Source organism: Sus scrofa, chromosome 9 (assembly GCF_000003025.6).
Source record: "Sus scrofa isolate TJ Tabasco breed Duroc chromosome 9, Sscrofa11.1, whole genome shotgun sequence".
Lineage (NCBI taxonomy): Eukaryota > Metazoa > Chordata > Mammalia > Artiodactyla > Suidae > Sus > Sus scrofa.
Window position 1 is genome coordinate 63803678 of NC_010451.4, and position 144179 is coordinate 63947856.

The 144179-nt window shown below is 38.8% G+C and overlaps 3 protein-coding genes and 1 pseudogene across 11 annotated transcripts; all 4 read left to right on the forward strand.

The window, feature by feature from the left end:
• Positions 8339-53931, forward strand: FMO2 (flavin containing monooxygenase 2). 5 transcript variants are annotated; one of them, XM_021063190.1, is made up of 10 exons: positions 8339-8481; positions 8815-8985; positions 28218-28406; positions 29762-29924; positions 32062-32204; positions 36626-36825; positions 38034-38389; positions 40513-40585; positions 51973-52053; positions 53834-53931. In XM_021063190.1, exons 2-10 carry the CDS (start codon positions 8854-8856, stop codon positions 53853-53855), a joined length of 1359 nt encoding a protein of 452 aa, XP_020918849.1. In that variant the 5' UTR covers positions 8339-8481; positions 8815-8853; the 3' UTR covers positions 53856-53931. The 5 variants fall into 5 exon arrangements, with proteins under 5 accessions (XP_020918849.1, XP_020918850.1, XP_003130152.1 ...); XM_021063191.1 differs by lacking the exon at positions 40513-40585; XM_003130104.4 differs by lacking the exons at positions 51973-52053; positions 53834-53931 and adding an exon at positions 44732-48916.
• Positions 54109-57102, forward strand: LOC106507839 (annotated as a pseudogene).
• On the forward strand, positions 57280-91409 carry FMO1 (flavin containing monooxygenase 1). 3 transcript variants are annotated; one of them, XM_005656645.3, is made up of 9 exons: positions 57280-57546; positions 64387-64524; positions 75787-75975; positions 78914-79076; positions 82126-82268; positions 84937-85136; positions 87285-87640; positions 88182-88254; positions 90635-91409. In XM_005656645.3, exons 2-9 carry the CDS (start codon positions 64393-64395, stop codon positions 90975-90977), a joined length of 1599 nt encoding a protein of 532 aa, XP_005656702.1. In that variant the 5' UTR covers positions 57280-57546; positions 64387-64392; the 3' UTR covers positions 90978-91409. The 3 variants fall into 3 exon arrangements, 2 of the variants coding, with proteins under 2 accessions (XP_005656702.1, NP_999229.1); NM_214064.1 differs by lacking the exon at positions 57280-57546 and adding an exon at positions 57563-57612 and having other exon boundaries at positions 90635-91402; XR_002346938.1 differs by lacking the exon at positions 87285-87640 and having other exon boundaries at positions 57306-57612.
• Positions 105169-131308, forward strand: FMO4 (flavin containing monooxygenase 4). 3 transcript variants are annotated; one of them, XR_002335778.1, is made up of 10 exons: positions 105169-105309; positions 105418-105517; positions 109566-109705; positions 111733-111921; positions 112581-112743; positions 118045-118187; positions 118903-119857; positions 120448-120800; positions 123562-123631; positions 129224-131308. XR_002335778.1 is itself a non-coding variant. In XM_005656647.3 (10 exons), the coding sequence occupies exons 3-10, from the start codon at positions 109574-109576 to the stop codon at positions 129606-129608; spliced, it is 1635 nt and encodes a 544-aa protein (XP_005656704.2). In that variant the 5' UTR covers positions 105169-105309; positions 105418-105517; positions 109566-109573; the 3' UTR covers positions 129609-131308. The 3 variants fall into 3 exon arrangements, 2 of the variants coding, with proteins under 2 accessions (XP_005656704.2, XP_020918851.1); XM_005656647.3 differs by having other exon boundaries at positions 118903-119102; XM_021063192.1 differs by having other exon boundaries at positions 109566-109673; positions 118903-119102.

Here is a 144179-nt window from a genome sequence, read left to right on the forward strand (position 1 = left end):
TTCTAAGTGCTGGGGAAAATACACCACCAATCTAGGATTCTGTACCTTTTCAAAATATTTTTCAAAAAAGAAAATAACAGGAGTTCCTGTGTGGCTCGGTGGTTAACGAATCTGACTAGGAAGCATGAGGTTGCAGGTTCGATCCCTGGCCTTGCTCAATGGGTTAAGGATCTGGTGTTGCCACGAGCTGTGGTGTAGGTCACAGAAGTGGCTGGGGTCCCACGTTGCTGTGGCTCTGGTGTAGGCCAGCAGCTGTAGCTCCAATTGGACCCCTAGCCTGGGAATCTTCATATGCCAGGGTGCAGCCATAGAAAAGACAAAAAAAAAAAAAAAAAAAAAAAAGAAGAAGAAGAAGATAACATAATTCATACTCAAAAGAATTTTTAAAAAAAGACTGCGATAGCAACAAACCCACACTGAAGGAAAAATATAGAGTATTTTGGGCAAATGAAAATGATTCTAGGTGGAAGCATGGAAATACTAAGGAATGAAAATGTAAATGTGTGCAAATTTTTGATTGTATGAAGTTTTTGATTGTATGAAGCAACAACCAAAACATCTTGTGAGGTGTTAAACATGTGAAGAATTAAATATGCATGACAATAGTATTACAAAAAGTGTGAGGATAACAAATGAATTTAGAGTGATGTGTAGACCTTTTACGTCTTGGAAATGGTAAAAATATAAATAAATTTAAGAAGCTAAGAATGCATATTGTAATCCCTAGGGAAACTCCTAAAAGAAGAGTAAAATATAACTTAACAAACAAGCTAATTGTGGGGGAAGTATAAACATATTTTATTAATCAAAAATAAGCACACATTCTGTTGTACAGCAGAAATTATTATAACCCTGTAAATTAACTATACCTCAATTTAAAAAAGAAAAACAGGAGTTCCCGTTGTGGCACAGTGGTTAACGAATTCGACTAGGAACCATGAGGTTGCGGGTTCGGTCCCTGCCCTTGCTCAGTGGGTTAACGATCCGGCTTGGCCGTGAGCTGTGGTGTAGGTTGCAGACGCGGCTCGGATCCCGCGTTGCTGTGGCTCTGGCGTAGGCCGGTGGCTACAGCTCCGATTCAACCCCTAGCCTGGGAATCTCCACATGCCGCGGGAGCGGCCCAAGAAATAGCAACAACAACAACAACAACAACAACAACAACAACAAAAAAGACAAAAAAAAAAAAAAAAGAAAAACAGAAGCACAAAAGGAGACAAATTAAAACAGGTGGGACAAAATAGAATATAAATAAGAGAATAAATGTAAATAGATCAAATACTCCAATTAAAGATACAAATTGTCAGACTATATTTTTCAAAAGGAATAGCTATATTTTTCAAAAAAAATAACACTTTTTTTGCAAAAAGGCTAAGCTTGGGGAATGGAAAAAAAGTAATGTGGGAAGTAAGATTAAAAAGAATACTGGGATATGCATAAACTATGAGAATGAACATACCATTCTATAGACTTATGAATTTTATTCTGTTAATTATAATTCATTCTAGAGGAAAATGCTGCTGCTCCCAGTCTCTATGCTGCAAGGTGATGAGCAGAAAATGAGGTAGAATAAGCCCGGCTGTTACCTAGATCTCATTTAATTACCTTGATTAATGTCCCACAACATACTCCTCTCCCTACACCTGCCTCATCTAAGCTTAGGGCATAGAGGTAATTTGATGTAGTGATTAAGATGTAATTTAATGTAATTTAGGTATAATTTGATGTAGTGCCCTGTGGAGTTAGATGGCCCAGGGATTCAAAGCTCTCCTTGAGTGATTCTCAGCATTTTACTTAATTTTTTGGTGTATCAGCTTTCTCATAAAAATGCAGCTAACAAAAAAAGTGTGGTTAAAATTTATTCTCTCATAGGATTGTTGGGACAATCAATCAAGTTAATCTCTGTAAAACTTAGACAATGCTTGGTAAATAAGCAGCACTATATAAATGACAGGTATAATAGAGCCTCTCAAGCCTCCCCTAGTAAGGATATTTCCCATATCTGCTCCAGCCTTTTCCCATGTGTTCTGGGCTATGGATTCTTGTTTGTCAACATAATCTCATCAAAATTACATTTTCCAGAAATGTCATCAAAATCTGGTCCACAAATAGGAAAAGCCTTCTTAGTTACAGCATCAAAAGTACAAGCAAGAAAAGAAAAAGAAAAATAGATAAATTGTACTTCATCAAAATTAAAATGTATGTACTTCAAAGGTAAACATTAATAAAGTTAAAAGACAACCCATAGAATGGGAGAAAATATTTGCAAACCATGTATGTGATAAGGGATTTATATCTAAAATACGTAAAAAATTCTCACAACTGAAAAATAAAAAGATGAAAGGGGATAAAGAATCTGAATTGATACTTCTCAAAGAAGATATACAAATGGCAAAGTACATTAAGACAATTGATATCATTAGGAAAGCACAAATCAAAACCACAATGAGATACCACTTCACATCTACTACGATAGTTAAAACCAAAAAAACAGGTAATAATGGCACTGGAGAGGATATGGAGAAATTGGAATCTTCATAAATTGCTGGTAGAAATGTAAAATATTATGGCTCCTTTGGAAACAGTTTAGCAATTCTTCAAAATTCTAGATAAAGGAGTTCCCATTGTGGCTTAGTAGGTTAAGAACCCAACATAGTGTCTGTGAGGATGCAAGTTCAATCCCTGGTCTCGCTCAGTGTGTTAAGGATCCAGCATTGCTGCAGCATAGTTCACAGATATGGCTCAGATCTGGTGTTGCTGTGACTGTGGTGTGAGCCTGCAGCTACAGCTCTAATTTGACCCCTAGACTGGGAATTTCCATATGCCACAGATACGGCCATTAAAAAAAAAAAAAGCTAAAGTATCACATGCCCCAGCAATCCTACTCCTAGATATATATCTAAGAGAAAAGAAAATATATGTCCACACAAAAATTTACACATTAATCCAAGTAGTAGCATTATCCATAATATCCAAAAAGTGGAAACAACCCATACATCTATCAGTGGATGAATGGATAAAAAATTAAGTGTGGTATCCATACAGTGGAATATTATTCAGCAATAAAAATGAATGAGGAGTTCCTGTTGTGGCTCAGAGGAAATGAATCTGACTGGTATCCATGAGGACACAGGTTCAATCCCTGGGCTCAATCAGTGGGTTAAGGATCTGGCATTGTCATGAGCTGTGGTGTAGGTCACAGACCCAGCTCGGATCTGGCATTGCTGTGGCTGTGGCGCAGGCCGGCAGCTACAGCTCCAATTCTACCCCTAGCCTGGGAACCTCTATATCCCATGGGTGCAGCCCTAAAAAGACAAAAGACAAAAAAAAAAATTAATGAAATACTGATGCATGCTACAACACAGTGAACCTTAAAACATTATGCTAAGTGAAAGAAGCCATTCACACCAAAGAAATACAGATTGTATGATTCCATTTTTACTAAATGTTCAGAATCAGCAAATTTATAGCAACAAAAAGCAAATTAGTGGTTGCCTAGAACCTGGGGATGGGAGCCATGTGGAGGGATATTGGGGAGTGATTGCTATTGGGTACAGGAGATCTTTAGGGGGTGATGAAAATGTTCTAAAACTGATTGTGGTAATGGTTGCACAACTCTGTGAATATACTAAAAAAAACCCAAAACACTGAATTAAGAGGTTGAGTGGTTAAACCATGTGGTTGCTAAGGGGGAGGAAGAGGGAGGGGATGGATTGGGAGCTTGGGGTCAATGGGGATGTAGACTATTGCCTTTGGAATGTTTTAGCAATGAGATCCTGCTATGTAGCACAGGGAACTATGTCTAGTCACTTATGATGGAACATGATAATGTGAGAAAAAAGAATCTATACATGTATGTGTAACTGGGTCACCATGCTGTACAGCAGGAAATTGACAGATCGCTGTAAGCCAGCTATAATGGGAAAAATAAAAAACATTATATTAAAAAGCAAAAAATTAATTAATTAACTAAATTCAATAAATTAATTACATAGCATAAGAATTATATTCTAATAAAACTTCCAAAATCTGGTTCAAAGAGCATTTCCTTTCCTCAAACCTGTCATGTATTTATTCCTTTGTATAATTTTCCTACCACTTTAATTAGATTTTGGGAAGGGTAGTAAATATGCTTACTCAATTCACTTGCTTGATCCAGAAGCTCCAGGAGGATTATTTTAAAAGAAAATTGCCACAGAAAATGTAGAGCACATAGCAATTATGTGACTGTATGCAACACACAGGAGATACAGAGGAGTTCATCCAAACAATAAATCTGCATCACAGTCAAGGGCTAATAAGACTAGCTTATAGTCAAGGGATAATAAGACTAGTTTAGCTGGTTATTTATATAATGGTCTAAAGCAGCTTAATGAGAAAACTTGTCCTTCTGGCTCTGTGCTTCCTGTTCTCAGGGAGTGAGACATGGTTTTAGGAAGAATTTTTCTGTTGAACTATACAATGAAAAGTAAAATGTAAAGAGAAAGAAATACTGGGGCTGATATATACATTGTTCTCATGGAGTATTTGTACAGAGCTTAGTGCCTTCCAGAAGTGGCTCAGGGGTGACTCCAGCACCCCAGCCATAAGGATAGACACAAAATATCCACAGCTTTCCATTTTCCTACAGTAACCAGCACACTTTCAAATCCAGTCTAAAGTCTTCTCAGCAGCTTTGTTCCTACCATTGATAATGTGAATTACAACTGATAATGACAAAATCCAGGATCTCCAACCTAAAACCTTGCAATGAGGACAATTTACTTCACTCTCACATCCTACTTAGGTATTCTAGCCTCTGTTTGAATACTTACAGCGATAGGGAATTTATTACCTCATGAAACATCTCAGTTTGTATTCGTACAGCATTGTTGCCCAGAAACTTCTTCCTTACACTGAGGCAAACGGCTTTTCTGTAACATTCACAAGTTTGATCCTGAATAGATTTTTTGTGTCTACCCAAAATAGACTAAATCTTTTCATACAACAGCCTTTTTTGAGAGTAATTAACATATATACTTTTCAAAATATATCCTCTGGGCTAAACATCAAAATTTCTTCAGTGGCTCATTATATGACAAGGTTTTAAAAAGCTCATTAACAAAATATAGTTGATTTACAATGTATTAGTTTCTGGTATACAGCAAAGTGTTCTTTTCCATATTCTTTTCCACTATGGTTTATTAAAGATATTGAATATAGTTCCCTGTGCCATACAGTAGGATCTTGTTGTTTTATCAATTTTATAACATTGTAAATCAACTATACTTCAAATAAATAAATAGTAACCACAAAAAAGAAGCTCATTATTATCTGTTATTCTTTTTTTTTTTTTTTTTTTTGTCTTTTTGTCTTTTCTGGGGTCGCACCCACTGCATATGGAGTTTCCTAGGCCAGAGGTCCAATCAGATCTGTAGTTGCGGCCTATGCCACAGCCACAGCAATGCCAGATCCAAGTCTATGACCTACACCACAGCTTACTGCAACGCCAGATCCTTAACCCACTGAGCAAGGCCAAGGATCGAACCCCAAACCTCATTGTTTGTAGTCGGTTTTGTTAACCACTGACCCATTACAGGAACTCCTATCCAGTTATTCTTACATTTCCTAGGTTTTTTTTTTTTAAAAAAAAAAAAAAGAGTTCCTGTCGTGGCTCAGCAGAAATGAATCTGACTAGTAACCATAAGGACGCAGGTTCAGTCCCTAGCCTTCCTCAGTGAGTTAAGGATCTGGCATTGCCGTGAGCTGTGGTGTAGGTCGCAGACGAGGCTCGGATCTGGTATTGCTGTGGCTGTGGCATAGGCCGGCAACTACAGCTTCAACTCAGCCCCTAACCTGGGAACCTCCACATGCCATAGGTGTGGCCATAAAAAAATAAAACAAACAAACAAAAAAACTTCCTAGTAGCCAAGGCAACCTCGTTTCCAAATCCAAAAAATAAGGATGGATAATAATGTTATAATCCTGAACTAGTGATTCACCAAGTGAATGTAAAAGTATTTTTACACTAAAACGCTTTGTAAAAATAAAATACTATTAGAAAATATCTTTTTCCTAGAAGGCAACTTGCCAAAACATAGTAGAAACTTATAATTCAAACATGATCTAAGGAACAGCAGCTCTGGAATCATCTGTAATCGTGTTAGAAATGAAGACTCTCAGATCCATCCCATATCTATTAAATCCACATCTGTATTCTAATAAAATCTCCAAGTGTTTCATGCATTAAAGTTTGAGGAGCACTGTAGATTTTCAAATGTGCCTAGACTTTCCTTCAGCAATTCCCCTTTCATGTTTTTATCCTGAGAATATGATGTGGTTAAGCATGGAAGAGATGTGCATAAATAGTGTTCATTATAACATTTTCATAATAGCAAAAACTTTGAAGTAATCTAAAGGTTCACTAATAGAAAATTGGCCGGGTGCTTTATGGCTGATTTGTGGATATACCCATTCTCCTCAGGAGGCTTATTGGTCTTTGGCAGACCTAAGTTATCATTTGCCAATCAGGGATGTCTGTGGAGCAAGCTTCTCAGCTAATGATGCCAAAAAAAAAAAAAAAAAAAAAAAAGGCCTGCTCCTAAGTCATCTGCTAGGAGAGAAACAGACCACCTGCCCAAGAGGTCAGTCATTACCCAAGGGTTCAATTGGTTTAAAGAATGCTAGCATATCTTGAGTGTTTTGTTTGTAAATAATACAATTAATTTTGTTTGTAATAATGTAATTATTACATGCAGGATTTTTACTGAGATCATAATTAACTCAAAAAGGGATAGTGAAGATATAACTGGAGAAATGTTTACAGATTAGTTACAAAATGTGTGACCCATATATAAATGATGTAGCTTATCTTTTTTTTTCCTTAATTAAGAAATGTTTCCAGCTTTTTTGTTCCTTAGTCATTGACCATTGCCAGTGAAGTAATTTTACTCTTGTTATGAAGTTGCTGTATTTATAGGACAGAGAAAAACCTATCATGACCAAATTCAATTTGGGAAATTTCAGGAAAATGATGTTTCCTAAATACCTTATTTTAGGATATCAAACTACACTTCATGTCTCCATTCCAGAGCTTACTTCTCTGCTTTATTTTTCTCCACAGCACCTGCCACCATCTACTCTACTTGTTTATTTTGTTTTATTGATTGATTCTCTGACTCCCTCCACTAGAAAGCAAGCTCCGTAAAGGAAAGGAGTTATTGTCTCTTTTGTTCATTGCTGTGTCTACACAGCATTTAGAAAGTGTCTGGCACCTAGGAGGTGTTCAACAATGTTTGTTGAATGGTTTGTATTAAAAAAATTTTTTTCAATGTCCTTAGATCCATTTGTCTTTCTGATTGGAGGACAAAATCCTTTACCTGCATCATTTAGACTATACAGATTACACAAAGACTTTATAGCCTCTTGATTTAGTCTTCCTCATTAATGGCAGTGCTAGTAACTCAGATTGTAAGCCAAGGTTAAGTTATTCAGTTCTATATCAAAGCAAAAAGAGGGCAATGGACAGGAAGATATTAGAAGTTCCACTAGATTCATCCTAGCCAGCATGTATGCAAGCAGAAAAATCAGATGATGTATGGGTCTGGATAGGGTAAGGAATATAGGAATAGATAAACACAGTAAGCTAAGGTCTAGAGGTCATCAAGTCTAAGAAAGCCAGGCCAGAACAGGCATGTAAATTCTATGAGATCATTCATCCAGTCATGGTGATACGCCAGAAATAGTTCCCAAGAATTAGAAATTAGTGTTTGTTAGATGAAAAGTTAATCCATCAACAAATGGAATTCATGCAGCCACTTAAAAAAAAAAAAAGAAAGAAAGAAAAAGAAAAAATTCTATGGGAGTTCCCTGGTAACTCAATGAATTAAGGATCCCACATTGTCACCACCACTGTGGCTAGGGTCACTGCTGTGGCAAGGGTTTGATCCCTGGCCTGAGAACTTCTCCATGCTGCAGGTGCAGGAAAAAAAAAAAAAAAACTGCTATAGACATAAAGCTATTGCAGAAATTGTAAAGTGAAAAATCAAGTTGGAAATTATACTTTCTAGTTTTGTTTGTATGTCTGTATACACATATAAAGAAGGATATACAAAAATGTCATCCGTAGTTATAGTGATGTCTGTATGGTGGGATAAAGGATAATTTTAATTTCTTTTTATCTGTCCATAGTTGCTAACTTGTTAATGAACATTGGTTACATCCATTATAGAAAGGACGTATGATATATGTGTATGTGTACAATATTTTTAACTGTAAAGACATTCTATGATTACCCTGGACCTCAGAACACAAGGCCCTTAATTAATTTCAGGACTCTTAACAAAGACCTTGGAATTTCAGCTGACAGAATGCCAGAGGAAGAATGAGAGCTCCTCCCATTTCTCACAGCCTCCTCCAAGTATTAAACTGCTTCCAACTGCCTCCCAGCACACAACCAACACACGAAACTACTGTCAGAGAAGGCACTAAAGGGCAAAAACTGAGGTAAGGATGCTAGGTGGGGAAAGCAGGTGAAAAGAAAAAGCTCAGCACTCTGAAGAATGTAACTGAAGATTTGGCTCAAATCCCTACTACTATGTTATTGAATGTGTTGGCTTTGTTAAATGGTTGCTTTTAAATGTTAAGTCAAGGCATAGTAAACAAGGTTTGCAGCAAGGTTCATGACACAACTTAGCTTCTTTCAAGGGAAAGAGGAAACTGGGATTTGACTGGTAAGGCATTTTATTCAATCAGTGCTGCTTATTAAATTACTACTGCTACCACATTTAAAGCCAATTTCTGTCCACACTTTAAGGATTCTCTTACCTTTTGCCTCAGTGAAGCAGCATTAATTGATCAACTCCTTGACAAGATACCATGGCAAAGAAGGTGGCAGTGATTGGAGCTGGAGTCAGTGGCCTGATCTCTCTGAAGTGCTGCGTGGATGAGGGACTTGAACCCACCTGCTTTGAGCAGACTGAAGATATTGGAGGGCTGTGGCGCTTCAAAGTGAGTGAGAACTTCTTGTTTCTTTAGCAGGTTGTGCTGCTCTTGTAGGGCGAATCATACTACTGGTGTGCCTTATCGAGGGATTTCCAAAGCAGCTTTGATAAGATTTATCTCACACTGCTATAAAGAAATGCAGAAACAGGCTAGTGTTCCCAGATCATTACCATCCTCACCCAGGTGGCCAACTCAGGCTGTAAAGAACATTTTCTTATAGATCCAGCAATTGCCTTGCAGCCCAAACTTTTTTGTTATTCTCAAAGCAAAACACTGATATTAGAGAGCATTTTACAAAAATAGAAGTGATAGGCATTCTATTTAGGACACCACTTCTAACCACTGAAAACTTGTTTTTTTAGAGAGTGAGCTCTTATTGTTGTTGACTTTTTTTTCTGACAAACCATGTTTGTTTGCTTGGCTTTCTGATGACCTTCAAGTGTAACTCTAGGAACTTTTTAAGTATATTATTAAATATATTTTATTCATCAAATTTATTCTATGGGCCAAATCCAAATATTGATAATGCTAGCCCCTTTGGAATTTGTATAAAAATTAAAAATATAAAAAGATAGACAGCTGTAAAGATTTATAATAATTTCATCCCATAATCCTTTAAGTAAGTAACTAGCTTGCCACCTCCTAGCTTAGAGTAGTGGACAAGTTATTTACATTCCTGTGCCTTAGCATTCTCAGCTGTATAATGAGAATAATTATAGAAAAGAATGATTATCTCATAGTTCTATTTTGAAGGTGAGGGGAAAGAATTCATGTAAAGAACTGAGAGTACAATGAATATTAGCTACAATAACTCTATCTATATTTTATAGAAAATGAAACGGAAACTGAGGGAGGTTAAGAGACTTGGTCATGGTGATACAGGAATTGACTTTTAAACCTGGGTCTCTATGACTCCCAAGCAGCCCAGCCCCTACTTATAACCCTAACTTTCATTCTTGCTCAAAAAGATTAAAACAAAATTTCATCTAAGAACTCTATGATTATGTATCAGGCATATCCAAGTGAGAAGTTAAAACAGGTGGGAACACTCCAGACAGATGTGAAAGATGTGAGTGCATAAAAGCAGACTTTCATATCAGCAGGAACCAACCAAATGGCTCTCCCTACAAGCTGACCATTCGGGAGGTGGCAAGAACATCTAGTATATGTGCTTTCCTAGCACAAACAGAATCTCATGCCAAAAGAAATTTTCTAACTTTAGGTTTCCTAAATGTATATAATTATAAGACACACTTAGAGGGTTTCTTAAAGATACAGATTCTTGAACATCAGCCCAGACTTCCTGAATCAAAATCTTCTGAGAAACAGAAATCTGTTTTTAACAAGAGTCCCATGTGAATTCTATGATGAGATGAGTTTGACAAACATTGCTCAAATTCCAAAAAAAAAAAAAAAAATCTGTTTATTCAACCATTTAAGCACACTCCTAGCTAATGATGGAGAAGTTGATCCTTATATGAACAAACAACTTTGCCAAGAGGAAATTGGTAAAACAGCTTTAATCACATTCATTCCTTACAAAGAACTGATCATTAGAATCATAATAGCTTTACCTAAGAAGGCAATGTGACTAAATGGTCATTCCTGTCTTAAACAAAGATGTGTTATTTTGTTCACTCTGGATTCACATAGAGATTTCATTTGGGATCTTCCCCCACCCCCTCACCAGGTAGATTTTTTTCACCTAAGGAAGAAACATGAAATTTCAACTAATTCTGTTTAATGATAAATTTGTCATTACTTTGTTTTATTACCTGATTTTGGATTTAATATTGAAGAGCTAAATGACCCTTATTTTAATTATCATTAACCTGGAAGCAGAAGAGTAAGAATTATTTTGGGATGATCTGTCAAAAGTATGGCTTGGTGGGTTGAAGGGTACAAGATGGCAGTGTAGGAAGATTCTGAACTCACAACAAATCCATAGCTACATATGGATTTCCCTCTGTGAAGTATCTGAAAATAAGCTGAATAGCTCCTCCTCAACAAAATTTAAGGGGGCCACATTTAGATGGGTAGGAGAGATAGAGATGCGATCTTGCCACAAACTCTACCCTTGGCAATGCAATCCACAAGTGGGAGGGGTCTCATGAATAGAGAGATTCTCTCTGAAGAGCAAGGGGTTTATGCCTTGTATCAGGCTCCCCAGCCCTTGAGACCTGCACTGGAGAGATGAGCCTCCAAAATGTCTGGCTTTGAAAACTAAAAGGGTTTGCATCCAAAGGAACTTTAGACCTATAAGGAAAAGAGATTCTGCTCTTAAAGGACTCGCACATAGACTCACTCATCCTAGGACCCCACACAAAAACAGCAGTTTGGGAAGTGCCTAGAATATTTGTGAAAAAGATTAAATTACTGGTCTTGGAGAACTTTTTTGGACTATCAATGGAGATGGAGGCACTGGTGAGCACCATCTTTATATTCTCCCTACCTTGCTAGCACCAGCACTAGCAGGCACTATTTTTGCACTCTTCCTCTTACTGCTAGCACTGGTTGATGTGCCCTGCCCCTGCACTGCTTTCTTGGTCCTACCAAAGATAGCCAAGCAAGTACCCTGTCCCCAAGCCACTCCCAGCGCCCCACCAAAACTGGTAGGCATGTACAAACAACACAGTGGCTGCCACTAGAGTGCCTGGCTCTGGAGGCCAGTACAGGGATTGTGTTCTGCAATACCCACCCCCACCCCAGTCTAAAAAAAGAAAATCAGAGAGAGAGAGAGTTCTTGGCACCTCAACAACTGGAACCTATTTTTTTTAAATCAGACTACAATCAGGAAGGCTTGAGAGACAACCAAGAGTTGAATGATAAATGGCAAAGTTAAATGATAAGTTTCATCTTTTACACAAGGCCACTGCTTCGATACTAGGAGAGATAGCTGTTTCACCTAATACATAGATACAAACACAGAGAGCCTAGCAAAATGAGGAGATAGAGGAATATGCTCCATATGAAAGAACAATAAAAACCTCAGAAAAAATCTTCATGAAACAGAGATAAATAATTTATATAAAAAGAATTAAAGGTAAAGGTCATAAAGATGCCAACTGAAATCAGGAAAAGAATGAACACAGAAAGAACTTCAGCAAAGGGATAGAAGATGTACAAAATTGCAAAAGAGAAGTCACAGAATTGAAGAATACAATAACTAAACTAAAAAATACACTAGAGAGTTCAGCAGCAGACTAGATGAAGTAAACAAAAAATTAATGATCTGGGGGACAGGGCTGTGGAACTCACCAAAACAGATCAGCAAAAAGAAAAAGAATTTAAAGAGTGAAGATGGCTTAAGGGACCTATGGGACAATATCAAATGGAGTAACATTTGCATTATAGAGGTCCCAGGAGAAGAGAGAGAGAAAGGCACAGAATACTTACTTGAAGAAATAATGGCTGAAAATATCCCTAACCTGAAGAAGGAAACAGTCATCTATCAGAATGGCTATCATCAAAAACAAAAACAAAAAACAAGCCAAAAAAACCCCACAAATAATAAATGTTGGTTGTTTGTGGAGGATGTGGAGAAAACACTTGTATACTTAGAATGAAAATTGATATAGCCACTGTGGAAAACAGTATAGAAGTTTCACAAAAAAACTAGAAATAGAATTACCATATGACCCAGCAATTCCATTCCTGGGTATTTATCTGAAAAACAAAGCAAAAATAAAAACACTAATTCAAAAAGACACATGCACCCCAATGTTCATAGCAGTGCTATTTACAATTGCGAAGATATGGAAGCAATCTAAGTATCCACCAACAGATGAATGGATAAATAATATGTGTGTGTGTGTGTGTGTGTGTGAGAGAGAGAGAGAGAGAGAGAGGAAGAGGCACAACAGAATATTATTCAGCCATAAAAAGAATAAAATCTTGTCATTTGCAGAGATATGGATGGACTCAGAAGGTATTAGGCTAAGAGAAATGTCAGACAGAGAAAAACACTGCATGCCATCACTTACATGCAGAAACTAAAAAATAAAACAAAATAGTGAATATAACAAACAAATAAGTTTACAGATATAGAGAACTAGTAGTTACCACTGGGGTGGCATAAGGGGAAGAAAGGGTAGGGATTGAGGCGTTCCCATCAAGGCTCAGTGGTTAACAAACCCAACTAGCATCCATGAGGACATAGGTTCAATCCCTGGCCTTGCTCAGTGCAACACTTGATCCAGTGTTGCCATGAGCTGTGGTGTAGTTTGCAGACACAACTCAGATCCCACATTGCTGTGGCTCTGGCATAGGCCAGTGGCTACAGCTCCAATTGGACCCCTAACAACTCCAAGTGGACCCATAGCTTGGGAACATCCACATGCCATGGGTGTGGCCCTAAAAAGACAAAATAAATAAATAAATAGGGTAGGGAATTAAGAGGTACAAATTATTAACTGCAAGCTTACATTGTACAATATAAGGAATGTAGCAAATATAATTATAATGGAGTATAATCTTTAAAAATTGTGGGAATCGCTATGGTATACACCTGAAACTTACATAATATTATATATCAAATGTCTCAATTTCAGAAAAAAATTTTAAAGAAAAGTGGTAAAACTCTCTGCAATAATTAGTTAAAGGATACACAAAATAAAAATATATAAAATGTGACATTGAAACATAAAATGTGGAGGAAGGGGTAAGATGTAGAATTTTAGAATGTGTTCAAATTTAACTTGCTGTCAACTTACAACAGATCATTATATATGCAGGCTGTTATATGTGAACCTCACAATAACCATTATGCAAATCCTATAGTAGATACAGAAAAGATCATGAGAAAGGAACCTGAGCATAACATTATAGAAAGTCATCAAACAAAGGGAAAAAGAGAAGAAGAAAGGAACAGAGATGAACTAAAACATCCAGAAAACAATTTTAAAATGGCAATAAATATATTCCTATCAGTAATTACTGTAACTATAAATAAATTGGCCAATTTAGAGACATGAAGTAACTGAATGGATAAAACAGTAAGACCCATCTATATGCTGCCTACAAGAGAATCACTTTAAATGCAAGAATGCACACAGACTAAAAGTAAAACGATGGAAAAATAAATTTCATGCAAATGGAAACTAAAAATCTGGGGTACCTATACCTATATCAGAAAAAATAAAATTTAAAACAAAGACTATAATAAAAGACAAAGAAGGGCATTACATAATGATAAAGAGTCAATCCAGCAAAAACAAACAAAAAAAACAATTATATAACATTCGTAAATATCTATGCACCCAACATAGGGGCACCTAAATATATAAAGCAAATATTAACAGATCTAAGGAAAAAAATTTACAACAGCACAGTAATACTAGGGAGTTTAATACCCCACTTATATAAATAGATAGATCATCCAGACAGAAAAAGCAGTAAGAAAATATTGGCCTTAAATAATACATTAAATCAGAGACTTAAAAGATATATATGAAACATTCCATCCAAAAGCAGCAGAATACCCATTTTTCTCAAGATCATATGGGATATTTTCCAAGATAGATCATATGTCAGGCCACAAAACAATTTTCAATAAATTTAAGATGACTGAAATTATAGCAAACATCTTTTCTGATCATAATGACATAAAACTAGAAATCAACTATAAGAAGAAAATGAAAAATCATGAATATGTGGAAATCAAACATGCTACTGATAATCAGTGGGTCAATGAAGAAATTAAAGGAGAAATCAGAAAATACCTTGAGGAAAATGAAAACAAAAATATAACATACCAAAACCGATGGGATGCAGCAAAAGCAGTACTAAGATGGAAATACAGACCTACCTCAAGAAACAAGAAAAACCTCAAATAAACAATCTAGCTTTACACCAAAAGGAACAACAACAAAAAAAAGAGCAAATGAAACCCAAAGTTAGTAGAAAAAAAAGAAATAATAAAGATCAGAGTGGAAATAAATGAGAGACTGAAAAGACAATAGGAAAAATAAACAAAAGAGCTGATTCTTTGAAAAATAAAATTGACAAACATTTAGCTAAAATTCACTAAGAAAAAAAAAGAGGGCTCAAATGTGTAAAGTTAAAAATAAAGAGACGTTACAACTGATATCAAAGAAGTATAAAGGATTATTAAAAACTGCTGTGAATAAATTATATGCCAACAAATTGGACAAACTAGTAAATATGAATAAATTCCTAGAAACATATTCTTCCAAGAGTGAATCATAAAGAAACAAAAAATCTGAACAGACTGGTTAGTAGTAAGGAAATTGAATCAGTATTTAAAAAGAAAAACTGTGAACAAAACAAAAGTTCAGGACCAAATGGCTTCACAGGTAAACTCTATAAAGCATTCCAAAAATATTTAATACCTATTCTTTTCAAATTCTACCAAAGAAAAATGTAAGAGAAGGGAATACCTCCAAACTCATTTTGGTATCAGGGTAGTGCTGACCTCAGCCAAAACCAGATACCAAAACCAGACAAGAACTCCACAAAAAAAAAAAAAAAAAAAAAAAAAAAAAAAAAAAAAAAAAAAAGAAAAGAAAAGAAAATTATGGACTTATATCCCAAATAAACATAGATGCAAAAATCCTCAAATAAATTATTAGCACAATGATTCAACAATATATTAAAAAGATCATAAACTATGGTTAAGTGGGATTTATCCTAGGAATCTAAAGATAGTTAAACATATGCAAATCAATCAGTTAACAAAATGAAGAATAAAAATGATATGATCATTTCAATAGATACAGAAAAAATTTGATCAAGATTCTATATCCATTTATCATAAAAACTCTCAACAAAGTGGGATTAGATGGAACATAATAAAGGCTGTATGACAAGCCCAGAGCTAATGTCATATTCAATGGCAAAAAGCTGAAATCTTTTCCTTTAAAATCAATACAAGGATGCCCACTATTGCCACTTTTATTCAACATTGTACCGTTCTAACTAGATCAATTAGTTAGGAAAAAGAAAAAAAAAAAAGGCATCCAAATTGGAAAAGAAGTAAAATTGTAACTATTTGTAGATTACAGGATTTTATATAGAATAGAGTATATATGTTTGTGTATGTATATATCACACCTAAAAGACTCCACCAAAAAAATGTTAGAACTAATAAACAAATTCAGTAAAGTTCTGAGTAATTATTATACAGAAATCTGTATGTTTTTATATGCAAAGAATGAATTATTAGAAAGAAATTAAGAAAAAATCCAATTTATAATAACATCGCCAAGAATAAAATACCTAAGATCACATTTAACCAAGAAATTGAAACACCTGTACATTAAAAACTGTAAGACACTCATGAAAAACATTGAAGATGACACAAATAAATGGAAAGATATCCCATGCTCACATATTGGAAAAATTAATATTAAAATGTTCATATTACTCAAAGCAATCTAAGGATTTTGTGCAATCCCTATCAAAATTCCAGTGGTATTTTTCAAAGAAAAAGAACAAACAATCCCAAAATTTGTTTAGAACCACAAAATATTCCAAATAGCCAAAGCAATTTTGAGAAAGAAAAGCAAAACTAGAGGCATCATACTCCCTGGTTTCAAACTACTACAGGATAGCATGGCATTGGCATAAACACAGGCACATAAATTAACTGAACAGAACAAAGAGCTCAGAAATAAACCCACACACAAATGGTCAATTTATGATGAAGGAGTCAAGAATATGCAATGAGAAAAGAATAGTTTCTTCAATAAGTGGTGTTGGAAAACTGGATATCCACTGCAAAAGACTGAAATTGGATCACTATCTTACACCATACACAAAAATTAACTCAGAATGGATCAAAGACTTGAACATAACACCAGAAACTATAAAACTCCTAAAAGAAAACAGAGGCAGTAAGCTCCTTTACATCAGTCTTGATGATTTTTTTGGTTCTGATTCAAAAACAATTTTAACAAAAAATTGCATCAAAATAAAAAGCTTCTGCACAGTGAAGGAAACCATCAACAAAATAAAAAGGCAACCCACTGAATGGGAGAAGATATTTGAAAATCATATATCTGGTAAGGGTTTAATATCCAAAATATATAAACACTCATACAACTCAATAAAAAAAATAGACAAAAAAATCAAAATTTTTTAAATGGGCAGAGAATCTGAATAGATACTTTTGCAAAGAAAACATCCACATGACCAACAGGCACATAAAAATATGTTCAATGTGACTAATCATTAGGGAAATGCAAATCAAAAACACAATGAAATTTCACCTCCCATGGTTCAGAATGGCTCTTATCAAAAGGACAAGAAATAACGAGGGTTGGCAAGAACGTGAAGGAAAGGAAATTCTTGTGCACTGCTGGTGGATTGTAAAATGGCACAGTCACTATGGAAAACAGTATGGAGGTTCCCCAAAATATTAAAATAAAACATCTAAATGATCCAAGAATTCCACTTCTGGGTATTTATCTGAAGAAAACAAAAGTACTAGCTGGAAAAGATATATGCACCCTATCTTCATTGCAGCATTATTTACAATGGCCAAGATAGGGAAACAATGTATGTTTCCATCAAGGGATGAATGGATAAAGAAGATGTGGTATATGTTGGAATACTGAGTTTTATTTTAAAAAGAATGAAATCTTGCCATTTGCAGTAATGTGGATGGACCTAGCGGGTATTGCGCTAAGTAAAAATAAGTCAGAGAAAGACAAATACCACAATCATTTCACTTACATGTGGAATCTAAAAAGGCAAACAATGAAAGATAATATAAAAAAGGAAATACGTATGTCTGTATAACTGGGTCACTTTGCTGTACATCAGAAATCAACAGAATATTGTAAATCAACCAAAATAAAAATTTTTGAAAAAATAAAAATGAAGAAAAACTAAAAAAAGAGGCAAAAATTTCCAGTTATAAATGTCATAAGGATATAACAAAGAGCATAATAACTATAAACAATAATATTGTATTGCAAATTTAAAAGTTACTAAGAAAGTAAATCTTAAAAGTTCTTATCTCAAGGAAAAACTTTATAACTTTGTGTTGTGACAGATGGGACATAGACACTGGTGATCATTTCACAATGCATACAAATGATAACAAATGTTAAATATTATATTATATATCTGAAACTAATATAATGTTTTATGTCAATTATACTTCAAATTTTACATGAATTTGATGAATTCCAAGAAGATTGTTTTGGCCCCCAAATATTTCTCCTGCTATTATATTCCTAGTGTCTAAAATTTCATATGAGATACATCCTATGGGCTAGAAAAGTTAGATTAAAACTTGAATTAAGGCTTATGTAGATATAAATGGTTTAAGTATACAACTCCCTAGAACTTGTAAAAATATCACATTGCAAACCTCTCCTAAAACTATATCCAATAGAGAAATGTAAGCAGTTTCTCTACCTAAAGATGACAAAGAAGTCCTCACTGCAAAATTTCACAGGCTGCCAATAGGATCATGCAAAGGTCTTGATTTGCAGGTGATTGTATTGCCAAAGGGAGGAAGTGCTAAAAAAGACACTGAGAGCCTCCATACCCACTTTGAGGGAAACTTCACCTCTTCAGAACTCTAATCTAGAATCAATTTGAAAATAGGTTATTCTTTAATTTCTACATTTACACACAATTTTTAAAGATTATTTAACACAGTTAGTGATGGCACAATAAAGCAGAATTTAAGAATTCTGTCCCATGCCCATCTCAGATGGTGCTGAATTCTTCCCAAAGGTTCTCTAGCACCTCCTAGTGGCAGCTTTGGAACATGGTGAGGGTAGGTAATTAACATTTTTTGTATTTTGTGGCAATGGGAAGTACTTGCCACACATCATCTCATTTTTCTTCACGTACTCCTAGGAAGTAGGTGTTATGATCATCCCCACTTACACATGAAGAGGAAACTAAGACTTGGGATAAAGAGCTTGCCCAGGGGAACATATGTAGTGGAAAAAGAACAAAAATTAAGGTCTGTTAAGATGCCTGAGACCTCACACTTAATAGCTTTACTGAGGTATTGAGAGAGGAGAGCATGATCTTCCTTCAGCCACTAACTTGCTCTGCCTCCTTTGTTGTTTCTAATACATGTGCTCATGTGGAAGTTACCAATATACGTTGTTGTTTTTTTTCTTTCTTTCACATTTGGACATAAATGTCTTTTCCCAGCTCCATATTCTCAATTATTTTAATTAATCTTCATGTAATAGTTCCTAAACATCTCTTCACCTTTGTTTCCTTCCTCTAGACTCAACCTTAAATATCACTTTCTCTCGTAAAATGTGACTCCCCCAAGACTCAATATTTCAAACCATCTTCATAACATATATATTTTTCAGAACCAAAGAGGTGCTTGGCACTGCTTTAGATAATGAAGAAGTAATTATCTTCATAATCACTGCCCTCAAAAAATTTATACTCAATGGGTCTGGCAATTGCCTACTACAGCTTATGGTTCACTTGATTTGGACACCTCTGTTAAAACAGTTTAATGCTGCACTAGCTTTTTCAGTATTTGAAAAAAAAATCTATTAGGTAATTATCTTCATATGAATTCTCATTTTGTATTCACAATACTCCCTAACTTAGTTATTATTAATTCCAACTAAGATGAGAACACCAAAGATAAATGGCTTACCCATAGTGACCCATGGTAGATGATAGGTTTAGAGCCAGCCACAATATTGCGATTAGAGCCAGCCACAATATTGAGATTAAACTTACATAGGTTCACTGTCATATTTCAAATCACATAACTCTAATCATTTATACAGAACTTGGGATCAATTAAAACCCCTGTACATTTTTCATTTGAACAAATTATGATTCAGTTCCTAATTATAGGAACTCACATTTGTGCATATTAAACACTATTTAGTTGATTTTATCCTTAGCCATGTTTATTTGAAGTTTCAATCCTCTGTCAAATTTGCTATGTGAGACAATGAAATTAGAACTTCTCCTCATAGCCTATATAAAAGTAAAATCAAAATGGATTAGAGACCTAACTGTAAAACCTAAAACCATAAAACTCTTAGAACATAAGCAGAATACTTTTTGACATAAATCATAGCAATATTTTTTCAATCTGTTTCCTAAAGCAAAAGAAATAAAAGCAAAAATAAACAAATAGGATCTAATTGAATTTAAAGGCTTTAGCACAGAAAAGGAAAATTCTTGACAAAACAAAAAGACAACCTAGGAGTTCCCGTGGCTTAGTAGAAACGAACCTGATTAGTAACCCTGAGGACACAGGTTCGAACCCTGGCCTTGCTCAATGGGCTAAGGATCTGGCGTTGTCATGAGCTATGGTGTAGGTTGCAGACATGGCTTAGATCTGGCATTGCTGTGGCTGTGGTGTAGGCCAGCAGCTATAACTCCGATTCAGCCCCTAGCCTGGGAACCTCCATATGCCTTGGGTGCAGCCCTAAAAAGACAAAAGACAAAAAAAAAAAAAAAAGTAATATAGTGCAGTCACAATGGAAACAGTATGGAGGTCCTTCAAAAAACTAAAAATAGAACTACCATATGAATCAGCAATTCCACTCCTAGGTATATATCCAACATAGCAAAAACAATGATTAGAAAAGATATATACACTCACATGTTCATAACAGCATTATTTACAATAACCAAATGTGGAAGCAACCTAAGTGTCCATCAGCAGATTAATTCATAAAAAAGAGGTTGTTTATGTATACAATGGAATATTCAGCTATAAAAAAAAGAATGAAATTCTGCCATTTACAACACATGGACGGACTTGAAGGGTATTAGGCCAAGTGCAATAAGTCAGAGAGAGAAATACTATGTGATATCACTTATATGTGAAACCTAAAAAAAATAAACCAATGAACATAACAAAAGCAAAACAGACTCATAGATATAGAGAACAAATAGGCAGTTACTAGTGGGGAAAGCAGAGGGGGGAGGGGCAATATAGGGATAAAGGACTAAGATACAAACTGCTATGTATAAAATAAATAAGCCATAAGGATATATTGTACAACACAAGGGATTTAGCCAATATCTTAAAAGTGGAATATAACCTTTAAAAATTGAGAATCGGAGTTCCCGTCGTGGCGCAGTGGTTAACGAATCCGACTAGGAACCATGAGGTCGCGGGTTCGGTCCCTGCCCTTGCTCAGTGGGTTAAGGATCCGGCGTTGCCGTGAGCTGTGGTGTAGGTCACAGACGCGGCTCGGATCCCGCGTTGCTGTGGCTCTGGCGTAGGCCGGTGGCTACAACTCCGATTCAACCCCTAGCCTGGGAACCTCCATATGCCGCGGGAGCGGCCCAAGAAATAGCAACAACAGCAACAACAAAACAACAGACAAAAAGACAAAAAGACAAAAAAAAAAAAAAAAAAAAAATTGAGAATCACTCTGTTATACCTGAAAATTATATAATATTGTACATCAGCTATATCACAATAAAAATAACAAGTATATATTACACAACACAGGGATACATTGCTTTATTTTGTAATAACTATAAAGGAGTATAATCTATAAAAATATTGAATCATTATGTTCAATATTGATTCTAAACACTGAATCACTAAAACTAACATAATATTATAAATCAACTGTACTTCAATTTTTTAAGTGTTTATGTGAAGTTTTAATCTTCATTTAAGTTTTATATGTCTCCATGCTTTGGATATACACAAATTTTATCGTCTGTATTTGCCTCCATCAAAGTTATTGATTTAAATGTTGGTAATAGAAAGATTAAATTGTGAAGCAGGCAACTGGGATGTCACCAAATGGAACTTCTGATATGATGTCATCTCCACACTGACCTAAGCATGGACTTCATCTATTTTTTTCTATGCGTCACAGCCTCTCTTCTGTTTTAATTGTTATGTTCTTTTCCACAGCACATTCTGTTCAGTTTAACATTATACAGAACTAGCTAGAACAAACAGCTATTTCCTTCCCTAAGAAGATAACTGCCTTATCCTTACTATACTTTCAGTCAGAAGTTCCCTTAGATAGATTTAGCCAATGAATCTACCACAGCATAATTTAACTTGCTTTTGTACATTACTGCCCATTTAATAGAACCAAATTGATCATGTTAGATATTTGTAACCCCCCATAAAATACCATGGCCCTTAGGCCTCTTTACCAGCAGTTTAATATATATTTTGGTTAGTTTTCCATAATATTTTTAAAGAAGTAATGTTTGCATGTGAAGAACAGAGTAAAGTTTATAGCATACTCTCAGGAAAGTCGTTTATTTATTCCCATTACTCTACTAAATGCAGTGTAGGGCTTAGTACCATTAAGCCCTATTTACAATAGTAGAAAAATGCTTCCTGTTAATATTCTTTATTCACTCAACAAACATATTAACTAATTTCATACTATGCACCAGGCATATACTAGGTACTAAAAAGACACAAATGCAAGTCCCTGCAGTATAAGGGCTCACTGTTCAGGAGAAAATACTAAAGAAAATCCATTATCAGAGTGTAATTTTATAAGGCAGTGTATAACGCTTATACACTAATTATTATGGAAAGCACAAAATGTCAATCAACAGAGAAGAGGGCAGGCTTTCTAGAGGGTATGATGTTTTTATTTGTCTTGACAGTAAGCAGAGATCAGGAATGTGAATATGCCTCTAGACAAAGCAAACGGCCTGTGCAAATGTATTACAGCTTGTGAAATCTGACATACTTGGAGAATAGAAAGTCCTGTAATATGGCTGGAGAGAAGGATGCAGGCGGGTGATAGCTGACAAGGCTGGAGAGAATAACTGGATCTCATTATGAGGACAATGAGTGTACCCTTTACCTGAAGTCAGTGAAGAAAGTGAGCAATATCTGGGTCAGAGGGTTTCATGAGGGGGGTCTGTCAGTGACAAGGCAAGAAATCAGGGAAGTATCAGCCCTATGGAGAGATGGCAGGATGCAGTGACACTCTAATAAAGACGGTGTTTCCCCATGTTCACTGTGCATAAGAATCAGCTCGGGAGAAATTCTAAAATACAGGTGTCTGGGCCCAAACCAGATGTATTAGGATTTTATATTTTTAAAGCTCCCTTGAGTTCTTCTAATGCAACTAGTTCACAGACTGGCATTTGGGAACAACAACTTTGCCTGTTTAACTAGGACAAGGAAGTAAAAAGAGTTTCAATTATACTTCTTTCAAGTGATGGAGCAGATATAAAGTTCACCTGAAAGAGTGAAAAATATGGAATGATAGAGAAATGCTATTTTATTGTTTCCAACTGCTCAGAGTAACTAGCCATGAGAACAAACTAAGGTCAATATGATGATGTTTCATAATGAAAAAGAATATACATTTTTGTATTCACATTTCCAATAAGTGAATCCACTTTTGCCTCATAAGCTTCCTCCTTCTAGTAGATTAATATATTAGCCTTATAAACTTTCTTAAGATTGTTTTACAGCCCTTTGATTTTTAGAGTCAAAGATAAACTTCAGTCTAGCCAATAATCAAAAGATTGTAAATTCTAAATCAGTGCTATCTGAACTAACTTGATTTCGCTATAGTTTTCTGATATTCAGAAAAATTTATTTTAGGAAAATGCTTCTCTTAGAATCATTTTATCTTAAATAAATTGTAGCAAATTCTATTTGCTAGGAAATTCAGGCTATTTAATCTGTATTTGTGCTTCAATATCATCTTTAGACAGTGCTTGTATTTTAAGTAAATATGAGTTAAACCTAGCTGTTTTGAAAGCTGTCTCTTCAGGTTTTTTTTGTTGTTTTGTTTGTTTTTCATTTGTTTGTTTGTTTTTGCTTTTGAGGGCCTCACTAGCAACATATGGAGGTTACCAGGCTAGGGGTCTAATTGGAGCTACAGCTGCCGGCCTATGCCACAGCCACAGCAGCACCAGATCCAAGCTGTGTCTGTGACCTACACCACAGCTCACAGCAATGCCAGATCCTTAACCCACTGAGCAAGGCCAGGGATCAAACCTGCAACCTCATGATTCCTAGTCTGATTTGTTTCTGCTGAGCCATGACAGGAACTCCATCCTTATCTTATTTTGGAGCAAAGTCTCTCACCTTATTCTGCCTCCAATTTCCATCCCCAAATTCCAAATGGTTTTTTTTTGTTTTTGTTTTTGTTTTTTTTTTTTGTCTTTTGTCTTTTGTTGTTGTTGTTGTTGTTGTTATTGTTGCTATTTCTTGGGCCGCTCCCGCGGCATATGGAGGTTCCCAGGCTAGGGGTTGAATCGGAGCTGTAGCCACCAGCCTACGCCAGAGCCACAGCAATGCGGGATCCGAGCTGCGTCTGCAACCTACACCACAGCTCACGGCAACGCCGGATCGTTAACCCACTGAGCAAGGGCAGGGATCGAACCCCCAACCTCATGGTTCCTAGTCGGATTCATTAACCACTGCGCCACGACGGGAACTCCCCAAATGGTTTTTAATTCAATGTAACAATAAGCTCCATGAAGATAGAAACTGTGTGTCCTGGCTGCATCTTATCCCTAACCTCAGCATCTGGACCGGAGACATAGTTGATATACTTTTGTTTATTAATAAGAACATCTTCCCTTTATAACTTTGGCCAAACTAAATTTTACCCAGATTTGTCTAAACATATAGACATCTACTTCCGCCAACATAAGAAGTAGCACACATGGACACAAAGCTTCCTTTTGACAGGTGTATACAACTCAACCCAATGATAAAGATTATTACTTGAGCTCCAGGAAAAGAATCGTGATGTCATTATCAATTTTGCAAAATTATACAAGTTAAATCCCTAAAAGGAGTGCCTTGCCTTGGCTCTGAAATTACTCTAGGGGCTCAGACAACAGAACCAGTTCTCATCACTCAAAATCCTCTTAAAACTGAACTTACAGAGGAGCCAACTGCATTTTAAAGCACTTGAAAAACAAAAATGTTGACTCTGAGTGTAAAGTTGATCCTTGTTTAACTGTTTCAAAAGCAACCTAAATGTCTATTGACAGAGGCATGGATTAAAGAAGGTGTGGTACATATATACAATGGAATATTATTCAGCCATAGAAAGAATGAAATAATGCTGCTTTGAGCAACATGGATGGTCCTAGAAATTATCTTAATAACCTCACTTAGACAGTGAGAGACAATCATATGATATCACTTATATGTGGAATCTAAAAAAGAATATAAATGAACTTATTTGAAGAACAGAAACAGACTCACAGACTTTGAAAAACTTATGGTTATCAAAGGGGACAAGTTAGGGGGTGGGAGAGGTGGACTAGGGGTTTGGGATGGAAATGTTCTAAAATTAGGTTGTGATGATAGTTGTACAACTATAAATGTTATAAAATTCATTGAATTATTTTTAAAAAACTAAACCTCAGACTAAAAAAAAACTATGCCTGGTTCATCAAGGCTAATTCCAGTGGTCTGTAATGTTGTTGATACGGACAAACACAGTTGGAATGCTTATTTAGAGTCAGGCATTGTGCCAAGAACTTTGTCTAATCTCATCAAAACCTCATAACAATTGTTTAATGTTGGAACTATTAACGAGCCCCGTTTTACTGGAGAAAATAAGGATTCTAACTTATATAATTGCCCATGGTTATAAAGCCATTAAATGCAATAAGATTCAGATATCAACCCAATCTGACCCAAGAGCCCTTCTGTTTAACTCTACTGTGTACTACTTATAAAATTATCTGTTCCAATTTTTAGAACTTGGTTAGATAAGAAACTCAGACATTCAGTCTTGCCAAGGACATTGCGTTCAATCATACTGAAACACATGGAAGTAGTTTACACTTCAGTTTGACTCCAACATCACCAACCCTCTATATTACATCTGCAGATCCAAGCAAGTCAAAGGCAAGTTCCAATGATAAAAAATGGTAAAAACAACAAAAAAGTGCTTTTAAGTTTTCATTTGTTTACTGATATTTTAATGTGTAGATATAATGCACTGAGACCCTGAATTGCCAAACAAATACAAACGACTCATAGTGTCTTTAAAAAGAATTTTCTTGCTTTCATTTTGCATACTGCTGCCAGTATGGTTGAAAAAATTGGAAGGTGCATTCAGGAAAAAAAAGAAAGAAAATACTGTGGGAAAAATCCAGGAAAGTCCCAAAAAGCAAAACTTGAATTTTCCATGCTGGAAACTATTTACGTAGCATTTATATTGTATTAGTAATCTAGAGATAATTTAAAGAATACAGGAGGATATATGTAGGTTCTGTGCAAATACTACCCCATTTTTTACAATGGACTTGAGCATCTGTGGATGTGGGTATCCCCAAAGGATCCTGGAATCAGCCCCCACAAATATCAAGGAAGGACTGTATTATGCAATTTGAAGCTAGTGTTTGAAAATAAAAATACCTTGATTTCAGAGTTCAGATCATTGTATCCTTGTATATGAGACAGAAACCACTTCTTATTTACGTTCTAACATATACATACACTTAATAACAACACCACACCAAATTAATCACCTGAATGTTGTCATACACTCATCTCATTTTTTACCAAATCACTGAAAACTGTAGCAAAGTTATCATCTGAGCCTTGATTCTGGACTAGGAAAGTTAAACACCTTGCTCATAGAAAAAGGCAACTGATTCCTGACCTAGATATTAGTGAATAAATAGATGAATGAATAAGGAAGAAAGAGTATGAAATGTATGAGGATCTTCACAAACTTGGATTTTTTTAATTGCTCTTAAATGGTATGATCTGAGAGCAAACACCATTTTAGCTTTGGTAACTCATATTAGTACTGACTTTGAATGCAATGAAGCCCAATATATATAAAGAACTCTGCTGATAAAAGAGGCAAGATCCCATGGTCTCTCTTTTTTAACTCTTTGAAATGAAGTATAGCCTCTTGTAAAAGAAACAAACATCAGAAAACTAAGATGGGATAGTGAGTGCTTTTATCAGTTCCTTTGGTGTCAGAGCAGGTGCTTTGGTGCCTTTCTCCTACTGTGGTGAGCGGTGAGCTATAACTGACAGTTTTCCTAAGGCTTAATAGCTTCCTCAGTAACAATAGACAATACCAATACTATTGAGCACTTAATACATCCCTAGTTGACAAATAACAGGACTAAAGCTCAGGGGAACTAACTGGTCCAGACTCACACAGTCTGAAAGAGATTAATTCAAACTGTCTACCTCCAAAAACCAGGCTCCTTCTGCTAGTCCAGGCTGCCTCTTTCAGTGTTGCAAAAATCTAAGGAGATTTAATCTCAAGATTTGGCAGAAAAGTAATAATTTTCTGTGAATAATGATGAGAAAGCAATATACATAACTGATTCAGTGCAGTTGTAGGATTAGAGTTGAATATTTATTTACTGGTCTGTGGAAGAGACTGCAATGCCGCTTATGTAAGACTTGGTTATTTATTGTAATTAATTTATGAATTCCTACAACCTTTCCATTTCTTTACACTGCACCCTAGTGCTGAGTCATAACAGCAACTACTGTTTGCCTAGATAAAGCCTTACTCTCTGCATATGCAGAAGCATCTATTGAGGAGTTCCTGGATAGAGCTATTTAAATTTTCTTACAAAAGCCTCTTTGATAACATGCTGATTTCACAGACACTAAATCACCATACTTGGGTCTTAAACAATTTAATGCAAAGGACCTTATCATAATGCACAACATTTTTGTAGAGGAAATAATAAACCCAACCTTAGCATGTGCAGCCTCCTGATTTACTAAAGAATACTTGCCAACATTCAGAATCAAGTTTAAGATTTGATTGGCATTAATATTTCTTAACTTTATCACTTAAGGAAGGTTGATTTGCATAAGGCATAAAATAAAGGTGGAGACAGGAGGATACAAATTAAGATGTGAAAATTCTCAGCCCCCGAAAGTACTCATTTTAATTGAAATTCTTCTTTATTTTCTCTGATCAGTGTCCCAGGGTTGATTGGTACCTAGAGAGGTAGAAGATGGGTACAGCCTCCCCAGGGGGAGTTTTAGAAGGAGGCTGAAGGAGGCTGGTTGTCACAATGATGGACATTAAATAGGTAGAGACCCAGAATGCCAAATATTCTGCAAAGTGCCAGAAGAAGGAGCGTCCCCATTCTTGATCCCAATGAGCAGCACTGGAGGGCCTCACCTAGGCACTGCTGCACAAGGTGATGGAGCATATTTGTGTCACCTCATCAGCCAGACATTTCAGTCACACTACAGCAATGACAGAGGGTCACACAGAGGTTAGATTTGGAAGAACGGTAGGAAAGCAAGTGATTTTTTAAATATGTGATTATCACCCTTCTATTTGATTCTTTAGGAAAATGTTGAAGATGGCCGAGCAAGTATTTATCAATCTGTCATCACCAACACCAGCAAAGAAATGTCCTGTTTCAGTGACTTTCCAATGCCTGAAGATTTTCCAAACTTCCTGCACAATTCTAAGCTCCTGGAATACTTCAGGATTTTTGCCCAAAAGTTTGATCTTCTAAAATACATTCAGTTCCAGGTATTTTATTTTGGGGGGGGAACGGTTTTCTCTGCATTGGTTTAGCTCACATTTAAGTGGAGAACTTACTCTGATAATGAAAGAAATTGTAAACCAAAGTATTCTAATCCAATTCTTTTCTGAAAAATAACAGCATAATAGAAAACCCCCAAAGTAGTGTCGTTACCCCAGATATTATAGATTATATACATTAACAGAAGAATAATAGCAGTTAAAACTAATGGTTTGACTGATGATATTGATGGTGAAACTGCATTTAAACTAATATCTATAACCACTGGCGACTCCTAGCCTCATTTTCTTTGAAGGGACATATGACATCATCTTCCAATTGCCTGAGGAGACATAAACCAGCTCAGGTCAGTCGTATTTCTAATAACCTCCTAAGTAATACTGAAGGTGTTGGTCCTTGAACCACATTTTAAATAGCAAGACTCCACAGTACCTTAGCAAATAAACCACACTGAATTTCAAATCTGAAATCTTTACTCTCAGCCAAAAATACCCAGACATTTTACAGCCTTTTCAGAAGCTTCATACTGATATTCCACATACATTTTTCAATTGGAACAGCTTCAAAAATTGCCAACCCAGCATTCTGAAAAGTATCTAAAAATTTGAAAAGCATGTATAGGGAATCAAATATTTGCCAAGAGGAGAAAGAAGTACGCCATTCCTCTAAAGGTGACAAAAGCTTTGCTTTCTTTGACATTGCTTCTTAAATATAGCAGGCACACACAACCTTTATGTACACTTTTAAAAATGCACAAACCTCCAGACAGCAAACATTAAAAAAAATCAAACCGATAAATTATTTAATCCAAATGAGATCATAAAGTGAATTGCTAGCATGATGTACTCTGTTTTAAAAATAACAAATACAAACAACTTACCGTTGGTGGAGTGCCATCTCTGTGCCAGGCACTAGGTGAAGTGCTTCCCAGGTAACATTTTCTCTAATACAGAGTCCGCATAGAGGTGGGTGGTCTTGATAAAATGTTCTTGATAAACAGTGACTGTGTAACCACTTGAATGATGAACATGTCTTTCTTATCTTGCCCAGAGTTTTTTCTTGCTTTTCTGGGTCTCTCTAAAGTACTTATTCAGTCTTTGACACGCAGGTTCCCACTGCCAGTCAGACCTCGCACAAAGCATCACATCCTTGGTAGCACCTGCCAAAGAAGGAGCAGGGTACACTTAACAATCTTTGCCTTAAGTGGCCTGAAGTGGATTCAAATGGAACCTGAATGGAGTCAGAATTTACACTTTACCCATCCTTAATCCCAGGGCAGTGGACCGGGCCCCTGTTATGCCAGAGTCATTCTCAGTGATACCTTCTCTATGTTTGGTTCAAGACAACTGTCCTCAGCGTGAAAAAACGCCCAGATTTCTCATCCTCTGGCCAGTGGACAGTTGTTACTGAGAGCAATGGCAAGGAGCAAAGTGCTGTCTTTGATGCAGTCATGGTTTGCAGCGGCCATCACATCCTCCCTCACATCCCACTGGAGTCATTTCCAGGTGAGACCTGCGGGGAACCCCAGCATTGGGAAGTAGGTGTCCAGGTACTTTATTTTCGGGTTGGATTGATGGGCAGAATTAGCTAGGCATAATATTAAGATCAGCATACAGCAATAAAGATCAAAGATTCCAAACACCATCTTTGCTTCTTTCAACCTCTTATATCTTCATTCTCAGGGATTTTAGCCAACCTCTTCCAAAGTTACTAAATCTTATTCAGAATTTTGCAAATTCTCACCCAAATTAGTTCTCTGTTGGAGAGGCCCTTTCAGCCACGTGCTTACCTTGGCTTCACCTGTGACTTTGTTACATTTTTGCAGACTTTTTACAGCGCCATGCCCACAGCCAGAATTACAGAGGAAACTCCTAGAAATAAGTGCTCCTACAGGACAGTGATGGCTACAGGGAGCACAAGGGAAGATGGTACCTCCCAAGCCCTTCCCTCGAAGGAGAGCATACTTCCTTCCCAAGGCCTTCAGGAAAACATCTAATGCTGTGGTTCAGGCCAGCCCTCACATTATTCAAACCACCTGAGGAGCTTTTAAAGTTTTAAAGACCTTCAAATATTTGATTGCTCTAGGGTAGGCCTAGGTCAATTAAGGGTTGCTCAAGTGATTTAAATATGCAGCCAGTATTGAGGTTTACCGGTCAAAAGCAATGAAATTCAAACAGAATCACTTGAAACAGATTTAAGCCCACAATTTGCTAGGCTTTCACCCCTAGGTCTGGTGTGAGGTCTGGTGTGAGGTCTGGTGTGAGGCTAAGAATTTGCATTTCTGTCAAGTTCCCAGGTGATGTTATTAACACTGACCAAGGGACCACACTTTCAGACTAATGATCTCAAGACTCCTTCAAGCAACCCGCCATCAAAGACAAATACTTTAATAAAGTCATGTTTTTCTGAGATGATTTTCAAAAACACTTGTCCAGACATCCACTGGGATCCAGAGTTAGGAGTCGGGAGGGATTTGCATCAGGCCTGCTGGGGCCCAGGCTAATTAACGCCCCTTCATTCCCACCTACTGCCCCCCTGCATCAGAACTCCATTGGGCACAGCCTCCTACCTGGCCTTCCAGTCTCCATGTGCCCACCACAAGTGTTCACTTTGTGGTTAAAGTGACCTGTCTACTATGAACATCTTATCAGATCTTTTCCCAGCTGAAAACACTTCATGGGCTTCCTGCTGCCCCAAAGACAACCTGGTACCAAGACCTTCCAGGACATACCCTTTAAGACCCTCCAGTTCTTCTGTGCTTCCCCTGTGAGCCCCTTTTCTGCCCTGCTTGGGCCTCTGTGTCCAGCCCACCTGGTGGACTTCTGTGCCTCTGGGAGCCCCAACTCATAGGCCCCTTCATCCCTGCCTTCTCCCAGCATCTACTTACAGCTAGTGTTACCCTCAAGTAAGACCCTGAGTGGGGAGCCTGTCTGCCTCTGGGTGCGGGGCTGCAGTTTAATCGCACATACAGACTGGACTCTTAATCCAAGGACTGGGAATCCCTGGCTAGGAGTTGGGGAAAGTGGCTGTGAATGCATTTTGTAAACTGTAAGAGTGTCACAATATTAGGTATTGTCTCCATTGCTCAAAAAATAAAATCCAAAGGAAAGAAAAAAAGAGGCTTGTTCAGTAAGTTGCTGACTTATTGCAATGTGAAAACCAACTCTCACCTAATGTCCCTTGTTTTTAGTTTATTTTAGTTTTTGTTTGCTTTTGCAAAATAAGAATATTCTAATTATTACCCAAATACACTAACAGCACTTCATAATATGTTTAAGAAACATATAAAATAATATATGCTATGTGATGTTGAAGTATCATTATACAATCCAAAATAGGGTAATTGGTAGTTGGAAACCAGCACTTGACTTTGCTCTATTCATCAAAACCATTTATTTGTTCTCTAATAAATATATAAGCTACAGTCTCTGAAATCAACCACTTTGGCCCTGTACCATATGCTTAACCTAACATTTCTCATATGTTTTGTACTTTGAGTTTTCCAGTTGCCCCTGATATTATAACCCCCCTGAGAGGAAGAGACAAAACAAATGATTGGCCCCAGAAAGCAAAAATTGACATTGAGTATTACTGAAATTAATTTGACGTAGTCCATTGATTTTTCTCTTCTTCTCCCCGAAGGTATCCAGAAGTTCAAAGGCCAGTATTTCCATAGCCGCCAGTACAAACACCCAGAAGGATTTGAAAGGAAACGCATTTTGGTGATTGGAATAGGAAACTCAGCCTCAGATATTGCAGTTGAGTTGAGTAAGAAGGCTGCTCAGGTAAGATGCTCTCTGATTACCGCGGGTGGTGGAAAAGAGGAAAGGGGAGGGGCATATTGGAAAATCCCACTCATATAACCAAGGTTCTATTACTCATTCATGTTAATTGGACAGTTGGTTGATCAATTTCTCAGTGCAATATCAGAGAAAATCTGGAAATCAAGAAGCCAGAGTTTATCTCCCACCTCTGCCTCTAATCAACCAGGTAACCTAGCTGAGTCATTTTATTTCTCTGGGCTACTGTTCCCTTACTTAAGTTTGGACCAGATGACTTTCAGCACAAAAGGCCTTGTTTCTACCCAGGAGGCTTAGTGAATTGACCTGTTCATGCTTGGGGGCATGCCTTTTAGAAATTTAGTGCATATTTGAATTCTACTTAAAATGTAAACAATCCTTAGTTACCAAGGATCATGAAAAGAAAGATTAAATAGATAGTAAGACTCCCAATCAAGATCATAAATATTTAAGTGCTCCCTGAGGTCTTCCAACCACTGTTATCTTTGCACCTGCTTAGAAACATTACAAGATGTAGATAATGTTGGTAAAGATGGTTGGGAATGGCAGAAAATAAATCCCTTTTAGAAAGACAGATCTAAGTGAAGATTGGGAAATACCTAACATTCATTTCCCAAAGCATTTCTTCCTCTTAATGGGGCACAGACCAGAGGCCCTATCACTCTCATACTATCCTTCTCAGCCTGGCATCTTCTGTCCAGATGGCACTTATCGTGTCTATGTCAACAATCGGCAAAACTGTCCTGTCTTGAGGCTCACACTGTCAGCACTCAGGATGCCCAGAATCAAATATGATAAACACACGTTGCCTCCCTAGCAGGTTAATGAAGGGGTTCCACTGGGACCTGTCAGAGTTACCATCCTGGAGATAGAGGAGAGCACTAACACCAGAAAAAGATTCACTAGACTCAAGACCTCACCTTTTTTGTGGAAAGAAACCATTCTTCCCTTTTTAAAGCATTAAGACCTCTCTGTGAATAACAAGTGAGGAAGAAGTAACTGTAAAGAAAAGCCATCTCGGGTAGGAGAGCCACTAGCTCTAGGCTCCTTCTTGTTGGGAATAAATACCTGCCAAGATTGAGGAAGGGTGTGTGTGATAAAAGGAGCTGACTTAGTTGTCAACCAAGTAAAGCTCCATACTAGATCACTACATGTTGCAGGTTAGTGATTTGGACTTAGAACTGATGTTCTAGGAATTGCTCTCATGGCGCAGAGGAAACTATTCCAACTAGGAACCATGAGGTTGCAGGTTCGATCCCTGGCCTCCCATGGTGTGTTAAGGATCCAGTGTTGCCATGAGCCATGGTGTAGGTCACAGACACAGCTCAGATCCTGCATTGCTGTGGCTGTGGCATGAGTTGGCAGCTGGAGCTCCAACTGGACCCCTAGCCTGGGAACCTCCATATGCTGCAGGTGCAGGCTGAAAAAGCAAAAATAATAAAAAAATATATAAATTAAAAAAATTAAGAACAGATGTTCCAAAGATGTTAAATCTTAGATCACAAGAGTCTGTTTCCTATATGGGCCTTACTATGTGAAAAGCTTGTCTATCATGCTAGAGTCAATATTAAGAAACCACCTTGGCTGTATTTTTGTGCTTTCCATTAATCTTTAAATAGTGTCTCTTCAATATTTATTAGATTAATAACATAACTGATAATTATGATAAAATCTCTTACACAGAAAATGTACTCAACCCCTCTGTGAGAAGACTTACTAGAGACTTTATAACAGCTTTGTATGTAAGGGAAAGAACCAGGCGCATCTGCGAAGCTCAAAATCACAGCTTCAACTCACCATCTCCTGAGTGTGCCCTGCTTCTGGTAAAGGAGGTTCACATTCATAAGTGTACAGCATGCTCTACCACAATCCAAAAGCACCACTAGGGTGCTCTAGGGTGGTGCTGAGTCATTCACATACTTCCCCACCAAAAACCAGATCTCTGGCATTTGGCCTAAAGCATGCATCTCAGAGAAAGTAGCCTGATCCTACATCCTCAAGCGTATCACACTGCTGCAGCTAGTGGAGCTAGCCAGATTAGACTCCCCAGTGGTAGAGATGATGACAGCAGAAAGAGAGTGAACAAAATACACAGAGTTTCCAACATAAAACATGATCGATCCTAAGGAAAAATGGAAGACAATAGTAATGGAAAGAGACATCCATGGAAATATTTAAGTATAGTATCTAATACTTAATTAAAGTATTGCCAAGTCAACAAAAAGGCAACAGCAGGATAAAATCAGGACATAAATATATTACCACATAGTGACCAACACCATTTTATGTAGGTGCTACTCCATAAGCTAAGGACTTGAGGCCCTTCTCAGCAAAAGTTGTCCCTAAATTCTGACTCACTCCAGATTTATGGTACTACATGAAACTCCTCTCCTTCAGCCTCATTTACAAAATAATAATAATAGCTAGTAGCAATTATCACTTGCCAGGCAATATTTTCAGTATTTTACATATATCATTTCATTTAACATGTATAATAATTCTATGAAGCAGGTATTTTTATTACCCCCATTTTATGGAGAAAGAGAATGGAGGCACAGAGAGACTGAAATAACTCACCCAAGGCAACACAGCTTGTAAATGCGGAGGCTGCAATTCAAACCCAAGCAGTCTGGATTCAGAGTTTGGATCTAGAATCCATGATCTTAAACTCCTAAGCTGATCAGTTTCCTTGCAAGTGAATCTTGTCTGTTTATCAAAGTCAGCCTTATGCAACAGAATTCATAGAACAGCATGTAAAATTTTGAGAAGCAATTCAAATGTGCATTTGATCAGTGGGGGAGTAAACAAGGTAAAACATATATTTGAAAAGAGATTTAAAAGTACATCTTTATGAAGTTCCCACCATGGCTCAGTGTTAATGATACCAACTAGTATCCATGAGGACACGGGTTTGATCCCTGGCCTTGATCAGTAGGTTAAGGATCCAGCGTTGCCATAAGCTGTGGTGTAGGCCTCAGATGCAGCTTGGATCCTGCATTGCTATGGCTGTGGTGCAGGCCAGCGGCTGCAGCTCTGCTTAGACCCCCTAGCCTGGGAATTTCTATATGCCACATGTGTAGCCTTAAAAAAATAATAATAAAAAAACCAAAAAAAAATGTGCATCTTAAAAAAAAAAAGAAACATTAGTATACAAGGTAAAGAATTCATCTGAAAGGGGATTCAGATGTGCACTTTAAGAGAATGAAAATTACAGTATAAATTTGGAGTTTTTAACTTTTAAAATATGTGACGAGTTTCTTTTAATATGGGGGAAGCTGGAGTTCCCTCGTGGCACAGTAGGGTAAGGGTCCAGCCTTTTCTCTGCAGTAGCTTGTGTCACTGCTGTGGTGTGGGTTTTATTCCTGGACTAGGAACTTCCACATGTTGTAGACATGGCCAAAAAAAAAAAAAAAAAAAAAGTGTGAGAGGAAGATAATTTCCCTTGTTATCCTCCCTCTAGGCATATACAGATCCATATATTTGTGCTTATCTATACATTAGGCTGTAATCATAAGTATAGGATTATAACTTTATACCTTAGCTCTAAAAAAACCTGGGAGTGATGGAAAAGTGAGAGGAGGGAAGGAGCATTGAACCACATCTTCAAATATGGCAAAGATTTCTGGGGTTTATGGTGTTAGCCCAAAGATTTTCTTGTGTCTCCATGAAGTTCTCAAGGCTTTTGTAGTTTTCCTCTATTGGCGTAAATACCACTGTGTAACACCTTTATGATAAAGTTGACACAAAGCTGTGAAAACTAAGAGGTACTTCACTTTAAAGTCAATCATCTTAAAAAAAAAAAAAAAAAAAAAAAAAGAATTTCAGGAGTTCCCACTCTGGTGCAGTGGGTTAAGAATCCTTCTGCAGGAGTTCCCATTGTGGCTGAGTGGGTTAAGCACCTGACGTTGTCTCTGTGAGGATACGGGTTTCATCTCTGGCCTGGCTCAGTGGGTTAAGGATCCAGTGTTACTGCAAGATCACAGATGAAGCATGGATCTGGTGGTACCGTGGCTGCAGCATAGGCTGGGGGCTGCAGCTTAGGCTGGGGGCTGCAACTCTGATTGGATCCCTAGCACAGGAAATTCCATATGCCATGGATGCAAACATTCAAAAAAAAAAAAAAAGGACTCCAACTGCAGTGGCTCAGGTTGCTGCAGAGGCACAGGTTTGATTCCCTGGCCCAGGTAAGTGGCTTAAAGGATCCAGCATTGCCTCAGCTGTGTGTAGGTCACATCTGTGGCTCAGATTCAATCCCTGGCCTAGGAACTTCCATATGCTGTAGGTTTGGCCATAAAAAAAAGAATTTCACAAATTCTTTGGCCATATATGTGTTATATTATGTACACAATGGGTTCCTCCCAAAGGGATGACGCTCTAATTTAAACTGCACTCCTTTTGATCATCAGGTGTTTATCAGCACCAGACATGGCTCCTGGGTCATGGGCCGTATCTCTGAAGATGGCTACCCCTGGGACATGGTCTTTCACACCCGCTTTAGCTCCATGCTCCGAAATGTCCTGCCACGAACAGTTGTAAAATGGATGATGGGACAACAGATGAATCGGTGGTTCAACCATGAAAATTATGGCCTTATACCTCAAAACAAGTAGAGTTATTTTGCCTTTTTATGTCTTATTCATTGGTAATCAAGGTTAGCAGAGGGGCCTCTCTTTGCAGAACCAAATTGATAACATTGCAATTCAAACTGCAAGCTAACACTATCCTGGATTTTAAATTCCAAATTTGTTCTGTATGCTTTTAAAAAGTAAATATTTAAGAAGACAAAGTATAAGTATTATGAACTGCTCCAGAAAGAACTAAGACTAGCTCCCTAATACCCAGAGCTGTCCCATATTGGAAGAGCCTGCTTTAAGAGATTGTGACCTCCCTTTCTAAGGGTGGGATGGGAAAACTGGCCCAAATTCCACATCTGAATATTCATACTTTGCTAACTTTGTACACCATAGGGTTCTTCCCATGGGTAGTTTTGATAACAAACTTGATGCCTGTTAATCTCAAAGTTATACATCCCTGATCTTATAAACACAAGCAAACAATATGAATGTTTATTTTTCTTCAGTTATCAGGCTCCTTCCCTTAAAAAAAAAAAAACAAAGAGAAGAACTTTGCCATGTTTCAACAAATGCAATGTGATTGTTATATTCTAAGATCTGATACATGTGCCAGTATCCTTATTTAAAAAAAAAAAAAAAAGTGGTTCTCAAATTTGCAAAAAAGCAAATTCCAGGAATACAGCCAGGCTGTGTTCCATTATCCATGCTACCACATACAGAGACTCGGAGGATATTTGGGATCACGGAAGTATCCCCCAAAAAATTAATTTTCACACTAATCCCTTAACAAGTTTCTAAATGAATGGGAATTTTAACAAATTTTTCTTTCCTTACTTATGATCAAATAGAGGTTAAATGGAACAGCAAGATTATTAAAGCAGATAATATAAAACAATATTAGAAATGTCAATGGGATAATAACAGTGGAATGTTCAGAAATTAAACATACTGTTTGTCTAACATTTTGTCTAAGCCCTTAGGGATGGCTCCTATTTTGAAATGTCTTTTACCCAAATCATTTTCATGTTTTTCTTTATTCGTTGAGGGGAGAGATATGTAACATGATAACAAAGTTAGATAGTAAGGTTTGGGGTAGACCAACTAGTCAAGTTAGAAATTTCATGAATATTTAAGAAATATCTTTATTCTCAGAGCCAATCCCATAAAATATAAACTAACAAGAGAGTTTAAGACCCCTCTTTAATTATTCCTTCTGAATGCTTTCTTCTGTACGTTTCAGATACCTTATGAAAGAGCCTATACTAAATGATGATCTTCCTAGTCGCATACTCTATGGAGCCATCAAGGTGAAATCAAAAGTGAAAGAGATCACAGAAACTTCTGCCATCTTTGAGGATGGAACAGTGGAGGAGGGCATTGATGTCATTGTCTTTGCAACAGGCTATACTTTCTCTTTTCCCTTCCTTGAAGATCCACTTGTTAAAGTAGAGGATAATATGGTCTTGCTGTACAAGTACATGTTCCCTCCTCAGCTGGAGAAGTCAACCCTTGCATGCATTGGTCTCATCCAGCCCCTAGGTTCCATTTTCCCAACTGTTGAACTTCAAGCTCGTTGGGTAACAAGAGTTTTCAAAGGTAAGTGAATGAGCAAGTGAATGGCTGAGAGTTTCATACCTGGTAAATTTCACTCAATAGTGAGTTTAGAAAAGCAGGACACCAACAAAAAAATTGCCAACCTTAGCTGCTCCCACGAAAGTGACATTCTAAAAAGTTAGTAGAGAATTATCTAAATAACAAACACTGAAATACAATAATAATAAATATCTACAATCATTCCTTTAAAATGTTAGAAAATTGAGAGATTTTCTGTTGGCATAAATTAGGTACATATTTTTTTCTTGGATTAATAAGAGAACAGCTAAGGAAGAAGATATATATGACTCCTAGGTTTACCTATAAGATATTTATAAATTCCTCAGAATATGTGCAAATCAAGAGACCTAGAACCTACACCATACTTAACTCTACTCCAAATGAACTCTACATACCTAAGCAGCCAACCTCACAGATCCCTACAGAGCTATGACATTATTAAAATATTTCTGTATGAGCATCATATAGCACCTTGCACTCCTCAGAAAGCTGTTACCATCTCCCTGATCCCAGGGTTCAATTCAGCTCAACAAAAATTTATTGAATACCTAGCCCTGTGCTGAAACTTGGTGAGATAGAGAAAAACGTAAATCATTTCAACATAATAAGATAAGTTCTTTGTCAGAGGAATGCATGGAGTGTGTGAGAAGAAGAGAAAACGTGCTTAGCAACAGCAGAGTGGGATAAAGTGAAGGCACCTGGTCAAGGACAACTTCCTAGATAACTGGGTTTCCCAGGTGTAGAAAAGGGAATCACTTGAGTCAAAGCACAGAGGCATGATGCAGATGAAGAATTACAAGCTATCTGACAATGTAGGTCTCTTTCCAAACTTAGCTACACATAAGACATATTAAGGATCTTTAATGTAAAATGTAGGTCTCTTTCCAAACTTAGCTATGCATAAAAACTTAGAGATGCTGATTAAGTCTGGCCTGAGGACCTAGAATGTCCATTTAAAAAAGCTCTTCTGCCAAAGGACCCAATGACGGTGATACCTAAGCAAGGACAAGACACTATCAGAGTCATGTGTTTTGAGAGATTATTTCAGAATGAGTGTGAAAGAAAGATTTGAAAGGGGAACGTAATGGAGTCTCAGAGACCAGCAAGAAGGCTACTGCAATAGTCTATATACGAAAATATGATGCAACCTGAGCCAGACAAGGAGACAAAGTGGAGACATACTTAGTAATAAAATCAACAGGACATAATTCTTTACTCCATGTATAAGAATGGGAGGAAGTGGAGTTCCCTTTGTGGCTCAGAAGTTAACAAACCTAACTAGGATCCATGAGGATGTGGGTTCAATACCTGGCCTCGCCTAGTGGGTAAGGATCTGGTGAGAGGAAGAGAGCAGAATCAAAGATGACATGCAGAAACCGAATGGAGAGTAGAGCTGTGACCAGAGAAGGGGCATCTGGAAGAGGATGCAAGTCCGAGCAGGAGGACTTCAATGATGAGCTGAGTTTTGGACTTATTGAATCCGAGAGGTCTGATAGCTAGACCTATCCAGGGGAGCTGACCATTTTTCAACATGTCTGAAGTTCTGGGGACCCTTGTGACAGGAGATGGAATCATGAGCCCACAGTGATAACTCACATCAATTTAATTTCTCCATCTCCATCTGCCCTTCTTAATTTTCACTGCTCTCTCTCTCACCTGGTTTACTTCAACAGTCTCTTACCTGGTCTTGCTACCTTTAAACTCCCCTCCCTGAAGTCTAGATTCCAAAATTCAGTACCTAGGAAGATCTTTCCAAAAGGCAAATCTGCTCTTGTCACCTCCTGCAAAAACCCTCCCATGGCTTCCCACCACTTTCAGAACAGAGCTCAAGCCACCTGGCACAGATTCCAGACTTCTCAAGCTCACCTTCCCTCTCCAACTTCTTCTCTCAACCCCTCCACCTCAGAGTTCATGCTATAGCCTGGTGCTCCATGGGCAGCAACACCTAGAAATCAGTGTGAGTGGGATGCCCTGGAGTTCAACAAAACAGCAGCCCTGACTGGTATATTGTGGGTAAATGGCCAAAATTTAATTGTAGGAATCAACTACTAGAGAAAGCAATAATAATGAATCAAACCCACTACTCAAACTAACCTATTTTCTAGGCTTATGTACCTTGCCTTCGGAGAGAACTATGATGGCAGACATTATCAGCAGGAATAAAAGAAGAATTGACTTGTAAGAACTTTTAAAAATTCTTTACAGAGAGCAATGTTTCTCCAAGTATAGTGATTTAACCACCCACAAGAACCACCTAGCTGCTGCTTAAAAATGGAAATTCTTGGGAGATAACCCAGACCAACTGAATCAGAATCTCTGGATGAGACTGGGAATTTCAATTTTTATGTTCTTCCTAGGTGATTCTCATACTAGTTTAAGATACAGCAACTTTTTTTTATATTGTGTTTTTTTTTGAAATTTTATTTTTAATTTTTTACAGAATGAAATACATAAGTTTAAACACAATTACATTCATACAGATTATTATATCATGGGTCTTAAGAAACAGATTAAGTGACTCCCTCTGGAGAAGTGGAATGGAAAATATGCAGAGACAAATAGGAAATTTATTCTATACTTTATCCCATTTTGTATGGCATTCATCTTTACTATTTAGTATTATCTATTAAATTCAATTTTTCTTAAAAAAATTAGCATTATATCAAAATTGTGTATATTATGCAACTAAAATTTATAAAGAAGAAAATCTTATATACCATTAAATATTTTATATAGCATAATAAAAAGAATAACTAGTAAGAATAACAAAAATAATAAACCCTCTGAAAATAAGTAAAATATAAAATGCATAAATTGGTTAAAAAACAGTGTAACTATATACATATGTCCTCACAATTTGCTACATCTTATTGATTCTTCAATAAAGGCATTACACCATTCTAGGTGATGTGATAAGACATTATAGACCTTACATTGTACAATGGAGAGAAATGGTTATTAATAATACAATTGTAGACCTATATTATTTAATTGTATAGTTGTATTATTTAATTATAATTATCATAAATTCTTTGATGGAGAGGAAATCAGAATCAGATCTAAAAAGACTTCAGCATTCCAAGAATGATGTCAAATGACCCCCTTCATGGTGGATTATGCACTTATTTACTATGAGATATATTTCTTCTCCAGAGATTCCTTGTTTGTGTATCAATTGTAGATTTTTGGTTTGCAGTTAGTTCTGAAGTTTTGCTATAAGAGTCTATATGTATATGAGATTGTTTTAAGTTGTTGTTCTCTTAATTGCAAGTTTATCTCCAGGGTCCTGCATTTGTACCCACCTCTTCTCATGACTTCTGATTTTGGTGGTATAATTGTGCATGGATGATTTCATATCTTTACTGTATGTATGCGTTTACTATATATGGTGAGCCTTGTCATTTGTGGAATTTTTGTTTCCTGTTGTGTCTTTTCTTTTCTGCCTAGAGAAGTTCCTTTAGTATTTGTAGTAAGGCTGGTTTAGTGTTGCTGAATTCTCTCAACTTTTGCTTATCTGTGAAGGTTTTGATTTCTCCTTCAAATCTGAATGAGAGCCTTGCTGGGTAAAGTCATCTTGGTTGGAGGTTTTTTCCTTTCATCACGTTAAGTAGAACATGCCACTCCCTTCTGGCCTGCAGAGTTTCTGCTGAAAAATCTGCCAATCACCTTATTGGGGTTCCCTTGTATGTTACTTGTTTCTTTTCCCTAGCTGCTTTCAAGATTTTCTCTTTGTCTTTAATTTTGGTCAGTTTGATTAATATGTGTCTTGGTGTATTCCTCCTTGGGTTTATTTTATATGGTACTCATTGTGCTTCCTGGATTTGAGTGAGTGGTTCCTTTCCCATGTTAGGGAAGTTTTCGGCTATTATCTCTTGGAGTATTTTTTCCGTCCCCTTCTTTCTCTCTTCTTCTGGCACCCCTATAATACGGATGTTGCTGTGTTTAACATTGTCCCAGAGATCTCTGAGACTCTCTTCATTTGTTTTCAATATTTTTTCTCTTTTCTGTTCTGCATCTGTAATTTCCACTAATCTGTCCACCCCGCTTATTCATTCTTCTGCCTCCTGTATTCTGCTGTTAGCTGCCTCTAGTGAATTTTTTATTTCAGTTATTGTAGTTTGCATCTCTTCTTGTTTAAGTTTTATATCTTGTATCTCTTTGGTCAGTGCTTCCTGTAAGTTATCCATCTTTGCCTCCAGTTTATTTCCAATGTCTTGCATCATCTTCAGCATCAACAACCTAAAGTCTTTTTCCTGGAGGCTGAGAATCTCCTCCTCACTTAGCTGATTTTCTGGGGTTTTTCCTTTCTCCCTCATCTGAGTTATAGTTCTCTGTCTTTTCATTTTTATAGGTTTTTGATGTGGTGACCTTTTTACAGATAATAGGATTGTAGCCTCTCTTACTTCTGGTGTCTGCCCCCCTTGTGGCTGAAGTCGGTATGGGTGCTTGCTGTAGGCTTCCTGATGGGAGGGGCTGATGCCTGCCCACTAGTAGGTGGAGCTGATTCTAATCCCTCTGGCGGGTGGGGTTTTGTCTCTGGGTGGGATTAAAGGCATCTGTGTGCCTGAGGGGTCTTTAGGCAGCCTGTTTACTGAGGGGTGGGGCTGTGATCCCACCTGGATTGGTGTTTGCCCTGGGGCTTCTCAGTACTGACTGATGGGTGTAGCCAGATTTTCCCAAAATGGCCACCTCCAGAGAAAAGTAGCTGCTGAATATTCCCGAGAGTTTTGCCTTCAATGTCCGTCCCTCATAACAAGCCACATTCACCCCTGTTTTCCCAGGATGTCCTCGAAGAACTGCAGTTAGGTTTGACCCAGATTCCTATGGACCCAGTGCACGTGAAAGTCTGTGTGTGCCTTTTAAGAATGGGGTCTCCGGAGTTCCCGTCATGGCGCAGTGGTTAACGAATCTGACTAGGAACCATGAGGTTGCGGGTTCGGTCCCTGCCCTTGCTCAGTGGGTTAATGATCCGGCGTTGCCGTGAGCTGTGGTGTAGGTTGCAGACGCGGCTCGGATCCCGCGTTGCTGTGGCTCTGGCATAGGCCAATGGCTACAGCTCCGATTGGACCCCTAGCCTGGGAACCTCCATATGCCGCGGGAGCAGCCCAAAGAAATAGCAAAAAGACAAAAAAAAAAAAAAATAAGAAGAATGGGGTCTCCGTTTCCCCCAGTCCTGTGGAGCTCCTGGACACAAGCCCCACTGGTCTTCAATGCCAGATGCTCCAGGGGCTCCTTCTCCCAGTGCCAGATCCCCACATGTGAGGGTTTGATGTGGAGCTCAGAACTCTCACTCCTGTAGGTGAGTCTCCCTCTGTGAACCAGTTAGTTTTCAGTCTGTGGAGCTTCCCACCCAGGAGGTATGGGGTTGCTTATATCGCCTAATCGCCCTTCCTACCTCTTGATGGCCTCCTCTTTTTCTTGTGGAGCAGGATATCTTTTTAAGGTTTCCAGTCCATTTGGGGGGAGATTGCTCAGTCTTTAGTTGTGAGTTTTGTTGTTTTTAGGAGAGAAGTTGAGTTCCAGTCCTTCTATTCTGCCATCTTAATCCTCTCTTGATCCAGCTACTTAAAAATTGTAGTTTCACTACACAAGAACTTTTTCCCTTGACCTAATTTCATTTGTTTTGTGTGATGCTGATGTTAGATTCTGACTCCTCTCATACTACGTGGTAAAGAAAGGATGGGATGGGACAATGGTGGTAATAGTAGCCTGACTATCTCTGGAAAGTTAGCTGGTGGAACTCCTATCAAAGTAAATTAGAAAGGAGTTGGTGTGAAATGAAGGTTCAAGGATTTATACTTTGTAATAAAGTGTAATGGAGTTCAGTAATGACAAAGTACATTGGAAAGTTGACTTGGGGGCCTTACATCCCATGGAGCAGTTATCTCACATTTAAATTCTAATTCATCTGTTACATGGCAGCCAGAGTGCCAGTACTTTAATAATTTAACAAGCAGATGTTAAGCATCTCTTCTGTACAAGACACTGAGCTATAATTTAATCCATGTTAACTTGTGAATCTTTGCAGCAATCCTGACTCACTTTACTTACCAGGAGACTTGAAGCTCCTTCTAAATACCAAATAATAATCATGGTTACAAACCTTGCCACATTCCTAGAACTTCCATGAATTCATGGTCATTTATCTTCAGGCTCACTCTCAATCTGAGATATGGGCCTTCTAAATAATAAACTAACATTAGCTACCAGAGAGTCATTCAAAATATTTATCCATTCATTCATTCCTTTATTCTTTCAACAGCTAGTGAATACCTAAACATTCTTACATAACTTAGAATATTTTGTGAATCTGTCTTCATTAAGGTTTGGAGAGAGCAATAGCCAGATACTACAGACCAATTACATCGACTACTTGGACGAGCTTGCCTTGGAGATAGGTGTAAAGCCAGACCTCGTCTCCCTGTTGCTAAAGGATCTTAAACTGGCTGTGAAACTCTGCTTTGGGCCCTGCAACTCCTATCAATATCGCCTGGTTGGACCTGGGCAATGGAAAGGAGCCAGGAATGCCATCTTCACCCAAAAACAAAGGATACTGAAGCCTTTAAAGACACGAGCTCTAAAAACTTCATCTAATCTCCCAGCTTTCTTTCTGTTGAAAATCCTGGGGCTTCTTGCTGTTGTGGTGGCCTTTTTTTTCCAACTTCAGTGGTTCTAATCTGTCCACACAATGCTTTTAGCTTTATCATCAGTCAGTACTTCTTAAAGAAAAAAGGTAAAAGGAAAAATATTGAATATAAATTCTAAATTTTATAGCTGAGAGGAACAGTGGGAGAGGCAGATGTGGAGAGTTAGCAGAATTAGGTCTATTTATAAAACTGAAATAGTGTCAGGAAATATCTATTCCATTCTACCCTTCCCTCAAGTTCATCAGATTCTCCAAAATGCACAGTAAAATAATACTAGCTAAATGGTTCAGCCAAGCCCTAATTGAGGTGAGTTGTGTGGGAAAATTATAAAATTACAGAGAATGAAAAGCAGGCCCCATGGTTTAAATTATTGGGAAATTTAAATCGTGGGTAAATATTTGAACTCCTGCGTGTTATTCTTGAGAGTCTTCTTATCTGGACTGTATTTGGTAACAAAGTTCTCAGATATTAGGTCATGCTTTGTGGGAAATAATTCAAAATACTAAAGAAAAAAATGAGAAGATAGACTTAGAAGACGATGGCTATGTTCAGATATACTCTCAGGGCCTCATATTGAAAGCTGAGGGAGTAGCCACATTTCTTTTATTTGTTTTATATATTGACTGAAACATAGCTATAAAAATAAAAATAAACATGCCATAATAGATATAGATATAGATATTTAGTTGGTACTTATGATAGACCAGACAACATGCATATTACATGTATTATTTCATTTAATCCTCATGACAATTCTGTGAGATGGGTATGGCTGTTATCCCCATCTTATAGGTGATGAAACTGACACTCAGAGCAGTTGGGTAACATACCCAGGACCAGACAGCTGATTTTGTGATGGGGCTGGAATTGGAACCCAGGTTTGCTTGACTCAAGAACTGAAGATCATAACCTTGTCCATAATATACTTATTAACAAAAACCTCCATTATTTATAAAGACTTATTAATAGCTTATTTTATTCGTAATCACATATATGTTACTTTTGGAGGAACTTTACATAGAAAACAAAACTCTTCTTGCAAATAAGATCTGATAGGTTTTATTGATAAGATTTAGGTTATATAACAGCAAGATCTAAAATTTGCCAGAATTTACAGTAAAAAACACCTATAACCTATATAGGAGCTCCTGCTGTGGCACAGTCACTGCAGAGGTACAGATTTGATCCCTGGTCCAGTGCAGTGGGTTAAAGGATCAAGTGTTGCTGCAGCTGTGGTGTACGTTGCAGCTATTGCTCAGATTCAGTCCCTGGCCAGGAGAACTTCTATATGCCATGGGTGTGCCATAAAAAAAATGAAAATTAAAAAAACACACCTATGTAATAACATTTAACATAATCATTGACATTGCCATAAAAACAAGCATCAAGGAAGAAAAGAATATCTCCCAAGGAAATGAAAATTATTATAATGACTGGGCCTTGTATTTAGCTCTAACCCTAAGGCAAAAAGCAAAACAATATGTAATATTTGTCATCTGATAAAAGAAAGCAAGCCAACTTGTTAGGAGAGATAAACATTTGCTTAGAATTGAGGTCTTAAAATGTCACAAGCTATTCAATGTCAACAGACATTGAGCAACATAGTAGACCAACATCTGGTTATAAAACATTTACTACAGCTGTTGTTTGCACAAGTTGTGCTTTAAGAGATAAACTAAGCTATAAACCCAGAATAAGACCTCCAAAGAGAAGTAAAAAGCTCAGAGATTCAAGATATAGAAAAATTTCTCCTCTTCTTCTCCAAAGCCTTTGTGGACATTACTCTTCACTTTGGCCTGCATTTCTCCTTCAAGTGCCTAGAGTAATGTGATGGCACAGTGGAAACTCTTTAAAGACCGTTGAAATGGCACCAGCATTTAAATGCAAAGGGTTTTTTTTTTATTATGCTTATTAGCAGATTCCTTTGAAAAAAATTGCAGATGGCATACATACTTAGTTCTTGATTAAAAATTGATTACTTTGCTAAGTATTAAAGATTATTTGTAAGCCATTATATTAATAATAATAATAGAATTTTCAAGGCTTTATAGCAAGAGTAGGCAAACTACCATCTGTAGGTCCAAAAGAGCTGACTGCCAGAGTTCCCACTGTGGCTCAGCAGTAATAAACCTGACTAGTAGCCATGAGGATGTGGGTTCAATCCCTGGCCTCACTCAGTGGGTTAAGGATCTAGCATCGCCATGAGCTGCAGCAGAGGTTGCAGATGTGGCTCGGATCCTGTGGCTGTGCCATAGGCCACCGGCTGACATTCTGATTCAACCCCTAGCCCGGGAACTTCCATATGCCACCCATGCAGCTCTTAAAAGCAGGACCAAATAAACAAACAAACAAAAACAGCCTACTACCTATTTCTGTAAATAAAGTTTTACTGGAACACAGCCATTCATATTCATTTATTATCTGAAGCTACTTTAAAGCTGCAGTATTAGAAATGAGTATTTGCAATAGAAACAATACGGCTCACAAAGCCTAAGGTATTTACTATCTGACCCTTTAGAAAGTTTGCTGATCCCTGCTTTGTCACTTGCCTCACTCATCATTACCACTATTCAGTGAAATAACGATGGTTGTTATCCTGTTTCTATAGCGGAGGAAATTGAAAATCAATTATCGGGTTGATGCTGAATCAATAGGGGGAAAAGAGCTCCAGTAGGATTAAATTCTTATTAAATTTATATATCCTTGAAAATTTTAGAAAGAAGATGATCCCTTGAAATCTTTCCAAGTATACTGCTATCTTTTTAAAAACGTCAAGAGTTCAAGGCCAGAGCCTGAGATTGACTAAGAAAGACTCACTCAAGACCTCTATACATCCCGAAACATGAAACTATCCTAAATAAACCATCTAGTATCCTATGACCCACAGAGATATTTCCTGCAACAGAAAGCTCAGAGAGTTCATAAAAGTTCAGATTCCTGAATGAGATGTAATAATAATTCAGACCTGCTGAATCAGAATCTCTGCTGAAATCTACAGTCTTGATAAGTTCCCTGGAGGAGTCTCGTGCACATTATACTTAGGAACAATTTGTTTGAGCCCTCTCCAAAAAATACTGTTTTCAGAGATTAGTCTTTGACTCTTTCTGCTCCTCCGGGCCAAATTCCTCCTTAGGTTCAGCCTTGGCATTTCTTGCTGTACAATGTTTGTTCTTCTTGTCTAAAGGGTGTTAGCTAGTTACCATCTTCTTGCAAAATCTCTCCCTGTGATGGTTCCCCTTTATTAATCTTTTATTTTAACTATTCTTCTCTAGATGATAGCTCCTTGATTTTCCATCCCCAAAGCCAAATGTGTCACATTTGCTCTTTGCAGAAAAATAAAGATATTTTATAAATTAAACTCTTGGGCCATAATATGTACAAAAATTTTAAGTGATAAAGATTTTTTTTTTTATCCTTTTAAAGCCACACACACAACATATGGAAGTTCCTAGGCAAGGGGTAGAATCAGAGCTGTAGCCCCTGGCCTACACCACAACTCATGGCAATACCAGATCCTTAACCCACTGAGCAAGGACAGGGATCAAATCTGCAGATTTTAGGGTAAGGCTTGGTTCCTTACTGCTGAGCTGCAAGGGGAACTCCCTCAAGTGATAAAGATTTTTAAAAGTCTAATTGATACAGAATCCAGCATTTACATTATAATGAGGATGACAAAGGAAGCGTCTTCCTTATAACTGGTCTTTTACCCTGGAAGATGTTGTTACTGATCTGTAATGCTCAGTGCAGACTTTTGGTTATTTCCCAGGAGGGGGAATGTGTTTACACAGGACATGCCTCACTTTCTTTTCCAGTCTGCCTTACAACCAGATTATGGATCCATGATACAAAAAAAAAAAAAAAAGATTCCTGAGATTAGATTCTACTTAATTCAAGTCAAGGATACCAGGATGAGATTAAACATGCAATGGTTTTGTTAAGGAACATGACTGCATGAAGAAAAGGGGGAGAATGCAGGAAAAAGGCTGGAAGCCATCGGACAGCAGTGCTAGTCTGATCCTGGGTGAAAGAGAGAGGAATAAGGGGGGAAAGAAACATTCTAGACTATTGTGGAGTCTAAAAATGATTCAGCAGCGCCACTGGGGAGTCTTCGAGCCATCAGAGAAGGTTTGACTCTCCTGTGAAGGATCTGCTTCAATCTCTCTGCCATTTCATCACTGACTGAAGGCAGCTCAAGGGAAAAGCGGATCTCAGAACAAGCAAAGCAAAGAACCTCAACTAACCAATGCTCTTGGTTAATTACACTCCTATAGTTAAAGATCCAGGAGGCACATTCTCATGGTTACCATAGGTGCATTACATCATTTTTTAAAATTCTTTAATTAATTGAACCATAATTTTTAAATTACTTTGTGTAGTTAGTAATCCATTGTTTCCATAGCCAACTCTAAGACATAAGTGTGCCTTCCTCTTGCCCCAAAACTTCTACTCTCTAGTCCCAGACTTGGAGGTATTTGTGAGAGCACCAACAAAGAGGAGCTGCAGAGTCCTTTTCCTGCTGACACTTCACTCCTTTTCTCAGAAATCTTCAGTGACTTCTCATCACCTCCTTTGTCATTACTGGCTGTAACCAACCTTCCCAGCCTTACTGCCACTGTGATGCCCTCACACCAGCTCTCCAACCAAACCACTGCCTCACTGTTCAAAAAGACTGCTGCCCTTGGGTTTACTTCATGCTATCTACTATTGTCTCCCCAGATTCCAGTAAAGAACCCATCCCTCCTGCCAGCCCAGGGTAAATGCTATTCCCCACCAAGCTTTCCTCAGCCCCTCCAGCCAAAATGCATCTCTTCCATCTCCATATTCCCAAACCAGTTTGCTTTAATCCTGCAATAGTGTTTACACTCTTGCATTCTGTTAGGTTACTCAGTGGTCCCTAGAGAAGTTACCTCAGCTTTTTGGGAGCAAGTTTTCTCATCAGTGCATAAAAGAGGGTGTCAAATGATCACTAATGCCCATCAAATATAATAGTCTATGACTCTATCATAATCCCTTAACTGTCAATTTCTTAAGAAAGATTAAATTGAATGTCTTTTGTATCATGTTCGCTGGCACTAATTTCAAATGTGACAGTTTTGTGCCTAGGAGTCACCAAATAAATTCCCAGAAAATATAGAAATTAGGATAAGTTGGTACTCTTCAGAATGAAGCAATAATAGGAATTATTCTTTGGACCCAAAGGGTCACTCCAAGTCACTGAGTCATTTTAAGGATGGAAAGGACTACAGAGAATCTCTCAGATAAGAAAACAGAGGTTCAAAGAAGTCAGGTCAGAGTTCAGGGACACATGGTCAGTCATGTCTCACGAATACCAGCTGGTATTTCTTCCACTGTCCGTTCAAACTGCAGTAAGGACTGACTGCTTTACCCTTGTGGATGAGAAATATATATCTAAAACTTATTTACCCCTACATGTCCATCTATAAAAGCTACATATTCTGGAATAGAAATTTTAATTATAACTATTAAAAAGAGCTGTATCATTAAATATTCCTATACTGTGAGCAGCTGGCCAGTAGGAAGTAACTGATTCTATAAAAGTATCAATTTATCTTAATGTTGCACTACTTCAAAGTGTAGAAACCTAAGGAAAATGGATAAAATATAAAAAGCCATCATTTAGTGTTCATTCATTATGTTCTAGATGTTATAAAGTATTCAATTTTCTTTCTTTTTTTCTTTTTCTTTTTCTTTTTTTGTCTTTTTAGGGCTATACCCATGGCATATGGAAGTTCCCAGGCTAGGGGTCAAATCGAAGCTGTAGCAGCCAGTGTACGCCACAGCCATAGCAACAGGGATCCAAGCCACATCTTCAATCTACACTGCAGCTCACAGCAACACCAGATCCTTAACACACTGAGCAAGGCCAGGGATCGAACCCACATCCTCATGCTTACCAGTCGGGTTCATTACCACTGACCTACAACAGGAAATCAAATTTTGTCATATTTAACCCTCACAACCCATTTTGTACATCAGGAAATTGAGACAGAATGGCAAAATGGGTTTTCCAAGTTATGTGGCTTGTAAGTAAGCCCATCTGGGCTTTACTGCCAGAACTGACTCTGCAACCTGTGCTAAACAATGGTGTGCTGAATGATGAATCAATTAAAAAGTATTTATCATCAGTTCATTTTCCAGTGTCTATCTTATATCCAAGGTAAAAAATCAACTTTGTTTCCTCCACACATAACAAGAATGGATCTGATCCCCAGAACTAAAAAGTTAATGAACCACAAACTGTCAAATAAGGTTCAAAAACGGTTTTAATATATTTGTGTCCAATATAATAATATAAAAGTATATGAATATTGACATTAATAACTATATTATTTAAGGTATTATTGTATCTAAATAAGAATGGAGATATGTTTTGCTTAAAAAATATATCCTCATAAGTGCTTAGAAGAAGAGAGACAGACCTGAGTTTTGGACAGAATCAGGTTCTTCAGGAGAAAATAGAGAAATGGTCAAGTTATTTAAAAAAGGATGGAAGAAAAGAAAATAAGAACAAAAAGGAAGAATAGAGCCATCAGATAGCAGAATGCTAGGTAGGATGCAATGCAGTTTCTCCTTGTGACTCCTTAAATATTCAGTAAAGTTATTAAACACAAAAAAGATTGAGTGGAGGTGGACTTTTTGTGGAACAGAGAGGAGTCAAGCTTTGCACTTAAATTGGTTTGGGACAGTCAAGGCTAATGCAGACCTCTAGAAGATCATGCTATGTCTGGGAATACCTAGATAGCAAGGAAAACCTAGATGAGAAAGATTCAAACTCTTAAGACTTGGATAATTGATTTCTGTAGCATTTACAGAGCACTTCAACAGTCAGGATCGCACCTAATCTTCACCACAAATTTGCGTGTTAGGCAAAACAAGGATGATTATCTTTCTCTGCAGAGAAGAATATTACAGAACCCTGTCTTCTTGCCAGTGTTCTTCCTGCTTCACCCCACTATGCTCTTCTAAGTATGTCACCAGGTAAGCATTTCCCATTAATCACAAACTCCTTAGACAGTTACAGAATAGCACCTTTAAGTGATATGACAGATTCTAACACTGTTGCACTTTCCCACAAAATTTTCGTCAAGATACAAAGACATTTTTATAGATGCAAACTATTGCATTTGGAGTGGATAAGCAATGAAATCATGCTGTATAGCACAGGTAAATATATCTAGTCACTTGTGATGGACGTGATGGAGGATAATGTGAGAAAAAGAATGTGTGTATATATATGTATGACTGGGTCATTTTGCTGTACAGCAGAAATAAACAGAATATTGTTAGTCAACTCTAATAGAAAAAATAAATAACTTAATTAAAAAAGATACAAAGACATTTAAGGGAACTTAAAAGAAAGGGGCTGCTATTTGCCCTGGTCATTAGATGGTAGAGGTACAAATTCACCACTGTTGACAGAGAAAAGACCTATTTGAATCAAAATAATTGGCCTTAAGTAGACATGGTATTATTTCCACCTCTTCTTTCAGTGCTACTTTTCTACAGCTGTGTTCTCACAAAAAGAAAGAGAACAAACTTAATGAGAAAGGGACTTAGGAAAGCAAACCCACTTAAGAACAAATATATTTTAAAAACGACCAAAAACCAAAAACCTCTACTGAGAATGGCATAGGGAGCTCCTTAATGCTTTTTGTGTGATGGAGTAAAGGGTAGGGAGTTGTGGTTGTTTTAAAATTTTTTAGAGGGAGAAAGAAAAAAAGTGCACTGGCTAGGTCCAATTTACAACTGAGAATAAAACTTAGTAAATGCTATGCTCTTTTTAAGATTCTATGGCTCTGGAGTTCCCTTGTGGCCTAGCAGTTAAGGATCTGGCATTGTCACTGCAGTGGTATGAGTTCAATCCCTGGCCCAGGAACTTATGCATGCTGTGGGCACAGTCAAAAAAAATCTCTATGGCTCTAAATATGAATCAGAGCAAAGGAAGAAAGGAAGGGAGGCAAGACTTCAGAAGGTGTCTTAGAGGAAGTTCTTATTGTGGCTCAGTGGTAACGAACCCAACTAGTGTCCATGAGGATGTAGGTTCAATCCCTGGCCTTGCTCAGTGGGTTAAGGATCCAGCATTGTGTGAGCTGTGGTACAGATTGCAGACACAGCTTGGATCCCTCATTGCTGTGGCTGTGGCATAGGCTGGCAACTGCAGCTTTGATTTGACCCCTAGGCTGGGAACTTCCATATAACACAGGTGTGGCCCTAAAAAGAAAAAAAAAAAAAAGAAGAAGAAGGAGGAAGAAGATTACTTAGAAATACTAGAAGGAGCCAAGAAACATTCCTCTAGTGCATCAATCAATACAAGCTAGATAAGATACACTAACAAGGAATCCCCAAATCTCAAAACCTTGAAATAGAACAAAGATCATTTCTCTTTCATGTTATGTAGCTATTGAGGGGCAGGCTCTGCTCATCAGAGTTACTCAGGCATCCAGGCTAATGGAACAGCCATGTTGAACGTTGCTGGTCGCCACACTGAAGGAAAAAAATAGTGCTCTGGGATCTCAAACTGGCAATTAAATTCTCTAAGCCAAGAAAGGATACATGTTATTTTGGCTTACAGTAAATTGACCAGAATTAGTCACATGTCCCCAGCCAACCACTAAGGTACCAAGAAGTTCAATCCTACCATGGGCCCAAAAGGCAGAAAGTCCAAATTGCTCCCTAAAGAGTATTATCATCTATCAATTTTTCTTCTCAGAGGATAGGTCCACTTCAAAAAGGAACCTAATAGCTTTTCTCTTTTCAGGGCCTCAAGTACAACTAACTGACAGTAAACCCTAAAAATAGCGGAAAGTGGGAGTTCCCGTCGTGGCGCAGTGGTTAACGAATTCGACTAGGAACCATGAGGTTACGGGTTCAGTCCCTGCCCTTGCACAGTGGGTTAACGATCCGGCGTTGCCGTGAGCTGTGGTGTAGGTTGCAGATGCGGCTCGGATCCCGCGTTGCTGTGGCTCTGGTGTAGGCCGGTGGCTACAGCTCCGATTCAACCCCTAGCCTGGGAATCTCCATATGCCGCGGGAGAGGCCCAAGAAATAGCAACAACAACAACAAAAAGACAAAAAAGACAAAAAATTTAAAAAAATAAAAAAATTAAAAAAAAAAATAGCGGAAAGTGAAGGTGCTACTGAAGTTCAGCCTTCTTATTTTTAATTACCACAAGTTTCTTGCTAATTGTGGAAAATGATATCATTTGTCATAATAAATGATCACATTTATGCTCAACCAACACTATAAAGTTTTTTGTTTCCACTTATGTTAATAGGATACCTGATAAGGCCCTGGGACCCCCTTAGCATGCACCAAGGGTGCATGTACATATCATGGTAAGTGCCTAAGAACTGGGGTTTGGAACACTAACTGTGGCCCTGGTTCTCAAGGTATCCATGACTTAATGTCAAACATATTTTGATTTTTAAAAACACACTTGGGGAGTTCCTGCTATGGCACAGTGGGTTAAGGATCCAGCATTTCCACAGCTGTGGTGTAGGTCAAAAACAAACAAACAAACAAACAAAAACATGTGAATTAATAGCAGTCTTGAAGGCTTACGTTCTGGGTAAAAATTAAGCTTTGAAATCATCCAAATATTATCAACTTCATAGCTGCAGGAAGGCAGCTGAGCTCAACAGAGACCACAATGCTCTCTCTGTGCCAAGTCTTTAATGAACCGGAAATAAGGCAAAGGGTGAGCCTAATGAGCAAGGAACAGACCCAGGGATACAGAAGGCTGTCTGGATGCAGGGCCAGAGGTTATGTTAATACTATATCAAAAATCAAGAAAAGCCCACGCTGAGGCCGTCTTGGAAGGAGGGAACTGCTCCGTGCCTCCCAGGTACGTCTACCTTATCGGTTGGTGTGGCCCTGATGGTGAGGCAGGCTCTGGATTCCTAGAACGCTGAAGGGAATTTAATAAGATTTTGTTCATGTGTCTGGCATAGAAGATGAATTCTTCCTCCTCCACCATGAATGAAGAACCCGATGCTCTCTCAGTGGTTAACCAGCTCTAGGATTTGGCAGCAAATCCATTAAATCGAAGAGCCATTGTCCAGGATCAGGTATGTCTGCCTGGCCTTATTTTATTTAAGGACCATCCCAACCCCCCTGTTGTTCACTCAGCTTTGCTTGCTCTTTGATACTTGGCAGAGTGCTGTGCTAACAGAGAAAAGATGAAAGGAGAGCTGGGTATGATGTTAAGCTTGCAAAATGTTATGCAGAAGATCAAAACTCCAGGAGAAACAAAACTGCTGGCCTCTGAAATCTATGACATTCTTCAATCTTCTAATATGGCAGATGGTGATAGCTTCAATGAAATGAATTCACATTGAAGGAAAGCTCAGTTTTTTCTGGGAATTACAAACAAACATGCCAAAACAGTGGTTTTGCATATAGATGGTCTTGATGATACGTCTCGGAGAAATCTATGTGAAGAGGCTTTGTTAAAAATTAAAGGTGTTATTAGCTTTACTTTTCAAATGGCCATTCAGAGATATGTGGTGAGAATCTGTTCAGATCTGACAGCTGTGGCTTTGGCATCAGCAATAGCATCAACCAAGGTTATGAAGGCTCAGCAAGTTGTGAAAAGTAAAAGTGGAGAAGAGAGGCTGGTCCCATTCCAAGACACACCTGTGGAAGTAGAACAGAATACAGAGCTGCCTGACTACCTGCCTGAGGACGAGAGTCCCACAAAGGAGCAGGACAAAGCAGTGTCCCAGGTGGGCTCCCACCCAGAGGGTGGGGCCAGCTGGCTGAGCACAGCTGCAAATTTTTATCCAGATGGTTTAACTGGTGACTTCACTTTGGGGCTCAAGGACTGTGTGAACAAACAAGGGGCCAGTTTTCCATTGTTGTGGTGAACTGTCAAGGGAAATTTGAAATAAGTTATCATGAAAAGTTTCTGGATTACATGATTGAGTATGCTGCATCTTACATTTTATTGGACATTTTACCCCACTAAGTGGTAAAAAGGACAGAGGCTACAGGGGGAGTTACTTTGTTTATGAAGGTGTTTTGGTTTTGTTTTCCTTTGTTTAACTGCTTCACTTTAAAAAAAAATGGGTTCACCATTATACCAAATATATATATATATTTGGTATAATATATATATATATATATGCAGCTTTACATTTTGTTTTACATGAAGCATGTGATTAGGAAAACTCATTTTCTTAAGCCTCAGGGCCTATCTGAAGAGAAGTTCCTTTTTTTTTTAAGCTCAAGTTGTGCATGAATTACTGAACTTTTTCTCTGCTTTTTTTTGTAAAACATACTTTGGTACTCTTCACTGAAAGTTGTAAACATTTATCATTAATCCCTTTTTGTGCCTTTTTTTAATTTTGCCAACCATGTTTCTAGAAACATTACTAATGACAAAAAAAAAATCAAGAAAAAAAAATTTTGCCCTTCCAGAACCTTCCTCCTGCTTCTTCAGGCTTACACAATCTTTCCTGGAGTTTACTCTCTGTGCTGGTGGGAATCATTTCAATATTACAGAACGACACGTTCTCTCTTCTGGTAATGGCATCATCACCGCTATTTCTATCATCACCACAGCTATTTGCAGAGTGTTTACTATGTACAAGACTCTCTATGTGCATCATCTCATTTAATCCCCACCACAACTATCTGAGGCAAGAATTATTATGCTTATCTTTGAGGAAATTTAAGCTTTAAAAAGTTATGTAATTTCTTCAAGATTACTCAGAAAGTAACTTGTGAAAACATTACTTAAACCCAGGATTTGTGACTCCAAAGTCATGTTTCTCCCATAGGTTTGTCATATTTCCAAGTGCCTGGCTAGTCATCTACACTTAAGAAGGCTTTAAAAATTGAACTTAATCATGTGGGTGATATATGATTTTAAAATAATAATAATAATGATTTTCTATAAATGGGAAGTGGATCGAATCACTTAAAAGTGAATCTCTGGTGTACAAGATGTTGTCATAATCACCTTATTTTATTTATTCCCTCCCTTTTAAAGAATGAAATCTATAAACAATGAAGATGCTGCTGTGACTCGATGATTTCTATTTTGCAGGGAAAAGAATAATTTAAAGTGCATATCACCAGTCAGTGTTTCTTTTAGCATTTCGCTGTTGCAAGTATTCAAGTTAAAGTATAAACAATGGTTAACCTTAGATTCCAAATTCGGCATAACAGGTATGATGAATGCAGAGCCTGGTGTACTGGGGACTCCTAGGCCAGCACAGGCTCAGGATCATCCATCCATAAGATTTCTGCAGGCTCAAGTCCTCACTGTGGCCAAGTCTTGGCAGCAGGAACTTCTAGTACATAAACAACAAGATAAAATCTCTGGTTCCCTTGGATTAGGGAGGTGGGGCCCAGATTTTTCCTGTTTTGTTACTGAGCTTCAGGACAGAATCACCTCACCAGAATGCCACTCCCTCAGTCTGTGGAAGAGCTATAAAGCCACTCCTGCCTCAAAGTACAAAGAGAGTGGTAAGTAAATGCTTGAGTGCTTGGGGACAGTAAAGTCAGATATTATCAAGTCTTCTGTGTACACTGGTAAGTACTTTGCTGGGTAGATTACTAAGTGGTTAATTAGAAGATAAAACTTGGATTCCTAATGCAAAGGAAAATCAGTATTTTTTTCTCAAGTGTTTCCATTAATAGCTTCTAACATGGTGCCGAACAATGCTTTGGGGGTTTGTCTACCAGATATTGGCATTGGGCACATGCTGGGAAAGAGAGGACAACCCCCTCTCTTTTCGAATCTAATTTATGTTGGCATGTTGTCCTTGGTTCCCGTTGCTAAAAGTGCTCCATTCTGTGCATTATGACAAAATGTTTTGATTTGCATACTATTGTCAGATCTTTTTTCTGGTCCCACTTCCAGCTGAATTCATAAGATTATAAATTGTAAGGGTTTTGAAAATCTCTTGTAGATATCCAGTTGAATGCCATCTGATTTACAAATGGAGAAACTAGTCTACCCTTCGTTATTTCTTAGTTTCTCTTCCAGCCTAGGGAACATCTTTAGCCTTGTAACAGGTATGATGAATGCAGAGCCTGGCAGAATTTTTCTTACTTCGTGGTTGTGTTTAGGAATAGGCTTATATTGGTGGGGAACTGCTGGAGGATAGAAATCCCAGAGAATGGCCTTGCTCTAATCCAAATTTCTTACCGGCTGGTACTCATTTGTTCCTAAGGGCTAAGTGGGCACCTTCACTCACCCTCAATTGCCATTCAACTACTCTCTCTGCTTATTCTTGAAATGCACAGCCCATTAAGAATATCATATCATTGTACAGCCTGTGCCAGGATCTGTGTGCTGAGGTGTGTGTGTGTGTGTGTGTGTGTGTGTGTGTGTGTATCTCTGTGTGAGAAAGACAGAGACAAAGAGAAAGACACAAAGAACACAGGACAGAGAGACAGAGAGAAAGAGAAAAGGGAAGAGAGAGAGGAATGGGTAATATACAAAGAAAAGACTAGATGCAATTCCAATGCACTAGTGAAGATGGCTTCCTAGGAAATACATAGGTGAGTCACACTATAAGCAGTTAAGAAATTAATCAATTGATATACTGCTAGACTCAGATAAAGATAATTTGCATTTTCCTAACACTGGTGGATAAGGTCTCCATCTTATTTACCAATTAAAAATCAATTAAAAATATATCCAGAAGGAAAGACTATAATCTAGAGTTTCCTAAACTTCGTACATTCAAGGACTTCTTTATTTTGTAATTCTCACAGAGTCCCCAGACTATAGTTTTTCATATTAAGTAGTCAGGCCCAATAACTTATATATTTCTATTCTTTGTATGTGCACTTTTATTCTTTTATCAAACAACTTTGTAGCTGTTTGAAAAAATAATATACAAATTGAAAGAAAAGTGGTATTTTTATTTCATTATTAAATAATCACAGTTATTTAATATTGAGGATTATGTGCCTGCTGGGCACTGCACTTCTCAACCCTTGGAATCCGATCAAACATCTTCTCTTCATTTCCTATTCTACCTTGACCAAGTTTCGTGCACTACTTGCTTTTTAACATTGCAATTGCCAAAAACCAAGCTTTGCAAAGGTGTAACGTCATCGATAGAACACAACCCTATCTGGTATTAAAATTATGAACTACCTCCAGCTAGCAATTTTGTTCAGTGTTAAACAGACACGGAGTATTACTGTGCTTTCCTGAAGTTTTTAAAGTAACTCTGTGCTTCTGAACACAATTTTGGGAACAACAGCCCTAGCTTCATGTTCAGACCCTTTATGTCATTCTAATAAACCAAAATGTGCACTCAATCTGACTTCAGTACATTATATATTTACATCTTACTCTTTGAAGTAGAGGCAGGAATATAAAATGCCTAGGAGGGTTTCCCATTGTGGCTCAGCAGTAATGAATCTGACTAATATCCATGAGGACACAGGTTCAATCCCTGGCCTTGCTCAGTTGGTTAAGGGCCCAGAGTTGCCATTACCTGTGGTGTAGGTCACAGATGCAGCTCTGATCCTGCACTGCTGTGGCTAAGGTGTAGGCCAGCAGCTACAGCTCCTGGGAACTTCCAAATGCCATGGATGCGACCCTTAAAGAGACAATTAATTAATTAGTTAATTAATTAATATGCCTAGGAAAAGAATTATAGTTCATAATCCTATAGTTTAAAATTGGTAACTTTGATGTAAGCGACAGTGATTTCCCAACTCATTTAGCAATTCTGTGTTGCTTAAGTTATTTGTTTGATTTTTTTTATACATTCAGTTTCATCCAGTGACACTTTGCCAATGTAGTCTTTTTTTTTTTTACTTTTATTTCTTATTTCTTTCATATTTAGTCAGCTTTGAGGAGACTATCTTCATTAAAATAATAGTAATGATAATTGCTTTTCAAACCTCCAACAAAGGAGTAGCCACATTTTTAGTGAATAGTCACATAAGGAGCAATAGAATTTTTAATATTAGTTTTGCATTAGCATAGGAAATAGTACTCTAATAACCAGTGTCATTAGTGTACTTTTCACCCTAATTAAATTTCCTGCTATGTTATCAATCACTCTGTCTAAAAGTATAGTAGTCACTGACTGGAAATGATTTTTAGCTAAAATAAATAAAAAAGCAAATGACACTTTTTCTAAAAAGCATTTATTAATTTTCAATCACTTGGGTATAATTATCAATACTTGAATGAGTGGTCAGAAGCATTCCTTTTTATCATCATGTGAAGGCAGCATCTACCCTGAGTGCTTATATGCTCATGTATTCTCCTGTTTGTGTTTGTGACACATCAAGCAGGTTTGAAACAAAAACTTAAAGAAAGAAAGAGAAAATCCTTAAGGATGAGTTTGGAGCCTATTTTTTTCTTTTTTTCTTTCCCTTCCTCTCACTATCATTCCTATATTTCCCTACTCATTTCCTTCACTTGCTAGAAGACAACCTTTAGATATCTATTTCTAGTTGACCCTATGACTCTGATTCCAAATAAATAAACCCAAAATTGTCAAGGCAGATAGCCACAAAAATATCAGATTAAAAACTCTGCTGAAGATATGAAAATAACATAGCAACATCTTTTCGGAGATGAGAATGTCCCAGGTGCTGTGCTAAATGATTTTTATGCATTAGTTGATTCATTCTTACAACAGGTTCTACTTCTAGCTTTATTTCAGAGAGCAGGAAACTGAGATACAGAAACAAATCTCTTGTGTAATGTCCTACTGCTAGCAGTTAGCCAACACTGGACTACAAACTCAGGTCTCTAACTGGTAACTTTCCTACTGTCCTTTGAAAAGCCCCAGGGATGTTAATTGTTCAGAGAAGGCCGGCTGCATCTGGCCCACACTGAGACACTGGTGACCTGGGTAGGGGATTTTGACTTATTGTACATTGGATAGAAAGTCATTTTGAGGAAATAATCTCTGACCCAGGATATTAGCTCCCAGGAGATATTTGCTCCATTCTTGTTTTAATTAAAAAGATATAAGGTGATAAATTAATTCATTTTACCCATCAGGAAATCAACCCATTGCCAAATATTTATGCAGCTACTAGTACAGACCAAGCGTACAACTAGAAGCTGTGAGAAAATAAGAAAGAAGTCAAAGGAAATGGCCTATTTTAGGGAAACATATAGCCTTATCCAGAAAGACTAACATGTGATCCAATGAATCAATAGTGTAATGCAGTGCCTTTGTGTGAGGAACACGCTCTTTCCTGCAGCATCCAGAGAAAAGCAAGCTCTGGGAGTTCCCTTCATGGCTTGATGGTTAACTAACCCGACTAGGATCCATGAGGATGCAGGTTTGATCCCTGGCCTCACTCAGTGGGTTAAGGATCTGGTGTTGCCATGAGCTGTGGTGCAGGTTGCAGACACAGCTTGGATCCCAAGTTGCTGTGGATGTGGTGTAGGCCAGCGGCTGTAGCTCCAACTAGACCCCTAGCCTGGGAACTTCCAATATCCCAAAAGTGCAGCCCTAAAAAAAGCAAAAAAAAAAAAAAAAAGAGAGAGAGAGAGAAGCAAGCCCTTTGTGAAGTCAGGCAGTCATGATGCTTCTCAGAACCATCTCTGACCCTTACTCTCACTGCTCCCTTTCTTAGCAGTACACCTCCTTTGTTCCTCTGACCACTGGAGTTCTTTTCATCCTTTAAAACCTGGAGTAAATAGTATTCCTCTGTGTTACCTTCCTACCACCCTAAAGTCAGAATTAGCACCTCTTTCTTCATGCACTTATGGCAGTGTATACATGAGACATATCAAGTTAGAACTTGACACAGAATTTTGTATTTATTTTCAAATCCCACTTCTCCTATCATAAGGAAGGCATCATGCCTTATTCATCTTTTACTTTCAGTATCTTGCCCAGGGCTTAGCAACATAGAAGCCCCTCATTGAGTGTTTGAAGGTTAAATTAATCAGAGAATTAATCTTAGAATCTGGCTTGATAGGACCCTATCAAGCATTTGATTCCATCCTCTATATAACCTATTAATTTCCTACTTATGATATCTCCAAAAAAATCATCATACTGACTCTGCCTGAACAAAATAAATATCAGAGCTGGAAAAGCTGGAAAGTGTTTATATTGACTTAAAATTTACCTCAGCATACCATCTTCAATTCCACGATTAGCTGTAATTCTAATCTTTCTGCTCATGATGATTCTTTAACTGTTTAAAGGTAAATATTTACAGAACTGCATCAGGCCTTTGGAGTAAGAGTCCATAATTATCCTCTTTGGAAAAGTGAGCCCAAGGCAATTCCGTCTGAATCGAGAGCTTGACATCCCCCAGAGGGTATCTACTAGCTTTTCCCTAGTAAATCAGATCCAGTTGCCACAGGGAAGCAATAAGCTCTATAACATTTTACATGACACCTGAAAAAAATGGGTCTTTTCATCTCCTTTCAGAAATATTTATGGATTTTGAGCATCACCTACATTATGTTCCAAGTGCAGCCCTAGACACTGGGGCCACAGCAGGGAACAAAGCAGTTGAACTATTTCTCTGTTTCCCAATCCTGAAAAACAAAGAATGTATATTCATTTTCATGGACAGAGCTAACTATAAAACAATAAAAAGCAAATGTTCAGGAAAACAATGTCTTTGGGGTGCTTCTTGCATCCATTCTGTACTTTAAAAATTTACTAACTGGAGGAAAGAAAATTGTGACCTAAAAAATATTTGGGAACAGCACTTAAAATTACAAGATGTGGTGTTAAATATGTGTGTATTGACTAAAATGCTGTAGAAATTAAAAGAACAGAGGCTCTTTGGAGTTCCCACTGTGGTGCAGTGGGTTAAGGATCTGGTGTTGTCTCTGCAGCAGCTCGGGTTGCTGTGGAGGCTTGGGTTTGATCCCCAGCCCGGCACAGTGGGTTAAGGATCCAGCCTTGCCACAGCTGTGGTGCAGGTCACAGTTGCAGCTCAGATTCAATCCCTGATCTGGGAACTTCCATATGCCTCAGGTGCAGCAAAACAAAACAAAACAAAACAAAAAACAGAGGCTCATTGATGGGAAGCTAATTTGGGGAAATGTTTTTATGGTTGCAATGGCTTCTATTTATTGAGAATTTTCTATGTGCCAGGAGCATTTCCAAGCCAACTGTCAGGTGTTAACTCATTTGATTCTTACAAAACACTGCAAGGAGGAGTTCCCCATTGTGGCTTAGCTGGTTAAGTACCGGACTAGTATCCATGAGGATGCAAGTTTGATTCCTGGCCTCACTCAGTAGGTTAAGAATCTGCGGTGCTGCAAGCTGTGGTACAGGTCATATATGAGGCTCAGATCTGGTGTTGCTGTGGCTGTGGTATAGGCTGGCAGCTGTAGCTCCGATTTGACCCCTCGCCTTGGAACTTACATATGCCACAGGTGCGGCCCTAAAAATTAATAATAATACTAATAATACAGGGAAACCACTACTATTTTCTCCATTTTTTTATTATGCACAGAAGGGTTAAATAATTTGCCTAAGATCACAGAGCAGTAACTGGAAGAACTGAGCTTTAACCTAGGCAATCTGGTGCAGAGCTTGGTTGTTCAACCAACACACTACATTGCTTCTCAGCTTTCATACAAGTTCTTGCTAACTCATGGCCTGGGGCCAGACAATCCTTCACCTGTGCCAATGGTGACCGTTCCTTGCTCCCTGGAGGTGAATCAGTATCCAATGGGGAGAGGATGGATGATTTTCCACGCACCCTCTTCCACTGGTGACCACCCACTGCAGCAGATAGGAAGAGGATGGGCAGCACAGCCAGGGCCCTGGAAGTATGCCAGGGACTGGGACTCACCCAAGGCAGTGCTATAGGGGCACTTGTGGTGGACAGAGTGGTTTGGCTCCTCATCCCAACGCCACTCCATCAGCTGCTGTGCAGCCTTGTGCCACATTATCACACCAATCTGAGCATTAGTTTCATATGTTTATTAAGATTCATGTTTGACAAGGTGACCCTTTCCTGGTCTTCTTCTGGTCTATTCCACTCTAGAGTTAGTGGAGGAAGGCTGGCGGCAATTGCACAGTCCAGCACTAAAACCCTCCACTAAAGGATCTGGTTTCGGCCACTCTGCCAAAAGCTACACTCTTGACAGCAACTGTACTATCATTTAACGCTAGCTCCAAGTGAGAGGGTGGTAACATACCAAGCACAGGGTTAAACCAGCTTCCTGAACATTTCTCTTCTCCCACTCACAACATCAGAAACCAGTAGAGAATGTTTAAATAGAGCAAATCCCTTAATCTATCAAATTTGTTTTTCTGGTTTGCTGGAGCAGCCAAGGATTGGGTGGGGCTTTCACTTAAGAATAAAAGGTTCTGCTTCATTTTCCCCATACAGAAGAACATGGCCAAGCGAGTTGCAATTGTGGGAGCTGGGGTCAGTGGCCTGGCCTCCATCAAGTGCTGCCTGGAGGAAGGGCTGGAGCCCACCTGCTTTGAGAGGAGCGATGACCTTGGGGGGCTGTGGAGATTCACTGTAAGTAGGGCTTCAATAACTTTTTCGTATGTCTGGAAAAGTTTGTTGTTGGAAAATGGCTTGATCAGCACAAGTAGATATTAAATTTCTTCCACAAGGGATGGCACCTATAGGGAGAGGCTAGGAACATCTGCTGAATGGGGGAGGGGGAAAGGGTGTGTCCAGAAAGAACCTAAAAGATAAATTAAAAAAAAAGAATCAGGCTGCAGCCTGAATTTGGGCATGAAGTGCATCAGCTGCCTTGCAAACATCATCCAGAGCGAAGAGGAAGAAAGATGCCTGCAAAGGGTGGAATGGAGTGGCTGGGACAGGCAGGAGAGGCCAGGACAAGGGGGATAGGAGCAGAATCATGGAGCCTGAAGCAAGCAAGAGACTGCAGCGTTGGGGGTAAAGTTATAAACACAGCACAGGAATTTCAGCCTCTGCCTGCAAAACGAAGCTGCTTCTTTTACCAGCCTTGCCATATTGTAAGTAAAGTGACATAGGACTCAGTGTAGAATGAATTCTATACTAAGGGTCTTTCTGCCCAGACAATTCCAACCCATGTAAAGAACAATGAGAAGGAAAGAAGTGAGTTTGGGACAATCAAAAAGAAAGAAAGTGAGTTTAGAGCTGAGTGTTGCCTGAGGGGAAAAAAAAGAAAAAAAAAAGTAGTATTCTCAAATTTCAGCTACATTCTGGATTGAAGAGGGGAAAGAGGTGCCGAAGGAGGAGAGGCAATTATAAAGCTCATTCTTGACTGGCCTGGAGCCCAGGGGAACCACAGGGGCCCTGCTGGAGGTCAGTGAAACCCTATGAGCTCCACAGCCAGGGAGTTGTTGGCATCAGATCCCTCCAAGCCTCCTATTTTCCCTCTTTCTCTGGAGAGCAAGAACATTTCCCATGAGCTTTACATGTGCTAAAGAGAAAGATGCCAGGAAGAGTGAAAAGGAGCAAGGTGTCAGATATCCCAGTCTCATTGGAACAAGCACAATGTAATTATTTTCTAACTCAGCAAACAAAGTTCCAGAGAGGCCAAGGTTGCTAATTTAGTCATAGTTCTCCCAGTATAGACCACTTGACTCACATAAAGAAGAACTGTATATCTTGATGTGTCCAACTGGAGACAGGATTAAGATGGCAGAATAGAAGGACTAGAAATTGCCTTCTCTCATAAAAAAATAAACAAATAAATAAAACCAAATGCTGAACAACCTTCAACCAAATGGACTGGAAACTTTCAAAAAGATATCCTACTCCAGAAGACAAAGAGGAGGCCACATCAAGAGGTAGGAGGGGCGATTAGGTGATATAAGCAACCCCATACCTTCAGGGTGGGAGGGCCACAGACTAGAAAGTAACTGTATCACAGAGACTCACCTACCAGGAGTGAGAGTTCTGAGCCCCACGTCAAGTCTCCATGCCTGGGGATCTGGCATTGGGAGAGAGCCCCCAAAGCATCTGGCATTGAAGGCCAGTGGGGTTGTGCACAGGAGCTCCATGGGACTGGGGGAAATGGAGACCCCATTCTTGAAAGGTGTAAACAGGCTTTCATATGCACTGAGTCCCAGGGCAAAGCAGAGACTTCATAGGAATCTGGGTCAGGCCTGACTGCAGTTCTTGGAGGATCTCTGTGGCTCTTGTGGGGAAAGAACATTGGAGACAAATCTCTCAGGAATATTCATCAGCATGTATTCCTCTAGAGGTGGCCATTTTTGGAAAATCTGGCCCCACCTATCAGTAAATAGGCTGCCTAAAGACCCCCCAAGGCACACAGCTACCTCTGATCTCACCCAGAGGCAAAGCCCCCCCACCAGAGGGATAGGAATCAGCCCCACCTACCAATGGGCAGGCACCAGTTCCTCCCATCTGGAAGCCTACAGAAAGCCCCAGTACCAACTTCAGCCACAAGGGGGGCAGACATCAGAAGTAAGAGAAGCTACAACTCTATTGTCTGCAAAAAGGACACCACACCAAAAACTTATAAAAATGAAAAGGCAGATAACTATAACTCAGATTAGGGAACAAGAAAAAAACCCAGAAAAACAACTAAGTGATCTGGAGACTATTGGCCTCCAGGAAAAAAGACTTTAGACTATGATGCTGAAGATGTTGCCAGACATTAGAAATAAACTGGAGGCAAAGACTGATAATTTACAGCAAACACTGAACAAAGAAATACAAGATTTAAAACTTAAGCAAGCAGAGATGCAAAATTGAAATGTGTCCAACCACCAAATGTGACCACTGATGCACAGAGACCTCCCAAGGGGCCTAGAGAAAACAGAAGATCTATTCCCATGCATTCCAAAAGGACAGCAGAAACCCTACATGTATGCTGTAACTCTAGCCTCTATTTCTATGTCTATGTCCATTGACATCATTGCTAATCAAGCAGGATGCCCTTCACCTAATGAGCCTCAGAATCCTTCTTAACACAGTGCTCCAGAGAAGCACTACTAATCCATCAGAGTTGAGAGCAGGCTTGCAAGATAAAGCTGCCAGAGTAGAGGGACAATGAGCAGAGTTTTTTGTTAATGTGATCTCAGTCAAAACGAAAAGTGAGCCTAGAGACCTTTGGATACCAGACAAAAATGCTCCTTCTATAAATCACAGATACCTAGTTATTAACATAAAAAATTATTGACCTCAGAATCGAGAGAAATGAGGATGTACTTGGGCTGTGGGATGGAAATCCTGTGAAATCAGATTGTTATGATCATTATACAACTACAGATGTGATAAATTCATTTGAGTAATAAAAAAAAAAAGGATTTGAGAGAAACGAGTTTTAGATCTAGCTGTGCCCCACTGGCAGTGTAATCGGCAGGTCAAACATCTATGCACAAAGTGCTATGAGGGACACAAAAATGAGAAACACTCATCCTGCCTGAGGGCACTATCAGGCTGATGGAAAAAGGGCAGGATTTTGCAAGTCAGAGACAGTTCTATGAGTGTTTAAATGAGGCCAGAATCATATCCTCTTGAGGGAAGACAAGGAAGGCTTCATGGAGGAGATGGTATGTGATGGACTGACTCTGAAGAATTTCAACAGGCAAATGAGATTGAGTGGGAGATACCAGGGAGGAAACCATAAAGACAAAGCAGGCTCAGAAAGTAAAAATAGCTTATGGTGTATGTGGTACGTGTAAGAGAAATCATGGAAGGGAAGGACAGGGGCTGAGTATTTGGGCAAGGGATTCATATTCAATTTAGAAAGCAATGGATAATGAGCTGAACTAAAATGTTTTTCTGTTGTTATTATTGTTGTATTTGTTTTGTTTGCATGATAGGAAGACCCATTTATGTTTATAGGTAAAGAGAAAATAACTGGATGATTAGGAAATGACTAAATGCATAAGCCCAAACTTAGACAAGATCCTAGCAGAAAAAGGAAGGAGTGGAATTGCAGGCCCAAGTGGAAGCTTTTACCTTAGAAAGGTGGATAAGGCACATCTTCTTCAGAGATAGGAGGGGAAGGAAAAGTGAGCACAAAGGACAAATAGTGAGGCGAGGGGAAGAAGATGCAGGAGCACACACGCCAGAAGTCTCAGTTCTTTCAGGAAAATGTGGCATCTGTGGAGGATGAAGGACTGTGTACAGAGAATGGGTGTAGAGAATTAAGCAAAAAAGAGAAGGACACTGTGAGAGCTGTGATAGGATATCAAAAGGATGAGAAATAAGATGACCCAACAGTAGCCAAAGTAAAATAGTACCCAATTAACAAGTCATTTCAGCCCACTTCACAGAACATGAAGTCAGCTTTAAAAATAGATAAAAACCAAATTACTAAGGTCCCGGGAAACAGGAAAAAAAAAAAAAAAAACCCACCTCACTCAGCAATCCTCCCATTTTTTTTCATTTTTGCCCCCAGCATGTGGAAGTTCGCAGGTCAGTGATCAAACCTGTGCCAAAGCAGCAACCCAGGCCATTGCAATGACACCAGAACCTTAATGCACCGTGCTGCAAGAGAACTCCACACAGTTGCTTCTTAAAGGCACCTCTGTACTTCCTTGAGATTCCTCTATAGTTCTCAAAATCTCTAACTGACCTTAAAGGGGACTTGCAGCTCTAACATGCTTTGATTCTTCTAGGTGTTTCTAGAGACACACTCCATTCCCCTTCTACCCCAACAGACACATACACACATAATACACACACACACACACAAACACAACATATACCATCAAAGACTGTTGGAAATATCTTTGCAGTCAAAGCAGGTGGCCCATTTAAAACTGCAAAATTAGCAAGTCTGCTAAGGCAAGGGCTGTGCTTTCAGAGAGTGTACAAGGCAAATCTTTAGTGCTTGTTTTGGGTGGAAGCGGTCATAATGTAAAAACAGGGAAACTGCAGAAACCCAATAAAATATACATGAAGAAGTTTTCCATTTACAAATAGAGATATGACCCCAAAATTACAGAGATTATAAACTACTGCACTTAATTCATTACTCATATGGGTACAACTCTGTTCTGGACCACAGTCAAGCAAAGAGGAAGCAGGTCATGGTGCAATGGAAAAGAAAGTCCATCATTCATTGGGTGAGAGGGGGTGGCAACCTTTGAAAAAGAGGGTATACATTGGTAAAGAACCCACTTGTGACCACAAACTCAAGTATCAGTGGGAGGTAAGTGTGCCGCAACCAACTCCCCTCAGCTCTTGAGAGGGAAGGGAGGCTAAGAACAGTAATGCTGTATGTTAATTATCTCAACTGTAGAGGAATAATTGAAGACATAAAATGTGAGGAATTGTCCTGTCACTCATAACTAGTGTTACTCTTAGAGAACTTTAGTAACCTGGAGAAACAGGCTTCATGTAGAAACCACATTGACATCAGCTACAGGTAATTACACCACAGGTAATTCACATCCCTGTGACAATAACCCTCCCTGGAACAATGGCCTTCCTATGTGCATCAAGGTCTTTTCCTTTGTACATGTTTCCTTTTGCTTATCCAACATGTATTGAGCACCTACTACATACCTTATGTATCATATTTTTAGATCCAGTGAGGGCAATTATGAAGTGTGATACTTCACCCCATAAATCATTGAGGAATTGTTCTCTAGTTATTTCTTCTTTGGGTGTGTTAAGCCTGATTCCTATAAGTACTAAAGTGAATTATTAATTGGGTACCATTTTACTTCTTCTTTAAAGCCTTATTTCTAAAAGTTGAATAATATTGGTAGGTTTCCTTTTATTCATATATCCAACAAACATTTATTAAATTCATATTATCTTGGGGGTTCCTCAAATCTCCTCTGAGGTTTTCCATAGCTCTCCTGTGCAGTAGGTCTGAAAACAGATATACAGACTATGGACAGTCTGACCCTCCATAGGGAGAGGAGGTGACAAGGTAAAATGGGTTTTAACTGTTACAAGAAGAGAAAAAGAAAGAAATAATTGTTCCTGAGAACAAGAGGTGTGATTGTTGTGCCCTGAGAGAGTGTCTTCATGTGTCTACGCAGGAATGACTTTCATAATCATTTTATATCTGTTTTTCAAACTAGAAAGGAGAGAACTCTGACCTAACAAAGCTTTCTTCCCATTGCCTATAATCCTCTCTGAAGGATGCAAAGCTTGAGAAAGTAAATCTCCATTGTAACTGCAGAAGAGTCATAAAAAATAAGTTAACCAAAAAAATAAATAAATAAATAAATAAAATAAAATAAAGGAGTTCCCATCGTGGCTCAGTGGTTAATGAATCCAACAGGTTGCAGGTTCAATCCCTGGCCTTGCTCAGTGGGTTAAGGATCTGGCGTTGCCGTGAGCTGTGGTGTAGGCTGGTGGCTACAGCTCCGATTAGACCCCTAGCCTGGGAACCTCCATATGCTGCAGGAGTGGCTCTAGAAAAGGCAAAAAAAAAAAAAAAAAGTTAAAATTAGTGAATGTTGGAGTTCCCGTCGTGGCGCAGTGGTTAACGAATCCGACTAGGAACCATGAGGTTGCGGGTTCGATCCCTGCCCTTGCTCAGTGGGTTAACGATCCGGCGTTGCCGTGAGCTGTGGTGTAGGTTGCAGACGCGGCTCGGATCCCGAGTTGCTGTGGCTCTGGCGTAGGCTGGCAGCTACAGCTCCAATTAGACCCCTAGCCTGGGAACCTCCATATGCCGTGGGAGCGGCCCAAGAAATGGCAAAAAGACAAAAAAAAAAAAAAAAATTAGTGAATGTTTACCAGGCACTGTTCTAAATGCATTAGAGCTATCATTTTATTTCACCCTAGAGAAAATTACTATTATTACTCCTATTTATAGAGGAAGAAACTGAGGCAAAGAAAGATTAAGAAAATTCCCGGGGTCATCCAGCTAAAAATGAACTTGAATATGAGCTTGAATATGAACCCAGGCTGCCTGACTCCGGGGTCTGAGGTGTCAAGAATTACACTCCATGCCTTTCCAGAGTCTGCGCCACCACTCAAGAATAAGAGCAGACAAATCCTGGACTGTTCATGGAATCCCATGAAGTGTTCTAATGAATGATAACGCCCTTCCCACTCTACAGCAGTACTAAGTGGCCCGGGAAGCCAGAAACCTCTCCATTCTTGCCCTTATTATTTTCCCTCTCTTTACAGTCCATCCCTCTTCCCCTCTCATTCAGTTTTCCCTTCAGGACAAAAATTTTTCCCCTAAGTGCTCTCCTCAATTCGCAGGAAGAATGTGCTTCCACAACTCACAGTGGCAGGCCAACTGGCACATCCGCAGAAAGACAATGTCAAGAGTGCCTGCAGCCAGGGTTCCCTCAGGGCCTAGGAATCACTGGGGGCAGTTTGTTCACTGAAGCAAACACAGGTGGGGATGGCTCAGGACCTGCAAAGCCCATTCAGAAGTAGCCTGGGCCCCTGCTTTCTGTATATATCCGAAACACTCCAGATCTGGTCTTTTACCAGGAGAAACAATCAGTGGGAGGAAAGAGAGACAGAGCAAAGAAGTGAGGTTGGATTCCACTCTAATGGCTAAGTTTTGGGAGTTCTCTTGTGGCACAGCTGGTTAAGGGTCCAGCATTGTCACTGCAGTGGCTTCAATCCCTGCCTGGAAACTTCTACACACACGTGGCCAAAAATAAACAAACAAACAAACAAACAAAGGCTAAATTTCCATTCTAAACTACAATTTCTCCTCAACTGACATCTGTGATACATTTCACAATAGGCTTCAGTGTTTCCTGAAAGGTTTTTTTCTTCCTGCCTTTATAATTATTTTATAAAATTGTGCAAGAGTTGTTATTGTTTTTTATTTTCTGTTTTTGTTTGTGTATTCATTCATTTCAGGTCACCATGGTTCTCTGGCTTATCCACTTCCAATGAGTCCCTACTACTCTGATTTTTAAACATGCCATTACAAAATGTTTTAAAATTTTTAAAACCATTTTTATGGAAATATTTACAGCATGGTATTGTGCACATCTCCACCCACCTTTCAACAGCATCTATTCCAAATTTAGCCTTTTATTATTGTTAACTAGAAATTGGCAGTGTTAACAATTATTATCAGATGCCATAGAAAAATGAAAGTGCTTCAGTCATATACAAACTGACCCCAAAATGTTTATTACTAATGTTTTCTCCTTACACTATAGTTTCTTCCCTTGCTATTTGCTCTCACTTCTCAATGTTATCGCTCTCTAGAGCTATTCCTATTCTATTTTTTCCTATAACACAGAGGAAACTTGATCACTTTTAATTACACCAAAGCCAAAACTAAATTTAGTTCTAATACCTGGCTTCGAGTTTGAGGATGTTCTAAAGCTGTGCTGTCTGATAAGGTAGCTACCAGCCACATGTAAGTGTGGAATGTAGCTTGATGTGACTTAAGAACTGAATTTTTACATTTAGTTTTAATTAATTTTAATTTAAAAGCAATAATCAGTACATTTATTGGAGAATTTTTAAGTATATTTGTTAACTATTTGTACATGTGAATTCTTTTTCCACCAAAAATTTTGCATTTGAGTTCAGATGTGTAAAATACACACTAGATTTAGAAGACATATAAGAAACAATTTTAATTCTTCACTAATAACTTTTATATTGATTACACGTTGAAATTATAAAATTTGATAGATTGAGTTAAATAAAATATGCCGTTAAAATTAATTTCATCGGAGTTCCCGTCGTGGCGCAGTGGTTAACGAATCCGACTAGGAACCATGAGGTTGCGGGTTCGATCCCTGCCCTTGCTCAGTGGGTTAACGATCCGGCGTTGCCGTGAGCTGTGGTGTAGGTTGCAGACGCGGCTCGGATCCCGAGTTGCTGTGGCTCTGGCGTAGGCTGGTGTCAACAGCTCCGATTAGACCCCTAGCCTGGGAACCTCCATATGCCGCAGGAGCGGCCCAAGAAATGGCAAAAAAGACCAAAAAAAAAAAAAAAAAAAAAAAAAATTAATTTCATCTGTTTTACTTTTTTTAATGTGGCTATTGGAAATTTTTAAAGTGCGTATGTGGCCTACATCACATTTCTATTAGGCAAAACTGCTCTAAACCCTTCTTACTCAAAGCATGGTCCATGACTCAGCAGTATCTGTGTGGGAGCTTGTTAGAAATACAGAATCTCAGTCTCACCCAGACATACTGAATCAACATCTACATGTTAATAAGATGCCCCAAACAATTCTTAACAAGATTTAGAAGCAGCTCTCCTTCTCAAACTATAGAGAAGAACAGGCTTGTTTGTTTGTTTTAATTTCCAAGAAAGTATGGACAACTAGATTTGTAAAAATATAATAAAAATGAACTTTTAGAAAAGTGAAAATGAAACAAGGAAAAATGTCAAAATATAAATTCAAAATGCGTATAGAGTCAAAAGATATAACACAAATTTCGATAAATATCATCAAACAAACATAGAAATAAAAGAAAGCAATTCCTAAAAGTGGACACATTGTTCTTTGAAAAGTGTGCATACATCAGTTACTGTAGAGAATCACTATTACACTTGCAACTTTTTGCCAAACAAAACATTATGTGTGAAATACCATATTAATCACCTCTAGGCACATTTTAACTAAGCACTGTACATATTAATAATTAAAATTTTCAATGTGATAATAAAGCTCGCCTCTTGTTTGTTACTGTATCTAATCTGGATTGGATGGATGACAACATTCCTCCCAAGGGATAATGTCTATCTATACTCTTTCTAAGTTTTGCTTAATAGAGAAACAAGCTCACTGAATAGGCTGAATGAAATGGAAGAAAAGATTTTAAAGCAATTTCAGCAAACTCAAGATATTCATTTTTTTAACTGCTATCCAAAATGAAGCAAGTAGTGCTATATTTTTAAAATTTATCTTCGGTCCTTTGTTAGTAGTTACTTTCAATAATTTATTCTGTAAAGTTATAATCAAACATCAATTACCTTTCAACAAAAAAAATAGTTATAGATTGTATGCACATTTGGATAACAGTTTTCAAACTAATGTTAAAACATCACACATGATAATGTAGCCAATCCACATGACTAGCATGCCATTCAAATCCCACACAACTTATCATGGCTCTTAGACAAAACCAAGACTGATCTATGTCCCACTCATCATGAAGGAGTCCACATGCCTAGATATAGAGCAGTGTCAAATTACTGCTATAAAAGTTTCAAGATGCTTACTCTCAATTTCTGTACTGATGTTGTCATAGACTGATAACAAACAGTTCCTCTCTGGTTCTGCAGATTACAACTTTGCGTAGCACTGCTTTAGATCTTTCTACAGAATAAAAGATCAAGATGTAAATAGCCATCTTCCTCAGATGCCATTTAGATTCTAATTTCTGGATTTATTCCAGATAAATGAGATTGTCAGCTGTGAGGTCACAGATAAGCAAGATACGGGGAACTCATCAGTTGATGAGATTGGTATCATTAATTCAAACTACAAAAATATGTTTACAAGATATGCTTTATTCTGTTATCACTACACATTTCATGGATCTAGATTCATATCTTTTGAGGGAATAAAGTAAGTCCTCTCAAAATGTGAGGTTCATGCTCATGTTTCTACTTGTTCACACAAATAAAATAATTATTGTTTCACCAGGAAAAAAGAACTATACATATCCAAGATGGCAAATGATATTAAAATACCAAGGACCTTCCCATTGAAATTAGAACAATTCATAATGCATCTAAGAGACAGAGGCGATGTATATACCTAAATGAATAATGAAAACTGCCTACTATTTAACCTTGCAGTAGTTGTCACAGATATTGCTATTTGCTAGTTATTCAAGTCAAAACTGAGGTGGGAAGTTGGTTAGTGTTTTGCCATGCTCATGGTTGTCCAATCTGGAAACCTTTGATCTACATTCTCTCCTAAACCCTAAACCCAACCAGTTTCATAATCCTATGTATTCTACTTTACTGCCATCTCACAAATCCCATCTCTCTCAGTTTCAACTGCCTCTGCCTTTGCTCAGGCCATCACTGGCAATCACATGGATTTGAGTTTCAGGGTCTTAACTAGCCTCCATTCCTTCCTTGCCAGATCTCTCAATTCATATATTTTGTAGAACCAGAATTATCATTCCAAAATTTAATACGAATCACTTCCTAGTTAAGACATCTGGAAGACTGCCATTACCTTTCTATGAAACCCAATTCCTTAACTTCAGATACAAAACCCTTTGTAATCTAAACTGCCTTTCTCTATAATCCTTTCAACAATAACTCATGAAACCAAAGAACCTAGCAACCATTCATCATGTAGATACTACTTCCTGGCTCTGGTGTATTTCCATATCCTCCTGTATTTTGCAGTGATGCTGTGTGAATCTGGACAGGTGAGTTTATCCCAGGTTTATGTATTTGCACATGATAAATAACATTATAGTTTCTTTCTTTCTTTCTTTTTTTCTTTCTCTCTTTCTTTCTGTCTGTCTGTCTTTTTAGGGCTACTCCTGCAGCATACAAAGTTCCCAGGCTGGGGGTCAAATTGGAGCTGTAGCTGACAGCCTACACCACAGCCACAGCAACACAGGATCCTTAACCCACTGAGCGAGGCCAGGGATCTAACCTGCATCCTCATGGATACTAGTTGGGTTCGTAACTGCTGAGCCACAGCAGGAACTCCCCGTAGTTCTAATCATAATATTCATAGTGGGATCTGATACTTCTCATCTCTCAAGTAAGTACAGGACAGCAAATCCCATTAGAAAGTAGCAGTTAGCATATATAAATCGTCTGAGCCACTTTAATCTTAGTCAAGGTTTTGAAATGCCTAAAAATGAATATTCTTTTCATGTGTGTGTACACATGTGCATACATGCTCATGTGCATGCATTGTTTGTACAGGAACATGTTGAAGAAGGCAGAGCCAGCCTCTACAAGTCTGTGGTTTCCAACAGCTGCAAGGAGATGTCTTGTTACCCAGACTTTCCATTCCCAGAAGATTACCCAAACTATGTGCCAAATTCTCACTTCCTGGAATATCTCAGAATGTATGCAAACCAGTTCAACCTTCTGAAGTGCATTCAATTCAAGGTAAGAAAGACACAAAACATCAATAAATCAGGAAGTATTTCATACTCTTTTCTATTATTTCTCTGTAATCTACCCCAGACTCTGTAGATGAGATAATAAACTGGCAAAATTGATGACATCTGACGTCTGGTTGGATTCCTCTCCCCCCTTGTACTTATAATCACTCTAAATAAATCTGGAGGTGAAAATGGATATTTTGTCTAAGGATTCACATGTATAAAGTTTAGTTTGCACTTCTTACATCCAAGTATCCAATGTACCTTTAAAACGTCAGAACACATTTTCAGTTTGAACCAAATTCCTGTACACAGGGACCCTAAGAACTTCCTACCAGCTCCTGGTTAGCCTATTTTTATTTATTTATTTGTATATTTATTTATTTTTACTCAGTGAATTGTATTACATTTATAGTTGTACAATGATCATCACAAACCAATTTTAGAGCATTTCCATCCCAAACCCCCCGGGTACCCTATTTTTACTGTGCCTTTATAGGAATGGATGTATGCATTGGCTTATACACAAGTGAATATAATTCTTCAAAGGAATCTTTTCTAGATATCCTTGGGAATAGAAAAATCTTTGATATTGTTCTTCTCATAGACCATACCAACCTCCCTTCCCAGAGAAAGTAACATGAATGGAAAGATTGACCAAAACGGGTACCATGTAAGATTCATATTCGCAACCTTAAAAGTACTCCTGATCAGAATGAAGTGAATATTTTGAAGAGTTATCTTCACTTCCCTGTTCATAGGAGCATTGTTTACAATGGCCAAGCCATGGAAACCACTTAAGTGTCCAATGATGGGTAAATGGATAAATAAAATGTGTGTGTGTGTGAGAGAGAGAGATGTACACAATGGGATAATAATTTAGCCACAGTAAAGAAGAAAATTCTGTCACTTGCAAACACATGAATGAACCTTGAGAGTATTATGCTAGAAGTAAATCAGGCAGATAAAGACAAAATCTGTATGATCTTACCTGTATGCAGAATGAAAACAATAAACAAACTCATAGAAATATAGAACAGATTGATAGTTGCCAAAAGTAGAGTTGAGGATGGAGAGGGGAGGGGGTGAAGATGTCAAAATGTACTAACCTCCAGTTTTCCAAGGGACAGAATAATATAAAATACTACCACAGTCAACGGATATAATCCACAAAAATAGATAAACAGTGGAATTCAAAATTTCTGAATTTGAATCATTTCCTCTACTACGTGCTTTCCAAGCCTGTTTTAAAATGATGTTTAAAAAAACACAAAAACTAGATGTTCTCCAAAATTTTAAGTACACACAATCAGTTGTCTATGAGAGGTTTTGTTTTTTTGCCTTCTTCTCCATGCCTTCAAAATTTTCAATCATGAACACATTATTTTAAAGATAAAAATAAATTTTATTTTGAAATGTTTTTTAATTAGCTGAAAATTTATATTTTAAAAAGGCAATTGCTAGAGTTCCCATCGTGGCTCAGTGGTTAACGAATCTGAGTAGGAACCATGATGTTGCAGTTTCAATCCCTGGCCTTGCTCAGTGGGTTAAGGATCTGGCGTTGCCATGAGCTGTGGTGTAGTTCGCAGACACAGCTCGTATCCCAAGTTGCTGTGGCTCTGGCGTAGGCCAGCAGCTACAGCTCCGATTAGACCCCTAGCCTGGGAACCTCCATATGCCACGGGAGCAGCCCTAGAAAAGGCAAAAAGACATAAATAAATAAATAAATAAATAAATAAATAAATAAATAAACAAACAAAAAAACAAACAATTGCTAATACAAATGTAGAAGTCAACAAGAACTTCAAATACTATGAACCAAATAGTGAACCATTAGGAAGGACTCGAGAAGTCTTGTCTTCTTTAAAAACTGAAAAAAGAAAGCAAGGCAGCAAAGTCTCTTTGTTAGTGGTTCATTTATGTTTTTGTTTTGCTTTGTTTTTTGGCCATGGCTGTGGCATGCAGAAGTTCTTGGGCCAGGGATTAAACCTGTGCCATGGCAGTAATCAGAGCCACAGCCCTGACAACCCCAGAGCCTCAACCTGCTGAGCCACCAGGGAACACTAATATTTTTAAGTTTGATTTGTAGATTTATTTTATATATTTTCTGAATCAGAACCTAGTACCCATGGACATACATGTCCTCAATGAGAACAAAAAATAGACTACAGTTGACCCTGAATGACATGGGGGTTTAGGAGCACCAACTCTGTGCAGTGGAAAATTTCAGTTTCCATTTTCTCCATATCCCAGGTGCTTCCATATCCACAGTTCCACATCTACAGATCCATGTAACTACAAAACCTCTTGTTCTGTAACACTTACTATTTAAAAAAAAAAAATCCATGTATAAGTGGATCCATGCAGTTTAAACCTATGTTGTTCAAGGATCAACTGTATTTGAAATCTGGACAATCCCCAACACATTCAGCCGTAAAGTTAACACTTTTCAATAGCTCTCTAGATCTGGGAAAATTTCAACAACGTATTCTATAACACCTTTCATAAACTAAGATACTCAAGGCCAAATTTATATTTTCAACTATATATTATCCATGTTTCTATTAAAGGATCTGTTGTAAAAGAGACAAATCTATGAAAATTACACATAACAGAAAAAGAGTGGAAAAACAAATCAGAAGTCCTGGGTTATAATTTTGGTTCTTTCTACCATTTACTGTGAGAATTAGAGTAAATCACTTAAAATTATTGGATTTCATCACCTCTCTTAAATACCCCTCTATAACTCTCAATTTAGGTTTCTTTCATCCATGAAATTATGATGATTAATCTGATAGCCCAATTTGATTTCTATGGTGTTGTTTCTTAATAATGTTTAATCTGTGCTCTAGAACTTTTGCTGTTTCTATTAACATGTTAGCCAGCAAGCCCTTACTGAAAACTTTGAAAACTATTAACCATGTCTGTGATTCATTTTTCAGACTAAAGTCTGCAGTGTAACAAAACATGAAGATTTTAATACCACCGGTCAATGGGATGTAGTCACTCTGTGTGAAGGAAAGCAAGAGTCAGCCGTCTTTGATGCTGTCATGGTCTGCACTGGTTTTCTCACTAACCCATATTTGCCATTGGACTCCTTCCCAGGTATTGCCTTTTCTGCAACTGACCAATTTCATGAGAGCCATCCTGATACTGGATTGGTCTATAAATAAATTCCTATTGATCCCTCCATTAAATAGTTAAAATTGTGAAGTAAGAGGGGTTTTTTTCCCCCTAACCAGCTTTATCTGGCCAGTTTTTGGTTTTCATTTGCTTCAAAAAATCTATGACTACCAAAAAGTAGAATGAATAACTACTAAAAAGTTTTATGCTTCATTGAAGTTCAATGTTCCTCCTTAAGTGACTGGTAGCACTCAGAAAGTCCTCTAAGACATGAGGCCTAGACGACTTGCTGGCCTCAGCAAAAGCGCATTGCCAAAGGTGAGTTTAGAGGCCCCAAAAGTTCATCAGTGAGTAAAGGAAAAAGTAACTTGATTTTTGTTTGTTTTGTTTTTGTGAGTCATAGCAATCAGCTAGATCAGAGGTCTATGGCACTAGGTTAATAGTCAGCAGGGACATAAGTTTTCGGGGGCAAGTTAAGACACCTTTGAGTCTGTTTCATTTCTCTTTTTTTGGCTGTGTCCATGGCATGTAGACACAGGCCAGGAATTGAACCTGTGCCACAACAGTGACCCAAAACACTGCAGTGAAAATGTCAGAACCTTAACTGCTGGGCCACCAGGGAACACCTGTGCCTCAGTTTCTTTATCTGAATTTTACAACCATGATTCATGGTAATCTGTGTCAAATTTCAACTGGGTTACAACTCAGAGGGAATAGAAAATTCAATGGTTTTGTTTATTTCATTTTCAGTAAAGGATTCCCAAAGTTAAAACTATAGGAAATCTTTCTCAGAATCATCTAAATATGATCTGTATGGATCCCAAGGCTCGGCTCGCAGTAAATTAATGTACCTCCTATGATCCTTTGTCTGCACTGAGACAAATTCAGGTCAAGTTAAGATAAAGCATATCCTGCAAACTGCCACAGAATAGAATCATTGCATTGGAAAGCAGTCCAGTCTTCTTCCCGGTGCAGGAAACTCTTCAACATCCTCTCTTCAAGCCTCTGCTTAAACATATTCAACAATGAACTCTTTCTACCACAGAAAATCCATGAGCAGGCAAGCTACTCCAAACTCCCAGGAAGGAGTGCCTGCTACAGAATCACTAGAGGAATCCAGAAAATGTCCTGACATGGAGGGTACACTGCGGTTACAGTATAGCACAAGGTGCTGGAGCACAGAGGTGGATAATAAAACACATAGCCTGAATGAAAGGCATGAAAAGAATTTTATAGGGGTTCAAAGGAGGAATCTCAGCCTACATATGACCTGGAGTGACCAGTAATTTATTCTACAACAAACTCTTGCAGCATCAATGGTTCTGGATCTGCCTTCCCCCCCACCGCCCCCAGATGTAACTCAAGTCAGGTCAGATTAGCATAAAGCATATCCTAAAAGCAGCAGAGCCAATATATTCCGTTCAAATAGGATGAGCTTGCGACCCAGGAGGTATAGATTTGTGGCTATACAGTTAACAAGCTATATAATCTTGGGCTTTCCACTTAACCTTTCTAAGCTTCTGTTTTCCTTCCTAGAAATTGAAGGCTTTGGACCACCTTAACCAACAACACACAGCACAGATCAAAGAAATAGAGTTCTATAGGGCTTGGAATTCTTCTCAATATCCATCTTACCATTTACTACCCATTGGTCATTTAAAATTTGTGGCTAAATTATTATTAAGGAGACTTTGTGCCCTAAAATTTTATGACCTTAGGCTTGAAATGGTGTCCTCTCAATCTCACCATCTCCTTCTCTGCCCCACAGTAGACTTGCCTGGTCTGTACATTCTCCCCAGTGTAGTTGTTAAATATTACAAAAATTTAAATTCATTAAAGTTATACAAAAGTACATACTATGAGTTCTGGAGGCAATTCCAAAGAAGGTAGTCCCAAAAGTCTTAGCAAAAAAAAAAAAAAAAAGTGTTACTACAGATGAAAAAAATATATAACTTCTCAAGATAACTAATTTTATTAATTCAGATACCATGTACATTTGGCTGTGTTTACTAATGCAACTGATAATAATAAAAGTTTTTGCTCTGTCCTCCTGTAATATAAGTGGGGAAACTTTAGTCTCATAGAAGACTCAGCCACAGATTCTCATTTTTGTTCATTTGTGATTCAAAACAGCCTGATCCAGAGGAAATTTGAGATAGTCACATGTTCAGGAATAATTTTATGGTTTTCATTAAGCCCATCTAGCTCTCCCTTCTTAACAGTTCTTTGATCCATATCGGGTCCCTGGGCAGAGTTAATATTTGAACTTGGTTGCAAAATTATTAAATTCTAAATGATCTAGTTTGTGGTTAGGTTTTATTTTTTTGGTATTTTTTTTTCTTTTTTTCTCTGCCTTTTTTTTTTTTTTTTTTTTAATCTCTTTTCTAGGCCTACACCCACAGCTTATGGAGGTTCCCAGGCTAGGGGTCCAATCAGAGCTGCAGCCGCCCGGCCTACACCACAGCCACAGCAATGCGTGATCCAAGTCGCATCTGTAATCCACACCACGGCTCACAGCAACACGGGATCTTTAACCCACTGAGCGAGGCCAGGGATCAAACTCACAACCTCATGGTTACTAGTGGGGTTCGTTAACCACCGAGCCACGACAGGTACTCCAATATTTCAGATTTTCTTAAATTGAGTCTGCTATTAAAACAACTCCTCAGAAAAGAAAATCATGGACTTGGAGAAGAGACTTGTGGCTGCCTGATGGGAGGGGGAGGGAGTGGGAGGGATCAGGAGCTTGAGATTATCAGACACAACTTAGAATAGATTTAAAAGGAGATCCTGCTGAATAGCATTGAGAACTTTGTCTAGATACTCATGTTGCAACAGAAGAAAGAGTGGGGGAAAAAATATAATTGTAATGTATACATGTAAGGATAACCTGACCCCCTTGCTGTACAGTGGGAAAAAAAAAAAAAAAAACTAAATCATCAGTCAAAGAGATGTTATTAATTAAATATTACATATGTTTGATTCACTGGTCTTATAAATTCTCTGACTTCTTTTTTTTTTTTTTCTGTAGGCATAAATACTTTTAAAGGCCAGTATTTCCATAGCCGACAGTATAAACATCCAGATATATTTAAGGACAAGAGTGTTCTTGTGGTTGGAATGGGAAATTCGGGCACAGACATTGCTGTGGAGGCCAGCCACCTGGCAAAAAAGGTATCTTTCTTGGTGTTACTTAGAGAAGAGGTTTAAGACACATGCCTCAGGCAAACAATATTTGACACCATGATAAATGACAAAAGGAAAAAAATCCGAAAACACACATACACAAAACAGCTATTTTTAGGTATTTTTTTCTTGAATCTTCATAAATGTTACTGTGAATTCAAGGTGTCATTTTTCCTCCAAATCCAACTTCCCTGACTTCCTATTTTTGTCATTTTCCCAGTCAAAAAGAGCTACAGGAGACATCTGTTTCTTATTAGTCCCACAGGTCAGAAAATTCTGGAAATTTTCTTTGCTATGTTCTCTTAGTTTCTCCTTTCTTTCCTTATTAATTGCCATCAACATCATCAGTCCATACTATCTTGCATTGAGGCTGCTGCATTGTCCTTCTAAAAATAATGATATAGTTAATATTTATTGGAGTTTGCTTACTCTGTGCCAAGCACTGCACTAAATGCTTCACTGCCTTACTTCAACCAATCCTCAATACAAGCCATGAAATAAGTACTGCTAGTATCCTTGTCTACAGATGAAGAAACTGAGACTTAGAAAGGTTAAGTAAACTGCCAAAAGGCATAGCACTAGACTCTTCAAATCTGAGTCTCTTGATTCAAAGCTTCTGCTCCTGATTCTACCTCGTGTCCATCCTGTGAGGGTGGCACTCCCACCCCAGCCCATCCTCCGCCACCCAACAATCCATCCAGATCCCAACTACCAGCAAAAAGTCCTCCAAAAATCCTGCTCTCATTAAAACACCCATGTTAAAAAACTAAGCCCACCTTACCTTAAAAGAAAATCATAAATTGCCAGTGTATTAGCACTGCATTGTAGAATTCTCCGTAATCTGGTCCAAATCTGCCATTTTAACTTTATCCCCCACTTTTCTCCCCACATGATCATCAACTGCAGTCTGACAGGTCTACTCTGTGCCCTTTCCAACTGTCAAATCTCTATTTTCCCCTTTGTTCAAACCATACCCCTCCCTTCTGCATGCCCCCTTCTTTTTTATTACAATTTACACTTACATTCCCAGCTGCCACAACCCAACACAAAATGATCTCTCAGTAGTATGAATTTATGTAATAATTGTAATTTACACTCCTCAGCACTTTTTAATTCTTAGTATTATTAATTACCTTTTATAGTAAATATTTTCTTTCCAACTATGCCATAAACTCATTGAGAGCCATTCAGCCAACAAATCAATATTAGTTGTTGACTTCCATTATACCAAATGTTGTGCCAGGGTCTGTACCCTGGAGAACAGAACAATCAAACAAGATCCCCACTATCATAGAGCACGTAGTCATGGCGAAAACAGATGTCAAGTAAGTAAGTATAAGTAATTAGATCATTAATTGCAAGAGTGAAATAGCTATGAAGAAAAATAATTGAGAGTGTGTTCCCTTCTGGAACTTTCAAAAAGACTCAATGATTGATTGATTGATTGATTGATGAATCCTTGATTGATTTGGAGAGACTTGGCAATTTGGTGTAGTAAACCCTGAAGGAAGGGAAAGGAGATTCTGAAGCAAAAATTAACACATGCCCATCCATGATGACCACCTCATGTGGGTAAGTATTCTTTCTATTTCTTCTTCACCCATAGGAAATTTCTTCACTCTGAAAACATACTTTGGCACACATCTTATCATTCCTAAAGAGACTACCCTTGTTTCAGGACATAATTCATATCTACCAAAATGCATCATGACAAAGAGGGGCAGGTGAGAATATGTCAGAATCACTGATAAGCTCATAGTTCTGGCCACTATACTGCTCCCTCATTTATAAAGTCAATCAAACTGTGTACTGCAGCTGTGGCCACCACGCCCCAGTTTGTTAGGAGAAAATCATGTATTAAGTCAGTTGTTTTGTGTCTGCAAAGCTACAGATTGGTTGACTAAATTTTTCAGTTTTTAAACAGTTATACAGACAACTCCTTATTGTACAGGGACCAAAACATTATTATCTTCGTAAACTCAGTCTGCTAATAAATTCAATAGCCAGATAATTTAAAAAAAAATCTGCCAAAAATACTTTTGTTTGTTGCTGAAATTTACTGTAACAATGTTAAATTCTAAAAATTTTTATTGTTGTTAATTCCAACAATTATTATTTTGCATTTTGGGGGCCGCACCTGTACCACATGGAAGTTCCCAGGCTAGGGGTGCAGCCTGGTGAGGCCCCAGGCTAGGGGTCAAATTGGAGCTGCAGCTGCTGGCCTATACCACAGCCACAGCAACACCAGATACCCGACCCACCGAGCGAGGCCAGGGATTGAACCTGCATCCTCATGGATACTAGTCAGATTCATTTCCACTGAGCCACAATGGGAACTCCCACTGGCATTTTTTTAATGGCCACACGCATGGCATATGGAAGTTCCCAGGCCAGGAACTGAATCTGACCAAAACTGTGACCTATGCCAGACCCACTGTGCAGGGTTGAGGATCCTAACTCCATGTTCTAATACTCTAGATACTCAAACCATTATCCCAAGAGAAGTGAGTTCAAAAATCAAAAACTGTCTTGTAAGGGATGTATTTGAGGGTAGTCAATTTTTTGGTGCCTTTCATTTGATGAAACTTCTTGAATCTCTGACAGACCCAGCCCTGTTTGCTGTGTCAAACTGAGTGACCTGTTTGATTGCTTCCAGGTGTTCCTCAGCACCACTGGAGGAGCATGGGTGATCAGCCGTGTCTTTGACTCAGGGTACCCATGGGACATGGTGTTCATGACACGATTTCAGAACATGTTCAGAAATTCTCTCCCAACTCCAATTGTGAATTGGTTGATAGCAAAAAAGATGAACAGCTGGTTCAATCATGCAAATTATGGCTTAATACCCGAAGACAGGTAACTATGGAGTATCTGCCAAGGGCTCTGAGGAAGAAGGAGAGTCGATCCTTCCAGTGGAATCCCCAGGCAGGTCATAACATGACAACATTACTGAATGTGAAGGAAAACTTTCTACAAATTTATTCAGCTTAATCATAATAGCTGTTTTTGGGAGCTCAGTATGTGAAATTATGTATTCACCTTGTCAACAACCCTTTAAAGTATATAGTATAATCATCCTTTCTTGGGGGGGTATAGTAAGGGTTAGGGAATTTCAGACACTTTCCCAGGCTCATTTAGTTGTAAGTGGGCCCTGTGACCTTGGCATGTTGTGTGAACCTCAGCAGAAACAATCAAAAGAGAATGATCTGTCTATGACTCTTCTGCCTGTGTGGGAAAAACTATATCCTATAGTTGCCCCTTCACCATCTCTTTCAGGGCAGTGCCTTCTTCCCTTTGTCAAGATAATTTTGACTTTAGTCTTTCCTTTCAGTTACAACTCATAGCCTATCCCATTAACAAGAACCCAAAGGTTTTACTTCCTCGTTTGTTGAGTCTGTACAATGACATTCCATTACCACAGTGGCAGCACAGCCTAGAGGTCCTGTCTGACCTTCCTCCAAATTCCACTCTGAATCAGCATGGATTAGGTGGCACCAAAGCCACCAGTGATGGCAGGCAGCCCCCTTCCTACATGTATCTGTCTCCTCTTGTTCTCTTCATCCTTCTATCATATAAGTTCCTCTCCCCATGCTCTCCTATTCCTGCTCTTGTCTCACCCCCCACCCTTATCTCTCTTTTTTTTTTTTTTTTTTGTCTTTTTGTCTTTTTGCCATTTCTTGGGCCGCTCCCATGGCATATGGAGGTTCCCAGGCTAGGGGTCTAATCAGAGCCGTAGCTGCCAGCCTACGCCAGAGCCACAGCAATGCGGGGATCTGAGCTGTGTCTGCAACCTACACCACAACTCACGGCAACACCGGATCCCTAACACTGAGCAAGGCCAGGGATTGAACCTGCAACCTCATGGTTCCTAGGTGGATTCATTAATTAGTGAGCCACGATGGGAACTCCATTTTCTCTTACCTACTCTCTTTTACTTCCTAACCCCGGCTACTTAGGGGCTTGACTCTTTTTTCACCAGAGCTCTTTATACCATAAGTTGTAGCTAGCCTGAACAGCAGCTAGTGGGACTATAAGGAATTTTATTTAATCCCATAAAACCCTAGAAAATGTAAAAGGAGCCTGAGGAATTGTAATCTCTTCTCTCCAGATTGAGCAAATTCTTTATCATCATTTTCTTTTTCCTTTTCTTTTTAGCTGTGCCCATGGCACATGGAAGTTCCTAGGCCAGGGACTGAACCCATACCACGGCATCGACCTGAGCTGTTACAATGAGCTGCTACCAGGTCTTTAACCCACTGAGGCACAGAGGAACTCCCCTTATCATTTTCAAAGTTCTTATGTATGTACTATTCCATATGTCCTTCATCATACTCAATGAACTAAGAATGACAAGTGTTAGCACCCCTATTTTCCAGTTGGGTGAAAGAAAGCTTATAGGGACCAAATGACTTTCCAAGCTCTGTTAAGTATAAACACTTGGACACAAAGCCGCCTTTACTACCTCCTGCTCCAGTGCTCCTTCCATTTACCACATTGTCTCTTTCTGTGCATTTGCCATAAGCCAAAAATGGCTTGGCTTCCTCAAAGTTATCTTGCAAAGTGTTTGGTGATTCCAAAGACATAGCCAGAAAAAGATAACTCCAACATTGTTCCTTTTAAACACACACATTTCCCTTGTAAAGTTGATTCCTAGGAGGAGAGAGTTTCCAACAGCTCTCAGCAGATATAGAAGTCCCTGGTTTCCAATGTAGTCCTTCAGCATTCAGCTGTCTCTAAAATGACAGTGAGAACTGAATGCTAAATTTTAGCAGGAGAAGCAAGAGCTAGAGAAAGCTCTGACCTCTTTCTCCTCAGGCTTCTAAACGCTAGTAAATGGTAAGCATATTTCATCATCCTTCTTGGTCATTCATGAATCCACTCCCACATAGGAAACTTCTCCCAAGACTGGCACCTCCTGCAGAATGAAGAGGGGAGGGGAAGGAGGAGGGAGGGCTGGCTGCATTGGTCACTGGCAGATCTCTTCCTATCCATGTTTTTGTGTAGGATACAACTAAGAGAGCCTGTGCTGAATGATGAGCTCCCAGGCCGTATCATCACTGGGAAAGTGCTCATCAAGCCAAGTATAAAGGAGGTGAAGGAAAACTCCGTGGTATTTAACAGCTCCCCAGAGGAAGAGCCCATTGATATCATTGTCTTTGCCACTGGATACACCTTTGCTTTCCCCTTCCTTGATGAGAGTGTAGTGAAGGTTGAAGATGGCCAGGCATCACTATACAAGTACATCTTCCCTGCACATCTGCAGAAGCCAACTCTGGCTGTTATTGGCCTCATCAAACCCTTGGGCTCCTTACTACCCACAGGGGATACACAAGCTCGGTGGGCTGTTCGGGTCCTGAAAGGTAAATGCTTGAAAAATAGCAGAATGTATGGTTTCAGTTTGCTGTTATTTTGGATACTGGAAATTTTGAGACATCCTCAGGCTCCTGTCATCTAAAACAACAGAAGTTTTAAAAGCAAATCCATTGATTGTTCAATGACTTACACTATCATAATGAATTTGTGCCATTACCAGCACAAAAGATAAATCACAGGCCAAAAAATATCAGCTGTGTCTACCTGTTATTTTGGCTGAATCAACTGGTTCAATTAAAATTTAAAAGTTCAATCAATTGAATGACAAAATTTAGTTAAGCCAGTCAAGTAAGGTTCTGTCAAATCAAATAAGTAGTCAGATGAACTGATGCTTATCTCTTCAGCTGGTGGCATTATTACCAGAAGCATACTAGCCATCCACTTAAGCTGCTTACATTTCTGCCAGAAGAACAGATGACTAGTTGGAGACTAGAAATAAAAGATAAACATCAGTATAGCAACTTTACCTGCTAAGTAAACACTGAAACCTAAAGTTAAATTGCATTTTTTTGTTTGTTTGCTTTATAGGTGTGAATAAGTTACCACCATCAAGTGTCATGATACAGGAAGTTAATACAAGAAAAGAAAACAAGCCCAGTGGGTAAGTACTATGCATTCTCTTTGCATCATAACTAAGGCTGGTAAAACAATAGCAAATAAAGGTGCAATTTACACTGGAGAAAAAAGAAGCAACTGAGACTTAGAGAAAAATACTAGACTTGCTTATTTAAGGAAAGAGAAGGGAAAGGGAACTTAAGACATTTTAATGTCCCAAACCATCACCTTAGCCCATGGTCATCTAGCACCACATGGAGTTTAGGTTCTAAACCACTTATAATTCATCTTCATCTACCAGATGCATTATTCTCTACCTTTACCCATAATCGGCAGGCAAGCTGTTGTGATTACCCACTCTGACAACACAAGGGTCTACTCATTCATTCATTCAACAAATCTGTGTCCAGCTCTATTGTTTTTATTCAGAAGACTACTCTAGAGCAGGAGCCAAACTAGGGCCTATGGGCCAAATCCACTGACCACCTGTTTTTTTCTTTTACTTTTTTTTTTGTCTTTTTAGGGCCACACCTTTGACACATGGAAGTTCCCAGGCTAAGGGATGAATCAGAGCTGCAGCTTCCAGCCTATGCTAGCCACAACTATAGCTACAGCAATACCAGATCTGAATCGAGTCTTTGACCTATACCACGGCTCGCAGTAACGCCAGATCCTTTAACCCACTGAGCAAGGCCAGGGACTGAAACAGCATCCTCATGGATATTAGTTGGGTTCTTAACCCACTGAACCACAACAGGAATGCCTCTCTTTTACATTTTTAAATCATTGAAAAAAAAAAAGATTTTGTGATATGTCAAAATTATATGAAATTCAAATCACAATGGCTCATTAAGAAAGTTGTTTTTTTTTTTTTTTTTGTCTTTTTAGGACCACACCCATGGCATATGGAGGTTCCCAGTCTAGGGGTCCAATCAGAGCTGTAGCCACTGGCCCAGGCCAGAGCCACAGCAACTTGGGATCTGAGCCTTGACTTTGACCAACACCATAGCTCACAACAACGCCAGATCCTTAACCTACTGATCGAGGCCAGGGATCAAACCCACATCCTCATGGGTGCTAGTCAGTTTTGTTAACTGCTGAGCCATGAGGGGAACTCATAAATTAAGTTTTATTAGAATGGGAAAGCCCTCACTAATTTACTTGTCTAAGTATTTCTTATAAGGACAGCAGAGTTGAATAGTTGAGGTGGAGACCATAATGTGTCCTTTGAAGCCTTAAATATTTATCTTCTAGCCTTTTGAAGAATAAGTCTGTTGACTCCTTCTCTAGAGGGGTGGTCTCCACTTGTGCTCTGCTCTTTGGCTGACACTAAGAGACAGGGACAATGGAAGGGAGATGGACATCAAGGAGGGAGTCATGTGCCTACCCCACTCCTAATCCTAAAACAACTCTCATTTTATCTGTTCTACTGTTCATCTGTTTTGGATTTTTATATAAGTTTTCACTTGAGAAAAAGGGTTTCTTTGGCAAAAAAAAAAAAAAAAATTAAGTCATTGCGTTTAAGAAACATGACTTTTTTCATTCATACATGTTTTCAAACTTCAAGTATTATTCTATACTTGTCAAACTGCTAAATCCAGAAATGATAAAAGCATTTAGGTTGTCTCTTCTTTATCCTCAAACTGGGATATGATTTGATCTCCTTGATTTCCAGAATTCTAATATAACATAGATCATTAATTAGAACTATGCAGTGTAAAAGCTTTTGTCACATAGATTGGTCAATAATATTAGTGAGTACTACCAGCATTACAGGGAATTCCAACCTATTTTTTATTTTTGTGTCTTTTTACATTATAAAATCTAGCAATAACTGAGTTTTAGAAAGATTTAGGAATAGTAAAATTATATTAAATCTTTTTTCTAGAAATTGCTAATTATTTGACAATGGAACCAAAGTAATGCCAAATCCTGAGTTTCCATTGTGGCTCAGGAGTAACAAACCTGATTAGTATCCATGAGGATGTGGATTCAATCCCTGGCCTCGCTCAGTGGGTTAGGGATCCAGCATTGTTGCAAGCTGTAGGGTAGTTTGCAGACATGGCTCAGATCCCATGTTGCTGCATGCATCAGAAGCTGCAGCTCTGATTCAACTCCTAACCTGGGCCTCTGTATGCTGCAGGTACAGCCCTAAAAAGGAAAAAATAAATAAATAGTAAAGTAATACTAGATCCATTATCAGCATTTGGAGCACCACATGTATGGAGTATCTTTTCAAGGAATCCATCTTGTATTTAAATCATACAGTAAGGCCTACAGATACCTATGGTCATGGAGGGAAGAAGGAAGAAAACAGGCCAAATTTTATAGCATCATTGTTTGCTTCTGGCACTTTTCTTTGTTCTAAGATATCATTATTTGACCTTTTTGTCTTCCCCTTTATCCCCAATCTTCTCTTTATAAAGGTTTGGCTTGTGTTACTGCAAAGCTTTACAATCCGATTATATTGCATACATAGATGAACTGCTGACCTATATCGATGCAAAGCCCAACATGTTTTCTCTGCTCCTGACGGATCCACACCTGGCTTTGACCATCTTCTTTGGCCCATGCACACCATACCAGTTCCGCCTGACTGGTCCAGGGAAATGGGAAGGAGCCAGGAATGCTATCATGACCCAGTGGGACCGAACATTCAAGGTCACCAAAACTCGAATTGTAAAAGAATCCCCATCTCCCTTTGCAAGCTTACTTAAACTCTTTAGCTTTCTAGCCTTGCTTGTGGCCATTTTCCAGATTTTCCTCTAAGTATTACTGAATGGATTATTAAATGCACTGAGTAGACGGTTAGTACTCTGGCTCCTCCACTGCAGCAGCATTGCCTCCCCAGCTATGAATCATATTTGAGTAGTGAAAGCCACCCATGCCCTTCCCTGGCTAGCTTAAGCATTACCACTAATACTCCCAAGTGTCCTCAGCTCTACCTGCTTCCAATGCTAGAGGAAGATAACCAAAATTTCTGTGCATTTGAAAGCTGCTAGAAGGTTCAAGGTTCATTTTAGAAGGGAGGGCTGTCCCAGACAGCACTCTGAGCAATTAGGCCTCTTTCCTATTTTCATAGATCTCGACTAAAATTCCCTACTTCACAGAAGATTTTGTTGTACTAAAATCAGTTGATTTTGTTGTACTAAAATGGTATCAGTTGATTAAAAATAAAAAGAAAGGAAAGTCTAGAAATTATTTCAAGTGGTCTTTTGTTCTCTTTTTAAAAGTTGGGGGAAAGATGAGTGGAAAGAGAGAAGAGGATGAGGAGTTTACTAATAGAGACCATAAAAGGATGGGAGGGTTCAATGACTTCGTTGGAATGTTTCTAAAGAGGTGTACCTGCCTTGGAGTGTTTATTCCCCTAGAGGACACTCTACCACAAATAAAGCCTCTAGCTTGCATGATAACAACCCCAATCACATCTATCCCACAGAAAACAACCTGCTCTTGGAGTCAGCTTCCAGCACCCAAAGGAAAAAGACCTCTCACTCAGATCCTCCTTTACAACTCTGCTTAAAGAGGCAAATAGCTGTCTCTTCTAAGAGTCAACCAAATCCAACTGGAATTCATTGGAGAAAGGACACAACTAAGAAATCTTTAACAGAGAGACATGAGTCAGAAAGAAAAGACAGAAAAAGGGAGCAAAGCAAACACCATGTCAAAAAGCATTTTTTGACCAAACTAGAACAACCCTTGATTCTCTCTCACAGTTACACATGTAAGGATGTCATGATTCAGAACCAGAAAAGGTATTGCCTTCACTTCACCTCCCTGATGGGCTTAGATGGTACATTCACTTCACAGAGAGGTTCATGGTTTCCATGGGGAGGGGATTCAAAAGGTATGGAATCAGGAGAGTGAGCTCTGTAGGTAAGTAGAGATGCAGGTCATTTCTCTTCCACTCTGGTCTGCTCTTCAAGCCCCTCTTTTTTGTTGCATTTTTTTTAATGTTCCTTCTATTTCACTTCTTAACATATGTGATATTGTGATTTATAATAAGAAATATATATGTGGTCTTTCTCCTCATTTCCAGCACAGAGCTTCTAAAACCCTTGAAATCTCCTAAGTGATGAGAAAAACAAAACAAAACAAAAAAAGCAGTCTTTTGTTAATGAAATAACCTTTGGAAAACACCTAAGGATGGGGCTGATCACCATCCATGGAATTAGAGGATTAAAACTTTCAGCTCCACCCCTTTGGTCTCTGGGCAGGGGAGAGACGAGCTATAGGTTACAGTCACCAATGGCCAATGATTTAATCAATCATGTCTATGTAATGAAACTTCCAGAAGAACTAAAAAGGATGAGGTTCAGAGAGCTTCCAAGTTGGTGAACACATAGAGATTTGGGGAGAATGGTACCTTTGAAGAGGACGTGGAAACTCCACACCCCTTCTCACCTATCTTGCCCTGTGCATCTTTCATCTGGCTATTCCTGAGTTCTATCATCCTTTTATAACAAACTGGTAATCTAGCAATTAAAATGTTTCTCTGAGCTCTGTGAGCTGAACTTGTTCACAAAACTACTGATTAATCCATAAATTAATTGAACCCAGTGGAACCTCTGATATATAGCCAGTCACCTATATAAAAAGCATAGGTGACAACCAGGGCAGCTTGAAATTAGCACCTGAAATGGGAGAGAGGGCAATCTTACAGGACTGAACACTTAACCTGTAGAATCTGATGCTTTCTCTAGGTAAATAGTGTCAGAATTGAGTTCAATTGTAGGACACCCAGTTGATCTCTAAGAATTGCTTGATTTCCCACACAAACATTGGAATTGGTTGCAAAACCAAAAACATAGGAACTCATGATAAAAAATTGCTCCACTCGATATAACCTAAATGACTTTTGGGAATGCTTTTCCCTCCCTCTAAGCAAATCTGACATTTTAGCATGCCTCATGAAGTTGCTTGGGGATGTGCAGTGTCCCAAGTGAAACATGACAAGGTAAACTACCCAGGCAGCCACAGCGGCAAACCACAATGACATAAGCTAGAACCCGAACCTAATCTTATCTATTGTACTGAATGTATTGTACAGAGAGATTGAATATACAAATGGACAATGGCCAAACCACCCATAACACTAGAACTCTGACCCACAACCTCTGCAGCAATCAATTTAAAACACTCAGGACCAGGACTTGGTCAATGAGTGCCAGCTTCTCTAACTATGGTCCCTGCTCCAATGCAGGACCAACAAAGAAAGTCAAATATATGCCCCACTTGTCACATCTGCTTCTCATTAGCCCACCTCTGCCTTCCCCATACCAACAGCCTCCAATAAGAGCACATCTGTGAGTTCCCATCATGGCTCAGAGGAATCAAATCTGACTGGTATTCATGAGAACACAGGTTCTATCCCTGGCCTTGCTCATGTGCTAAGGATCCAGCTTTGCCTTGAGCTCTAGTGTAGGTGGAAAACGCAGCTCAGACCTGGTGTGACTGTGGCTGTGGCATAGGCCAGTGACTGCAGCTCTTATTCAGTCCCTAAGCAGGGAACTTCCATGTGCCATGGGTTCAGTCTTAACAAGACAAAAAAAAAATTAAAAATAAAATTAAAAATTTAAAAAAAGTATATCTGAATCCTTCCCCTTTACTCACTTTAAAAAAAAATTCTCTGCCTGCCTTTGAATATTTGCTAAACACTAGTAATGATAGCTGAGTTTCTTGCTATAGTAAGCTCTGTCTTCATGGGGAAGGCTGTACTACCAAATTTAACAAATAGGAAAAACAGATAAAGAAATATCAATTGATTAGTCCAAGGTAACAGAGATAAGTGGCTGAGTTAGGAAATAGATCTGCACAATATCTCTCCAAGGCTCTAACTCCACCATTTCAGCCTGTGGCTTCCAGTGGTCAAATGAATCTAAAAGTCTTCACAGTGCTAACATGAACGTCATTGTACAAGGATATTACCCCAGGAAAGCATCCATGTGTCTCCCTCCTTTCCACACTCTACCTGTGATTGTGTATGAACCTGCCTGTCTATCAAGCCCATCTTCCTCACTCTGCCTGGGATTTTGCAGCTCTTTTCCTTCGTAGACAGCTGTGTTTCTGAATCTCCACATACATCTTTTTCCTTGTTTATTCCTCTCTCTTCTAACTCTGACAATGACTATTCCCAGACCTATTCTGTGGCCACAGTGTAGAACAGACCCAGTAGAAAGAATGGGCTCTCAGTCCTCACCTGGGAATTATTCCATAAAAATACTGGGAAACAGTATTGTCTTACTCTTTCATAAAAATAAATGAATTTTTGGAGTTCCCATCATGGCTCAGTGGTAACAAACCTGACTAGTATCCATGAGGATTTGGGTTCAATCCCTGGCCTCGTCCAATGGGTAAAAGATCCAGCATTGCCACAACTGATGAAGGTCGAAGACACAGCTCAGATTCCGCATTGCTGTGGCTGTGGCTGTGGCCAGCAGCCGCAGCTCTAATTCTACCCCTACCCTGAGAACTTTCATATGCTGTGGGTGCAGCCCTAAAAAGACATAAATAAATAAATAAATAAATAAATAAATAAATAAATAAATAAATAAATAAATTTGGTTAGGCCCCAGAAACCTAACAAAAGAGAAAATAAACACTTTGGCCTCCTTTACACCCTTTAAATCAGAAGGACTTCTAAGGCATTTCAACTTGAGTAATTTTATATTTTTCTGAAATATGTCCTTTTTAGTGTATACAAAGAGGACCCCCTACTGGGTCTATCTTTTAATGTTCCAACTCTCCAGATCTTTCAACATGCAACACTGTGGGGGTGGCTTAGAGAACAGAACCCAGTGTGGAAGTTTTGTCACTCATTAGCGAGTGATTTTGAGCATGTACTTTTTCTAAGCTATAGTTTTCATTTCTATTACATAGAAGTTATACATATCCCACCTTGTAGAATCTTCTAACAATTAAATAGTGTGATCCACATAAATTGCTTGGTATAAGTCCTGGTGTTTAATGATGGATAGCTAATATTACTGCCATTACCTAAGCAGAATTTACGTTTTACTTCTTGCTTTATTTTTTCTAGCTCCTGACTGAACATTTCCAACAGAGTAAGTCATGGGCTTCTCAAATCCAATATATGCAGAATTAACCCCACTATCTTCTCCAACTATTCCCTCCTCCCTCTGTAGGGAAACATATGTCAATAAGTAACTGTGTAGAGTTGCACAGTTTAAAAGTAAATGATCTTATCTACAAAACAGAAACAGATTACTGACATGGAGAGCAAATCTGTGATTGTCAGAGGGGAGGGGGGAGGAAGTAGAATGGACTGGGACTTTGGAGTTAGTAGATGCAAATTATTACATGTAGGATGGATAAGCAATGAAGTCCTGCTGTACAGCACAGGAAACTATATCCAACCTCTTGAGGCAGAACATGATGGAAGATGTATGAGAAAAAGAATGTATATATATGTTTGACTGGGTCACTATGCTCTACAGCAGAAATGACACAACACTGTAAATAAACTATAGGCTAATAAAAATAAAATTAGAAAAATAAATAAATAAAAATAAATGGCACTGAATAAATATTTGCCTTCTTCCCTCACAGTCAAATAAATAAATATGCAATGTCTAGAGCACATCTTGGGGATTATATGATCTTGTTTCTGAGAGCTATTTTAAAACTCTGTAAATTATAGACAATTAATAGAAATGAAAACGAATTCTTGTATATAGGCATGTAAATTATATTCAATAAATGTTTAACTAGTTTTCATTGCCCCCTGTGGAAAACCTCAGTGTTGCCTTCATTTTCATATTAATTTCAATATTCCTGATCTCTAAATGTGTTTCTCCTTTAAACTGTTGGTAACATCTTACCTGTTCCCTCTTTAATAGCAAGTTAACTAAAATCTTAAACTGCAGTCACTTTATATTTTTATGTCTCATGACTTTGCCTCCTTTGGAAATTATCTTTTAATACCTCTCTCAAAGAATAGCAATACTATTCAGCCAGTTTTCCACTGAAACACAAAACAAGTCACCTTGACCCTCTGACCCTCACATGTCATATCTAACAGTCAACAAGTCCTATTAAGTGTGTCTCTAGTTACAGAGAAAGAATCATGTGGAACTGAGTATAAAAGCACAGGTCATAGAGTGAGATAGTTAAGATAGAACCCTACTTTGCTGTACAGCCTTGGACAATTTATTTTATAATCTCTTAAAGCTTCTGTTTCTTTATCTGTAATATGTGGAAATAATATGTTAGCATTTTTGTGAGAAGGAACAGATGAGTATAATGCCTATGTACATGTTTAGCCCAGTACCTGGCATACAGTATATACGCACCTAAAGGAATTGTTATTAAATCTCACAGATTCCTCTGACCCATACCCTCCCCCCTTTCTCACTAGCTATTTCAGGCCCATTTCATTTCCAGTCTAGATTTACTGATCCCTGTTCTACTGGTGCCCTTCCCCCATCTCCACTCCACTTCTCCATACTCCCCCACAAAATAATGGGAGGGTGTTCCCATGCCCTGTAGTGGTCATTATAAGAAAAATAAATTAAAGAGTTTCTGTGCTTTCCTAGTCCTAGTGCCCACTCTCAAGCACCACTTCCCAATTTAGAAAGTTTCACACACAAGCTGTAGACAACTTAGAAAACACCCTGTAAAATTGTCTTGTCCTTGATAAGATGATATATTACTATTTTAAAATAGTCTCTAACTTCAGAGTGTTTTGGGTTATTTTTAAGTCTACACTTAGTTCTTTCTCTTAAAAGAAAAAAAAAACTTAATTAGACATAAAAATAGATCTAAAAACTTTAAGCTGAAAGGGAAATATATAATGAGACAATTTTCTTGTATCAATAGGTTAAGACTATTGGGCAATTTTTCCTACGGAGTATAAATTATACTATTAATGCAATATTTTTATTACTGACATCTGTTTTCATGGAAACAGTGCAAGCAGACTTTATAAAGAGTGGACTGTGATTAGTTATGGCCAGATTAGCAAACAGAGAAGGAGGAAGGGCAGCAAGTGGTTGGAGGAAGAAACTAAACCTCAGTGTTAGCAGAGAAGGAGAACACATGTTACCAAAATGCTCTCCTGTAAAGGCTATTCTACAAAATCAGGACAAAAAAATGAGTCAAATGGAGACATTACAGGGGACTGGGGAAGGATGATGGTGATTGTAAAACGAAAATGTTATTATAGGCAGATTGGGGCAGTTTGGTGGTATTTACCAAAATGTCAAATGTACATATCCTTAGACTCTATGCTATAGAAATAGTCATTTATACCAAAATATGTACACAAAGGTGTTTATTGCACTGCTTTTAACAACAACAAAAAGAACACTGCAAGTAATTAAATGGTTAATTTGTGGAACATACTAACTTCAAGAAACAGAAACTTGACTCAAACTGGCATAACAAGGAAACATCGTGGCTCATATAATTGGAATCCAGCGGTAAAATGGGCTTCAGGCTTGCCTTAGTCCAGTGGCTTCAGCACTACTTCTCCACAGTTCCCTGGGGTCTGCCCTTCTGTCCAGACCAGCCTCATCCTCAGCATGCTAAGAGAAAAGCGACTGCAATTCCAGACTATAACCTCTAGACTACAAAGAGTACTTTCAGGATTTTTCCAGAAGCAAAATATGACAGACAGCAACTTGTATTAAAAAAAGTCTGTTACCCCTTCTTCCTGCTCATACGGCCACCTAGCTAGAGACTACATTTCCCAGACTTTCTTGCAGCTGGTGTGGCCTTGTGATCAAGTTACCGAAAAAGGAATGTGAATGGAAATAATGTGTGTATTTGCCTTCCTCTACTTGAAAGGAAATTGCTTACTCACTTCTTTCTGCAAGCTACATCATGGTCATGGCGACCACCCAGGTTTAACCAGGTAAAGCACAAAATCCTCAGAGATGACAAAGTAACAAGATAGAAGGAACAAGTTTTCCTTAGTGACCCAGGCAAGAAAGCTGCCTTACCAGCCTAGAGTGGTCAAATTGCTGCATGACAGAGTAATAAAATGTTGTGTGTGTGTGTTTTCCACCGTATGTCAGAGTCTCTGTTACATTAGCTTCCCTTTTACATTAATACTAACCAGTATGTGTGTGTGTGTGTGTGTATCTGTGTATATATGTATCTTTTTTTATATATTATCATTCAAGAGATTTTTTAATACCATAATACTTAAGTAGGCACATTCTGTTGTGATTCATAATTATTTTCTTCCTGGTTTTTGTTGTTGAGGTGTAGTTTATACACAATAAAACTATCCTTTGTAGTGGATCATTCTATGAATATTTTTTTAAAAAATGAATCAATTGTATAACCACTATACTACAATCAAAATATAGAACAGTTCCAATAACTAAAAATTTTCCTTAGCTTACTATTTTCAAAACCCTCCTCCCCCATCCCTGGCAACCACTGACCTGTTATCTGTTCTGATAATTCTGTCTTTGCAAGAGTGGTAAATATATTAGGTAGCCTTTCAAATCTGTCTTCTTTCTATAAGCATGATATATATATGTGTTTTATCCAGGTTGTCAGCTTACCAGTAGTTCATTTCTTGTGATTACTGAGAACTCTTTCACTATGTGAATTACCTGTTTGTCGATTTTCAAGTTGAAGTTCTATTCAGGTTTTTTCAAGTGTGTGACACTTACAAATATATTTACAGATAAAGACACTGTAAACATTCTCATATAGATTATTTTGTAGAAACATATTTTCATTCTACTTGGTAAAAAATGTATGCTTAAGTGTTTCTTTTTCAGTAAAATTTTTGTTTATATCAGTTTTAGATGCACAGAGCATTATAAAGATAATACAAAGAGTTGCCACATGCCTCAAACTCACTTTCACATAGCATTAAACATTTTACCTTAGTATGGTACACTTGTCACACATGTTATAATTAGTAAACCAGAATAATAAAAGTAAATAATAAAATAAATAACAGACATAAATAATAAAAATAATAAATAATAAACCAAACTTGATATCTTATACTTAATGATTTTCTTTGTTACAGGATCCCATCCAGGACACTGTATTACATTTAGTTTACATGGTTTCTTCCACTCCTTTCGGCTGTGGTAGTTTCTCAGGTTTTCCTTGGTTTCAATGATCTTGACAATTTTGAAGAGTAATGGCCGGCTATAATCTCTCAGTTGGGATAGGTCTGATGTTTTTCTCATGAATTGGACTAGGAATAGATGGGGAGGAAGAGCACAGAATAAGGTACCATTTTCACCACATCATTAAAAAGGATACATACCATTAACATAATTTTTCACAGCGCAGTTGATAACATGTATTTTCTAACACATTTACTTTATCACACTTTTCAGAAACTGCAACATTCCATAATCTTTGAGGACAAGAAGTCAATTTTATAATACTTCTGTTAATATGGTATTATAACATTAGGTCCTAAATCACAGGTCTTGAAAATTTTTATCTCTATGTGCTAAAAATAATGGAATTTCATCCTCTGTTTTTCTATTATATACACTAAATCAGCTAAGATCCTTTAACTCTTTTTTTGTTGTATCTATATCTTTTTTATTATTATTGCTCAAATTAATTTATCACATCTGTAGTTGTATAATGATCATAACAATCTGATTTCACAGGATTTCCATCCCACAGCCCAAGCACATCCCCTCACCCCCCAAACTGTCTCCTCCAGAGACCATAAGTTTTTCAATGTCTGTGAGCCAGCATCTGTTCTGCAAAGAAGTTCCATCTGTCCTTTTTTCAGATTCTACATGTCAGTGAAAGCATTTGATGTTGGTGTCTTATCGTATGGCTGACTTCACTTAGCATGATAGTTTCTAGGTCCATCTATGCTGCAAAAAATGCTGGTATTTCGTTCTTTTTAGTGGCTGAGTAATATTCCCTTGTGTATATGTACCACATCTTCTGGATCCACTCCTCTGTCAATGGACATTTAGGTTGTTTCCATGTTTTGGTTATTGTAAATAGTGCTGCAATGAACATTGGAGTGCATGTGTCTTTGCAAGTCATGGTTTTCTCTGGGTAGATGCCCAGGAGTGGGATTGCTGGATCAAATGGTAGTTCTATGTTTAGTTTTCTGAGGAATCTCCATACTACTTTCCACAGTGGTCGCACCAATTTACAATCCCACCAACAGTGTACTAGTGTTCCTTTTTCTCCACACCCTCTCCAGCACTTATTGTTTGTAGACTTTTGGATGATGGCCATTCTGGCTGGTGTAAGGTGGTACCTCAGAGTGGTTTTGATTTGCATTTCTCTAATAATGAGTGATGTTGAACATCCTTTCATGTGTTTCTCGGCCATCTGTATGTCTTCATTGGAGAACTGTCTGATTAGATCTGCCCATTTTTTGATAGGCTTGTTTGTTTTTTTGGCATGGAGCTGCAGAAGTTGTTTATAAATTTTGGAGATTAATCCCTTGTCAGTGGATTCACTTGCAAAGATTTTCTCCCATTCTGTGGGTTGTCTTTTTGTGTTGTTTAGAGTTTCCTTTGCTGTGGAGAAACTTTGAAGTTTGATTAGGTCCCATTTGTTTATTTTTGTTTTTGTTGTCAATACTCTGAGAGGTGGATCTGAGAAGATGTTGCTGTCATTTATGTCAGAGAGTGTTTGGCCTATGTTTTCCTCTAGGAGTTTTATAGTGTCTGATCTTATATCTAGGTCTTTAATCCATTTGGAGTTGATTTTTGCGTATGGTGTTAGGGAGTGTTCTCATTTCATTCTTTTCCATGTGGCTGTCCAGTTTTCCCAGCACCACTTATTGAACAAGCTGTCCTTTCTCCATTGTATATTCTTGCCTCCTTTGTCATAGATGAGTTGGCTGTAGGTGTGTGGGTTTAATTCTGGGCTTTCTATCCTGTTTGTGTATATATATCTTAAAGTCTCCAGTCACTCTCTCCTCATGTCTCAGGTCCTCATGCATGAATTGCATCAAAGCCTCCTTCTAAGACAATCATTTGCTAGGGGGATGGGATTCTCCTTTGACCAAAATATCCACATCTGGAGCTGGGGGTGGGGGTCAGCTCTCTCCTAGAGGCTCAGAGCTAGATCATGGAGGTGTGAATTGATCTCTGACTCAGTGTCTCTCTCTTCACCATTACACCTGGCATAATTCTCAGTGATTTCAAAACCAAATATGCAGTTCTTCCATGTCATATCCTCTCAGTTAATTATCCTGACTCCCTCTAACAATTTTATCTTTCACCTGTCTCACCTACCTACTGCTATGTTCATACTCTAAACCAGTGCTGCCCAATCGAACTTTCTGCTATCACAGAAATTCTCCAATGTGGTAGCCAGTAGCCACATGTGGCTGTTAAGCACCGGAAATGTGGCTAGTGCCAAAGGAAAAAAAATGAATATTTAATTTTATTTAATGGTAAATAATTTAAATATAACTTTGAAAAGCTACACATGGCTAGTGGCTATTGTATTAGATAGTGCAGGTCTTGACCATGTTATTCTCAACAATATGCACATACAAAATAATGAAATTGGACTCTTATACCACACACACACACAAAATCAACTCAAAATGTATTAAAGACTTAAATGTAAGGCCTGAAACTATAAAACTCCTAAAAGATAAGATAGGGGAAAATCTTCTTGACATTGGTTTTGGCAATTATTTCTTGAATATGACACCAAAGGCACAAGCAACAAAAGCAAAAATAGACAAGTGGGACTTCATCAAACTAAAGGGCACAGCAAAAGACACAACAGAATGAAAAGGCAACCTAAGGAAAGGGAAAATTTTTACAAACCATACATTGAGTAAAATGTTTATAACTCAATAGCAAAAAATAAATATCTCAATTTAAAAATGGGCAAAGAACTTGAACGGACATTTTTCTAAGGAAGATACAGAAATGACCAACAGGTATATAAAAAGGTATCAGAAGTCCCGTTGTGGAGCAGCAGAAACTAATCTGACTAGGAACCATGAGATTGAGGGTTTCACCCTGGCCCTTGCTCAGTGGGTTAAGGATCCAGCATTGCCCTGAGCTGTGGTGTAGGTTGCAGATGCAGCTTGGATCCTGCATTGCTGTGGCTGTGGTATAGGCTGGCAACAGCTCCAATTAGATCCCTAGCCTGGGAACATCCATATGCCGTGGGGTGGCCCTAAAAAGACAAAAGTACTCGGAGTTCTCATGGTGACTCAGCGATTAATGAACCTGACTGGCATCCATGGGGATGCAGGTTCGATTCCTAGCCTTGCTCAGTGGGTTGAGGATCTGGCGTTGCTGTGAGCTGTGGTGTCCGTCGCTGACGCAGCTCGGATCCCACCCTGCTATGGCCCTGGCATAGGCTGGCGGCTACACCTCCCATTGGACCCCTAGCCTGGGAACCTCCATATGCTGTGGGAGCGGCCCTGGAAAAGGCAAAAAGAGAAGACAAAAAAATTTTTTTTTTAAATAAAAGATAGCAGGTATTGGAGAGACTATGAAGAAATTATGAGTAATATTTTAAATCAACTATACTTTAATAATAAAAAAAGGAAAAAAGGAAATTATGACACTTCTACCTTGTTAGTAGGAATATAAAATGGTGCCGCTGCTATTGAAAACAGTAGGAGTTTCCTCAAAAAATTAGAACTAGAACTAGAATATTATTCAGAAATCCCACTTCTGGGTATTTGTACAAAAGAATTGAAATCAGGATCTCAAAAAGATATCTGCACTACCAAGTTCATTGCAACATTAAAGACCATAGCCAAGAAACAATCTAAATGTCCATGGACAGAATGGATAAAGAAAATGTGATATGTTTATGTAGAGAGAGAGAAACATATAGACATATATATATATATATATATATATATATATATATATATAGACATATAGGCATATATAGATAGACACACCACACACATATATATATACACAATGGAATATTATTTGGTCTTTTTAAAAAAGAAAATTCCGCCATATGTGACAATATTGATGAACCTGGAGACATCATGCTAAATGAAATGAGCCAGTCACAGAAATGAAAATCTGTATGATTCTATTTATACGAATTATCTAAAATAGTTAAGCTCACAGAAGCAGAGAGTAGACTGGTGGTCGCCAGAGACTAGAATGACAGGGAAATGGAGAGATGTTTTTCAGTGGATATAGTTTCAGCTGTGCAAGATGAATAAATTCTGAGATCTCCTGTTCAACATAGTGCCAATAGTTAACAACACTGTATTGTGCATTTAAAAAATTTGTTAGGAATGTAGATTTCATGTCAAGTATTCTTACCAACAAAAAAACAAACAAAAAAGGGACACGAGGAAACTTTTGTAGGTGATGAATGTTTATTACCTTAAGGAGTGATGCTTTTACAGGTGTATGCATGTATTAAAGCCCATCAAATTATGTGCATTATGCAAGTTTTGTCTATCAATTATGCTTCAATAACCATTAAACAACAAAAAAGGTGGCATATAGATAAATGTTTAATGAATGACAGGGGGTGTGGGGAGATCCCAGATTTTTAGTGTTTGCCAGTTTCCATGGTGTAAACAACCCCACCATGAACAACGTTAAGCTGTTGTGTCAAGCATTACTGTGTGTAATTGCAACCTACCACTGAACTTGGAGTTGGAGGAGATGCACATTCTCACTGCACAAGCCAGCTCTAGCACACCACTCAGTAAGAATATTGGAGTTCCCGTGGTGTCTCAGTGGTTAATGAATCCGACTAGGAACCATGAGGTTGCGGGTTCGGTCCCTGCCCTTGCTCAGTGGGTTAACGATCCGGCGTGAGCTGTGGTGTAGGTTGCAGACGCAGCTCGAATCCAGCGTTGCTGTGGCTCTGGCATAGGCTGGCGGCTACAGCTCCGATTCGACCCCTAGCCTGGGAACCTCCATATGCCGCGTGAGCGGCCCAAGAAATAGCAAAAAGACAAAAATAAATAAATAAATAAATAAAAATATTTGGGGGACAACTGAAAATGACCTGTATGTTACGTAAGTTATTGAATTTATACTGATTTTCTTATATACCATAATTGAAATATGGTTGTGTGGAAGAATGCCATTCTTCTTGCAAGATAATGTGCTAAAATATCCGGATGGCAACTTGCCATCTGAAGACTACTTTTAGATGTGTGTCTACAGATGCATATGTGTGTAAACATGGGTGGAGAGAGAGAAAGAAAATGTCAGTGTGTCAAGAGGTTGCTAGTTGATGAAATGGGTGAGGAATACATTAGTGTTCATTAATAAAATAACTCTTACAACTTCTCTGTGGACTTAATATTTCTCAAAAGAAAAAATATGTTGCCAACAGCAGACTTTATATAAAAATCTGAATTTTCAGTCTCTATTGAAAGGAGCTTAAAACCTTGCAATAGTGGGCTTATGCTCTCAAATAGCACTATTTAGCTAAACCTAATACATGGGGGTGGGCAGGTGCTTTCCAGTCAGATCTGATCAGGCCCTCTTCTCCGACCCTTGTGGGCATTTGCATCTATGATTGTTCAATGAGCTGAAGATGGTCCTTTATGCTGGCTTCCAAGCACTCAGTGGAGAAAAAGATGCTGTGTACTTACTATTCTATTACTGCCAGTGCTTCTGTAATTATTCCTTTTCGTGTGCCCTGGGTTAATATCTAAAACTAGTTTCATGTTTTCTCAAACATGTTTTACCAGCTCCCTCTGCTGACCTTTTCTGAAAAGACGAAACTGCTTAAATCCCTTATAAATTCTCAATTTTGAAATCACACTTCTGGGGTGCGGGAACTCTAGACTTGGAAGAACTGCTGACATGACAAATGACTTTCTCCCATGGCCCGCTCCTATGACCACTGAAGGGACTAATAAAAGAGTCAGAATTTAGAAAGTACACTGCCCCTCTCCCTGGGGGCTGTGGTTTGGGGGTGACTTGGCGCCCTCTAACGGCTACGAGGAGAAGAGCGGCCACTTAACCTATGCTCCCCTTTAGGGCTTTGCCGGAACTGTGACGTTTCGGAGGGTGGGGGAAAAGGGTCAGAAGTCGCTTGTGGCCTTCGAATCCGAAAGCATTATTCTAACTCGTCATTTAGCCCTCCCTCGAGATCACGGAAGTATCTAGCCGTGTCCCACACAACTTTTTCTGTTTTGTTTTGCTCTGTGAGTATACTTTCTGCTATCACCAGCAGGACAGGAAAGACGAATGGGTTTTTGTTTTAAACCGAGAGCAATTTTGTGATAGTTGGCGTTCTTTTATTTTCCTTCCAGAACAAAGAGTTGGAGTTTCAATTGTTTTTCAAGACAAACACTACCTTTGGTATTGGTTTTGAGAAATAATTTGTCAGAATATCTACTCTATGCCAACAAGGTAAGTGTCCTGGATTTTTTTTTTTTTTTTAATGGGGGTATTTTTCCAGGAGCTGCTTTCACAGAGGATGAATATTCTCCTTGGAGAGTGCATTCCTTAAAAATTATTGTGATCCTCTTCTTCAGGAGCCTCCTGATTAAGGTTAAAGCAGAGAATTATGGAGAAAACCGGAAGCAAAGGAATTGTAAGGAAACAAAGTTATGTTGTAGGGTGAAAACACCCAGAAAGGAGGTGTGGGTGAGAATAACAGAACTGTGGGACTTTCTGTCATTCCAGGCTCACTTCTGATTTCACTTTATGGATGAGATGGCATTGCCAGGCATTGGGAAACACAAAATACTCCACGAGTGTTATGGCAGGACATACTGTAGCAAAGGAAGAACACTGGTAGAATGATAATAAATATGAATAGATCAAATTTCTGTCATATAAATCATAACTAGTTACATAATAGCCTAATCACCCAAGTCTCTCCATGTCTCAAAAACAATTCCTACATTTTGTCAGGCATGACAAAATGTAGGAATTTATAGTCTGTCAGGCATGGGATGGGTTTTGATGTTGTCCAAAAGTCCAATTCAGTAGCTTAGGACTCCTTTCTATTAAGGAAGCAAATATCAGCAACCTTTGACCTACAATGGAACTTATGCACACTTTATAGCACACTTTATTGTTTACAAGGGGCTTAACACATCTTACACCCCCCTGGCCCTTCAAGCCTGCAGTATTTGTTGCTGAAAGTCAAACTCAACAGTTGCCTAATAGAAATGCAGAGACGGAGTTTTGCTTGAAGGAGAAAAAGATGGCTTTATTTATTGCCAGGCAAAATCAGCCACAGCATGCTGATGCCTTAAAGACTGTGGCCCCCTTGGAAAAGATTAGGAGGTGGTTTTATCATTTGGGGAGTGGAATATAGGGCCACTCCCCAAATCAGAGTAGAGGCAAGCTTGCATTTTCTTTCAAAGCTGGTGTTTAAGTGGCCCCAGGACTGGTTCTTATGGTCCTCCTTCTTCCAGAAATGAAGAATGCTTCATCAAGTAGTTCTTCTATATGTTGGGGGTTTTAGTTCTACAGAAAGGCTCAAAGATGTTGTTATGTATATTCCTTGAGAAGGAACCAGGACCCTGCCTCAAGGCTGCACTGTTGTCTCTTGACTGCTCATCCTTGGTCTCTCAGTCCCCTCAGTTCCCTGATTAGCAGCTGCCCTTTGGAACTCAGGAAAGGTCATGGAGGCTGAAGCTTATTCCCTAAAAACAAGAAATGGAGGACACAGAAAGACTTATGTGCTAGGAGCTCCACAGGGCACTAGCTCCGTTACGTATTCTCCCGTCTTTCAATTCACATCGATTTGGAATACCATTATTCGGCATTTAGACAGTCTCTAAGTGAGTCTGTAAAGGACAGGGTGTTTTTGCCCAGGAAAAACAGCCCACTCTGTATCTGACTAGGTCTCTAGGCATAGCTAAGCAGCCCAAGAGTGTTTGCAAGCATTTGTACCCAAAGCATGATGCTATTATAGAACATACCACATGTGTGTCAGCCTCTCTCCATATGGAGGCATCTTCTTGAGGACAGTCACTGGCTCTATTTTTATTTCTATTATTTAGCATTTGTTCTTAATCATCTTTGGGGCCCCCACATTTGGCTCAGTACCTGCCCCTAGAGCAACACAGGGTGTATCTGTTGAATGGATTAATTTACTTCCAGTCTATTCACTGCAGCACATTTTCAATTTCAGTTCAATTAACAACTACTTCTTTCTTCTTATCATTGCAAAAATAGAGCACACCCAAGATCTGCCAATTCTAGACCTCCACCTAGTGCCCTGGAAATTTAATTGTTCTTATTCATGGAGGCCATTTATTTCAGATTAAAAGTTATCTTAACTTTTAATTTCTCAATCCAAAGGAAGCAGGTATGATTACCTGCTAGTTTCCAAACTTGTTGATAAATTTTTACCTGTGTGAGTTATCTTTTCCAGGGAGAAGAAAGGAAAGGAGGGAGTCAGGGAGGTGGAAAATGAATGCTGAGTAAATATTTGGTGCTTGGCAGTTTTGTGTAATTAATATCATTTTATGTAAAAATCAAACAATCCCTTAATATAGCTACTTTTCTTTATCTTGCAAGTGGTAAATCTTAAGATGTGTAAGTGGAGTTGTTTGGGGTCATATGGCTAGTCAATTGCAGAGAGTTCAAACCCAGTTCTACTGCCTCCAAAGTCCATTATTATTGCAGCCTGCCTGACTCTCCCAAGTCAAAAGAGACTCCTTAAATAAAGTTTTGGGGGAAAAAGTGAAAATTTTGCTATAAATAACGAAGCCAGGCATGAAAGTCTCACCCTTACAAAGGGCAGGATGACACATAATATTTGGAAACAGCAGCCCTGAGAAATCCCTCCAATATTTGTTGCAAGTACTTGGATCTTACTCTGGAACAAGGCGAGTCCAAGGGGTCTGAGAGATCAGAAGTCTTCCTCTGTCTTCTGGAAAGTCAGTAACTCCCACTTTGTTTCTGTGCCTGGAGGTTCTGATCCGACTGGGAGGCAAGCTGCAAAGCCATAGGACAAACTCTCCCAAACCCATCCAAAAGGTGTAGCAGCAAACCTTGAGTGCTGGTGAGGGAAGAGGCTTGGTAGTAGGAATCATAGGATATTTCCAGTTCTCAGACTAATGAGATGTGCACTTCCAGGCTCAGACTCAGAGATCCAGAGTCTCTCCCAACTCAGCCTCTTATTAGCAGAGCAGTCTTAAGTCATATTGACGCTGTATGTTTTCCCACTTCCGAGAGCTCAGGGCTCAATAAATACGTTCTTCCTTGGTTCCTCAAGGCAAACACTACTACAGTAAGTGGCATGACACTACAAAGACCACATAAGAGATATACAGCAATAAATCACCTCAAAAAAGACTATGTCTTCAAAGGCAAATCAGTTATATATATATAATATATAATATTAAATATTTAATATATATTAAAACCAATACTTTATATGTATACATATATAATATATACTTTATAAAAATACTTTATAAAATATATATATTATAAGATGCTTTATATATACATAAATATATTTTTTATAAAACAAATACTTTAAGGTCTCGACTACTCTCCATGTTTCTCAGACTGGCCAAGATGGTTGAGAGAGAGGCAGCACTTGCAACAGAGTCTGCCTGACACTTCAAAGGCCTCCATGTGACATAAACATGACTTGCTGGAATTAACCCAGTGATTAGCCCACATGATCAAAGCAAAAGCTATTTTAATGTTTGCAGAAGCGCACAACATAAAATCAAGAAAAACCTGTTGCAAATCCCCATGACACACACATACTTTGAGACAAGCATGGCATCCCCATTGCCATATAACCTCACCGCAGCCTCTAGAACGTACCATACGTATGACTTCTCTTGGTGATTTAGTTCTGTATTAGGGTCAGTCAGTCTTGCTCTATGCAATGTTAAGAATATCTCCTCAATTCATGTAGTATCTTTATTGCATGGCAGGACATGACTCATAACCAGCTATTCTTTAGGACCTTAGATGCTTTAAATAAAAACTAACATTTTGCTCTATTCTAGGGTTCAGAGGGATTATGTGTTAGTAAAGATTCCTTTAGATACTGAGGGGATCTAAAGTATTAAAGGGATCAAAGTCCTGGCTATACTAGCTAAAAATAAGAGCAAATTTTAATTGAGCCTTTACTATGTAACAGATACTTCTACAAGCCTTCCAACCTATCTCAGTCATTTAATTTTATAACAAATACTTAAAATAGGTATTATTATTTCCATTCCCATTGTGCTGATGAGAAAACTGAGGAACAAAGAGGATAAACAGCTAGGACAAGGTCCTACTGTAAAACAAAGCCAGGCTTTAAACCAAAACAGTCCAATTTCAGAGCCCTCGTCTTTAACCAAAATGTAATTCTGCCTCAGCTCAAAGATAAAAGGAGTGTATTTATATCACTGTAAAAGTTGAGTTCCGTAACAAGAGCTCCCTTCTAGCTTTGTCATAAAAGAAGCTCAGCTCCACCTTTCTCTAACAGAGCACACTATGGCCAAGCGAGTTGCAGTGATTGGAGCTGGTGTGAGTGGCCTGTCTTCCATCAAATGCTGCTTAGATGAGGACCTGGAGCCAACCTGCTTTGAAAGAAGTAATGACTTCGGGGGACTGTGGAAGTTTACTGTATGTTCATACCCTCCCACCTCCACCAGTCATAATCTGGCCTTTTGCTTTCTCCCTACCCAGACATGGTGCCTTTAGCCAATCCTGGTGGTCAAGTAAGGGAGCACTGCAACAACACAAGCTTGTGCACAGTGTCATGCTGACCCCATGCAGGTTGCAGTCTGATAGGTGATGAAGTCAGAATTGGCAGGGTGTGGGCAGGGATAGTTGAGAGAAAGAGGAAGAAAGAGTGAAATCTGATATACAAACATAGTATTGAAGTTATGATTTCTGAACCACGGACATTCCAAGACAAAGTAGCGGAGTGTCACACTGGGTAAACTGAATGGCATTTGTGAATATGGAGCAGATGACACTTTAGGAAGGCTAAACTTTGGCATCAGGGAGTGAAGCCCTAGTCTCCAGGAATTGTTCAGGTCTCTGCGAAGAGAATTAGCAAGGGTGAGGCAGAAGGTCTAGGGAGTAGTTTTTACATTACTAGAAGAACCCAGGTTGTTCCCATAATGGCTCAGTGTAAACAAACCTGACTGGTATCCATGAAGATGCAGGTTTGATCTCTGGCCTTGCTCAGTGGGTTAAGGATCGGCATTACTGTGAGCTGTAGTGTAGATTGCAGATTCGGCTTGGATCCCGTGTTGCTTTGGCTGTGGGTATAGGCCAGCAGCTGTAGCTCCGATTACACCCCTAACCTGGGAACTTCCATATGCCACGAGTGCAGCCCTTAAAGAGAGAGAGAGAGAGAGAGACAGAGAGAGAGAGAGAGAGAGCAAGACAAAAGTAGAAGAACCCAGGCACTAATCCACCCTTCTTAGGATCAGAATATACAGCCTAGGGGGATATGATCAAGACTAGGCCAGCGATTGGGTGATGCGAGCAGCAGGAAGTGGGGCTGGAAGTGGCTAAATACCATCTGCTTCTGGCCAGTTTTGATCCTGATTATGGGAATAGTAGGGTCTTCAGTGGGGATCAAGGGGGTGATGTATAAGGTTTCAGAAGATGGGGCAGCCCAAGTACTAAATGCTTCAAGGGGGAAGAGAAGAACAGCATGCAGTGGAAGCTCAAGGCGAGGTACTTCAAACTGGTATGAATGAGGGAAGCCTCTATGGAGGAGGTGGCATTTGCCAGTCTTTAATGGGTGGTGAAGAAAACATAACAAGCAAATGTACATAAGCAGGAATGATCACCTAGGTTTATAGTATAACCTTAGGATTATAGCGTACTGGGGAAAAATATTTTTTTTCTGGTGTACTATGTAGGAGCCTCATCAAATTACTAAATATCAATGTGAAAAGTATTAGGTCTGGTTTGTGTACCTTCTGCTATTTGACCCCATGTTGGCTTAGTTTCCTTCTCCTATTGTAAAGAGATATAGATTAATTTTAGAAAATAAAAGAAAAAATACAAATTAAATATAATATCAATACTTATGGGTCAGCACTATTAAAATTTTGATGTAATTTCTTTCAAATACTTTTTTTTTCAAAAATGCAGTTGTAGGAGTTCCCATTGTGGCTCAGCAGAAATGAACCCGATTAGTACCCATGAGGACTCAGGTTCAGTCCCTTGGCCCTGCTCAGTGGGTTAAGGATCCAGCTTTGTTGTGAGCAGTGTTATAGGTTGCAGACATGGCTTGGATCCCATGTTGCTGTGGCTGTGGTGTAGACCGGCAGCTGTAGCTCCGATTTCATCCCTGGCCTGGGAACTTCCATATGCTGCAGGTGCAGACCTAGAAAGCAAAGCAAAAAAAAAAAAAAAAAAAAGATAGGCGTGGACCCATGTTCAGGGAATTGTTTAAGGACAGTGTTCGTCCTGAGAGCCCTGTTAAATACTGTTAGTGTCTTTATAGTTTGAGAAAGACATTTTATTTAATAATTTCAACACCACCAATGGCTTCTGATAACTACATCATAAGGATCCAATGCTAAATTTTCCAGGAACTCTTTGGAATTATGCTAACTGCTGATGATCTCTGTTCTCTTCCTCCTGTCCCCCCACCCCACATCAAACTAACTATGCTTTCCCCACAGGAAACTTCTGAAGATGGGATGACCAGGGTCTACAAGTCATTAGTGACAAATGTCTGCAAAGAAATGTCATGTTACAGTGACTTCCCCTTCCAAGAAGATTATCCCAATTTCATGAACCAAGAAAAATTTTGGAACTACCTCCAAGAATTTGCTGAGCACTTTGACCTTCTGAAATACATTCAGTTTAGGGTAAGAAACCTTGGGTTATGGAAGGCTAATTAATAGGGGCTGGCCCATTCAACAATCTAATGGAAATGAAATAAACTTCTTCCTGATTTTCTCTATATGAATAAGGTAGATAATAATCCTGCTGCTGGTGTTTATCTCAAGGAAGTCATTAAAATACTGAATTTCCTGGTTCCTCCTCTAAGTCCAAATCTCATTCAGGATGAAATTTAGCGTTTTTTCAAGAGAAAAGGAAAAATGGATTTTGTTCATGCAACCTACTGGGAAAAAAAAATGACTAGAGGTCTGAACCACAGAAATTATAATGGGCCCAAACTCATTTTACTAAATTTTTCCAGCATTCAGTATCAGTATATTAACTCATCTCCTTCAGTATATTAACTCATCTCCTTCTCACCAAGAATAAAAACTGAATGTTTCTTCCTTGCAGTGAAGGCATCCAGATGTTTGGGGCCTTAATCTATAATCACTTTTAAGACTTAATCACTTTTAAAACTTTGCACAAGTTATTTAACTTCTCTAGGGAGAAGATAAACCATTATTAATACACCTCCTATCACAGGACTGACTTGGCCCACTTGAAATGAAAAATATGGTTACCATACAGTCCTTGCATATGGTCCCAAGATGAGTGATAGAAATTGACTGCCATTTGCTTTCAGACCACAGTGTGCAGTGTAACAAAGTGTCCTGACTTCTCCAAGACTGGTCAGTGGGATGTCGTCACAGAGACAGAGGGGAAGCAGTACAGAGCTGTCTTTGATGCTGTCATGGTTTGCACTGGACGCTTCCTGAATCCCCATTTACCTTTAGAATCATTTCCCGGTGAGTCATCTCTACCTAAGGCCATGCCTACTCTTCTTCTAATTCTTCTAGATGTGACTGATTTGTAATTGTAAATACTTCCTCATGATTATAGACAACTTTATGTTCATCTTCAGAAATAATATGCACAAAATAACTTTGGGGAGTTCCCGTCATGGCTCAGTGGTTAGCTAACCCGACTAGTACCCATGAGAACATGGGATCCCTGGCCTTGCCCAGTGAGTTAAGGATCTGGCGTTGCTCTGAGCTGTGGTGTAGGTCATAGATGTGGCTTAGATCTCGGGTTGCTGTGGCCATGGCGTAGGCTGGTGGCTACAGCTCCAACGGAAACCCTAGCCTGGGAGGGAACCTACATATGCTGTGGGTGTGGCCCTAGAAAAAAAAATACAAAAAAAAAATAACAAAATAACTTTGAAAGATATAAAGCATTGTATATGTGTCAGGTCTTATTATTTATTTATTAATGTAAATATTGATGTTATCACCTAAGCTTTATCATGTCTGTCTGATTCAAGTTCAGTGATTGCATAAGTCTCAAAACTATCAGATCTGTAATGAAAAAGAACGGACATTGAATTTTGTCATTGAATTTTAGTTTGAGTCAGGAGTGACCTGTAATTCAATACTTAAAAGGAGTAAGAGTATATGGAAACTTGACAGAATTTTTTTAGACCAGAAATAAATCAGAGATTATACGTACAAAGGAATATTGTCATCGCAGTAATAATCCATCCACCTCTGAAACCAGAGCTATCAACACTAAGGAGTTTTAGAAATCCCCCTTTGGAAGTGCTTTTGATCCAACAGCACATTTTTTTAATATACTCACAGGTGGCAAATCTCCATCTTTTGAGATCAAATAAGGATTACTAAAAGTAGTAAAGCTACTCTTCTTCTGTTACTTATAAGTGGCCCTAAAGGCAATTGAGAATAAAGTTTTGAAACTTGTTTAAGGAATTGAAAGAACTTTTAAGAAAGGAAGATGTGAAGAAGAAAGCTTGCAAATCTTAGCCAATAAAAACATGAAATATAAATCTTATAATCTCAAATTAACAAAACACTCTATTTTAAAAATGTGTTAGGGATTGAGAAAGAATTCAACACATAATTGTGCAAAAAAGCAATATTGTAAATGGTGGTTCATCATCAGGCTTGCTGCTAGTCTGGTGACTAAATACAAAATGGCACAGTACCAAACGAATACATAACTGCCTCTTATAATAATGTTTCTATGGGGAAAGGTATAACAAGTATCAAATGTCAAACAAGTTATTCTTTTGGAATTTCATGTCTCATCAGGTTTGGGATAGCTGAGAACTGATGATCCTTGTAGCAACATAGTGTCTAGATTTTAGACTGGCAGGGTTCGTCCCAAGGAATTAGACTAGCTAAACATAAACTAACATAGCAGCATAGTTTTGGATTGCTTTTGCAAGCAAATATTTCTCCATACTTTAATGAACTCTGGGGCGTGGGGAATGAATACAATGTAAATATTGAGGTGTCTCTCTCTTTCGCCCTAAAAACTAGATATTGAATTGAAACCCATGTATACAGACTTTAGACACGCCTCCTGAGGGGGATCTTTATGACCAGACCTTAGAAGAAGCTGTTGCAAAGGGACATCAAGACAGATAATCCTATTTTCCCCTGTGTTTCTATAGTGAGTATCATGGTGAGTAGATATGGTATAGGTTTCCAAGGAGTTTTGATCTGCTACAGTTCCCTGCAGGCAATAGCCTGGGTAAGCAGCATTTAGCAAAGTGGTTATGAACAGAATTCTGGATCCAGATCCTGGTGCTAGCTGCATAATCTTGGAAGAACATAACCTCTCTAAGCCTCAGCAAAGTGGAAATAAGAGTTTCCCACACCAGTAGGGATTAGGATTAAATGAGAGCATCCAGGTAAAATACTTAGCATAGTACAGCGCACACAGTAAGCACTCTGTAAACAGTAGCTACCAATGCTGTGGGTCATGACCTTCTGTAAACTATTACCCACCACCTCAGAATTGTTTAGAAGAACCTACTTCCTAAGAAGCATGTGATTTCCCTAAACTAAGAAGTATTTCTCACTCTCAGTTAAGTTATAGCCCTGACCTCAGCAGCCATTCCACTTGGAGTGCCAGGTCCTACCAGAGCTCACACAGGAATCATGGGGTAGGCAGCACAAAGTCTAGTTCTACAGATCACCACTCTTCACCCTCCTCTCTCCCCCACTCAAAAGTTGTGTACAAGTGACTCTTTAAACACACATAAATTGTAACCACTATTTACAGATTTGCAATCATGAATGCCTAATGATATTTGATCAATTATTAACAAATGTTCTTCAACTCTGTGAGCATTGTACGTGAACTTCGGGTGCCTGGTCTTCCTTCCCCTAAGGTAGTTGCTAAGAATTTTCCAGTACATTACATTAGGGGAATAAGTATAAAATGAATAAACCACAATATCAAAGTCTTCCAGAAATATTTGGTGACAAGGCAAACTAAACCCTATGCCCCCTCGGCTGACCCTTTTTTCTCGAATTAGTAGTTTTGATTTATTGAATAGATTTCTTTGGGAGGTGGCACTGCATTATTGATGTAATCATTGATTTGGAACCACCTATGCACGCTATACTTTCTCTTGGGCCCTCAGCTCAAATATGCAGTTATGGAGCACCTGTTATTTGAAAAGCATTGGGTTAGGTAATGTGAAAGATACAAAATCTATGAACCAAGATTGAGCTCTCAGTAAGTGTCTCTCCAGCCAAACTTCAGAAAATGGCTTGAAGTGCCATTCTATCCCCCTTCTTGAAATACTCTTAGAGTTCCCCTTTTTTAAATTCCTAATCTTTCTTCAAATGTTGTTCTTTATACACACACACACACGTTCTTAAAATATTTTTATGTAAATATATGTATCCCCTCCTCTCTTCCTCCAGGATGCCTTCCTGGCTCAGTCTAGGCTGATGCCCCATTGGAGCCATCATAACACCTCCTGTTCTGGGAGGTTGTACAGTATCATGCTTGACAGCTGAGCTCCAGTGTCAGATGACCTGACTTCCTATCCCAGCTCTGCTACTAACTGTATGAACTTGGGCAAGTTTCTTAACCTCTCTATGCCTCATTCTTAGCATTAGTAAAGTTGAATCATAATATTATCTACACTGTGGGGTTGTTGTAAGGTTTAAATTAGTTAATATGTATAAAGCCCTCAAAAGAGAGCCTGAGACTTGCTAGTGAGGGCTGAATAAACATTAGTTGGCTATTGTCTATTTACCTATTTCTCACTGAGGATGAACTCCTTGAGGGTAGAAACAGCCTTTTATCTTCACATCTCCTAAACCTAAAACCTGAATCAGCCCCTTGGAGTGTGCAGTGTTAAAAGTGCAGGTTATGTAGGATACAGTGATTAAGCAACTGTATTTTTTACTTGTTAACATCCCTGCAGACCTCATCTGTGTCTTCTTCTACCCTTGGTTGCAACCTCAGGCAGTTCCCACCACTTTTCTGCTCACTCTCAGATGAGAAGTCCTCTGATCATTTTAAATCACAAAATAAAAAAATTCATTTTTATAACTAAAATGTTCTGTGATAGCAAAAACTTGCGACTACCAGTAATGGTGAAATTTCTCCCCTCCCTCAGTTGGTGCCTGCTTTGTGCTGACAACTGCAGTGGGGTTGCAGTGTGCTTGGTGTGCTTGGCTGCTCCCTTCCTCTGCCAGTTCCTCCTCCTGCAAAACCCTTCACCCACCAGCTGCAGTCTCTGGCCCTTCCAGAATTGGAGTCAGGGAAGAACAAGAAGTAAGGAGGCAGGAAAGGTCTTTCTTGACTGGCACCAATTGAGCACTAGCTCTCTAGGCCTTAGGAATATTTAAGATCCATGCTTTGTGGGATGCTTTTCCAGGCTCTGCTCCAGAGAGCTGTTCCATTACTGGGGACCTCTCAGTGCAGCCCCTTGCTATGGACCACACATTCTTGGGCTTGGCCACTTGCAAACCCTAAGTTCGAGCTCCTCTCCAGGTCCTCTCCATGCAGACTATGTGCTAAGGTCTCATTGCCAGTCCAGTTGGCTCTCTTGTGCAAAGTCCATTTAAATTGGCATCAGACAGGCTAGGCTGTCTCTTACCCAGCTTTCATCTGGCCCACATGAAACATGTAATCCACACTGTCAATGTGAATGAAAAACTTGCTTCCAGTGTAGCCACCACCTCTTTCAGGCAATTCCAGTCACAGTCTTTCAAGCCTGGGTCACACACCAGTCTCTGTGCTCTTTAGGCTCCAAGGGTCCAGGTCTCACAGGAGTGTCCCAGAAGCCCCTCAAAGCTGGTCCATGCCGCGGGGACAGAAAATGCATCACTTTAAATCCTTTTCCGAAAGTCTCCAATTTCCAACTCCTGGGCACTTCACCTTTCAGTCCCTGAAAGTGAGTGAGGGGCTTAGGATCACAAGACTGATCTGCATATACCTTATTTGCAAATTCTGCAGACTCCACCTACATGGTATGGCACCTCCCTGAAAAAGCGGCAACTATTTTATTTAGCTTCAGTGGACAAAGAATGTTATTAAAACATTGTGACAGATATAGTATCTCTTCAGTAAATGTTACTGAGAAAATGAATGAATCAGTGACTGGGATAGGAGAATGATAGGTTCAGAACAGTTTCATCCTTTTTTTTTTTTTTTTTTTTTTTTTTTTGCTTTTTAGGGCCGCACCTGTGACATGTGGAAGTTCCCAGCCTAGGGGTTGAATGGGAGCTACAACTGCCGGCCGCAGCAACACGGGATCCGAGCTGAGTCTGCAGTCTACACCACAGCTCACGGCAACACCAGATCCTTAACCCACTGAGTGAGGGCAGAGATCAAACCCATATCCTCATGGATGCTAGTAGGGTTCATTAACCACTGAGCCATGACAGGAACTCCGATTAATCACATTCTGATAGAGTATACCTATTGGGTAAAATAATATGCATCGACAATCTATTTTCTTGTCTAGGATGCTCAACGTTGTGCATGAGATATTTCTTACTGTTGTCTACAATAAGCGTGATTTCCCTAAGTAATTGCTTTAAAAGGGAACACTCATGGAATATAGGCTCTCCAATATTTTTAACAAGCCATGTTGCATTAAATCAATATTGGGGCTTATAGCATACAGTGGAATGGGGGAATGATATGCTGCTTCTACTTCCTGCAATTGGTAGTAGGAGAAAAAGGCTGCCATAATTCTGGGACTTCCCTTTTCTCAGAGACCCCAAGCCTGCCAACTAGGGAGTTATAACTAGATATTTCTAATCCCTCCTTCCCCTTAGGAATCTATAGGTTTAAAGGGCAGATCCTGCACAGTCAACAGTACAAGAGCCCAGAACGCTTTCAGGGCAAACGCATCTTAGTGATTGGTCTTGGAAACACTGGAGGAGACATTGCAGTGGAGCTCAGTCGAACAGCAGCTCAGGTACACCCTCTGAATCCTTAATTCCATGCCCAGAATCATTTCTGGTGTCTGGAGAGTGTTATTCAAGATTATAAAACACACAGGCCAGTTGCTCAATTATGTGGACCCAAGGTGAGTGAAAAAAAAAATCATGAAAATCCTTAAAGACTCTCATGATCTACCCATTTCAAAACTGAACCATCTCCAGGAAGGCTCTAGGAAAACTGTGTGGATGCTGAACCACTAGGCATTTTTCAGAGATGCTCTTGGAACAAGACCAAATGTGTCAATTGTTCCACCCATGCCAACTCTCTTTTATACTCTCCCTTCTTAATTCTGAAAGAAAACATTCCATGCAAAATAGAAAAGGGAGGAGTTCCCATTGTGTCTCAATGGTAACAAACTCAACATGTATACATGAGGATACAGGTTGGATCCCTGGCCTCACTTGTGGGTTAATGATGCGGCATTGCCATGAGCTGTGGTGTAGGTCACAGACGCAGCTCAGATCTGGCATTGCTGTGGCTGTGGTGTAGGCTGGCAGCTGCAGCTCCAGTTCAACCCCTAGCCTGGGAACTTCCACATGCCCGGGGTGAAGCCCTTAAAGAGATCAAAAAAATAGAAAAGGGCAGTTATTTTCTGAACATCTCCAGATTTTCTACTAGGAATTAGAGTGGAAAAAAAAAATACCACGAAATGATGCACATGTATTTATCCTTCTGGCCTTACTTTTTAGGTACTTCTCAGTACTAGAACTGGTACCTGGGTTGTCAACCGCTCTTCAGATGGGGGCTACCCATTTAATATGATGATTACAAGAAGACACCATAATTTTGTTGCACAAGTTCTGCCTTCATGTGTACTAAAATGGATTCAAGAGAAGCACTTGAATAAAAGATTTGACCATGCAAATTATGGATTAAGTATTACAAAGGGGTATTTGATTTTTTTGTTTAATGGTAAATGTATTGAATCAGTATTTCTCATCCTATTTTATTCAGAATTCAAAATGTTCAATAATTGCCTTTGTTTAATCCTGTTCTAAGCTTATTTTCTTTAGAATGTCCATCAATACCACAGCAGTTCTTAAAAATAGGAGTATTCTGTCTGGTAAAAAAAGTAATAATTCATGAGGCTAGAAGAAAATGAAGAATGAAAACTTTATTTCAAGTTTTCAAATCAAGAAACTTAAACTGGGAGTTCCCGTCGTGGTTAATGAATCCGACTAGGAACCACGAAGTTGAGGGTTCGATCCCTGCCCTTGCTCAGTGAGTTAACGATCCGGCGTTGCGGTGAGCTGTGGTGTAGGTCGCAGACGCGGCTCTGGCATAGGCTGGTGGCTGCAGCTCCGATTAGACCCCTAGCCTGGGAACCTCCATATGCCGTGGGAGCGGCCCAAGAAAAGACAAAAAAACAAAAAACAAAAAAACAAACAAACAAAAAAAAGAAACTTAAACTGGCCTTGAGGAATCTCAGGATGGCTGCCAGCTACATCTCCAATTCAACCCCTAGCCTGGGAACTTCCATGTGCTGCTGGTGTGGCCCTTAAAAAAAAAAAATGAGAAGCAAGAAATCCAATAGAAAACTGGACAAAGAATTAGAATAGGCAAATTACAGAAGGAGGAATCTGAATGTCTAAAAAGAAAAAAGAAGAAAAGAAAAGATGCTCAAACTCTCTATTGATCAAAAATGTAAGTTAAAATAACAACGAAGAGTTCCCATCCAGGCTCAGCAGTAACAAACCCAGCTAGTATCCATGAGGACGTGGCTTCAATCCCTGGCCTCGCTCAGTGGGTTAAGGAACCGGCTATGCCATGAGCTGTGGTGTAGGTTGCAGACACAGCTTGGATCCTGAGTTGCTGTGGTATAGGCCGGCAGCTGCAGCTCTGATTCATCCCCTAGCCTGAGAACTTTCATATGCCACAGGTGTAGCCCTGGAAAAAAAAAAAAAAAAAGGTTCTTGTAATTTCCTCTTTGCCAAATGTCAATTCTTTGAGGCCTGGGTGATGTGAGACTCAAACCGGACGATCAGATGGATTGTGGTGCACTCAATCCTGATATTTCTGTAGAAATTAATCCCAAAAGATAAAGAATTTTAAACCCTAGACAGAAAAGAGTAGGCTTAGTCATTTTCCACATGCCTCTACTGGGAGCAGGAAAATAAAACATAGACATTGAACTAGACATTGGCAGATAATTTCTCTGATTTGACTAAATAAATCACTTGCTGAGTGTATCACAAATATAACTACAGTGAAAATTTTTCTCCTCTGTGTCAAAGGAAAAAACCAAAAAGAATTGTGAATGATGAGCTGCCAACCTGTATCCTCTGTGGCACAGTCACTATGAAAACCAGCGTGAAGGAGTTTGCAGAAAACTCTGTTCTCTTTGAAGATGGGACCATGGAAAGAAACATTGACATTGTGATCTTTGCTACAGGATATACCTTTTCTTTTCCTTTTCTTGAAGAGCCTCTCAAAAGCCTTTGTACAAAGAAGATATTTCTATACAAACAGGTCTTTCCCTCAAACCTAGAGAGGACAACACTTGCCATGATTGGCTTCATTGGCCTTACAGGATCCATCTTAGCAGGAACAGAGCTCCAAGCACGATGGGCTACACGAGTATTCAAAGGTACCCAGACTCTATTTAAATCCCTCTGTGAAGTGAGTCTTGAAACTAGTGCCGTGAGATTTAGCTAAAATCAAACAAATGTGAGTTTAGGGAGTTCCCATCATGGCTCAGAGGTTAACAAACCTGACTAATATCCATGAGGACAAGAATTAGATCCCTGGTCTTGCTCAGTGAGTTGGGGATCTGGCATTGCCCTGAGCTGTGGTATAGGTCACAGACAAGACTTGGAGTCCATGTTGCTGTGGCTGTGGTGTAGGCCAGCAGCTACAGCTCTGGTTTGACCCCTAGCCTGGGAACCTATATATGCTGCAGGGGTGGCCCTAAAAAAGACAAAATAAAAAAAAAGTGAGTTTAAGTAACATCAAACATCCAAAACATTTTAATGAAGAATTAATTAATTGTATATATATTTATATCTACATTTTTGTGTGTGTGTAATATTATGGTGGGAGTGCTTGCGTCACCAATGTGACTGAGGGGAAAAGAGCCTTTGACTCCATAGAGAGGATAAATTTGTACAACAGAATAAAATCCCATTTCTCAAGTTAACTGAAATTATTAGAAGCTTCAAGTTCTTATTTTATTCTTCTAGAGTTAAGTCTCAGCTATTTGCTCCTAATTCTTTCCATTTACTACTAGCAGTAAAGTTTGCTTCCTAAGAAAGACATTGGAATAATACACACTATGAATACAATTGGAATCTGAGGAGATAGTGACTTTTAAGAAATTCCCATAAATTGTAGATACTGGACACTAATTGCTGCCAGTTATCACTGTAAGAGCAAAGGTGGTAGAGTCAGAGATACCAGAGTCCAATCCCAACTCAAACTCATTAACTTTGTGAGGAACTCTTTAAATCTCGGCCCCTTTGTAAAATGGAGATCATATAACCTCCTTCACAGGGGGTTTGTAAACTGGGTGATGTCTACAAACCATTAGCACCATATTTGGTACTATTTGGCACAGAGTAAATGCCCATTAACTGACAGTTTTCATTCTTACTATTGCCATTATTATCATACCTCTCTAAACTAGGACAAGTTTTAGATTCATTAAGCATTTTAAAAAATTGCATTTGTATTATTTAAAAATATAAACAGTAATTACAATCAAACCACCAGCTGTCCTCCAGGAGAATTTTGTCCTTGATGAACAAAAACAGTCACCAATAATTTATAAATAGTGTATAATGTAGTATTAAGTGGTGTTGACTTCTATCACACTGTACACATGTACTAGATATCAACCATACTTTAAAATGGTCTCCTAAATTGACAAACATGGTATTTGTATTGGGGGCTAGGGAGTGGAGGGGAGGAGAAGATTATTAGAAAATCTCATTTATTTGTATTACAGAAAAATTCCACAGCTGGAATTTTATTACATTTGTAAAAATGTAATTTCATTTTTTCATTACATTTTTATAAATATTTATTTATTTAAGGCCAATTAAAGTACTTTCACAGCATTTTCCAATTACACTAAAAACACGAGACTTTTTTTTAACTTTTTGTTTGTTTGTTTTTTATTTTCATACTTGAGCATTCTCAAGCAATTGTTTTTGGCCATGTCCAAGGCATGTCAAAGTTCCCAGGCCAGGGATGGAACTGTAGCCACAACAGTGACAATGCCAGATCCTTAACGCCAGGCCAACAGGGAACTCCACACAAGACTCGTAGGTACCTGGGTTTTTTAAGTATTTTATAATGAGCTCAAAAGTACTTATCAGAATGACAGAGCTGACAAATCAATACTAGGTTAGATCACACATAGAGTGATCTCCAGCGAGCCAAGAGGAAACCTGGGAACCACCAAGCAAAGTCTTTGTAGCTTCTTACAAGATACAGTGTTCCCAGTGACAAGTAGACTGCAGAGCTAAATCAGATCTTTCTCATGTAGATTAGTATCCCCATACCCTAGGTCAGCAACTTGGCAACCGGCAAGGGCAAGAATGCCCAGAAAGAGTTCCTGTTGTGGTGCAGCAGAAATGAATCTGACTAGGAACCATGGGGTTGCAGGTTCCATCCCTGGCCTCACTCAGTGGGTTAAAGATCTGGCATTGCCATGACCTGTGGTGTAGGTTACAGACATGGTTTGGATCCTGCGTTGCTGTGGCTGTGGCTGTGGCCAGCAGCTGTAGCTTGGATTCGACCAATAGCCTGGGAACCTCCATATGCCGTGAGTGCAGCCCTAAAAAGAAAAAAAGAAAAAAAAAAATGCCCGGAAGAGCAGAGACTGTCTAGGTGCCATACTGAGATCAAGCATGTCCTCGTCACAACTCAAGCCGACAAAGCCTTTGTGAGACTGAGAGAGACTGCCAGGCCCCTCCATGCTTGAAGCTCCCCAGGTAACAGAGTGAAGAGATGTCAAAGCAGGGTTACAAAAACAGGGTCAAGTGCTTACATTTAAACAGCTAATTTGTTTAATACACACACACAAAGTAGGGGGATATCTACAATACAATATAAATATTATATATAAATATATGGAATGTGCCAGCCGATGCAAAGTGCAGTGCAGGCTGACGTCTGGGCCATGGGGCATCTGTCCTCACAATTCTAGGAGTGGGGGTACCCTTGTTGAGAGAGTTTGGAGGGAGACTTTACCCCCAGAAAATGACCTTCTCTGTTCTAATTCCATTCTAATTTTGATGATCACAGGTTCTGAGGTTGGAGCAGTGGGAGGCCAGAAATGAGAGGGAGGAGAACTCAAAGGAGGAGCTGCTTGTGACTACATTGTTATTTCTGACTATTTTCCACAGGACTCTGTAAGCTGCCTCCATCTCAGAAATTGATGGCTGAGGCTATGCAAAAGGAGCAGCTCATAGAAAGGTATGAAATATAGACTGCTGCAGGGCAAACTTACCAATATATTCCACTATACCTCCAAAAAAGACTTTTAACATAAAAGCCATTTCTAGAGAAGCAGTGTGGCAGGTCAGAAGTAACTGCATTAGGAGTCAGAAGAATATGTTTTTATTCCTAACTCTTTCACCAACTAGATTTGTGGCCTGAGACAAGTCCAGTGGGAACACCAGGTCACCTCGGCAGAGCATGGAGGCTGGCCCCAAACAGATGGCAATCCTTTGTTCACTGGCCCCTGAAACTCTGTTCCCTTTGTTTTCCTCCTATGTCTCCGGCTACTCTTTCTCTGCATTTACAAGTGTCTCCTCTTCCTCACTCCTAAAAACTGGTGAATCCCATCCTTAATCCTCAGATCTCTTCTCACTTCTAATAACACTCACTCTTAGGTGGCCTCACCAGGCCTGTGGCTTTAAATGCCATCATATATTCATGGCTCCTAAACTTGGGTCTCTAGCCCAAGATCTCCCCCCAGAATTCCAACTCATAATCCAACTCCCTCTAGATATCTCCACTTAGGTATGTAATAGACATCTGCAGTGTAGTTTGTCTAAAAGTTAACCCTCAACCTCCACCTGCACAAGGGCTGCTTTGAGAATTTCTCCTTCTCCATAGTGGCTATTTGTTCCATTTGAACACTCAAAAACCTTGGAGTGATCTTTTTTCCTTTTGCTCTCACATTCTCAGAAAACACTGTCAGCTCTTACCTTCAAATAAACTCAGAATTCAGACCTTTCTCACTACCCCAGCTGTACTGCCCTAGAACAGGCCGCTGTCATCTCTTGCCAAGGACACTTGCTATCACCCCTTATTTCTGCCTGCTTTCTGCTCTTCTGCAGTCTAATCTTGACATTGCACAAACATGACCAATGTAACCTTGCTCTTCTGTTCAAAACCCTCTGACTATTTCCCATTCCACGCCCAGAAACGTCCCTGCAGCTCTGCACCCCTACAGGCAAATAGCCATCTCTCTGACCTCACTGCCTCCTGTTCCCCCACCTCATTCACACTGCTCCAATCACTCAGGACTGCTCCATGGTCTTCAAACATGCCAAGCAAAGCCCCATCTGACCTTTGTAGTTATTATTCCCTCTGCCTGGAAACTTCTCCCCTTACCCCCTTATCTGTAGGCTTACTCTGCTCAAGTATCACCTCATAAAAGAGAAGCCCTCTTGGACAACACCGTATAAAATAGCCGCCCACCCAGACTCATCATCACCTCTCCCTTTTACCTTCCTTTTATTCCTTCGTAATATCTATTACCACTCGATGTATCTATTTGACTAGGTTTTTTATAGCTGCTGGTTTTCCCTGGTAGAATGAAGTTCCTTGAGAGCAAGGACTTTGCTTTACTCACTGTTGGATTCACAACACCTCAGATTGTGCCTGTCATGTGATAGACACTAAAGATTGATTGAAAGAATGAGTGAATGACACAGGCACATCCTGAAAGTTTACTAACAACAAAAATAGGTAGGAATAGAGCTTTCATATACACTATACAGTTGACCCGTGAACAGGTTTGAACCGCATGGGTCCACTTATGCACAGATTTTTTTCAATATATTGGAAAAATTTATAGAGAGGATTGTGACAAATTGAAAAAACTTGCAGATAATTGATGGAGCCTAAAAATATTGAAAAAAAAATGGAGGAAGTTAGGTTATGTCATGAATGCCTAAAATATATGTAGATACTATATACAAAAATCTATTATAAAATTTAAAATTCATCAGCGTTCCCACTGTGGCATCATGAGTTAAGGATCCAGCATTGCTGTAGCTGTGTCATAGGTCACAACTTGGGCTCCCATTTTGTCCCTGGCCCAGGAACTTCCATATGCTACAGGTACAGCCAAAAAAAAAAAAAAGAAACAGAATTAAGATTCATCAAAATGTGCACACATAAACATAGACCGTTCATGGCACCATTCACAATCAAGAGAATTGTAAACAAATGTAAATATTCAATATTAAATCAAAAAGTCAAAAATTAACTGTAGCACAACATTTACCACTGTAAAAACTTCATAGCTACCTCCTGTTTCTATTGTAATGAGTTCAGGTGTTTTGAGTAGCAGCTTAAAATATCACATGACACTAATCATCTCTTTATGATCAGTTCATCTCTCCAGTAAATTTCGTATCCAAGTAAAATTGATCTCTCGCAATTCTCACATATTTTCCGTCGTGTTCAGTGCAATAACGTAAACCTTAAATAACACCACACCACAGAATCCATATGAAGGGCCGCTAGTATTGCTGGAAGGGTTCCCAAGAAGCATAAAAATGTCATGCAATTACAAGAAAAAGTTGAATGGCTTGATATGCACAGTAGATTGAGTTCTGTTGCTACTACTGCCATCATTTCAAGATAAATGAGTCCACCACAAGGACCATCACCAAAAAAAAAAAAAAAAAAGCCACCTCTGTAGCTATGCCAGCAGGCATGAAAACCTTGCACTTTTGTAAAATACATTTTTATCTTTTATTAAAAATGAAGCTTTTGTGTTTGTGCTGGATTGCTATAAGACAGGCATACCTACAGACTAATACAATTTGAAAGAAAGTGTATGACAACTTAAAGCAAAAGGAAAGCGAAGGAGAATTTAATGTCAGGAAAGAATGGCTTGATAATTTTAGAGGGGTTTGGATTTTTAAATGTCAGGACAACAGGAGAAATAACTTCTGCTGACTAAAAGGCAGCAGACAAGTTCCCAGATGCCATTTAAACAATTATTGAGAGAAAGGATATCTGCTGACAGGTGTTTAATGCAGACAAAGTGCCCTCTTCTGGGGTTGGAGAATGCTACAGAGGACATTTATTAGTAAGGAAGAGGAGTAAGCACAGCACCAGGATTTAAAGCAGGAAGGCATAGGCTAACTTTGCTGTTGTATGTAAATGCAGTCCAGCTTATGGTCAGGACTGCCCTTATCTATAACGCCTCTAACCTCCAAGCCTCGAAGGGAAAAGATAATGACCAATCTTTTCGTGGTACAAAAAGACCTGGACAATGAGAACCCTGTTTCTGGATTGGCTACTTTGATGCTTTGTCCCTAGAATCAGAAAGTACCTTGCAATAGTAAGGGACTGCCTTTTGAGGTTCTTTTGATGTTGGACAAGCTCCTGGCCACCCAGAATCCCATAATTTCAACACAGGATGTTGAAGTGCTTTATGGGAAGGATTGTCAATTTTATGGAAAAGAATCCCAGTAGAGAGAACATCACGAAAATCTGAAAGGATCACACCATTGAAGATGCCACTATTGTTATCGAAAAAGCTGAGGAAGCCGTCAAGCCTGAAACAATAATTTCTTGCTAGAGAAAACTGTGCCCAGATGTTGCGTGTGACCTCACAGGATTTATGACAGAGCCAATCGAGAAAATGATGAAGGAGACTCTGGATATGGCAAAAAAAAAAAAAAAAAAGTGGGGGATGGAAGGTGAAGTGTTTCAAGATATGAATATTGAGACATTCAAGAGCCAATAGACATCACACCAGAGGAATTAACAGAAAACAGCTTGGTGGAGATAAGCACTTCCAAACCAATACCAGATGATGAGGAAGAAAACATAGAAGAAGCAGTGCCAGAAAATGAATTGACGTTAGACAATCAAGCAGAAGAATTCCAGTTATTTAAGACTGATTTTGACTTTTTTTATGACATGGACCCTTCTGTGACACAGGCACTCAAAATAAAGCAAATGATGGAAGAAGAATTAGTACCATATAGAAACATTTTTAGAGAAATGAAAAAGCAAAAAGTTGGAAGTTCCTATTGTGGTGCAGAGGAAACAAATCTGACTAGTATCCATGAGGATTAGAGTTCAATCCCTGGCCTTGCTCAGTGGACCAGGGAAGCTGTGCTGCTGTGAGCTGTGGTGTAGGTCGCAGATGTGGCTCAGATCCTGAGTTGCTGTGGCTGTGGTGTAGGCTGGCAGCTGTAGCTCTGATTTGACCCCTAGCCTGGGAACTTTCATATGCCACTGCTGTAGCCCTAAAAAGAAAGAAAAGAAAAGAAAAAGAAAAAAGTCAAACAGAAATTATAGTGTATTTTTTTAAAAAGAAATTACAGCGTATATCCATAAAATTACACCATGGGTGCCTTCTTCTCCTTCCTCACCTTCTACCTCCTCCAGCTCTTCTACCTCTGTCACTCCTGAGACTGCAAGGCCATCCCCTCTTCACTCTCCTTTTCAGCCTATCCAGTGTGAAGACATTGAGGCTAAAGACCTTTATGATGATCCGTTTCCACTTAATAAATAGCAAATAGTCCCCTACTCTCAATAAATTTATCTGTTGTGCATGTATGTGTTTTCATAGGCAATCTAATAACTACACAGCAAGAACTATATGAGAAGTTTTTGTATCATCATCATTATTGCTTAAGTATTTATCATGTAGAATATCATCTTAAGACTTGAAGAGGATAGCCCATCCTTACATAGGCATAAGGTGAATGATACCGAATGTAAAATTAATAATGTATTAGTGTTCTTACTTTGCACTCAAAGAATTACATTACTGTACATTATTCTTGGCTCTCATATTTGGGGAAACTGTCTGTCGGCCTATCATCACAGGTAAGTGGGTTTTTTAATGTAACAGTGTTTCCAATACTGTATTACAAATATGACTGTAATGCTGAATGCCATAAAAATTTTATAATGATTCATACATTAGTGTATAGACTAGGCTACCATGAAGCAATCGTACTGCTACCACTTCTTCATTATCAATGCATGATTTGTTATATTTGAGAATAAATATGAATTTCTTTTTCACATTATTTTTTTGTTTTTGATGTCTCGTGTTAGGATACATATAACACCTACAGTGTTTTGTATCATATAAGAAAATATTGGTATATTACTGATAGATGATTCAACTTGTAAACAGATGACATAAACTCATGATATTGATAAATACAGTACAGTACTATAAATGTATTTTCTCTTTTTATAATTGTATTAATAAGTTTCTTTTATCTAGCTTACTTTATTATAAGAATACAGTAAATAATCATATAACATACAAAATATGTGCCAATCTACTGTTTATGTTATCAAGCTGGCTTCTGGTTAACTGAGGGGAATCAAAACTTTCACATGGATTTTTTACTACATGAGGAAGTTGGTTCCTCTGTCCTCCTTGTTCCTCTCTGTGTCATGTTCAGTACTGTTACACTATGTATGGCCCTCACTCTTAAAATTAACATCAATAAAAATAATTTATGTGGCCATATATGTGATACTTTCTGATCATGTTAATTAGTTCACCAACTATGGTATTTGGACTGATATGACTTTACCCTCATATCAAATTCAAGAACCTAAAACATTATTTAAGCTCTTCTTCAACTTGCCTCTTTCTACTATTTCCTTTAACTAAATTAATTACGCTCACAATACCCGATGTGAATAAACCCCTCTCATTTTTTCTTTCCACCATAGAAAATCATTCCCAAAATGGTTTGACTGGGTTAGAAAGAAACAAAATGGTGGGAGGTGGGGTAACTCATAACTTGAAAATGAAAAGTGATCCATTTTTTTCCTTGTCAGGGGTTTGATGAAAGATACCAAGGAAGACAAACTTGACTACATTTCCTACCTGGATGACATCGCTGCTTGCATAGGTGCAAAGCCCAATGTCCCACTTCTGTTCCTTAAGGATCCCAGACTAGCTTGGGAAGTTTTCTTTGGACCATGTACTCCTTACCAGTATCGCCTAATGGGCCCTGGGAAATGGCATGGAGCCAGAAATGCCATCCTGACTCAGTGGGACAGGACACTGAAACCCTTGAAAACACGAATAGTTCCTGATTCCTCCAGGCCTGCCTCCTTGTCACATTATTTGAAAGCTTGGGGGGTACCTATCCTGTTTGCCTCCTTTCTACTGATCCATAAATCTTCACTTTTTTTGAAATTGGTGCCAGAAAAACTATAGGACAAAATTTCCCCTTACCTAATAAGTATTTGGTGAGGATTAGTTGATGGATTATAAGGGTTTTACCAAGTCATATTCACTCTTGTCCCCAAACATCTTGCATTTTCCTCCTCTCCATTGTAACTGCTATCAGCCAAGTTCAGGTCTAACCACCTCTTACCTGAACTATTGTACTATCTTCTCCTTTAGTCTCAGCACTTCCTTTCTTATCTCCTTTTCAATTCATATTCTACTCTGCTACCTAAGCAATCATTCTAAAATAAAAATATTGTCTTTGTTTCCCTCAAGATCCCCATGGGAGTAAGATAAAACTCAGATAAATTGTGCAATAATTTTTGATTTAATTTTTGATGTAAAAATTATGTCCAATGGTTTGGGCAGAATGTAGGGAAATTGTAACAGTGAGGTGCTTTTACCATCTTGTAGGCCTAATGAGGCAAGAGGAAAAAACAATTATGAATAAGAGAGAGAGAAATTATGTCAAGAGGACTGCCTCTCAAGAGCTATGACCATCAGCTGACCAATAAAAGCAGTTCATGGTGATCCCAAAAGTACAGAGCTTGGGAAATAAATTGCCTAATCTTACTCTCTTCCCTCCCTCTGATCCTCTGCTCATGCTCCGCAATGGCCTGATCCAACCAAACTCAACGGCAAGGTTGCTGACTATTGTGGATTGAATTACAGCAAACCCCCCCGCTCACCCGGCAAGATATATTCAAATCCTAACCCCTGGTACCTGTGAATGTGACCTTATTTGGAAATAGGATCTTTGCAAATGTATGTAAGTTAAGAGGCGATCATACCAAAGCAGGGTGATCTAGATCCAATATGACTGCTGTCCTTGTAAGAAGAGCATCAGACAGAGACACATAGTGGAGAATGCCATGTGAGTTTAAGAAGAGGGTAGAGTGATGCATCTACAAACAGGATCACCAAGCAAGCAAACACTGGAAGCTAGGAGAGAGTCATGGAACAGATTCTCCCTCAAAACCTCTAGAGAGAACAACCCTACCAACAACAACTTCAGACTCCTAGCCCTCAGAGCTGTGAAAGAATAAGCCACTCAGTTTGTGGTACTTTGTTACAACAATCCTAGGATACCAATACACTCGCTGATGTTGTCCCTGGAGATCAGCTTCCTAAGCCACCCAGCAGAGCAAAGATGACAGAGAATATATATTAAAGAGCAACCAGAAAGGATCCAGTGCAGACATGTTCCCATCAAACTTAAAAATCTTTTAAAGTTTCTCTCTTGATTAAAGATAGTAAATTCCTTAACTTGAAAGAGGAGACTCTTCATGATCTGAGTCCCTTTGCCCAGGTCACCAGAATCCTGCCCTGCAGTCTCCCCTCCTCTTCAAACCCTACATCCAGTTCCACCAAATATGAACTGTGTGGTACCTCCTTACTTAGGCACAAGCTATTTCCTCTTTCAGCCACTTAAATCCACACCTGACTGTCTTTCAAGATAGAGCTTAATAATCTCCCTCAGTGAAGCCGCCCCTGAATCCCCAAAGCAAATTTGACTGCCGTTTTGTAATGATCACACCTCATGTATTAGTATGTTCTTTCCTTACTATAGAATCATTTTCTTTTTGTGTCTATCTCCTAATGAACAGTGCATTCTTGAGAGGAATCATATCTTGTTCAGCTAAAACACTGACTGATAAAGACTGCAAAATAAATATTTGTTGACTGAACAATGGCCTCACTGGCTGACATTCCTTGTTTCTCCTCTTCCACCCACATGTTTTTTCTGTCAACTTGATAAATTACCTTGGGTTACCTCAGCTCTGCAAATGAACAAGGACCATCCACCAGCGTCTAATGTGATAAGACAATACATGTGGCAATCAGAATAAATACAACTATACAGTAACTGAGAGCCAGGTGTTGAAAGAGCTAATTCTGGAATTCAACCTGGATTATAATCCCAGCTCTGCCATTAACTGTGAGGCCCTGGCCAAGTTACTTAGCCTCTCTGAACCTCAAGTGTCATCATCTGGAAAATGGGGAGAAAGGAATATTACCTACCTCAATTAAGTGAGACAATATAGGGTGTTAGACAGAAACTAACTATTACCAGTTAAAAAGTCCGAGGACTTTTTATATAAAAGTCTGAGGACATTTTTAACTCTTTGAATTAAAGCATTTGAAAATGATTCCCTGGCTCTAGCCAAAGAGTGTGGTCTCTGCTTTCCATGGATCCTCCAGTAGCACTTTCCAGGGAGGATCACCCTTTTGTCCTTGTGTCTCCCACCAAGTCCCAAAGTACCCTGCCACCACCATCACTGCCACCACCATCGCACCACCCACGTGCTTCTCACATGGACTTTCTAGAATACAGCAAGCAAATAATAGTAAATGAAAAATTATTCTCAGTCATTAGAAGTGGCCCTCCTGATATAACTTACTGATATGTCTCTAGGTTTTTACCCCCAGGTTTAAGAAGCACCCAATTCCAAATCTTCAAAACCAATTAAAGCTGACCAACAGGAAAAATGTTTTTGGACAGAGAAAACAAAAAGTGCCCAGCAACTGAAAAAGCATCTTGAGACTGAAAATGAGGCAGGCAGCTCCATACAATTGATGGATCATTTATGATAGAGTAACTTACTCACCGAGTGGGATCTGGATTGGGCAGACAATGATCTGGAGGCATTCACAGCTGCACAGTGTTCCAGGGACCAATGGAACAGTTTTATAGTTTGCTTAGGATATGAGAGTACATGCTCTGAAACAGGACATGAGTCCCTCAGTTAAGATTTGTGAACAGGTATCTAGTCTAGTGAGTATCAAGAATACATCAGGGAAGGTTTTCATCATTGTTTGAGAACTAACAGAGCATAGAGGCCACCTGGTACTGATGATTATTAACAATCTTTTTTTTTTTTTGTCTTTTTTTAGGGTTACACCCATGGCATATAGAGTTTCCCCAGCTAGGGGTCAAATCAGAACTACAGCTGCTGGCCTACACCACAGGCACAGCAATACCAGATCCAAGCCACATCTGTGACCTACCACAGCTCATGGCAACGCCAGATCCTTAACCCACTGAGCAAGGCCAGGTATCGAACCTGCATCCTCATGGATGCTAGTCAGATTCATTTCTGCTGAGCCACATGGGGAATACCTATTACCAATATCTTTAACTGCAGAGTCATTGATGACAGAGAAGTGATTCACTGCACAGTACAGTTCTGGGGAGGGTCTGTGAGAGGGCAGGAGAAACTCTAAGGGCCCAAGATGACACCAGTTCTGCTAACAGCCATACAAGTGTCAGACTTAAGCTATCTGTACCCATGTTCCTGAAGACGAGAGCAAACTGAGATGTCTTTATTACCTTATTATTTTCATGCTGTTTTTTCCATGTATTAATTTTTAGATAGGAAAGCAAAGACTCATAGAAGTTAAGTATTTGCTCTGATTTACACAGCAAGTAAGAGGCTGAACAGGGATTTGTACCCACACAGATGTAACCCTAAAGTTCAGGCTGCCTTACTAGTTAGTTGCCTTGGGAGGCAACTCCTCTATTTACACCAATTTTCTTATCAGTGACACCCCAAGGGGACACCTCCTCCTCCAGGAAGCCCTTGTCTTCCTGCTCTCTTCCTTCTTCTACACCTTGAATAGACTTCTAAACAATGAACTTAACATTTCATGACCCCAGTTCTCAAATAACAAATGATACCAGGAAAAGACCACTTCATAATTTTATGTATTTATTTATTTATTTATTTTGCTTTTTAGGACCACACAGCAGCATATGGAAGTTCCCAGGCTAGGGGTCGAACTGGATCTTCAGCTGCCGGCCTACACCACAGCCACAGCAATAGAGGATCCGAGCCTTATCTGAGACCTACACCACAGCTCACATCAATGCTGGATCCCTGACCCACTGAGCAAGGCCAGGGATCGAACGAACCCCCATCCTCATGGTTACTTGTCAGATTTGTTTCTGCTGCACCACAACAGGAACTCCAGGATCATTTTAAATAAGAATCAAATTTTCAGAGTAAATAGTTGGGAAAATATCAGGTTTTATCAAGATATCAATTGAGAAATGAAACCAGAAATTATGAAAATGTTTGCTTTTTCTTTTATTGAATTAAATTTTAATTATAATTGTAACTATGCATTAACATAGTTACCTCCTTTTCAGAAGATTTATATAAAGCAAACTAAAACATCCTCCACCTTATTCATTCTTGTAACATTGCACATGGAATTTAATTTCAGGAATCCTTGGACTTTCCTTTGTGGCTCAGTGGGTTAAGAACCCAACTAGTGTCTGTGAGGATGCAGGTTCAGTCCCTGGCCTCACTCAGTGGGTTAGGGATCCAGCATTGCCTCAAGCTGCAGCAAAGTTCACAGATTTGGCTTGGATATGGTATTGCTGTGGCTGTGGAGCAGTCCAGCAATTGCAGCTCTGATTTGAGCCCAAGCCTGGGAATTTCCATATGTCGCAGGGGTGGCCCTAAAAAGTTTAAAAAAGAGAGAGAGAGAGAGAGAGGGAATCCTTAAATCCAGATAGCAGAGACAATGGGATCTGCTTTAAGAAACTCAGCCAAGCCCTAGTCTGACCCTTCCTAATCAAGAATTTCTGATCAGATCGCACACACAGGGAAGGCTCAAACAAGTGCCTGATCTGTGGTGTGTGCAGCTCACTGGCAGAGGTAATTGGAATGTCCAGCTGTTGGCTCTGACTTGGGACTTTATAAGGGTCATGGTTCCAGCTGACCCTAAAACAGTTTCGTTATAATAACAGCTATGAATCTTTTCACCTCCTCAAGTGAGAATGAAACACAGGTGCCAAGTTTGATTCATAATTCCATAACACTTGTTCACATTGTGGCTCAGTGGGTTAAGAACCCAACTAGTATCCATGAGGATGCTGGTTCCATCCCTGGCCTCACTCATTGGGTTAAGGATCTGGCATTGCTGTGAACTGCAGCGAAGATCACAGATTCAGCTCAGATCTGGCCTTGCTGTAGCTGTGGTATAGGCTGGCAGCTGCAGCTCCGATTCAACCCCTAGCCTGGAACTTCCATCTGCCTCAGGTGCAGCCCTAAAAAGAGAAGGAAAAAATATTTATGTGTGTGTGTGTATGACTAAAGCCATTTTATCTTCTATCATTTATCATATATAATTTATATTTTTAAATATAAAAGTGTAACAAATGGAAAATACAGTATGAAGAAGCATTATGAGGCAAACCACATTTCACAAATTCTTTCAAGGAAATTAAAAATAAATCAGCTATGGAGTTCCCATTGTGGTGCAGCAGAAACCAATCCAACTAGGAACCATGAGGTTGTGGGTTGGATCCCTGGCCTTGCTCAGTGGGTTAAGGAGTTTGCAGGCATGGCTCGGATCCCACGTTGCTGTGACTTTGGTGTATACCGGCAGTTATAGCTCTGATTTGACCCCTAGCCTGGGAACCTCCATATGTTACAAATGCAGCCCTAAAAAGCAAAAAAATAAAAAAATAAAAATAAAAAATAAACCAGCTACAGGAGCTGCTGTCATGGCTCAGCAGTAACAAACCTGACTAGTATCCATGAAGACTTGGGTTCCAACCCTGGCCTCACTCAGTGGGTTAAGGATCCAGTGCTGCCATGAGCTGTGGTGTAGGTCACAGACATGGCTCAGATCTGGCATTGCTGTGGTTGTGGTCTAGGCCAGCAGCTGAAGCTCTGACTCAACCCCTAGCCTGGGAACTTCCATATGCCACAGGTGTGGCCCTAAAAAGATGAAAACAAAACACTCCCACCATGGCTGATTTCAACCTGTTAACCTGAACAGAGAATTGAAAAAAGATACATGCAATTGGCCCTCACACTGCTGTAAGAGCTGGCTCTTTCTCCTCCTTTTCTTCACCTCTGTAACTCCTCCTCTTTCATATCTTAGCTCAAACATCTTTCATCAGGGGAGATCCCTTATCCCCAGGCTAGGTCAAATCTCCTATTATTTTTTTCTCTGTTTGCCTTTGATTCAGAAGCCTTCTCACAATTTGTAATTAAACTCTTATAATTATTAGTTAATTAATCTCTATCACATCCATTAGACCGTACGTGCCAGAAAGACAGAAGCCATATCTGGCTTGCTCTCCATTATTACCCCAGAAACTAGCTCAATTCTGGTTCAAAGAAGGAGCTCAATAAAAATGTGTTGAATTAATCAAGCAACAAAGCAATTGAAGATAGATAGGTGGGTAGATGGATAGAAGGATGCTTGCATGGATGGAGAGAACTGAGTTTTTGTCCCTCATCCAAATTGTGTGCAGTTACTTCCCTTATAACTGGCGTTCAGGCTTCCTCTGAGCACTTTTGCACAAAGTTACTCAAATTAATCCTCTTTGGAAGTAAAACATTTTCTGATGGTTGGAGAACTGCAGTACAGTGGCCAGCTTCCTGAATGGCAGTCATCTTACTAATTGATGCTTCTGTAATTGAGAGTTTTCCAGAGTCCACTTTGGAAATTGAGTCCACATCCAATTTCCTTCTCTTCTGCATATGTTTTTGTAAAAAGAAAAAAATTAATAAATAGAAATCTCAATTAAATAGTCAGGAAACCAGAAGGGGGAGCTCTCATGCCCTTCGATGATAGCAGAGTCCAACAGGAAGAAGACCGCTTTCTGGGCAAGGACTCAGCTGGTGAGAAGTAATGGATTCTTTTTTACAATAGCCCTCCCATTTTCCTACCCCACCCCCACACCCCAATTAAAGTGTTCTCCTTCCCTTTCCCTGGGGGGATCTGCAAGAGGCCATAGTTGAGGCTCAGAATTGCCATCTTCTGCTGATCACAAACGAACATTTCTTTACTAGAGAAATAACTGGCATTCTATTTGTTTTACCTCAACATCTCTTTTTCTTTTAATTTGTAGCGAAATATAGTTGATTTATAATTTTATATATATATACATGTATATATATATATCTATTTTAGACTCTTTTCCATTATAGGTTATTACAAAATATTGAGTATACTTCCCTGTGCTTTACAGTAGGTCCTTGTTGGTTATCTATTTTATATAGAGTAGTATAAATATTTTAATCCCAAACCCCTAATTTTTCCCTCCCCATTCTTTCCCCTTTGGTAACCATAAGTTTGTTTTCTACATCTGTGAATCTACTTCTGTTCTCTAAATAAGTTGATTTGTATCTTTTTTTTTTTTTAGATTCTACATACAAAAGTGGTATCTCATAATATTTGTCTTTCTCCATCTGACTTCACTTAATATGGTAATCTCTTGATCCAGCCATGTTTCTGAAAATGGCAATATTTCATTCTTTTCACGGCTAATATCCCACTGTGTATATGTACCACATCTTCTTTATTTATCTGTTAATGTACACTTCAGTTACTTCCATGTCTTCTTAGATAGAACACGTGTGATTATTTTTATTTCATTTTTTAAAATCAGAGTAAAGAGAAAAAAGACAGCAACAAATGGGAAATGTCATCACATTTTCAGGGGATGAAAAGAAGATGGAAGATAAGCAATTGACTGACAAAGTAGAGAATGTTTACACCTTCAATTAACATGGAGACATCAGGAGTTCCCGTTGTGGTGCAGCAGAAACGAATCCAACTAGGAACCATGAGGTTGGGGGTTCAATCCCTGGCCTCACCCAGTGGGTTAAGGATCTGGCGTTGCCGTGAGCTGTGGTGTAGGTCGCAGACGCGGCTTGGATCCCACATTGCTGTGGCTCTGGCTAGGCCGGCAGCAAGAGCTCTTACCCCTAGCCTGGGAATCTCCATATGCCTCAGGTCAGCCCTAAAAAGACAAAACAAACAAACAAACAAAAAACAGAGAGATATCAGAAAAAGCCACAAAACCTTGAGAAAGCTCAGAATCTAAGGCATCCAGCATGGCAAAGGGCAGAGTAGAGCAAGTAGATAAAACAAGGTAGGTTAAATCTCCATTCTGAAGAATTAAACCCACATCCCTTCTCCCTGCCCTGCATCAAAAATATTAGCAGCCAGGTATATGAATAGTCAGATACAAGAGTCTAGAGCTCAGGGGAGAAGCTAGAATTGAAGATGCAAATTGGGATCCACTAGGTTGGAAAGGCATTTGAAGCCAAAACATTGAATGAAATAACCCATGGAGAGTTGGATTGAAAAGGACATAGAAGGATAAAAGAAACAGTCAAGAGAGAAGGGAAGAGACCAGGGCTCAGAGCAGAAGCCTGCAAAAGAGATAGATGATACCCAGGTAGACTCAATGTCTGGAATATAGACATTTTAAATGACTCCTCTAAAAGATATAAGGGGAAATTTTCCTCAAATACTTAGCAGACATTAACACAACCCACAGTGTCAGCAGGCTTCCCAGGATTAGTGTAGTACATGAGCTGGACCAGTCACCTGTTGCATGAGGGTTTACCAGAAAAAAAATGGTACTTCAGAAGGTGAGCAAGATCAGCTATGTCAAAGGCAACCAGGATGGAAGGAAATAGGAGTTCAGAGGAAATTGATTCTTGGATTTACTGAGTTGGGGAGCATCAATGACCTTAATAAGAACTGCACATCTTTCAAAAGCATTAATTTTTTTTCCATTAAACTTTTATTATGACACAGTTTTAGTTAATGATACGCTAGTGAAGAAATATATTAACATATAGTGATATGCATGGATATAAAATAAAAATTTCTTAGATACGGTAACCCACATGTTTCTGTTACCTTTTGTTTTAAAACTCATGGAGACTGTGATGCTAATTATAAGTACCACTTGACTGTAGTTTATAAATATGTGAACACTTTTTTTTCCTCCTTTTTCCTCAACTATTTTATTTTATTTTTTTTTAATTTTTTTTATTTTCCCACTGTACAGCAAGGGGGTCAGGTTATCCTTACATGTATACATTACAATTACATTTTTTCCCCCACCCTTTGTTCTGTTGCAACATGAGTATCTAAACAAAGTTCTCAATGCTATTCAGCAGGATCTCCTTGTATATCTATTCTAAGTTGTGTCTGATAAGCCCAAGCTCCCGATCCCTCCCACCCCCTCCCCCTCCCATCAGGCAGCCACAAGTCTTTTCTCCAAGTCCATGATTTTCTTTTCTGAGGAGATGTTCATTTGTGCTGGATATTAGATTCCAGTTATAAGTGATATCATATGATATTTGTCTTTGTGTTTCTGGCTCATTTCACTCAGGATGAGATTCTCTAGTTCCATCCATGTTGCTGCAAATGGCATTAGGTCATTCTTTTTAATGGCTGAGTAGTATTCCATTGTGTATATATACCACATCTTCCGAATCCAATCATCTGTCAATGGACATTTGGGTTGTTTCCATGTCCTGGCTATTGTGAATAGTGCTGCAATGAACATGCGGGTGCACGTGTCTCTTTTAAGTAGAGTTTTGTCCGGATAGATGCCCAAGAGTGGGATTGTGGGGTCATATGGAAGTTCTACGTATAGATTTCTAAGGTATCTCCAAACTGTTCTCCATAGTGGCTGTACCAGTTTCCATTCCCACCAACAGTGCAGGAGGGTTCCCTTTTCTCCACAGCCCCTCCAGCACTTGTTATTTGTGGACTTATTAATGATGGCCATTCTGATTGGTGTGAGGTGGTATCTCATGGTAGTTTTGATTTGCATTTCTCTTATAACCAGCGATGTTGAGCATTTTTTCATGTGTTTGCTGGCCATCTGTATATCTTCTTTGGAGAAATGTCTATTCAGGTCTTTTGCCCATTTTTCCATTGATTGACTGGCTTTTTTGCTGTTGGGTTGTATAAGTTGTTTTATATTCTAGAGATTAAGCCCTTGTCGGTTGCATCATTTGAAACTATTTTCTCCCATTCTGTAAGTTGTCTTTTTGTTTTCTTTTTGGTTTCCTTTGCTGTGCAAAAGCTTTTCAGTTTGATTAGGTCCCATGGGTTTATTTTTGCTCTAATTTCTATTGCTTTGGGAGACTGACCTGAGAAAATATTCATGATGTTGATATCAGAGAGTGTTTTGCCTATGTTTTCTTCTAGGTGTTTGATGGTGTCCTGTCGTATATTTAAGTCTTTCAGCCATTTTGAGTTTATTTTTGTGCATGGTGTGAGGGTGTGTTCTAGTTTCATTGCTTTGCATGCAGCTGTCCAGGTTTCCCAGCAATGCTTGCTGAATAGACTTTCTTTTTCCCATTTTATCTTCTTGCCTCCCTTGTCAAAGATTAATTGACCATAGGTGTCAGGGTTTAGAGAAGCATTAATTTTAGTCAAAGATTAGCATTGGAGTATGATGGGATGGAGAAAGATGTGGGATATTAATAATTAAAGTGTCAAATTATGTAAAACATTGTTTTAGTATGAAAGTAAGTGTTGACCATTTATGGAACAGAATATAGAATTTGCATTAATTTTTGAGGTAAATCAGGAGACTTCAAAGAAATTGGGCCATGTTTGGGGGGTTGCTACCATATGTCCCTTCTCTACCAAATCTCACGGAAGTATTTTGCTCAATGCCCAGGGTTGCCCAGACTTAGTAATATATTAATTGTTCTAGGGGAAGGTTTGAGAAGTGCCACCCAAAACATGAATATATTAACAAATGGCTCCCCCTGGTTACTCGATTTTTAGAGAAGCTTTCAAAATCCACCTTTTGGGAGACAGGATTGATGGACAAGCCAGGAGCACATGTGATAAGTCCTCATGCAACAGGTGACTGGTCCAGCTCATGTACTACACTAATCATGGGCAGCCTACTGACACTGTGGGTTGTGTTAATGTCTGCTAAGTATTTGAGGAAATTTTTCCCTATATCTTTTTGAGGAGTCATTTAAAATGTCTACATTCCATTAAATGAGTTGTATGCCTATTTTTCAGTAGAGGTCACAACAGTCCCAACTAGAGGGATTAGACTAGATTAGTGGGTTTTGGTTTGGTTTGGTTTGGTTGGCCATACCCACAGCATGCAGAAGTTCCCAGGCCAGTACCTGAGCCACAGCAGTGACAGTGCAAGATCATACTGCTAGGCCACCAAGAAACTCCTAGGTCAGTGGGTTTTAACTTCCCTGTTATCTACTTCAAGAGATGAAAGATGAATGGGAGGGAAACTAAAGAATGGCTTCCTTGCAACCCAACCCACACTCCTGCTTTTTTAAAATCTGTTTTGTATATTGGAGTTCCCAGTAATATGTAATATTTTGTTGAGAGAAAATGATACCTTGCTAAAGATTTGGAAGCCACTCATTCCTACCAACTCTAATAGAAAAGAATTCTGTGTATAAATGTTATACTCAGTCATCTCACATACTCTCATCTTTGGTTCTGTGTTCACCTGGAGATGCCCAGGAGGTACCTGGATATTTAATTCTGGAGCCCAGTGGATAATGAGTTCTCATTTTAAAAAGTACTGGATATTATAGAACACTATTTCTGCCATAAATTCAGGAGGACAATTTCTTACAATGTTGTTCTGTGAATTAACTGATGGCATAGCCACTAAAGACAATTTTAGGAGGGACCAAAATAGCTAAGTAACCAGGTACCTGATATTCTGGAAGGACTACATGTCATTTAGAAATCTTCCCTTAATATTATTCCTCTCAAATGAGCTTCTGGCAACCTAAAGCTGTGTGGTCAATTAAGACAGTGTCTTTCTGTACTCTGACAATCAACACTGCCATTGTACACAGAAACATTACACAACTATGTGAACTAAAACTTCTATACCACACAGCTTGTCTGCAATAACTTCAGCCTGAAAGAAATTCTCCTTGGTCATGTCACCAATTTCCCAACTGGCAAAAAGACAAAGAAAACACCCATGAAATATTTTTAATTGTTTTTTCTTTCGCTGTGCCTGCAGCATGCAAAAGTTCCCAGGCCAGGGACCAAACCCAAGCCACAGCAGGGACAACACCAGATCTTTAACCCCTGTGCCACTAGAGAACACCTTTAATTTTAGCAGCGCACTCTGCAGTGAACCCTTCCAGATACTTTAGTTGCAAATATAATCTTGGCTAATTAAATGAATTAACCTGCTTGTTTATTTTATATGAATAAGTTTAACATTAGGGCATACTTCCTAAAAATAATATATAAAATCGATGTAACACCTGCCCTTTTAGAGTTTACATTCAAGTGAAAAAATAGAAATTAAACAAATCATTACATGATTACAGACTGAAAAAATGCCTTGAAAGAATAGTCTACCAAGACAGAATGACAGAGTGACCTAATTTGAACTGTGAAGGGATGTTATCAGAGAAGCTCTCCAAAGAAGTGACATTTAAACTAAGACGTAACAGATTAGTAATGGCTCTCCAGCTAAAGAGAGGAGGATTAAAGGTATCTCAGACAGAGGACAGACAGCAGGTAGGAAGTCCTTGAGGCAGAAGAGAGTAAGGAGCTGTTGTAAATCAGTGAGCAAGGTGATTGGCAGGGAGTCAAAGCCGAATAAAGCATGACCTCATAGGCCAAGGTTGTAAAGGCCACGCTTAAAATGTCTGCTTTTACCAAGATAAGTGTTGTATATAAAAAGTAATACAGAGGGTTTTTTAAATAGCCTTGTTAAGATATAATTGACCTACCATACAATTAATCCATTGTAAGTCTTCAGTTTGATGTGTTGTCTTAAATTTATACAGTTGTGCAACCATCATTACAATTACCCAAAAAGTTCATTTGTGCTCACTTGCGCCTATTTGTTCCCACCCCTACCTGAAGCAACTGCTAATTTGATGTTTTTACTGAATGGAAATTTTGCATGGCAAAGCCAACCTACTGTTGCCCAGTTGTGGTGAAGGAAAGTACAGCATTATTGCAGGAGGGCAAGCAAGGAGAATGGGCAGCTTGTACTCAAAGACCTGAACTCCCCGAGTTTGTAAGACAACATTGGGGTTAGGTTACAGGGCATGGTATCAGCTTATGACTTTCTCCTGATTGGTTTTTGGGGAGGTAAAACAGTGATGTTTCAGGAATCTTAATCATCAATCTCCTGGTTCTAACCAGTCTGGGGTCTACCTACTTGCTTGTGGACAGCATGTAATCACCATCCTCCACCTGGGTGGGTGTCTTAGTTTCTGCAGAACATTTCAAAGATATGTGTCAGATTGTTATATATCCCTTGAAGAGGAACAAGGACTCTGTTTTATCTCTGAAACACTATTTAAGCTATCATTATTTTTCTTGATTTACTGCTTTTCCTTTGTATCTGCATTCAATCACTAAATAGTAACTGCTTGAGTCTGCTCTTTGGAACTCAAGGAAGGCCTAAGAGAGTAAAGCCTTCTTTTACAAATAAGAAATGGGGGGCAAAGAGGGCCTTTTTTCACCCAGGAGGGTCTTGAAGGGTCCTATTCAGTTTCAATATCTGTCTCCCAGTTTTCTCTTTTCTAGAAATTTTGTATAAATAGAATCATACACTAGGTAGATTTTTGTGTCTGGTTTGTTTCATTTGGTACAAGGTTTTTGAGATTCATCAGTGTCATTGTAGTTTGTTCCTTTTTATTGCTAAGCAGCATTCAAAGGTGTGTATATAACACATGTTTATCCATTCACTAGTCAATGGATGTTTGGATTGTTTCCAGGTAATATCTATTATGAATAAGGATGCTATGAACATTCATATACAAGTCTTGGTGGATATATGTTTTATATCTCTTGAGAAGATTCCTAGAAGTGGAATTTCTATGTTCTATGGTAAGTTCCTATTTAACTTTTTAAGAAACTTCCTAGTGACTGTTATTTTACATTCCCACCAGAAATGCATGAGACTTCCAGTTTCTCTACATCCTCATCAACACTTGTTATTACCTGATGAAACAAAATTCATATTTTATGACAAGACAAGGAAAAAAAATTTTTTTGGCCTCATTTGTGTCATGTGGAAGTTCCTTGGCCAGAATTCAAACCTGTGCCACAGCAGTGACCAAAGCCACAGCAGTGACAACACCAGATCCTTAACCCACTGTGCCTCAAAGGAATTTGAAGAGACAAAAAATATAAACATAAAATTTTCCTTAAACATAAAATATTCCTAAGTGGTTTGAGCCACATCCCTCCCCTTTAGTATGTATTGTGCCTCTGCATTAGCCAGGCATTTCCTTGGGAGATAACTTCCCTTCTTAATCCCATCCAGGGTCACAACTCTTCAGGAAATAACTAAGGAGTCATGATGACTTTGTAAAACTAGATTGTCTAAATTGTCAGTAATACATCAAGATTTCAATTTAAACAGTTTTTAAATATTTGTGAACTTTAATTCAAAAATTATGAAAATTATTATAAAAAATAAGTTTATTATTTTATATTATTTTTGGTGGTGTCATGCAGTGGCTTGATGTAGGATCTCAGTTCCCAGACCAGGGATTGAACCTGGGCCACAATGGTGAAAGTACTGCATCCTAATCTACTAGACCACCAGGGAACTCCCTGAAAAAAATAATTTTAAAAAATATATTCTTAAAAGTAGGATTTGTTGGGCCAATATATAAAACTTTCAGACACTACCAAACCCTTTTCTGTGTCCTTTCCTCATGCCCTTGCTAAACCTAGATAACAGCAATCTTTTTTTATAAATAAACATGAGAAAACAAATTTTGATTCACATTTCCCTAATTT

Coding starts and splice junctions, on each gene's coding strand:
- FMO2 (XM_003130104.4), top strand. CDS start 8,854: ATGGCAAAGAAGGTGGCAGTGATTGGAGCTGGAGTCAGTGGCCTGATC. Junction 8,986..28,217: donor GAGGGCTGTGGCGCTTCAAA/GTGAGTGAGAAC, acceptor TTGATTCTTTAG/GAAAATGTTGAAGATGGCCG. Junction 40,586..44,731: donor AATAAAAGAAGAATTGACTT/GTAAGAACTTTT, acceptor GTCTTCATTAAG/GTTTGGAGAGAGCAATAGCC.
- FMO1 (XM_005656645.3), top strand. CDS start 64,393: ATGGCCAAGCGAGTTGCAATTGTGGGAGCTGGGGTCAGTGGCCTGGCC. Junction 64,525..75,786: donor GGGGGCTGTGGAGATTCACT/GTAAGTAGGGCT, acceptor TTGTTTGTACAG/GAACATGTTGAAGAAGGCAG. Junction 79,077..82,125: donor GCCATTGGACTCCTTCCCAG/GTATTGCCTTTT, acceptor TTTTTTCTGTAG/GCATAAATACTTTTAAAGGC.
- FMO4 (XM_005656647.3), top strand. CDS start 109,574: ATGGCCAAGCGAGTTGCAGTGATTGGAGCTGGTGTGAGTGGCCTGTCT. Junction 109,706..111,732: donor GGGGACTGTGGAAGTTTACT/GTATGTTCATAC, acceptor CTTTCCCCACAG/GAAACTTCTGAAGATGGGAT. Junction 112,744..118,044: donor ACCTTTAGAATCATTTCCCG/GTGAGTCATCTC, acceptor CCTTCCCCTTAG/GAATCTATAGGTTTAAAGGG.